The following is a 113159-nucleotide window of genomic DNA, read 5'->3' on the forward strand; positions in this document are numbered from 1 at the left end:
TATGGATCACAGCTACACACTGCTTTTTGATGCACATGCAACCATTAAACCCATGTTTCTACAAACTAGGGTGTTTTGTTATTGTGCATTTAAGTGTTTTCAAGGTGAACAAAACTCAAGACAACACCTGTGAAGAATCAAGGCTCTCCAAAAAGACTTAATGAATGACTTAAATTAAAATAAAGAGAAGATTTCACATCAAACCCATCCAATTGCAGTCAAGCGTCAACAACACTAGATGTAAATACCGTAAGCAAATTTCTTTACCGAGCAGGAAGGTCGTTGATTTGAATCCTGGTGTGTGAAGTTTGCATGTCCTCCCAGGACGTGAGTGGGTTTTTGTGAGTATGAAAGCTTGGTTGTCTCTGTGTCTCCGAAAGACAAGAGGTGTATACAGTAGATGGATTCTCATTATGTGTGTCGTACAATTCAATATTTCTAATGATTTAACATGTGAGGTGCATTTTGCATGGAGGATATTAAGATGTAAAGTTACAACAATTGTGCCAAAAACAAATAAATGACACTACTGAAAATGTACATAATATAGAAATGTATGACCTTGGTCCCTGTTTTCTTTTCAAAATGCAATATCCATGACTCATTGCATTCTGAAAAGAGGAAATTTAAACCACCACTCTTCAAATACTGCGATATACGCCTATGACTGCTATTGTCTATTTTTCACCACGGGTGGTGTTCTCTTGGTCAGCAGAATGCTGGACAGGCTGCTTTATTTTTTGCTTTATTCAGTGCGACCAAAATCCATTAAACAAGTTCTCCACTGGCCTGCGAGAAATAATTAGTCTACTGGATAGGTCAACTTAATCATTCCTGAAAATAATATTCAATTATCTCCACAGCAACTTCTAGAGCACGTCTCCTATTTTTAGCCCCCCTCTGTTTTACAGAGATAGGCAGCGCGATCTTTTTATGTCAGGACTGCAACACAAAGCAACAGAGACTCTGCAGAGCTAAACAGTCTTCGCCGGGTAACCTATTATGCCTTAATAATAGCCCAAGCCTTCTCATTGTCTCTATCGCCGTAAGCTGCATCACATATGAATACCATTCCGCTTGATCATGACTCTCCTCACCCTCTTGCCTCCTTTAAGTTTTCTGTTGCTTGCCCTTGGCTTATATCTTCAATTAGTCTTAGTCAAAGGCTGGACAAAATAATGACTTATGGCAAGTTCAACCTTGTCATTATCTCGGTAATAATTGCGAATATGTACAGAACAGAAGGGAGAGGGGGCAAATTGTCTAATCAGAGCTTGCAAAGTGTTAACACCCTGTATGACCTCATCAAGGTAGACGTGTCATATAACCCTAGAATGCTCCAAATACGTGTGGCAAGAAAAGTGTCAAGATTTGAAGGTGACTTGGGGGATGGTGCAATATTTATACAGAGTTATAATGAGGAGCAGTAGGCTATTATATGAAAGAAGAGACTGGTAAAAAAAAAAAAATGGCTCAGACACACAATCAGAAAGTACGACGTGCACAGACATGTAAACACAAAATGCATTTGCAGCTTCAGGAGGCAAATCTGTCTCAAACACAACCTGCGAACTTCATTTCACGCATAACCTCTCTCGCGCTCACCGTCTCCCGTCAGTGTCTCTCCCCTCTCTGTCACTCTCCTCCTTCCTCCTCCTCTCGCTAGTCACAATAAAGACTCGGAGAATAAATAAATAAACCCGAATGTATTCTGAGCTCCAGGACACAGTGTGATTGTTGTTGGAGGAGGAGGGAGGCACGGGGAGTCGTCACTTGTCCAGATGGATTATGACCTTTGAAGTTGGATTTGAGCAAAGTGTAGTAATGCCGCTCGGTTGCCAGATACTGTCACGTCTTAGAAGAGGGCCTCGCTTTAGGCTCAGCACATACATACCAGCATTCTGTGTGCCTCAGCATATGCATTTAATGCCTTAATGTCGGCCTAATCTCAAGGAGCAAGGCTCAACATTCCCCTCAGATCATCGCTGCCTGAGACTGAGCAACAGAAGGGAAATGTTAGATGAGACGACGGGAGTGGGAAGTGATCACGCGTGACATTTTTATAGGTATAAAATATAAATATTGATGTGATGTCATATACAGGCTACTGTGCAGTTATGATGCAGGATGATCACTGGAGATCATGTCTGTGCAGGTCACAGTGATATAAAAAGTCATTCCATCACGATCAGCTACAAGTCCAGCTGCTACTGATCCATTGACTATGAGTCACCGGGAAATTGATTGATTCTTGATTTTCATCCAGCGGTTATTAAAACACTCGTGTTTTGGGATCACTGCTCTCTGTCCTCTTTTCATCTGCATGAAAAGACACACACGATGTGAGTCAGTCTCTCCATCTCTGAAACTCTCTGCCAATATTGAAATGTATTCTTTTGAATTCATTCTCCCAACACTCTACACTTTTTTTAGGTTTCTGCGCAGCATAGCAGGTTTTCATTGAGGCGCCAGCACCAGAGAGGACGTGTATTCTCTCAGATCACTTCATTCACATTACACTGAAACATTTTTGGAATTACTGATGAGTAACGCCATAACAATCCTGTCTACTGTGCCTTTAAGTTTTCTACAAAGCTTCAACACACACACACACCGACTCTCAAGGGGAGTTTTTGGAGATGGAGGGATGAAGGATGAGGGATGATGGGCAAAGGTTATTCCCTCATGTGGTGTTAGCGTGATTATATTGACATGAACTGTTGTTCGACAATCTCCCAATGGTGTTCAACTATGATTGAGAATTCTGATTTGCACTTTAGTCTTCAGCAAACCTTGTAATGAGCCCTTATGTGCCATATGGAGGCATCTGCTCTTGTGATGATTCTCCACGCATGTATTTTTTCTTTCATTTGTCACCCGTCTGCACATCATATGCTCGTTCAGTTAGAGCATTTACATAGATTTGCTGCTCTATAATCAAGTGTTGTGTAGGCGTCTCGCAAGAAAACCATAGGTGTTGAGAAAGTGCGTTCACAGCTTACGGAACAGTGTTTTTTTTAATGAACTATGGAAGAAATTAGCCGTTAGCAGAAGAGATGGTTTTCTCCAGGAGTGAACATAGGGGAGGGTAACCTGAGGAGTGTTCAGCAACATCGGATTCATGAAATAACGTGAGATATTTCCAAGTTTAAATAAAAAGGAATGCCTGCTTACCAATATCACACTGATGGGAGACCAACATCTTCAGTTTACTGCTTTGAAAGGAGGAAAAAAAGTTCCAAAGCAATGATCACCTCTTCATCATGGCCCCCTTTGGTGTTCAGGCACCATCAGCACCATCCAGTCATTCAGGAAAAACGAGTTTCATAATCATGATTGCTGTGGAGGATTCAGTCAGTCCTGGTCCCCACTGGATACGCACTCATTTATGAAAGGCTGCTCTCTTGTGGCCACCTGCAGTAAAATATGATCCAGGAGTGCGTTAAGGATGGATTGACAGGAAGAAGAAAAAATAAGATCTCATAAAAGAAAAGACTGGTGCTGCTGGACTATTTTATAGAGTCAAGATAGATAGATAGATAGATGGATAGATAGATAGATAGATGGACGTTTGCTCTTGCTGAATCCTGCTGTGCACTCGTGCGTCCGGGTTTTCTGTCTCTCCCCCTCCAATGTATTTCCTCCTCGCTTGCTACTAGTTTACCTTCACTTGTTCTGCCTTCACTCGGAGGAGGAGGAGGAGGATGGTGTATGATTGGCCAGGCGGGGACTGAGAGTCCGGAGGCTGGCGCTGCGCTCCGCGTTTATTCTTGTTTACACCTTGCGGACGAGGACGGAGACTGGCCAGGCCAGGGACACAGAGCAGGCTCGGGAGTCCAGTCTGCAGCGGCAGCGGTGATCACTTCGTGGTTTTCTACTCGTTGTGGTCGCAGAAGAAGTTTGAATGTGATGGGAAACGGACTCTCTCTCTCTTTCTCTCTCTCTGCTCTACTTTGCCTCTTTTCGCAGCAGCGACGCGTCAAACTTTTTGGTGACTTTTGTGGCACCTTTGCGCTCATGGCTGCCTGTCAACCCGGCTGCAGATATATATGTGGACATGTCATCTACTGTGAATAGACCCGATAACGAGTGTGATACGGACCTCCTGAAACTTTGATTGCGGGCGGAGATTACGCAGTTTCGATTTTGCTCATCCACTGACAAGTTGCTCGGGGATGGATGCGCTTTGAATGAACTCTTAACGCAAAAACGCATCATCCATCAACAATTACGGGACTGCTGAGAAAATCATCCAGGGTTAAAGACATTGTCGGACAGACGCCTCTTGGTGTGTGTCTGTGTTTAAAGCACCGCAGGTTACCCCGCGTGAACAACGGCGTAGCCGGAAAAGATGCACTCTGTTCGGATGCAGCGCGACCAAGGTCTCGGCCCTGTTGTTCTTCTGCTCCTGTTCGGTGGATATGTCGTGTCTGGCACCGGTAAGTTTTGAAACGAAACATCAGTGTGGACAGTTTTATTATTGTTACGATATGATGTGCATAATATTTACGACACACTCACTTTACGCACCCGTGAGACAGGCGGGTGTCTCTCTCTTTATTCCTTTAGAGTCAAATAACGAAAAATATTCAGACTTTTTACAATTTCTCTGAAAATATCCAGCACTACTGTTACCCGCAGACCCTACCTTTAGGTCCATAGAATTAAAATGGTCCTGGATTATGACATACCCGTAACAGTGCAGAGGTCGAGGCAATGTGCTGATCAGCACTTTTTAACCCTCTGCAGAAAAGTCTCCAGACTTTGAGCAGATCTGAGCTCAGAACACTCTTTCCTTATTGAAGCAGAAAAATCAAAGTCCCCTGGTGTGCAGGGAGTAATTAAGGTTTTGCTCCATGCCTTTTTGCTTCTCCAAAACAGAAAGTGCAAAACCCTGTGAAGAGAAACACAGATCACTCCAAGAGCTCCAGGGGAAGAGATTCTTCTCATTTTCTCCCTCGGTTTGAAGATACAGCAATGCTCCTTTGTGTACAAGTTGTTTTTGAATTGCTCGGTTGTTGGTAAAGAATTTATGTGTTTATTTTGTTGCACATGGTATTTTGGTCAGAGCAGCCTCGGCTTTGATCTAGGAAGAGTAGACTTTTATCAGTGTAGTGCTCTGTGTTAATGCCATCAAAGACTGCAGCTCTCAAAGAGATGAAACCACTTGGCACACATGCAGGGCATAGGATGGGACTGGGACCGGGGGAATCAAGGTAACACTGACCAGTGTTAGAATAATGATTTGCCTCAGTTGGTAGGCAAGCCAGGACATTCTCACCCCCCCACCCCCCTTGCCAAATTAGAATAAAATACTAGGCAGGAATCTGAGGGTTTAGTGGATTGTGGCTTAAGCTTGGTTTACTGTAGGAAAAGAGAACAATGTGGTCGACAAAAAGTGAAACAAAACCTCAGCTCAACGAAAACAAAAAAAGAGAATCTGACTGTCTATAAAATCTGTGTGTGGGACACACTGTCCGTCTGTCCAGGTCTCTGGCCATTTTTTGGAAATGCCAATAAGAGCCTGCGCCGTACCTCGCAAGGTCCTTGTGTTTGTGTTATTCCCCGAACAGTCAGAGCAGAAAAGCAGCTTACGTTTATTAAAATGATGGTGTTCTGAAATCCTTGCATAAGAAGTGAGAAATATTGACATAAACAGGGAGGAGGGGGACACCAGGGGACAATAGCTCAGTGCGGCCCAGTGAAGTTCCTGTTGGGTAGAGAGGGCGAAGGCAGAGGTATATTCAGGTGACATACGACTGCATTTGTCTTCTTTCCCATTGTGTGTGAACTGCCCCACCACAACCCCTCCCTGCCACCCTGGCCTGGTCTCTGCCTATATCGTGGATGTGCTGAGCTCACGTTTCTAATACATGGATCCTCTTTCTGTGTTGACATACACATTAATTACAAGACTTGTCTGGGGTAACTACCCTGCTGTCCACTGTCTGTCTCAGCATGTGTCTTTATTAATGACTTCATCACAATGAGAAAAAAAAAAAAAACAACATACGGAAAGTGTGTTTACACACTGTTTGTGACACATCGGGATTAAGTGACTGTGTGTGTGTGTGTGTGTGTGTGTCCATGGGCTAGATTGTCATTTAAATCCAGACCAGGAGGTCAAGACAGGACCAGAGTGAGAGAGAGGTGAGGGTGAGGGTAGCGAAGGGGCAGTCGAGTGTTCAGAGTTAGGGAGCGTAGCATGTCAGACACTCCCAGAGAGGACTGGATGAATAGTGACACTCTTCTAGAATGTGTTCTCTCATTGGCGTTAATCCTCCTGCTCCTGAATAACAATGCCGTGGCTATGAGTGGGCTCACAATCTTTATTATCATTATTATTATTATTATTATATATGTGTGTTTAAGGCTACTCATACACACAAAGGCAGGTCTGCAGTTTCCTGACATTCACTGTGAATCGTAGATGCATCGAAAATAACAGGGCATGTGACAACAAAGCCAATCTCGAATAAACACCAGAGCAGATTTGGCTTGAAAGATCCTCAACAGATTGAGATGTCAGATTAGATTAAAGTGGCTCAGAAACATGTAGTCATAACAGAAGTGCTGCCAGGCTGTTGCATCTGCAACGATGTGGACAGGTGGTCGGGCACCATGATGCAGGCACAGCTCTCTTTGGGCCACAGCGCAGGTCAGACAGGTTCCTCAGGCAAGTCCTGCCGTCAGACCCGAGCTGGAGAAGTGCATTAGTTTTATGACCGTCAGGCGGCAGGGGATGGGATCGCTGGCTAGGCACTGCCCTCTCTGCTGTATTATTCATACGTGCAAAGTGGACTTTGTTAATATTTAAAATGTGCTTATGATGCTCAAATTCTTGACATCAGAGACAGCACAGGAGAACGAGGTGGGAGGGGAACAGCTGCTCGGCTCTCCTTGGCGTAACTGACCCGCGTGGCTCTTGAGGTTAGTGAAGGGTTTTAGGGCACCAATAGGCATTTATAGGCTACATAGAAGAGTGGCAGTTCACGCAAGTGTGCCAAGTGCAGCCAGGGGTCGTCGCAGTGGATGTGTGTGCACCAAACACGGAGCGGGGTTACGCAGGGTGTTGCTGTTCATGTGGAAGTGAGCGGAAAAATATCAACGAGAAGATGGGAAAATAAATGAGTCCATGGGTAGACACTTTGAGATAGATTGATCTCAGGGCATGGCTTTTAAATATTTTTTTATGAAAGAGCGGAGAAGAAAACTCCATAGCAGTGGCATTCATGCGTCATTAAACCTCTGGCACAGGCCAGAGAATGAGGCAGTGAAGGGGTGGGGAAATAGGTGGAAAAGCATGCGAGGAAGGCAGGCGGCGTGCAGCAGGAACCCGCTTTAAGTTTGCAAAGCAGCAGAAGAAACGGTGGTGAGGGAGGCTTCTTGTCGGGGAGGGAGGCACAGGGTGGAAAGTGAAAAAGAGACACAAATCCACTGGGGAGATGGTTTTATTAAGGCTCTTATCGATGGAGAGAGCTCACAGTATTAAGAGTAGACATGTTTAATGCTTTGCCAATATTGTACATGTTAGATTGGACCATAAATCTGCACCAAACAGCGAGGGCTCTGTAAGAGGGTAAAAACAGAGAGAGGTAAATGGAGGAGGGCGCTGACTATAAAGAATGAAAAGCGGAATTAGTAGCAGAAGAAGGTTCCATGCGGAGATTAGCAGACCTGTGACGAATGTGATTTTACGCACAGGTCAGTATTTTCTGCTGCAAAGAAAACAAGTTCCCATGGTATTTAGAACGATAATGATTCAATCGATACTGTATAGTGCAAAGCAACTAATCCAGTTCGTATGTTATTCAGAAAATACAAGAATACCTGCTCTGAATCAACAGTAATGACTTGCTGGTTTTTGGTGAGACAGGTTTAGTTTAACTCCCACCACATGGCCTGCATGCTGAGAAAGCAGTGATTAAACACAGGGACAAACTAATGTAACAAACTCTTTTTGATCAAGCAAAACTGATATTTTTTAATGTTATATACATAATGCATGTGTGACCTATCAATGCAATGTTTCCAAACACAACACACAAGGGTAGGTGGAGTAAATAAAAACTGAGGTTGAAGTGATGGGGGGTGGGGGGGGGGGGGGTTTCGGTGGCAGATGGGAGCTGAAGTTGCTGCTGGGCCGGCAGGACAGGGTTCCCCCCTGTCCCTCCATCTCGCCCTGTGGGGGGAGATGGGTGGGGCAGACAGGGAAACAGGAAGAAAACCTCTGTGGGGTTCCATTGTGCTTTAGATGAATAGTAGAAGAATTTAGAGAGATTTTTCTGCCCCTTTTGTGTGGGGTAAAGGGGGCAGCAAGAGAACACACACACACACACTCATGATCACCATCAACAGGATCTAAGTGTGTGTGTGTGTGTGTAACTATTGCATGATAACTCATGTACCAGACCAACACTGCTTGTTTTAACGTAATAAATCACAGATATGTCACTACGATATGCTCGCTGACATCTCGTATCAAAAGCCCACACATTCACTGATGAAGAGGTAGCATTTATGTGTATAATGGTGGAAGACCTGCTGGGTCACTCGGGGGGGAGTGAGTGAAGGAATTTTCTTTCAAGGTCTCAGCAGCACTCGGAGCATCGTGACCAATAGGATCAGAATACACCGTGGGGGGGCCGCGCCACATCCTAAACAAACCCCCCATACCCAAAGATAGACGCATGCACACGCACATTTTGGTGAAAGTGGCTGCGCCGAGGTTCACAGATCAGAAGTGGTGCCAGCACTTGATTGGCTGTGCCGTGGTCCAGCGCTCTGCGTGTGTCCTCGCCTGAAAAGGGGAAGTTTTTCAGGCCACGTAAATTCCCCCTCATTTTCTCAGCACAGGCTTTTTTGTCTTCAAAGAGCAGTCGAGCCAAGTCCACTCCAGAGCTTAGACCGCAGCCAATCTGCTACAGCTTGTGTTTGTTTGTCTGTTTGCGTGTGTTTGTATCTGTGTGTGTCATGTGGGCTTGCTTTAAGTGTGTTTATAATACACCAGGAGAGAAAATGCTGCATTAGGGAAGGCAGCAAGCATTATTCTGACTTATATTTTTTTTTTTTATGAATTTGGCATACAAAACTACATTCCCTCACATCCAGATTAAAAATTGTCTTCACTGTCTCACCGTTTCCCCTTCCTCTTCCTCTCTTGATAGTCTCATCAGGCATATTTATAGCTTTATAGTTTCACATATACCAACCTCCGTCATCCATATCTCACTCACTCCATCATTTCTTTTTTTCCAGCCAGCTCTCTGGTGGAGTTTGGGAATTGCTCTTTAGAAGGCACTGTGAAGAATCCCATTTCTCTGAGTGTTACGCTTATTAAGGTCCCATCTGTCCTCGGGGTACTTATGAATGTGTGTGTGTGTGGGGGTGTGTTTGGGTTGTTAAGGGTAGGTAAAGGAGGGGAGTGAGGGAAGCTTTGTCATGCCTGTGTGTAAGTGGATGTGGGTGCCACCGGGGGCTTGTGTGAGGTGGGAAGGGACTCTTAACACTGCGGCGCACACACTGAGCAGCTGGTGTGTCTAAAGTAGGGGAATGACACACGGACCTCCCTGGAGATTGGGGCATATTGAACATACATGCACGTATCTCTAACGACGAGCGGCAACGGAAATGGCCGCGCTCCCTTCTGCTTGCATGGCAGGCAGCTACAGGCAACAGCAGGACTTTCAAAAAGCATAGTTTTAATTTTCCTCCCCTGTGTTTTAAATCAAGGGGACTGGTGTTTAACGAGTGCATTAGTGAGTGTGTCTTGATTAGCGGTGGCTTTGAAGGTTTTGTGTGATTGGGTGTTTGTCAGCAGGGTGCGACTGTGTTATTTAATGTAGTGACTGACTGATTTTTCCCTGTTCATACTAGAGATGGATTGGCCACTTAATCATAGGTCAAAAGGGGTCACATCCAGATCTCTCCTGTCCTTCCTCTCTGTCTCTAGTCTTTCCATTCCATTCACTGCCTCATTTCTTGTTTTGCTTTTCTTCTCTGTCTGTTTTTCGTTCCGTTTCCACCCTCTCTTCAGTTTGAACATTAAGGAAATGTGCTCTTCATCCTGAAGTCTGGGGCTCTGCAATGAGTAGTTTTCAAACCAAAATTGCTAATTTGAAAAAAAAACCAAAACACTGTTATTAATAAATCACAGTGAGTGCTGTTTAATTCTCCTGTTTTAGACTGTTCTAACCCCAAGGGTACGCAAAGTGATGTAGGGGGTACACAAACACATGAAGAAAAAAAAAAAAAGATATGCAAACAGCCTGATTGCATTTTGAAACTGGTGTAGAAATAGACATACAGTCAAATTCAGCCAAACGTTGCAGCAGATTTCTTAAAAAAGAGAGTGAACTGGTGTTACTCACTGAACATGCTGGTCATTTTTAAAATAGATCTATTTGGTGACTTATTTTTGTGTGTGTCTGAGTGTGTGCAGAAAGACACTTTGTTTTCAAGTGTGCAGGTGGAGCAGTGTCAATGTTTGGGAACCACTGTTCTAAGAAATAAAAAAAGAAAGAAATGAATGCACGTTGGAAGCAATTTATATCTTTAAATACCCAAAACTTGCAATAGAATACAGTTGTTTTGGTAAAGCTCCATCGCAATTTAAATCTGGTACACAAAAAATATTAAACCCCCAATTCATCCAGCCCTACTAAAAAATATATGCCGACAGATACAAACTCGCACAGTTGGGGCTTTAATCCCCGTTTCTGCTCAAACCTTCTTGATCAGTAACACGGCAAAGAGAAGAGTGAAAGAATGAGATCTGCCCTCATCCACCCTTTAATTCTCCACCTGTCTTCAGCTCCAGGATTTTACTTCCTGTTTCTCCTCCAGGGGCTCCACATACACACACACAGTAAAGATTAGGGGCGGGTCAAAACATCGATTTGGTGATATATCGTTGTTCTTTCTTGGGCAATACAGTAATCGATACGCCAGGGCAAATATTGATATTTTAATTAATAAATAAAGACGCTACTTGCTGTCGCCTCGCGGTGGCGCTGCTCAAATGAATGCGGGAAACTTGGGCGGAAGTTACCTGGCTGAAGAAGAGGGAGCTGCGTTCTCGATGTTGTGAATAAGTAGAGAAATCCTGCACTTTTAACTTTTCACGGACGTTTCGTTTTCTTTCAGACAGACATCGTGATGTGTCGCTCTATGATTGTCTTGCAATATATTGCTTTTCAAAGAATCGTGGACCATGTGTTGCATGTCGTATTGTGAGGAAATCTGTGATTCCCACCCCTAGTAAAGATTCAGTCCTCGCCTTGGATGCCGGTCTTAATCAAAACCTGACAGGTCCCTCTTGGTTGTGTGGTTGGCATGAGTGTGTGTACGTGTGATGAGTGCATGCCGATGGGAAGTCAGCCGTATAGGTATTACTCCCTTTTCTGCATGGGTCACAGTGGGGTCACGCTCGCTCGTCTCGATCAGCACACCGCTCTCGTATGCAGCCGTCTCTCTCGCTCTGGCAGCCTCTCTGATCGCACAAAAGGAAAGGCCGTTTTGTCCTCCTGCTGCACCCCCCACGCAGGCTGTACATGCTATAAAATGCCACCGCACTGTCAGTCGCCAAAGACTTTGGAATCGTCTGGTGTAAAGTAGCAGGAACGAGGCCTGGTCAAATGTGGCAGATATATACCGGCATGTAATTAATGTTAGATTTAAGTGCATGAGCTCACACATGCATCAACTGTGTCAGCGGGTGTGTGTTCCAAGCCTCTTACCTGCTGCTGACCAGATGGGCTCAATAGCCGACCTCACGCTCACCTCTCCCCACTATTCCACTTAGATTAGCTGGTGCGCTGAGCTAAGGCGCACAGGTCTTATAATGGGAACTTCACCTTACCCTCCTCCTCCCCCAACAACACACTACCCCGCACACACACACACACACACACAGACAGAGAGTGGTCATTTGTCATGCAGAACATTTGGGATGACGATGTGCTGTTGAGTGTGTGTGCGGGAGAGAAAGTGTGTGTGTTTAGCTGTTTGGGCAGAACCCGTGGCCTGCTGTTTATGGGGATTATGAAAGCAGATGGACAGCCATGCTGACTGGTGAGGGTTCATTAACTCCGGGTGTCTCTGCTCTGACTCTGTCGCTGCTGTAGCACTGCTTCACTTTGCCCCCAATCCTCTCAGCAACAACCTGTGCTGCGCGTGTGTGTGTGCGTGTGTGTAGGTGCAGCAGGTAGAGAAAGCACCTCACGCAAACAAAGGAAAAGCCACATCGATGTTTTATCGATCGTGGATACATGTGAGCTTGAAATGTGTGCCTGATTGGTTCATGTGGACGGAGGCAGCACAGCGACTGCCACTTCTTTTTGTTTTTGCCTCCTGGCATCTGCTCCCACATCCACTTCATGTGAAGTAAAGCATTCCTGTGCACTTTTTTTTATTGTCCTGTCAAAAAAAGGTTTTCATATGTGAAAAGCAACAGGAGAACACTGGAGAGTTTCTGTAATCAGGTTTTTTTCAAGTCAGCTGAAGACATATGATTTAGCCTGACGCAATATTTTCAGCAGAGGACCACTCGCATGGTGTTTCGCCGCTCTGCCAGAGGAGATGAATAGGTATAGTTATAGTGGGTCATTAAACACTGAGCTGTGTCTCTCTGTATAACTTCAACCTTCACGCTGCAGCCAGCTTCTGTCCCCTTTTCAACAGCTTATTAAAAGAAACGTGGATCACGTGGGGACAGACAGACATACCTGTGGAGAGACAGACAGATAGACAGACAGAGGGACTGGCAGATTCCTGGGCAGATGGATACTTTGTAGCCCTCGGTGGCTTTGGCATAATCAGACACCAGTCGCCCAGTGTCATGCAGGCTTGGCAGGGAAGTGAGCAGGAGACGACTAATAAGAACTATTGATCATTTTCATTATTTATTTATTTACTTACTTAATTACTTATTTATTTACTTATTTATTTATTTATTAGCAGCAGTTGTAGTATGATGATTGTGACTATTGGCTCATGGACCAATAATGGCTCAAGGACCCTATTGAAATTGAAGGAATTGTTATTCTGATTATTATTATTATCATCGCATTACTTCCACCTGTAATCTATTAAATGTCAGAAGAAGATCAAGTAAAATAAGGTTATGCCTTCAATTATATCTTAGTATATTAGTTAAAACTAACTAAAAGGCATTTAATATACTGCATAACAAAAAACACTTGAGTACTTGAGGAGAGGTAGATGAAACAACTCTGGCACTGGAAGTGCATTTCACAAAATGTCATGCTCCTATAAAATGAATCAATTATCAAATGATTGCTTAATTTTCTCTCGATCTGCTCATTGATCAATGACGTAATGTCCCTTAAAAGGATGGTATGACTCAATATTTTGGTACATTTCGCTCCGTAATTGTGATTATATTGGTGTGACTGCAAGCTTGTGTCTTTTGTCGCACTTTGTTACCCAAAAATTACCAACTCGACAAAATCACAGAAGCAAATGGAGCTCATTTACGGGCACTTTTCTGGTGTCGCCTCTTTGCCCTTGAGAGTAAATAATGGCTGTAATGGAAACATATGAGCGTTTTACAGGGAAACAGTGACAGATTATGACTTCTCTGCTCTTGTGCCCTTAGTGATGAGGTAAGGGAGGCTTTATTTCTTAGATTTAGGACAAGAGACGATGCATTGCAACAGGAAATAGAACTTTTATGTGCACATGTCAGCCACCACCCACACCTCTGTCAGTATACCAGTGTGTGTGTGTGTGTGTGAGAGAGTTGCTGTCGCTCACGGCGTCCCTCTTCATGCTCCTGTAAGCGTGCATTTGTGAGTGACGGTTATACAGTGGTGTGGAGTGTGTAAATCTCCACTCCTCCTAAAGCTCTCAGCAGTGGACCTTCCATTAGCACAACAATTTACACATCTGTCCTGAGGCGAAGAACAGGCAACTCTGAGAATAATGAAAGCCTCAGTCAAAGTGTGTGTGTGTGTGTGTGTGAGAGAGAGAGATCAGGAGAGTTAGGAGAGACTCTGTAAACAAGAGACAGAGGAGGTTTATTAAAACCTCCCCACCTCTCAACATCCTTTTGTCCTCCTATTCTCTGAGTCCTTCACCTCCTCTCCCCCTCTTTGAGCGATTACATGCCTCTGTCTCACTTGTCTTTCATCTCTATTCGTGAAGAGGAGTGGAATGGCGGTGTTCTGTGGCGTGTAATTACACAGAGACATCCTGGATGAGGGTGTCTGTCTCCACAAACACACAAAAAAACAACCTCCTCTCTCGCCTAAATACCTCTTAATAGAGGGAGATCTGAAAAAAATAGACATTTAACTGCCTCTGATCCACCACAGGGCCCTTGTCTTTACCTGCCACGTATGGAGGCCTAATAAGTACTATCACCAGTCTATTTATCTCATTAGAAGCACTGACACTAACATATGCGTGGCTCCGCTCCAACACCGTGGGAATGATCTACACAGCTCCTGCATTCATTTTAAGCACAGAGTCATAATTGTGACACATTTACAGGCCAGTGTTCCTATCTCACCCATGAGTCATATTGCTGAATAATTATGGAAGGGCGGCTTTTTATGGGCTTACATTGGTATTGGCTCAACCTTTAATTGGCCCAAAGCACATTTGCATTCTGGTAAGGTAATAATGGGGCTCTTTGGAGACACTTTAAACGAGAAAGTCATTGCACTCTGACTTAATTCTGCTCATAGAAGTGATGATGCCTCCAGATGGCTTTTTTTACTGAGTGTGATATGGCCATTTTGTGTGCATGATCATGCACTTACCCAGTACTTGGCAAATAGCTGAGTTGCTAGCAGTGCCACTTGTGTCTTAATATCCATATTTGCTATATAGTGTTTTTATAACATCACTTATTTCATATTATTTCACACAGCGGCAGAGAGAGAGAGAAATGCAAATAAAGACACACCCCCCACATAAATGTTGATACTAATAGGTCCGGTTGTATGTTATTAATCCTGTGTGTTATGAATCTAGTTGACGAGATCTTGTCTTTACCTGATACCTTTCTTTAAATTGTGTCTGCGTGTGTTTCAGTGTCACACTAGGATTGCAAACCGAGGTCACACAGTGTGTTTTAAACTGGTCACAGAGGTCAAGCAGCTCTCTGTTTGAGAGCTGAAGTTTCTCTGAATGTGTTTAACGTGTCTTTTTAACTTGTGTAAATCTGCCCCCATTCATGGGGACTTAAATGTTTCTCTGAACTCGCTGGGAGATGAAGTGAGCGTCCTAATGCAGCTCAAACAGACTTGAAATCAGACAATAGGTCAGAGTCCTCTATTGCACGTAGCTGAAGCCGCTGAATAGACTCTGAATAGACCCGCGGTGGTGCAGCCATGCAGGTGCTGGACAATAGCCTGCTCAGCAGAAAGGCAGCCGGTGACCTCAAGGTCTGCTCCGGCCCTGTACGCTCTGATCCCTGAACCCTCAGCACACACAGCAAAGCAAATTGGCCACAATCACAATTTGGAGCCATGAACATGGTTTATAGCTTGTACCGCTCTCAAATCTGTACCAAACATATGCCGACAACAGGTGGTTGATAAAGCTTATCATACATCATACCTACAGCAAGGAGAGGAAAAGTGATTTAAGTCATTTTTTAATGTGGCATAGTTGCTGCTGGGCTGCTCTGAGTTTTCCAGGAACCGCTGATCTACACCCATCTCTAGGGTTTAGAGAGAGTGGTCAGAGAAAGAGAAAATATCTAGTGAGCCACAGTTCTCTGAGTGAAAATGCCTTTTTGTTGCTAGAGGTCAGAGGAGAGTGGCCAGAGTGGTTTGAAATGATAAAGAGGGAATGCTGACTTGTAACAGTAACTCAAAGAACCATTTTTTACAACCAAGAAGAAGGACTAGAGCAGCAGGAGACCACACCGGGAGCCACCCCTTGCTTGTTGTTTAATTCATGCATACATATAAATGTAATAGTGAAAATATTCCCATTCCTTAAACTATGAATGAAATGCAGGCACAATGGATCATTTTTTTGCCTTTCATATTTTATAATTCACACACTCTGAGACATTGAGACAACAACAGTGTTCAGGAATCACATCACGCTGGGAATTACCCCTTCTGTTTGAGCAGGGAATAAAAAAAACACTTTGTTCCACTTTAATATTAACACCTCTGTGAGCCTCAGACATACTTTCATTTCCCAAAATAAACACCGTCATCATCATCATCATCATCATCACCACCTCCTCTCCTACACCCAAAACCAACAACTTTACACAAATCCCACTATCAGGAAAAACTGTCCACACACACACACACACACACACACACAAGCGTTTGATCACAAGCAGCCTCCCCCTCCTCCCCATGTTTATCCATGGGATTATTCTGACCTAATCTCTTTAGAGCATAATTCAGAGTAGATTTTGTGTTATTATTATTGCTGTGTCCATACCCTACTGCCCCGCTGGGATTTCCTGACTGCCGTAGTGCTCCTGTGTTTGGAAAATTGATTAAAAATGCTGACCATTGCCCTAGATAGCATAGGGTTTGGGGGGGGGAAATAATAGCAAACACAAATGATATACTGCTGCATCTTCTAAAAATATGTACTCTCTAATAGAACAGTGGGAGTACTTGCTCAGGTGCTGTCAGACAATGTAGAGATTCCACCGATGATTAAATGCTTATCAATACAATGAAACAACTTGTGCCGGGGAACAACTTCAAATAGCCAAATAGAACAAAAAACCCTGAATCCTCTGCTAATTACCTGGAGCAACATTTGTATGCGTGCAGTTAGAGCGGAGGCTCCATCTGGGTTTGACAATTTGATATGTTAAGTCTGCATTTTCAGGATAGTTTAAAACACCATCTGCCTTTTACTTCTCTCTCTAAGTGGGGGAATTTGAATCTGATAAAACTGTAGCACTATACCCAGGAAAATAAAAAATAACAGTGAGTGTAGGAAATAAAAATGCAATATAAATGCATTCCCTGTACTTCCCTGTAGAAACAAACTATTGCATTTAAAAAAAAAAACCTGTTTAAATCGCTTCAATAATTGAGTCAAATAACTGTGATTTTAATATATACAATATATACAGTGTGTGTATCTTTTGTGAATATTATTCCAAACTGGGAAGTTGAAATTGTTGAACTATGGTCAGCATTTCTTATCAATTTTCCATATATATACACACACACCTGACTCCATTTCCATGTTATATTGAGCAAAGAAACCAGAAAATAATTACATTTTAGACCCACAGATGATTTGCCACGTCTTTGTTTGCTAATGTGTGAGAGGAAAATACCTTTTAAGTGACTCTTGGCCATAAGCGGATGACAGGTGAGCACATTCTTCAGAGTAAGCGCCCACATTAACCTCTCACGGACACAAAACATACAGTAGATCCCTGCGGCCTGCAACCTGCACTTCACATCCTCCCAGTACTCCCCTTCGCTTACTTGCCTTTTCTCAATTAAGATGAATAATAGAATTGCGGAGGGGAGCGGGGACAAGGAGCGCATGCTGTGACGTTACTCTGAGGCACTCCGTCAGTTAGATGGAGGGCATGGTGCTCTGGATATTTTTGGTCCATGTGCCTCACACCCCTCAGATTCCTCATGGATCACATGATATGAAACTTTCCAAGTGCATCTGCGAGGCCGTGCATGTGCGCAAGAAGGGGAGAGAGGGCGGGAAGAGGAGCAGAAGCTGGGGTTTATTGCTCATATGTGTCGATGGCGCAGATGAAGGGAGTGAGACAGAAGGTGAAGGGCTGTGTTTGTATTTGCTATTGGGGGAAGAGCAGAAAGCCCACATGGCGGCTCCTCCAGAGGCCTAGCTGTGTGTCACTGCTTCTGTGGACACCAGAACACCCCATGATTACATGCACCGCACCGCTGTAAATTGATGTTATTGATCGCACATGCTATTGTTATATAGAACACCTCAGAACTCTGGATGAGTCGAAGACAAGGAGGTATGATAACTCTCACTCTGTCAGAAAAAATTGCCTCTTCTGCTCAGCTAACTTTCTGTGTTGTTGGTTTTTTTTATCATCACACTTATTAACTAGACAGGCTTCACTTCATATCGTCCACTTTGCTTCCCTGGGTCTTCCTATCCTTCTTAGCTTCCTTTTTATTTGCTTCACTGATTGCTTTCAGTGTCTCACCAGCCATTAAAATGATTGGAGACTGTGCAATGTATATTAATGTGCTTGTACTTAGAGTAGTTTCACTGTGCGCGCTATAATATTTCACGGGGAAAAAAACAAAACTGTAGCAAGCCTCTGTATCAGGTAATTAAATTGAGATTGTGATCTGTTATTTTTCGACATATGTATGCTGAATATTCATGCTGTCACTAGCCCTTTTTACACTCTCTCTTTGAGGCGGGAGTGTTGCAGATTTATTCCTTCTTGCCATTCTGTACACAGTTAAATGTACAAACAGGCCGACGGCCAACTTATCCACAAAGCCAGACTAATGTCTGTATTAAAGGGAAAGTCTTTGTAGATTAGGGCTGTCTCTTTTTCTTCGAAATTTTCATTAATATTAGATTAGTGGGATTAAAAGTTCACGTTCAAACTGTTATTATGTGTCTATGTGTGATATATGCCGGCAGGGCGCATGTGTGTTTCCCGCCATATGAAATGTCAGTGTCAGCTGCAGCAGTGAGGACAACATGAAAGCCTACTGTATATGAGGGAGACTGGGGTCTCTCCTCTCTCCTCTAGTACCCACCGCTTCCGTGGAGAGACGTGTAATTGCATCTCGCGGTGACACGAGCGCACACACACACACACACACAGCGCCGGGCGCACATCCATGCTGTGTTCTCATCCGTGGGTAATAATGTAAATAAAGGAGAGCCACACTTTTGTTTCCATCAAATTAATTCAGAAATTAAGGCTACTGGATGTAGCATTATTACATTTTAGATCAAGAATGGAAAGTCAGAGTGTCCCATTCTACTGATTGACTTTTGTCTTTAATACTGCCAACACTGTTAAAAATGTAACAATTATTATAATTGTTCATAAAGTAAATAATGGGTAAAATATATTCAAATTACGGGTCATTATATATTTGTTTACATTAAAGTTTTGGAAAAAGTGACGGCCCTAGTGTAGATCGGTATACTAACAATGTGGTGTGACATGTCATAGCACTGATTCACAAACACCAGAATTCTTTCAAAAATTGTAGGTGTTTCTATTGCTGATGCAGAATTTAAGAAAGGCTACATTGATTTGTAATGTGGATCCAAAGTCTGGATCGACATTGATCCAGACTTCTTTGACAGATACGTTTTAAAATAAAATAGTTTATAATAACAAATGATACTCCAATAAACTTTTATTAAACAAAACTGATCTGGATTTTGTGTCTGCACTGCAGCGCATGTATTTTGAATAAAAAGAATGTATTTAAACTAAAGACTTTAAGGACAAAAGATGTGTAAACTTCATAACATAAATAACTGATAATCAGCTGATTAAATAATGATTGGCCATGTTTTACCGAACTGCATTCTGTGTCTACACTGCAGTAATAATATAATTAATAAACCCTCTCACACACTCATCGTCACAGATGGAGGTCAAAGGTCACTGGAAGGTGAGGCCCTTCTGAGACATTTCCAGGGCCTGTGGATGAAGCCCTGATTGCTGTGGCGCTTGTTCTTATCAGCGCAGCGTTCGGTCTTCATACAGAACCGTGAAGGTATTATAATATTGAGCAGCGGCGTCTGGGGTGTGGAGTTAACAGAGGGCTGTGAACTCTGACCTACAGATTTGCAGAAGATAATTTGAAATGCAGCATATTGATGTTACGAGGGCACTAGTGTGGGCTGCGATAAGAGAAGCCTTAACATGAATCCTGAGTGTTATTAACATGCTTCGGCATGCTGCTGAGTTGATAAAGTCACAGCATAAATTGTCCTCAGTGTGCATCTGCGGAGAAGCTGCTTTCACACTGTGTTCAGTCATTAGCTGTTTGCTTTGAGGTCTGTTTCTTTTTGTATATAAGATATAATGTGTAATACTAGAAGAATGGAGCATGGTACTCTACATCCGACATTGTTTCTCTGATCTGGTGTGGCAACACAAACACCACTCACCTGTTCTTCCCGCACGCCGTCTGCACACGTTTGCACACAACAAAAGCCGCCTCTTTGTTTTCATGGAGAGTAGCATTTGTAAAGTCACTCGGGCCTGAATAGATTGTAAATTGCGGGGAACACCTACGTGTTAGCGGCCCGTCATTGTGTAGTAATGGCCCAACTGACTGCAGCCATGCGTGGGTCAAGCTGTTCTATTCTCACAGTTTTCCAACACAGTACGTTCAGTCGAGAGCTGTTGTTACTTTGTTGGACCGTCAGTATTATTATGAAGAGACATCTCAGAAATAGAAAGACTGGAAAACATCGTCCCAAAAACGTACTCTAAACTTCAACTTTCCATATCTGGCAGTTATTTAACCAATTACAGCATTGACAAGTATATGGGTGCAAATGTCTTTATTTCTCTGCTTTCCTGTAGCTTTTGAATTTTCTAGATAGCACTAGTTTGTGCGTGTTGTATATAAAATGACAGCAAGGCAGTTTTGTGCAGCTGTGTGACTCCGCCCATGTTGAGAAGGTACTATAGTAATGGCAAACGATGTGCCTGATAGCGAGCCCATCCAAGTAGAGCCGAGTAGTGTTGGAATTGTATAATGGAATATGCCACAATAGCAACTGCATTGATCAAGGAAGCTCTGTTAAATGTGCATATGGGGGTTTGCTGCACCGCACACTGTGACACACGCGAACCATTGTTTACACTTAACAGTCAAAACACGCATCCTCGCTGACGACTTCTTTGACACGGTGTCAGTGAGTTTAATTCAGCTGCCTTCACTCTACATGAAACAAGGACGACTGTCTGTCTCTCCCACATGTTTTCTTCTGCAGGTAGCTTATCCCTCCTGCTGCCAAAAATGATTGTACAACCACTGGAAATGTAGTCGGCTGAGAGAACCAGTCCAGTGGGAGTCTATGCAGCCCTAAAAAGGTGCTGCAAAATATTGGTGCTGCACGGCTCTTTGACTGTAAATAACTGTAAATACATGCACATTTACAGTATATTGAAGGCAGCTTCGTTTTTGGCATTCAAGCTCGAAATTCCAAAAGCGCTTATAAAAAGTTAATTTATGTGAAGTAAACATGATGTCGACCACTGTGTGTGTGTGTGTGTGTGTGTGTGTACCATATATCCTCTATACACACTCCATAAATAGAACTACAAATCCCTCACAGAATACGATATAATCAGATTGTCTAGTCTCCCGTATGCTACATGTGTGCTCTTTTAAATGCCTTTTGTATCCTGACTGCACACGGATCATTTTCATTCCCATATCCTGTCATTCACATTTGTCTTGTCAGACTGTGTTTTCCACCAGAGCAATCGATGAGGCAGCTGTCTTTACTCCTACCTTATAAGATTGAAGGCAAATCGGTTAATCTGATTAATGTGCTTGTTCGGTGCCTACCTTTTTGTGTGTTACTTTCGCCCAGTTCTGTCTTTCCAGGTTCTCTGAGTGTGAGTAAATTTATCTACTCTCTAAGCAGAGTGCTTTCTTTGGCTTTTCATCCTCGAGTAATCAATACCAGTCCTATGAATTCAGGTCATCTTGGCCCTGGTGGCTTCTCCGTCTTCAACTTTTCTCTCCCTCTCTGTCTTTATCAGTCTCTGTCTGTCTCACTCCCTCTGTGTCTGTCTTGTTTCCACTCACTTTTCCTGTCTCTTTCCTCTTCCGTCTGCACATCCTGGCTCCTTCCTCCCGCACTTCCCCTCCTGAAAGATTGCTTTACCCATCTGGACGGAGTCGTGCAAGACTATTACACTATTAGTCCTCGTATGGCAGTGATTAAAAATAGATCAGAGTAAGAATTAGTCCAGACTTGTCTTCATTTCTGGCCCCCTCTCGTCTTCCCTCTGCATACACTACACTCTATTGGCTGCTGCTGAGATGGACTGACAAAATAAATGTCTCAGTCTTCCCTTTTTCAGAGTCTGTGTGTGTGTGTGTTTGTGTGTGTACTGCCTGCGGACCTCTTCACTGGGTGCTGTCTCACGTCAAGCGGTGTGTTTGAGAGGCTTGTCGAGGTAAAGCCCCTGTCAGCGCTCGGCCTGAGGGAGTGTGCTGATGAAAGGCCTCTTCATCATCCTAATGGGCTACCTCTTAACCAGAACTGCTGCTACCATGGCATCGGCTAGGTGAAGCCAAAGAGTGGGACGGAGGGAGAGAGGGAGGTAGAGAAAGCGCCGCGTGAATTAGAGGGGCCACACACTCCAAGGACCACAGTGAAAACATATTGTTCAAGTGCACAGGTCAGAAACAAATGTAGTGCAGTAAGGGAGTCAGTGCAGGGGAGGAGTGGTGACTCTGGGCGGCCTCGGGTTCGTGAGAGGTTCAGTGGGCCACACTCACTGAGATCCAGGACAGAGAGTTAATGCCCTTCTGTCCACTGGAGCCACAGCCATGTGCAACCTCATTGCAGTGGCATAGCATCAGCTTAGGAGAACCAGAAGTACTGTATGTCAAACTATACTTTTCAATATGACGGTACTTTTTTAAATTTTTATCTTAGATGCAAATGATTTTATAGGTTTGGGAAGAAATTGTCTAAGAGAGTATTGCGATTGTTGTTTTAAAGGTGTGCAAATTGACATTGACATGAAACACGCACCGCTCTCCTCGCACAGCGTGTCACATGACCACTACTGGACCTATGTGATCACATGACCTCTCGCCTGCATCATAATAGGGAGGAAACCTGGAGACACCACAACTAAGTTTTTAAATTGTTTTATTATTTGCTCTTGCTGCACAGTTTACCTTCTGACTGTTTACCCAGACATCAATCAATAAGAGTTGTTTTCCTTAAACGTTGCGTCCACTGTAAGCAACAATTACCAAATAATTAGTTAACTCACACTTTTAAAAAATCGTGATATTAGCGTTCCACCCCTAGATTAGATTAGATTAGATTAGACTAGACCATTCACTTCTTGCAGCAGCATAGGGGTCTGAGGTTAAGTCACAAACACATAAAGGATATAAAATAAGATAAAAATAAAAAGCAATTTCTTTCTGATTAGTTCAGTTTAAAATAGCTGCTATTTCATCAGAACTGGAGTCACACCTGCCTATTAAATATGCATTGCAATCTGCTGACCACTGAGCAGCTCCACTTGAGCCGTTGCTCAGCCCTGATTGTTCTTGCTTCAGATAGTGACGCCCATTTTTTTTCTCATATTTAGGCCATAAAATGTTATTAAAGGATGGTAATGCTGGTTGGTCCTTTGGTCCAGCTGCTGTTGGATGGATTATAATGCAATATTGTACAGATATTCATATTCCCCTGAAGATATTGGTGATCCTTTGATATTTTTTTCCCCTGTGGTTCCAACACGATGCTGATATTTTTATATCTTTTTGTGAAACGTATCAATAACCCTATAGGACTGACTGCTGTCTCACGTGGTGTCCATCATGAGATTGACATTTATTTGTAAAAGTAAAATGTCTATTGGATATAATTACATATATTAACATTGGATGTATTGAATTGATATTTTGAAACATTATTGCCGGGTCCACACGGTTGGTGTAGTGGTTAAGAACCGGGTTTACGACCTGGGCCTTTCTGCATGGAGTTTGCATGTTTTCTGTGTGTGTGTGTGTGTGTGTTTTCTCCGAGTTCTCCGGTTTCCTCCCACAGTATACTGGACACTCTAAATTGACTAAATTGAGTGCGAGAATGAATGTTTTTTTGTCTCTCTGTGGCTCTGTGATGGACTGGTGACCTGTCCAGGGTGAATCCTTTAACCCTTCTAACTATAATTCTAGACTTTTCATATAGCACCACTATTGGGTCATATTTTAAGCGTATACATTTTGTTTCTTTCATATAAATCTAAACTCACGGTGTTGATACCATGTGCTACACCATGACCCCCCAAATTTGCAATTGGCATAATTGAATGGAAAAAAAAACATTCTTACTGACTTCTGCTGAGTGGGCTTTTGCAGTTTGACCCAGGTCACAGGACGAGGTCAGGGTGTGGATCAGAGCTGTACACACTGACAGAAGACGGAGAGAGGCAGAGAAGAAAGAGACAGACTGAGAAAGAGTCTCTCGTCATTATTGTCACAGTGTCACACTCAGGCCACTGAGTGTTACCATCAGTGCGTGCTGGCCGCAGGCATCAGGAGGGTGACACTCTGCCTCTCCTACCATCCATCCATCCATCTTTCCCCTCTTTCACCTTATACACTCATTTGTATATTTGTATAAGTACATCTCTCTCATTCACGGCTATTTTATTTGTCTGCCCAAAGGGCTTTTTCGTCACGCTCACTTCTTCATCACAGATCACTGCCATTACTGCCAGTCCAGTCATACTGGTTCTGGCCCAGGGCTTTAGGATGTCCTCTTTACTGTTCCGGCCCAGTCCCCATCCTGTCAGTGGGTCAAGGACACTTTCCTGTGGCTGCAATAAAGAGAAGAAGAAGAAGAAGAAGAAGAAGAAGTAGAAGAAGAAAAGAAAAGAAAAGAAAACTTTTAGACAGGAACCTCAGCATCATGATTGACACAAACGCTGAGTGAGCACACAGAGGAAAGGACAAATATTTTCACCTGAAACATTAGCGAGATTTACATTTGCAGAGTGGAGCAGTGATGCAGTGACGAGTTTTCCGTGCCTGAAATTGCCAGATATGAAAAAGTTGGCCTGGCTTAAAGTGATAGCCTGTGAGTGAGATGTTTGTGTTTTAGTTATTGCTCTTTTGTTTTGCTGCTGCACTGAGAATGACCTGGCAGTCAACAAGTTCCCCTCTTATTTTGAACTGCACTTTTCTTTATGATGCTTAACTACCTGTTGTTTTAGGTTTTTAGGTATTTTCATGCTTGGACGCTCCGCAGTCACAATAATTAATTAATTGTTTTTTGCTAATTTAAGCAGCAACGACTTGATTAAAGCGTGGTTATAGACGTGCACGTATGAGATAAGGTTTGGCTCCACTGAAACGAGAAGTTTGGATGGATGTCTCGTCTCGCTTCGTCTCTCCTTTGGCCTTATTTGAGCAGGTCTCTCCAAGTTGAGCCGTTGAGGGAAATTTATTTTGCGAAAACGAAGAAGTGGGGAATAAAAGGAGATCAAAAGGATAAAATAGCCATTAGCCTCTGCAAAGAACTTCTTTTGCTTACGAGGCCACAACATTCTGCAGGGTGAGGAGATTGAATTACACCTCCATCTTCTGCATTTCCATTTGTCCTCCCCTGCTATCGCTATGTCACCTCTCTTCATCTATTTTCTCAAACATGGATTTTCTGCCTATTAGTGCCCTAATCTTTCCTTCTCGTGGCCTAACTCTCTGTCTTTCCTCGCTATCTGCTTATTTCTGTCCCTGTATTTCCACTTGGAAAAAAAAGAACAGTAAAAATCCAACGTGTTTTTGTTTTTCATTTAACAAAGAGAGCGACACCGGGGATGAATCTTATTTTTTTTCCTTTATCCTTAAGTAAGTTTTGCAAATGTTTCTGCTTGTCGCCTGTTTCCAGATTATTAGTGCACTTTAATTATTTCAGGATTTTTTTTTCTGCTGACAAATTTCCTCTCCTCGCTCTCTCACACACACACACACACACACACACACTCTTTGCCTACAGCATGTTGCTTGTTATGTGCTGCATATCTAGGGATTTTTCTGATGCAAGGGGACGCAATGAAGGAACAGCGTGACGTCAAGCTGTGGGTGTGTGTGTGTGTGTGTGTGGTGCGATCATGCCTCTGTGCATGTAGTATGTGTGTGTGTGTGTGTGGTTTTGTTTGTCCATGTCTTGTCACCTCTGTCACACTGACTCGGTAGCCAGTTATTTGAGTGGAGACTCCTGCATCAGTTTTGTCACATGGTGTTCACGTTTATGTCTGCACGTGTCTTGTGTGTGTACCGTTCGTCTAACCCTCTGTTATCTCTGTGTGTGTGTGTGTGTGTGTGTGAGACGTCGTGTGCGTGGCCTGTCAATCTGCTGTCAATCTGGCTCATGTCCTCATACGTTCATTAGCATGACAGAGGAGCTCCACTGCCAAAGCAGTTAGTCACAAGAATCAGCCCCTGTCATAACACATTACAGCAGCAGGCATCGCTAATAGTGCTGGCAATCATGGCAACCATAGCCGGTGCCCACACTACACACACACACACACACACACTAATCAAGAGTTGCACTTAATCTGCACCCAGGGACTATTTCCTTCTCCCTCTCTCTCTCTCTCTACCTCTACCTCCCTTCCCATTCACGTATCCTCCCTCCTTCTCTCCTTCCCATTTAGCATCACTACACACTTACTGCAAAGCTTACAGCCTTGTCATTAACTTTCCGTCCTCCCTCCTCCACCTCCTCACCCTCACATTATCGTTGCCTAACGTTAACTAAGATACCTGCACTTACCCACGTCCATATTTTCACGCCCCTCCCCGGGCAGCTCTGCACCTGCATATATGAGCTCTATTTCTGTCTCCCTCTCTCCTGCTCCCCGTCTCCATAATGCTACAACAGGTTTTCATTTTTAATCCGTCCATCTTCTTCCTCTCATATTATAGTTCTATTGTCTCCTGCTCCTTTAGCTTCCTCTCCTCTCTTCTCATTATCACCCGCTCCAGGTGTCTGATGTGATTTGTACGTGTAGTTTGAACCAATCTTCTCCGTGTCTCCTGAGATTGGGTGTCATATCAAATTATATGTCAAGAAATAAACATAATACGTATGTCAGGGCAGAGTTCGCTAACTCTTCACATGCTACAGTGAAATCTGTAGTGCGTAACTTTTAAACGGAAACGTTCAAACCATTATCAGATGGTCTCACACGGTATCAGCGCCACACGACTCTCTCTGCGTTTCCCAGTATAGACGTGTTTAGATCTTTTGTCGCCTGGCAACATTTCCACGCTTCCACACATTGGGAGTGATTCGATATATCGAGACAGACGGACGCAACAGCCACGTTGGGCGTGAAAAGCAAGATTGCTGCAAACAGGTTGGCGTATGAGTGAAAGCACAAAGAAGCGCCCATGAAAAGTTTCACAAGTTAATTGTGCTGTTGACAAAACCTGGTTTTTAAGGGATTAATGCTTCTTGCCCCCGCCCAGCCCTGAGCTGCCAGTATATACCCAGAAAATGTACAGATTTAGATTGTAATGATGCTTGGCAGAGCCCATCTTCAGCATACAAATAATACAAATGATATACTTTCTGTTTATGAAAACTAAACAGTCACGCACTGCTGCTTTAATACATACGGCAGTCCAAAATGACGGGCATACTGAACATCAGCGGAATGTTTTAAACAGTGAGAATGTAGAAATAAAACTCTGAACAAGTTCCACACTGAGAATGTGCCTGAATGCAAATAAAAGAGTCGCAGATACTCAGACTGTTAGTGCAACAATTGTGGGTGTCGGGGTGTGGGACATGTAATTTGACTGTCTCTCTACCTCCAGTTTTACCGGAATTCCTCACAGGGATGGACTTACTGGTTTTGTTGTGACTGTGCACACAACCCCGCCCATACTTTGTAAGTGTGTGTGTGTGCGTGTGTGTGTGTGTGTGTGTGTGTGTGTGTGTGTATGCGCATACTTGCGTGATTAGTAATCATTTCGTGAGAGGACAGAAGATGACCCGGTGCGGAGGAGATGTGGAGGTGGAGGAGTATTGCACAAGTTTGTAGAGGTGGATGAGGAGACCGCAGGGGTGAGGTAGGGTGGGGTTGGGGTGATAAACCTCGCTTGTAGTGAGGCTGAGCAGAGCCGGGTAGAGTGGGTAATTACAGGGGCCCAGAGAGGAGAGGCCTGTAATCAGTCTGCCCTCAGGAAGGAATGCAGCTCATCTTCTTGTGTAATTACTGCCATTTAAATGGCCCAACATTCTAAACACTCATCCCACTGTACTGCTCACCTATCCACTATATGTATTCACTATATATAACTGTATATAAGTGTGAGTTGTTTTTCATGACTTTCTGTAAGTTTCATTTTAGCATTTATGTTAATGAAGGCAAATTGCCAATATTCTATTCTATTCTATTCTATTCTATTCTACTCTACTCTACTCTACTCTACTCTACCACACACTCACACAAACAACAACACAACTAGTGACAAAGAAAGACTTAGAGTTTGAACAACGCTTCACTGTAGAGTTTATAAGTGAGGTGGACAATACGTGTGTGTTTTTGGACTTGTGTGTATGTGTGTTTTTGGGCTTGTGTGTGTGTGTGTGTGTCTGCAGTGTGCACACCCTAACTAATGGCTGTGGAGACTTCAGGCCTCTAGAGGAGCCCGCCATGGCAACTGGCCACTCTGGGTAGATTTGCGCAACTGTCATGAAGCAGCTTGTGCAGTGGTGGAGCAGACAAGCTGTGGCGCCTTACACTCAGCACGTAACATTTACTGTCTGCACACACACACACACACACACACACACACTCAAATGAAGAGGTGAAGTCTCGCTCTACCATGAGTTTGACCTCCTCCAAGTAATAGTTGTGACATTGGTCTGTAATTTCAAGAGGATAATAGGAAAACAACATTGTCTCACCCACTCTGTCTCCACTCATTCCCTCTCTTCCTCGCTCTGTCTCTTCACCCCCCTCTCTCTCTCTCCACCTCTGATCGTGATTGATTGTGGTGCTTGTGTGTGACTGTGTTCCCATGCACTAGGTGGTCATTAGGGCACACACAAACAGCAGAGGGACACTTTTTGATGGGTTATGATTAATGAGTGCCATGGGAGGTGGCGCCCCCTAGCTGTGGCAGAGCACACCTTCCACTAGCCATTGTCTGTTCAAGTGCACCAGTACTGTACCAGCACTCGGATCACAGCAACAGCCCAAATGCAAATCCTCTTAGCGCTCCCACTCTCGCAGTCACGAGCACCCACACATTCAAAAACACAGTCACCAAATCTCACAGAGAGTGGGCCGTCCCTCGCTGGCACAGTGGGTAAATTTAATCCATAGTCTGTTACAAACACAAACACAATTTAAATAGTGTGGGTCCATTTCAAACAGCCACAAAAGTCTCCAGGATTCTCTGAGTTATGAGTAAAAGCCCAGTCACTGAGTCTCACTTTATGTGTGTCGCCATATTTATGTCACACATTTGTCCGTGTGTTTCTCTGCAGTTAGATTAAATGTCATTACGACATGATGTGCTAATGGCGGGAAAGAACACATAAATCTTTTGTCACAGTTCATTTCCGTTAGAGGGTTGTGTGTGGGGACACACTCGCAGCTGCGAGTGTTGGATAACGTTCATTGGTGAAAGACTTCTACTCCATGCCCTCCACATGTGTGGTGTGTGTGTGTGTGTGCGTGCACACGTTCATGTGTGTGTGTTTTCATGTCCTCGGGCTTGCTTTCTCTCTCCTCCTGCCAACTGGACATGCTGGATGGACAAGCGAAGCATTTCTGTCACTCTGCATCTCCATCACCTGCTTGGCCTTCCCCCTCTCTCAATCTGCTTTCCAGCCTCCTGTCACCTCCCTTTCACTCACACAAACACACACACACACACACACACTTTCTATCCATCCTGCCTTTTCTCTTGCTCACACTTGCACATGCTTGCACAATCAATTATACACTCAATCATACACACTTGTGTCTTGATGTAGCACGGCGCGGCCTCACACTCAATAGAAATAACCGCTCTGCAGGCGTCCTCTCACACTGGAACCAATTTAAAGGTGTGACACTGCTATGATGAACCTCCTGCAGAGTTTCAGCTCAAATGTTATCGTAACAAAACAGCAGAATTACATTTGTATGCGATTTGGGTCAACAGTATTTGTTCTGTTGCGTGTATTTATTTTATTTTTTCATGTTTATATCAGCAACTTTTTTTTTTATGTCAGACAGTCAGCAACTTCACCTGTGTCAAATAAAACAAAAAAAGTTTTAAATTTAGAGCCTAAGTCTGTTGCTGTTCTGGACACACAATCTGACTGTTCTTATTTGACTCTGGACAACAATGGCAGCTAAATAAATTCATTAATTATGTCTTTACACTTTTTCTTTGGTCTCAGTCTGCTGCTTATGATATTGGACATTAAAACAACTTTGTAAGTTTGTTATAGAGATAATTATAAAAAAGACTAAAAAATGATGGCTGATGGAACAGGACCTGAAGAAGAATGTGTGCTGGTCTGTGTGAGTGATGACGCCTGTTAGTCCGAGAGTCACCATGGTGAGTGCAAAGAAGCAGGCTGCAGAGCCATGTGGAGCTGCAGCAGGTGCGCACTGGTGGCAGCATCAAATTATCCGAAAAAGATTTTTTTTCAAGACCGTGTCGACGCACGCTGTTAGTGCAAGTAACATGTCAAAATTTAGCTCCCTGTCTCCTGATGCCACACGGCTATACCATCAACACAGTCACTGGTGAATGAAGGATATTTTCTATTAAATGATGACCAATATCCCCCCCAACTGTGCGTGTTCAGCCATATTGGTTGGGTTTTTTCCCGTATTTTTCACTTATAAAAAAGGAAATTAAGATACAATATAAATTCTATGAGATTAGGAAGTACAATTGCCCAATAAAAGCCCTTTTCCTATTTATAGGAAATAGTTAAAATCCTCAATCTATTCAAAAAAAAAATATATATATTTAAACATAAACCTCCCACAGTATAATATAGGTCCCAGTCCTCTGCATCCTAATGCAACTATAGAGCATAAAACAACAATTTATTACCATATTATAAAAGAGAAACACTAATTTGACCCGCTTAAAAAGTAAGTTCACTAAACTTAAAACATTGCAACTGATTGTCAAACCTTGAACCTTTTTATTTCAAACCTAACCGTCTATTTTTTTTAAGAGTGAAGTGCATGAAACCTGCTGTAACACAGTTCCTGTCTGTCCTTCTGTCTCTGTCTGTCCTTCTGTCTCTGTCTGTCCTTCTGTCCCTGTCTGTCCTTCTGTCTCTGTCTGTCCTTCTGTTTCTGTCTGTCCTTTTGTCCCTGACTGTCCTTATCCTCATTTAAACTAAAAAAAAAACAGACCCAGAATATTGGTCCACACAAAGCTGTCACCATGCAACACAATGAATGAACATGGTGTGTTGCACAAACGCGGACGTACACAGAGTGATTTTTCATCAGATGTCTAAATTGCACATCTCTGTACTTCATCTCTTTGCCTCCTCGCTGGGTTTCTCTTCTCGCCTTGTGTAGCAAACTGTTTTCAGGCAGATGAAGATGAGGTCAGTCTGAATATCAATCACTCCGTATAATTATCCTTTTAAGGAAGGTAGGACAGATTTTTCTCCTTTCCATCCATCATTGTCTTACGACCTGCCTTGGTTTGTGTGTGGCGTCATTGCTTCCTCACAAGAATGATGATAATGAGGTAAATCAAGTGAGGATGATGGATATATGGTCAGCCAGTCAATGTTAGAAAATGGCTGCTGATCACTCTGTTTATTATCGGCGTTTCCTGTGCCAGGAGTGTTGTTATGTTTGACTGACTGTCCTCACAGTCGCCTGCGTGATGGTTGTGCTTCATAACCACAGGCTGTAGCTGTTTCTCTTTGCATTCGAGGCTGGGATGCCATCTGAAGTTTGACTATAGCTTCACAAAGAGCCTCGAATCCACGAGGCAGGAGGAAATGAGAGGCTGGAGTCAGGGAGGGCCAGAAGAAGAAAAGCACTACCATGTCAGACACTAAGCTGGAATGTGGAGGGGAGGCATCTTCGCTATTGTGTATTTGACCTCATATGACACTTGTGAAATATAAAGCGATTCCTGATCGTGTCAAACGCAGCCTGACCCCTTGTTCTTTTGTAGTGTTTCTCTGTTGTTTGGCAGTTTCAAAGTATACTTCTTCCCGTTTTTCGTTCTCTCTGGCTTTCTTTTTTTCCCCCCACCACTTCCGAGAGCGGTGTTGGGACAGTGGGGGCACTGGAGGGGACAGTAATGACTAACCCAGTAGAGGTAATGATAAAGTACAAGCGCTTTAGACTCCACTCTGGCTAGAGGCACTGGTGCTAAGAAAATTATAGCCGTTCATGTGTGTGTTTGGGTAAGAGAGAGAGAGAATGAGAGGCGGGGGGGGGACAGACGGTGGGAAAAGACAGAGGGCTGAAAGTACAACAGAGACTGTTTCAGAGTTGAGACAAAGTGGGGCATTGCTGTTATTCAGTTTTCCTCACCATTCATTATAGCAGCCTAGTATTTTTCTGTGTGTATATCTATGCGTGCACACACTCTGTGTCTACTGCATTATCTCTCCCCTCTCACTGTCTACAAGTGTCTCTTGACCTGTCTTTGTCCAGCCCCTCCTGTCTTCCCATATTGTCACCTCCTTTCACATTCCCTCTATCTCTCTCATGCACATTATTGCCTTCTAGTGTGGCCCCGCTGCACCACTGTCACTCTGGCTCTCCGTTACACCGGAGTGAAGCTCTGCACTGCACAGCCACACTGAAGACACTGAGGGAAAGAAATATTTCCGTCATTTCAGTTTCTCTGGTTTCCTCCCACAGTCCAAAAACATGCAGTATGGGGATTTGGTAAATTGGGCACTCTAAATTGACCATGGGTGTGAGTGTGAGAGTGGGTGGTTGTTTGTCTATGTATGTGGCCCTGTGATGGACAGGCAAACTGTCCAGGGTGTGTACTCTGCCTGTCGCCCTATGTCAGCTGAGATTGGCACAGCTCCCCTCGTGTCCCTCATGTGGAGGATAAAGCAGTAGAAGATGGATGGATGGATTCTAGTTTGGTGTACAAATTGATTAGAAAAGTGTCATCTTGCGTCTGCATTCTCATGCACGCACTCGCATCTGTGTGACTGTACACTCCAGCAAAAGAATGCCCACGATGCTTGTGTTTGCTTTCGAACGTCTGCTGTCTATCATTAGAGTAATAAAAGACTTGCTGTGCTTCACGGCGAGGAGTTCTGGTCTATAAGGTTCCTTCATTCCACACAAATTGCCGGCTGCTGTGTTCTGATGGATGTTTGTATTCTGGCCCAAAAACACAGATTCCACTTTAAAGCCCCAGCTCCATTATCTCAGAGAGAGAGAGAGAGAGAGAGAAGCTGTCTGTCTCCTAACTCTGTCATGCAAAAGTGTTTTAATTAAAGTGCACAGGCCCCAGAACACACACACTGCACAGAGTGAGAGGGAGGTTTATCCATACACACAGGACTCTCCTCCCATTCTGTCTCCGTCTGAACCACTGTCTCTCTCTGTTTGTCTGTCTCTGCTGCCATTCTTCTTCTGCCTCCCTCTCTCTCCCTCTCTCTCTCTGCCCCCTCTCATTGCGCCTGAAGAGTGACAGGCTGTGTTTTTCAGCCAGTGTTTGAACACCGGGCGATCAATGCCGGACAAAGGGAAAGAGCGGGGGTGAGGGGTGGGGATGGGCAACACAATTGGTTATTGACAGAGAATTTAAAGTCTGAAAGACTGGAGGCGACAGCTTAGTAAGGGGAGAGCAAAGGGATGCAAGGAGCAAAAAGAGACGGGGAGGAGAGGAGTGTGCGAGAGGCATCGCCGCGATGAATTTGATTCACGGTCATGGCTGAGAATCACCCACTGCAATGTGTTAACTCATTATTCATGTCTGTTTGTGTTTAATTGCATTAACACCCACGTGTAGTGTTGTATGAGCCTGATCGAGTGCATGTAAGTGATGTTAAGTGTGGAACCTGTCGAGGATGTAAGATGTAGGACCACAGACAAGTGTGTGTGTGTGTGCGTGTGTTTCTGCGATTTATCAAAGTGTGATTTTGTGATATTCTGTTTGTGTGTTTGAGTGAACGTGTATGCTTTCCTTATCAAGTGAGTTCAGCACAACATCATTCACGTGTGTGAAGATTTCCTGGTGGAAATCAAAAATGTGAGACCTTGCATGAACTTTTTAAACAAAAATGCACAATCCCAAGAAAAAGCAGATTAATAAACAAAACAGAATTGTGTGGTTCAGACATCGGACTATTCATTTTTAAAATGTCATTTCTGCTGCTAGGGGTCAAAAACAATGAAAACACTATCCAAAGACCTAGTTTGATGACGCTGGGATGCAGCGTGCTAACATGGGAATTGTTGTTCTACCACTGAAACCCTCTCACTTTATGTGGAGAGCTATGGCGGCAGAGTGCAGCACAGACTATGTGCTGTAAAGTAAAGTAATGCCGTGTGAAGCAGAGAGGGTACAGTTTGGGGTCAGTCAGGAGTTACTGAATAAATGTAGTTGGCTGTAGAAGAACAAGTGTAAAAGAGAGAGAGAGAATGATGGCTGTCAGGCCTGGAGCAGCTGTTGACTTCTGTGTGTGTCCTGCGGCTGCAGTGCTACCTGCCTCTCTGCTGGGGGGCAGAGCTGCAGCCACAGCCTTTGTCCCCACTGGCTCCTTCATGCCGGAGGACACAAGGATGAAGAGATGGTACATCCCCATACCTGAAGGTGGTACAGCCTCTGTAATCTCAATCTCTGTTGGCCTTGATTTGAATCCTACCACCACTTTCTCTCCCACCTCTGTCATGCTCTGTATCCTCTTTATCCCAATGTCTCAGACAGAATGTGTCAGGGGAACGGAGGGATGGCGGTAGCAAAGTGCTCATGTTCCTAAAATAGGCAATGCTATCTTTCTAAGTAGATTTTCTTGTTCCCAAGTTATGGCATAACTGATTTGAAAACTGAATTAGCCTGGTTTACTCACGCTGCAAACACGGCCTCTGCCCTGGCATCTCTGCACCGCTGAAAGTAGAGAGTGAAATTCAAAAACTGAAGCTTTGTGACATTTCTGTGCGAGAGACACAATTTCAATGAAGGTTTTTTTTCAGTTTGTGTGTGTGTGTGTCACAGGAGGAAGGTTACTGCACTGAATATGTCCCTTACCTCCGTGCGTCTCCTGACTGGAGCCAACCCTGATAGTTATTTGCACTCCTCTCCATCTTTCATTTAATGCCTATTGGATTCAGATTATTTTTGTAAGCAGTACAAAGTTTTTTTTATTGGAAGGTCAGATGCATTAAGAATTTATGAGGACCTTGATTCACCTGACTGTTGCCTTTGCAGCAAGAAGACCCGGTCAGAACAAGGACCTTTCTGCATGGAGTTTGCATGTTCTCTCCGTGTGTGCATGGGTTTTCTCCCACTGTCCAAAAGCATGCAGATTTGGTGATATGGACACTCTAAATGAACTGCAGGTGTGAGTGTGAGAGTGGATGGTTGTTTGTCTCCATGACCCGGCCTTTTGGCTGCCTATGTCAGCTGGGATTGGCACCAGAGGATAAAGTGGTAGAAGATGAACAAATGAATGGATTTAACCTGAAATGTAAAGCCTGGATGTTGCATAAACAGAGGAGAACATTTTTCATTTTTTGGCCTTTGAAACACAAGTGTAAAATTGTATCGGTGTGTAACATGCCAGGGTTCAGGCAGATCTGCATAGTTATATTATAGTCACATTGTGTTTTTTGGCAGCGGATGCTGCAGTCCTGCTGTCTGCAAGTGATATGCCACTGGGTTTTTCTCCACACTGCCTGTGCATCACTGTTTTGCTCATGCACACAAGGATACAGTATACAGGCGTCTTGACGGACACACTTGAAATGTGGTTGTTGAGTTTGCGTCATTGTTTACAGCGCGGTAAACAGACGAGTCTGAGTGGAATAAAATGTCTGAGTCCATTGACATTACCAACAGCTGTGGAGAAAGGTTTAACTAAAACCAACTTTGGAGGCAAGTGTCACTTTATTCTGACAACAAGTGAAAATAATACAATCCTCCACTGAAGTGTGATCATGCGCTCTAAAGAAATTAAATAATAGAAATCAATTAACATGACAAGTCAGCCTTAACCATAAAGGATTAAAATGTACCTCTCCCATGTGAGTATAACAACAGAAAGAGGAGATGTGATGCAGAAAACGCACCCTTTAAGGTGAGGGGACGCCACAAAAGTAGACATAGAAACACTCAAATTCATAACAAGAGTTCCTAACCTTCCTGGAGGCGGGTTAGGTGAAAACACTTAACAACAATTTCAGGAAAAACAGTTTACTGCTGCATGATTGACATTGTTGCACCCATCACATACAAAACTCACAAATTAGTCTCTAAACTTTTCACCATCTGTGCAGAAAAAAATATGATGACACTTTTACATTTTTAAAAAGCAACGCGTTACAGTGGACACATACATCTGTGTCTACTGCCGTGACACACACAAACAACAGTGGCCAATAGCATCGCAGCATCAATAATACTGCCTGGGATCTATCCATTATTATTAGAGTAACACATCAGAGTGAAGAGGTCAGAAATATTGTGTCCTTCCTGTCAGAAGAAGCTCTTGGCAACGTTGCCGATAGGGATGTGTCACATCGTAAATGTCAGGGGATAAATGTGCGATCAACAGGACCTGTTCATGGAAGGTCAGCGGCTCCCTCCTCAGCTGAGAGACGTGACTCATCCATGGAGACTAGAGCAGGAGGCTTGCACTGACCAGATTAGTGGCAGTACAAGCGGGTGAAAATGTCACTGTGCTCCTGCATTCACAGTGAAACCTGTTAAGGTCCAGTGTGGAAACATGTTGAAGGGGAGGTGTTATTGGCAGAAATGAAACAAAGGAAGACGACCGCTCATCCTCATCCCCGTCACGTCTGTGTTTTTCAGAGAGCAGCGACTACAGCGACGCTGAGGTCCTCCCAGACTCCTTCCCGTCTGCACCGGCAGAACCTCTGCCAGAATTCCTGATGGAGCCAGAGGACGCTTTCATTGTAAAGAACAGGCCAGTGCAGCTACGGTGCCGAGCGTCGCCAGCCACACAGATCTACTTCAAGTGCAACGGCGAGTGGGTGAATCAGAACGATCACATCCCCAAAGAAAGCCTGGACCAGGTCACAGGTAATGACACACACACACACACACACACACACACACACGAGTCATGTCACCTTGTATTTCACAGACATAAACATCATACTCAATTACAAACATCATTTTCAACTACATAATCCATTAGCTCCTATAGGGTTTTATGTGCACTTTAACTGCTTTTGGCCTGCAGCCATTGCATTATTTATATGCACTGTGAAAAATATGGCTCACTAGCTTCTCTCAACCCTTTCTCTTTCTTTATTTCTTTTTCTCTTTCTCTCCTTTTTTTCCCCCCTCTGCTCAGGTCTGGTGGTGAGGGAAGTGGACATTTCAGTGTCGAGGACCCAGGTGGAGGAGCTGTTTGGTCTGGAGGACTATTGGTGCCAGTGTGTAGCCTGGAGCTCGGCTGGCACCACCAAGAGCAACCGCGCCTACGTTCGCATTGCATGTCAGTGATAAATGTGTGTGTGTGTGCTGGTGTCTGTTTATATAGAGGGATAGAGGAAAAAGGGGAAAGTAGGTAGAGTGACAGCGGGATGTTGAATGTTTCTGACTTTTGTCTTGTCAGCTTTAGTATATATGCAAATAAATGTGTTGTTACATTCCATCATCTCAGTCCCTCGTGGTAATCTGTGACACAGGGTGATTGACACTGTGCATGTTTATGAAGGTATTACGAAAAAGAAGCACAACACGGCAGAGGAAGCTTTTTCAGGGGTGTGTGTGTGTGTGTGTGTGTGTGTGTGTATATATGTGTGTTTGTCACTTAGATAAACAGGGTGTCACTCTGTTGTCGCCTCTTTGTGTCACTCTTTGCTGACTGCATCTCGCTCTCTCGCCTACTGTAGACCTGCGGAAGAACTTTGAGCAGGAGCCACTGGGGCGGGAGGTGCGACTCGAGCAGGAAGTGCTGCTGCAGTGTCGCCCCCCAGAGGGCATGCCTGTCGCTGAGGTAGATATCTGCTTGTTCATTAGCTGCCTGTTTCACTTGTTCCTCTTTCATCACCTTCACTGTTAAACTTCTTGATGCTGATGGGTTATAAATACATTCTTATTTTGCGCTGTTTTTGCAAGTCTGTGTAATTTAAGCAGACAGCAAAAGCGTGAGTCTAACCGATCCGTAATGAATCACACAAGTTTATGCGCCGAAGTTTACGCCAACATAAAACAAAAGGAAGGAAAGAAAAGGGCAAGACGCTGGAGTGTGAGAGATTTAAGAGGAAACAGCCACATGACATCATCAAGAAAAAAGTGATCAGATATGTCTGCAACAAAGCATAAAAGCATTTGTTACTATTTAGTAAATATGTTTGTTTTGTCAAGCATTGTTCTTTGTTATCGCTTAAAAATATATTTATTATGTAGATAGCACGGAAATGTAAAAATAGATGAGATGTCATGATAACCGATCATTTTATTATTTCTGGTCACCCATTAGTACCGCAGTGTCGCAACAGTGTAGCAATGTATTACAGACATGTGAGACCTTGGCTTAAGGTTTTTAACTTTCTTCAACTCTCTCTCATCTTTATCTCTAAAAAGATGCCTTTATTTTTTTATTTTTTTATTTAATTAAAATTTTGATTTTATCTATTTATTTAAATAAATACTTATTGATGTTTTGTTTTGTTTTTGGGGTTTTTTTGTGCGTTTATCAGTGTCTCTTTGTCTTGACCACTGTGGTTCCTATTGCTGTATTGAACTGTATTGAACTGTATTGAACTGTATTGAACTGTATAGAACTGTCTAGAACTGTCTAGAACAAAAAAATAGACACTTTAGACCGAGAGGACAAGCTGTAGCCGAGCTGTTCAAAGGAAAGAGGAGAAGACAGTAATGCAACATTATGGAAGTCAACTGTGGTGAAATGCCAAAAAAAGAAACTAAGAATGCTCAAATTTTGACACCATCCGATTATTATCACAGAAAGACGCGCGTCATCCGTACTGAATAGGTCTTTGTGTTGTTTGCTGACTCATATCTATATGCGTCAATAGATTTATATGGAGAAATATCGTTTGAAAGCGAAAGCAATGTGAGTGAATTTGAAAATAACCCACGGTCTTGTAACCGTTCTAAGTTCTTTATGTTCCTGCGTCTTTACAGGTGGACTGGTTGAAAAACGAGGATGTCATTGATCCGTCGCAGGACCCCAACTTCCTGATCACCATTGATCACGATCTGATCATAAAACAGGCCAGACTTTCAGACACCGCGAACTACACCTGTGTAGCTCGTAACGTGGTGGCAAAAAGACGCAGCAGCACCGCCACGCTCATTGTTTATGGTAACACACAGAGTTTTAGTCCGCTCCCACACGTCACGTGTTCAGGTACAGACAAATGTCTTCACTTTTGCTTGTTTGTGTGTGTCTGTCTCTCTGTCAGTGAGTGGAGGTTGGTCGTCTTGGACTGAATGGTCAGAGTGTAACGCACAGTGTGGGCGTGGCTGGCAGCGACGCACACGCAGCTGCACTAATCCTACTCCTCTGAACGGAGGAGCCTTCTGTGAGGGTCAACCTTTCCAGAGAGTGACCTGCACCACACTGTGTCCAGGTGAAGATCTTTTCCCACATAATTATTCAAGCGCTGGAATATTGTGAAATGTCCCAAATTGACCTTTTGCACAGAATACCAGTATTAATTCAGCCAACTAGGACAGAAATACATTTATTCATAGGTCCATGTCATCATGAATAGGAAGCGCACCGTCCTTGTTTTGTTTTTTTTCTGTGTCCAAAGAAGTTATGCACTTCAAGCCATTACATATGCATCATGCTGCATTAAAACGCCATCCCCAATTCCCCTCTACCTGGACTAATTTAGCTGTTGGGTAACTGTAAAATGACTTACATCTCCGCTGTATCATTCCAGTGGATGGAGGCTGGACAGAGTGGGCAAAGTGGTCCGCCTGTGGGACCGAGTGCACCCATTGGCGCAGTCGCGAGTGTCAAGCTCCCCCTCCCAGGAACGGAGGAAAGCACTGCAGCGGCAGCATGATGGAGAGCAAAAACTGCACTGAGGGGCTGTGTGCACGTAGTAAGTCACCAGATCGATTTATTTGAACTAGGATGGTTTTTAAATGTCAAAAAAAGAGTAAATATTTGAGGTAATGTATCTTAAATATGCAGTTGTCCCTTTAGCAAAGATCAGCATCTGTTTAATCTAGTTCACTGGTGTGGAGACAAAAACTGTCTCGCATAAAGAAAGTGTGGTGTTTCTGAGCTATCTATAGGGGTCAATTGCACTGTATTGTAAGATATTTTGTGTAGAGCTGTATTCCCAAGGTGTTCATTAATTACAGCCTGGTGAAAGTTTAAATGGTGTAGAGTGAGATGAAAACATCCAAGGCAGGTGTTTCATGGGGGAGAATTTAGTTTCGCAGAGAGAAAAGCAGAAAAGTGAGCCACATCTTAACAGCACAGATGGACAGAGAGAGAAAGAGCAAGTGCACATGAGGAAGCTCATGGAGTGGGAAGCGAGCATGACATGACCAAGTTGGAAATTAGCACAGGGAAGAGCATATGAGAGTGAGTCAGACTCACACTGACACCCAGTGTGCAGCCTGTGATGAGCTTGGAGGAATCCAGCTGACAGTGCATTAGAATCTTTGAGATGCACATCCACAGAGGCAGTGAGATACATTCATGTACACACTGGAGACTCCCAACACGCCCATGCTTACAGACAAACCCGGCAAATGCTCATGCAGTGGGGAGGGTCACGTCCACACATTAGGTGCAGCACTGTGGCTTCTCCGCTCTCAGACCGACACATGAGTCCTGACATAAACAGACTTCCATGGAACAGACAGATTAGAGGACTACACTTTCTGATGTGGCGGTAGGGAGCTTGAGCATTCCCAGGAGGCAGTCGAGAAACTCTGACAGGGAACAAAGATGCAAAGCACTGTGCCGGAGAAAATCTGTGAAGTCGTCACTCGGCAACCTGCAGGTTACTGAGTGACTTATTTACGTTTCACACTGATGTGATTATTCAAGGGTCACAATTTATCGAGGAGACTTAATGACTGCTTACATTCCCTGCACCCGTAGTGGTGACTCACATTACTGATCCTGTCAGGTTCCCTTGAGGACAGTATGAAGACATGGTTTTGGTGTCATCCATAAGAATCTGAACTCTTTTGAAGCTTCGAGATTCACAATTGGACAGGCGTCCACTCTGTGTGCTGGTCCCAAGCCCGGATAAACGGGAGAGTTGCATCTCAGCCAAATCAAAAACCCTGCAAGAAAATAACAAAACAAAGCAAATAAGAAGTAAGCTCATTCTCCCATAGACGAGTTGCCCTCTGGTGGCTGTTCAGTATACTGTTACTTCCTGGTTGGCCTCATTTGTCAAACCACACAGGCTTCGGTCTACGATCCACAGTACATTGTACCATATATCACACAACATCACACTGTATCTTCTAAATTCTTTCACACGTCTATTTCACTTTATGCAAACAATTGTTCCGCAGTGCTGCACATTCGCACACCTTTGTAGAAGAGAGACACATTTATTATTTAAATATAAAATGCGTCTTCTCACTTGCAGTGCGGCATTTGCATTTTCATACTGATGAGCTTTTATTTACTTTGCCCTAAGTTAGTGTCTCCTTCATTTGCATAAAAAAATAGTCCATCCATTTTTATGTTTTTCTTTTTTTTTTCTTTTCTTCTCCTTCTCCTTCTTGTCCCGCTCGAACAGATAAAAAGATTTCTATTGAACATGCAAGCCATCGTAAGTTCACCCTTCCATGACTTCACTCTTTCACTGCTTCCTGCTCTTCATGCTGTGTTGGTGTGTGTGTGTGCTCATGCAGGTTAGGGGGTCCTAACATCTGTGGATGTGCGTGTGTTGATGCTGCCCTTCCACACTTTGTTGTCATCTCTGATCAAGCTTAGCGAAGGCTCGGCTCACCTTCTTGTCCAGCTGGCTCAATTATCACGTTGTTTTCCCCCCTCTTGTCTGTGTTGATTAAGCGTGGCATAGGTTTCTGAACTGGCTTCATCTTCTCACGTTCGCTCATTTCAATAACAGCTTATTGCAACTGGGATAGGATGGAAATTATGAAAGAAGCATATTAATAAAAGTCTGTATAAATTGGTTTAACGGGCTCTGCAAATTCTGCAAACTGTGTTACGGACAGAGCCTCATGAAGTTGAGCCTCTTTCACCCACATGCGATCCAGTGGGAGCAAAGCATTTAGTGGAGAGAAGGAGTTGATTTGTGTCTGATTTTTAGATCATCTCTGATATAGTTTACATTTCAAGTGATGGTAATTCCTCCAGCTCAATGTGATGCGGGCTCAGGGGAGAGCAGCCACAGTAATGCACCTAATTCGCCATTGTTCCGTTTCTGGTAATAAGTGCGGACGGCTGTCAGATTTGGTTTAATCACGCCACGTGAGCATGGGAGCTCTCCTTCCAGCCTGTCTGCCTCTGGCTTTCCTCTCCCACTCTTCTGTCCTGTCTACCACTCTCACTGCTCTGTTGTGTCTGTGGCTTCCTACAACTTCTTCCCCGCTCTCTCATGCTCTTTCAACACAGGCCTTTTCCTCAAGCACTGCTATCCTTATCTCCTTTCTCCGCACCATACTTATAATCCCTCTGTCCCCCTAACAAATCACAGCCTTATCTGGCTTCCTCCTATCCCTTTTTGCCAAATTGCCTCTCCTCTCGCTCTCCTCTCCTCTCTTTATCCAGCCTGTCTACTCCCTTTTTCCTTTTTTCGCTCCTCTTTGTCTCCCGCCAGCTTCTCCCCTTGTCTTCCCCTCGTTTCTGCTGTGGTGTGACTGGCTCATGTGTCTACGTTTGATTTGGCTCTGCTGGTGTTTGGGTGTCAGGGATGAGCTGGCTGTGTTGTGCCTGCTGACCACAGTTGGAGAGAAAGAGAGGGAGCTCGACAGATCACACAGATGTGTAGCAGCAGGCACACGGCCATAGTTAAAGAGCAGGTGTGAATGTTTTAGTCTCTCTTAAAACAACGCTCACAGGCCAACAACTTCAACGGAAGAATCATCCATCACTGTGATTGTGTCCCTTCCTGTACTGGCAGCAGAACTTTCTCCTCACTAATGTAATTCCAATGTAACAGATGGTTGGACAGAGTCCACAGTCCTTTTGTGAAGTTCTGTGTAAAAATGCATTTAAAGGTTCGGCTGAAGCTCGGCCAGTGCCAATACCTTCGCAGACTCACCGAGGCTTCTTATTATTTCACATTTTTAAAATGGTATGTGTACTTGCTGCATGGCGGTGGTTGGCATCCACTTTACGGCTGTTAGTTTGGACGACGCGCGTTTGATTTGAATTAGTCAGACAGCTGAAGCCATACATTAGCTTCAGGGGAACTTAGGACAGCATCTTTACACAGAGCGATGACTTTGAATAACAAACAAATCCCCCATCTGTTTCACTGGTAACCGTTTCAGAGGGTAGTCTCCTCAAAGCCAGTGTGGGCACGGAGGGGAATTTATACAGCAATCCTTAAAATACTTAATTGTGTGAAGTAAACATGTGGAAAGTCTGCTGCGACCATCTTGGAATTATTGTTTTTCTTACGGGCAATGGGATCGTCAGACACAACAAGTGAATAATATGAAAGCTCCTTCACAATTTCCCAGCACTCATGCTGCTTGTTTTTGTGGATCAATAGAAGAAACCTAGACAAGATTGATTCCACAACAATGCAATAATGTGAAAATCTGGTCAATTTAGGCGCTGAAAAAAAGATAACTTACACATCAGAGTTTTTGTTTGTAGTCTCATCATCAACTAATCAGTTTATTGACTAATCTTTTCAGCACTTGCAATAAACTAATCCACTATTCCCTGCTGCGGTGGATGAAATGTAATGAGCTGTCTTTCCTTTCCCTTTGTCATTCTTTGTCATTGCATTTGTGTCTTTATGTTTTCGCACACGTCTCTTTACAGTGTCTTTTATTGTGTAATTCTTCCAGCGCTGGCTCCAGGTATGGGTGTGGCAGTGTACGCGGGTCTGGTGGTGGCGCTCCTGCTGTGTGTGATCCTGGCTCTGTGCGTGGGAGGGCTTGCGTATCGCCGCAGACGCCGCCATCTGCACGGTGATATCACCGATTCTTCGTCCGCTCTGACCAATGCGTTCCACCCTGGCAACTACAAGCCGCCGAGACAGGGTGCGTTCACTGTTCATCGTTTAGCACGTAGATGATTTCTTATTCCAATCAACTTTTTTTTCCTCTTCACAGTTAAGGTTCTCCACACTTGCAATTACTGGACTGTTTATACCTTCACAGGAGGTCATTCTATCATGCGCTGTTGTCTCCTCTCACTTAGTCATTTTTCTTTACTTTACTGCGGAACATTTCATAGACATTAAGCTTGTGTTTATGGTATCCCGTAGCAACATTAACTCATTTCACTTTTAGCATGCTCTCTCCCCTGCCTGTGCTATTTGTGGTGATAAGGGAGCGTCTCTTATATTTCCCTGTATTGTCCACAGATCACCCTCACCCGCTGCATCCCTCAGTTCCCCCGGATCTGACAGCCACAGCAGGAGCGTTCCGCGGACCGCGCTTCTCTCTGCAGCACGGGGTCATCGACAGCCCCCACAAAATCCCCATGACCACCTCTCCGCTGCTGGACCCTTTGCCCAGTCTCAAAATCAAGGTGTATAACTCCTCCACTCTTTCCTCTGTGGAGCTTCCTGTGGACATGAGTTTAGGTGATGGGGAGATCCTCAGCCTCAAGTCGGTGGGAACTGTGGGCAGAGAGCGCGAGTACCACAGTCACACCCTGTCCAGAGAGCCAGGGCTGAGCACCAGCGCCACCTTAGGTAGCCTGGGAGGACGCCTCACCATCCCGAACACAGGTAATAACAATCATGTCCAGCACAAGTGGGAAGTTTTGTATGTTCCAACTTTTAATGAAGAAGACATGCCAAATTAATCACACGTACAGTAGGTAAGATCACACATGACACCTTCTGCTTTAGGTGTGAGCCTGCTGGTCCCTCCTGGCACAATCCCCCAGGGGAAGTTTTATGAGATGTACCTCATTATCAACAAGTGGGAAAAAACAACGTGAGTGCTGTTCATTTTTATCCCTCCAATTCACACGGAAAAAAAAACCCTTGGTTGTTGTTTTGGTGATTTTAATTTGTTTCCGCTGAGTTTACAACGTTGTTGTCCGTCAATTTCTGTGATCTGGAATGATGTTAATGAATGTTTTAGCAAACTTGTAATACAGCTAAACTCATGCTGCTCAAGCATGTCCCAAATAAACCTGGCGGAAGAGACCTTTTTCACAGCAAATATCTTTTGACATGAAACTCATTAGGGTTCCACTCCAGGTTTCGGTGGAGTTGTAAGAGTAGGACACACTAAATACTTGACACGTAAGTCTGTAGAAGCCGTTTCTTCTTCTGAAATAGGTGTTATCTTAATACCGAATACATGTTCCCTGGATTTTCCTGTAATGAGTCTAATGGCAGCCTAAGACTTTAGCACAGTATATCATTTCATTTCATTTACAACTTCCTATTCATCACTATTCATGACAATTTTCTAGAAGTTTGATTCCCCTCAAATACACATGGGCGTAATACGAGATTCTGACAGTGTGACAGTATATATATAAAATGTCACCTATTTTATAAAAACACACCTGACTGACACCTCGCACCAACCTGAGAGGGGAGAGGTTGTGTTCCGTAAAAGTTCTTTACAACCTGGGTGGTTCCTGCCTCAGTATATCCCGAGTTATTGGCCCATGCCTATAGCCGCTAATACTTTGAATACATTGACCTGACGTTCTTTTATAAATGAAAGCACGATGTTTCAAAGATGATGCAAATGTTTTTTGTGTGTGTGTGTGTGTGTGTTGATAGGCTACCCTCTGAAGGCAGTCAGACAGTATTAAGTCCCGTGGTCAGCTGCGGTCCATCTGGTATGTTACTGAATCGTCCTGTGGTCCTAACGTTGCCCCACTGCGCCCAGCTAGACACACCCACACCTGACTGGACCATCACACTCAAGACTCAGACGCACCAGGGGTCGTGGGAGGTCAGACAGCTTGAAACTGAGACGTTTTCGCTGACGTGGTTCCACAGAGTCTTACACCAATCTTGACTTTTCAGGAGGTGCTGACAGTGGGTGAAGAGACTTTGTCATCGCCGTGCTACCTGCAGCTGGAGGAGGAGTGCTGTCATGTTCTCATGGAACAGTTGGGAACGTATGGCCTGGTGGGCCAGTCCTGTCCACCGCAGCCCGCCTGCAAACGCCTGCAGCTGGCTCTGTTTGCCCCGCGAGCGCCCTGCCTTTCCCTTGACTTCAGCCTCCGGATCTACTGCATCCATGACACACCACATGCCCTCAAGGTGTTTATCTTTGTCTCTTTTACACTCGCACTCTCTCTCTCCGTGCGTTTTCGATCTGATTTATGATATTTTTTTATTCTTCCCTGTTTCCTTTTTTGTTTTTTGTTGTTGTGGGGTTTTTTTTTTATGAGTAAGTCAATACTATTGTTGTAGTTTCCCCACTGGTTTTAACATTACACTCCTATAACAATGTTGGACACAGGAAAGGATCATCAAACAATGGAGTAGACACGCATCAGCGATTTTGTCTTCTTTCTTCCACGCATTCGTCTTCCTTTTCTTAACTTGACACTTACATTAATCACAATGTAACTTGTAGTTCTGTTGGAGATTCGGGTGTGTTGTGCTCGTGGCAGCTAATGTATCTTTGAGCAGCTATCGTCCAACAGAGGTAAAGTGACCTCGCTTCTTTCTTTATTCTTTTCAGTCCAAACTAAAGCCATCGAATTTATCATATTTTGAACAACTTCCTGGCACCAGAAAAGCTTTAGACTTTTTTTTTTCTTTATATTAAAATGCTCTTGACAAGATGCTGTAAAGGCTTTCATAGGGTAAAAAAAGTGCAATGATATGTGATAAGTTAAATGTAGTTTTAACTCGTGTCATTTTTAATTAACAACTAATGTTATGTATCTAAACAGGAAAATACATTTATAAAGTAGAAGGTTACATAATGCAGAAGACCTGGTCTTGCAAATACAAATAAGCACAACATAAAAACATAATGAAACAAAGTATAAATAGATTATTTAATATAAACAAGATGTTGTGAAGTCAGAGCGCGATACGTGATAATAACAATAGAAGTTAACATAGCTCAGTTCCACTGTGGTTCGGGGGAAATATAAGAGCACTCTCTTAACTGATCCTGCTGATGCCTCGTGTTTTATTTTGTTTAGTTTTTTTTTTTTAAATTACATTATGGTGCACGTATCACATATTGGATCTGTCTCAGTCCGAGCAGCACCTCAAAATAGCTCAGCGCAATGCAATGCTAGCTCCCAATGAAACAGTAAGTGAGCAGCACTGCAGTCGGTGACATTAAATGTTGTCTTTCTCTCAGTCTCGCTCTCTCTTTTTTTTTTTTTCGTCACGTGTGCCGTTCACTAAAGTTCAAGCAGCTTTCACACTGTTGGCTCTCACAACAGAGACAACACGGGACACGTTTTAATTAAACATTTGACAAGGCACGCTCTTAAAGATATAGTATGTGAGTTTTCTGCATCCAAATATCGAAATAGTGTTTTACATGTTTCCAACTCTCTTTAAATCCATAGACATTTTACCCACTTTACCCATCTCTGGGTAACCATGTCTGGGCCAAACCAACTACAAACCCCTTGATAAAACCTCTGAAATAAATCAATGCAGGACCTGACCCTAAGCCTGTGTTCTGTCTGCTTCTGTGCAGGAGGTGCTAGATTTGGAACGGAGTCTGGGTGGAGTTTTGCTGGAGGATCCTAAGCCGCTGCTCTTTAAAGACAGCTACCACAACCTGCGTCTGTCCATCCACGATATCCCTCACACTCACTGGAGAAGCAAACTGCTGGCCAAATACCAGGTGACTTCATGTTGTAGATAACAGGGACGAGAGCCTGCTGCATTTTATAATAGGTGTAGAAGATACGACTGTTTAAATACATAGTGTTGCTGGATTGTTGGGGGGGTTTAAAAATGAGTATGCAATGCGTCATAAACATTAGAACCCAGCATTAGACCCTATAGAAGTCACTGCTGTTGTAAACATCGGAACTGCCACATTCTCTTGCTGGCAGGACTGAGACTGCAGTTTAAAGCTTCTCTAACAGGTAATCTGATAGTGGTTCTAAATTATGGACAGTGCACTTTAGAGATAAATTGTGCTCAGACACCCAGCTGGTGCAAACGCCCAGCACCAAAATATAGCTTATTGCACACCTCATTGAGTGGCAGCTGTGTTCAAGATTATTGACCTTTTCCTTTGTGTGACAGGAGATCCCATTCTATCACATTTGGAGCGGCAGTCAGAGACCTCTGCATTGCACCTTCAGCCTGGAGAGAGGCAGCCTGGCTGTGTCGCAGCTCACCTGTAAGATCTGCGTGCGACAGGTGGAAGGGGAGGGACAGATATTCCAGCTTCATACAGACATCCAGGAGGTAAAGGTGGCGGCAATTCAAAAAAACAGAAAGGCTAATAGATGACAATCCAATGGAAACCACAAAACCTTGTCTCCCTCTCTGTGAATCCAGACGTTACCACCTCACTCGCCACTCCCCTCAGGAGGCGCCTGCCTGCCTTCCTCCCAAGTGGGACCCTATGCCTTTCGCTTGCCTGACTCCATCCGCCAGAAGATCTGTGCCAGTTTGGATGCACCCAGCGCGCGCGGGTGTGACTGGAGACTACTGGCACGCAGCCTGGGCTTTGACAGGTCAGATCAGCCTCACATGTTTAGGTGTGAAAGGCAGCCTGGTCAGGCTGACGTTGTGATGCTGAGGTTTGTAGCTTTTACTGCACGGTGAAAGATCTGTGTCGCTGTCTGACGTTATAGGTGTAAAAAGTCGGAGTTCACTGTTGGTGCTTAGGTTGTGTTATGACACTGTTGTGACAATCATTCGGTTTTCTTAATGTCATGTAAACACGTTAGTCCGACTAAAATCCAGCGAGTCTTAGTCGGACTAACATACCTGGATAATGTGATTCATAGTCCGATTAATCCTGCATGTCTGCGCTTAGTCAGACTGGAGTCAGACTTGGCGTTCTGCATCAAAATTTACTCCCTGGTCTTTGACCTGGAAGTAGAAGGAGATGACTTATAAGCTGCAGTACTGTTGCCAGAAATCATCTTCGGACAACACAGCAACCACAAGAGCCATTTAGTTTATGTCATGATTAGCATGTACAGCAGGTACGAAACATACAGAGTCACAGCACCGTCCATCTCGCGGTTCGCTGTTTGTTTTTCTGTGACGTAAACGTCATCAGGAAACTGATTCAATACGCAGTAGTTTAGCCACCTACAGGGGCTGTAATAAACTGTAAACTGTGAGCTAGGTGGCTAGGTAAAAGAGATTTATATCTGAAGTGACAACCTGCTTTTTAGATTTTCCCAAATCATTTGGCCTTATTTAAATTATGATAACTGAGAGTTGCTTTGCTGGGTGATACCAGCAGAATTCCAACAAACAAATGACCTCATGTGTTTAGAATCAATGCTGCGCTGCTTTCCCCTGACGCTCTTGTCCTTTCTTCTCCTCAGGTACCTAAACTACTTTGCAACAAAGCCCAGCCCCACAGGTGTTCTACTGGACTTATGGGAAGCTTGTCACCAAGGTGACGCGGACCTGGTCTCTCTGGCGACTGCACTGGAAGAGATGGGCAAAAGTGAAGTGCTAGTTGTCATGACAACGGACGGGGATTGTTGATCAGTCATGGAGAGCGAGCAAGACGTTCTTTTTTCTTTCTTTTTTTTCTACCACCGTGAAGAAAATAAAATACCTGCCTATGAATATGCACAGACTGACCCACGTCATCAGCCCACAGAGCATTTTTGATTTTTTTGACATGTACTAATTACCTCTGCTTTTCACTGATCAGCCACTACTGTATGCCCACGTCCACCGTAAACCCATTTCCATCACATACAATAACTGCAAACTTGATTCAGCCTGAATCCACCAAAGCAATGTTGCATATGCAAGATGTTGGATTGAAAATGACACTGTTGTGTGTGTATAAGACAATTGAGATAAACAACAAGCAAAATCACACAAACACACATTCTAACATGGGATGACACAGGTTTCAGAGGCAGCATGAAAGTGCATGATATAACACTATCTCACCTGATGTTTCACGGGCTTTTTTTTTTTGTTCTGTTCTCCATTGTCATTCTGTGTGGGTGACATCAGCATTGATGTGTGCACAACCTCCTCAGGCTAAAGACACATGTGGACTAACTGGTCATTAATTGGACCAGAATTAAACAGACTAGGATTTCTTGTCAACAAATCGCGTGAGGAGCAAACCCTCGAGGTTGAAGGGCAGGAGCGTGTGCCGCGTTCTGCTGAAAACATTTTGTAAAAAAAAAAAAAATGACCTCCTCACTGAGGCGCGGGGGTGAGCTCTGTTGTTAAAGAATTGGTGGAAAACGAGACCAACTGACTATTTATGTTGTAGAGCACCAACAAATGCCTCAAAGCCTTGGCACATCGTTCTGAATCACAGAGGTGTTTTCTCTTTCATCCCTGCTCACGCTCCACTATCGCTCTGCCACACTCCTCCCATCTGTTGAGAATCAAACTACAGGAGAGCTTTTCTGGTCATCTCTTAAAAGTTTCCTTTGTGGAACGCTCTTTAATTTATTATCCATTTGTGGATCGTTGGCTTGTTTTTTCTCCCACCGTCTTTGCTGTCACGATCACATTGAAGCCGTTTCATCATTTGTTTAGGCCGCTGAGCTCCTGTGTGTTTTTTTTATTCTAGTCGAGCAGGGCAGACCAAACGTGAGACTTTGGTACACAGTGAATGTCTCACTGGTGTCTCGTGTGAACAACAGGAGCTATGGTTATGTGTTATTTTCAATATAGTATATCTATACAAGACATAATTAGAGGTGGGGAAATATTCAGGTGACTCCACTGTCTGGATTGGATGGATTATTCTTGCCTTGAATCCACGAAGCAGCAAGGGACCATAGATTTTACCTCAACACTAAACTGCATTACGTTTAAATCCACACTCTGTTTAGCATTTATCTGTGTGTCCATCCATCGCCGTGGAGCTCATTATGTCTCCCTCCTCTCGATTTCATAACATATTGTTAACCTCATTGCTAAGCCGCCTGCTTTGTGGTCAGGGCCCTCAACCTATTTTCATGATCAATTATGTTCCGTCTGTTTATTGTGAGGCAGGAATTTAATGTTCGCTGTCGCCGCGGACATGGTTCTATGTCTTATTGAAACTTGTTCTCCCTCAAGAGCAAAAGAGAAACACAGTGTTCATGTCTTTGAAACTACAGACACCATAACACAGGCAGTATCCCTCCTCTTCAGCTTTGAGTCATGTCACTGTTTTTTGTATGAATGAACTGAAAGCAAATTGTGTGTGTTAGTGTGTGAGTGGGCAGGTGGGTGTGTGCACACGCTCGGATCTGTCATTTTTTTTTTCTCTTTGTAAGTGCTATGCAACTACAAAAGAAAGGAAAGACAAGAAAAAAAAAAAGCATTTTGAATTCTTTTGTTCCCTGGAAGAGTAATTCTATTTTTCAGACCAGGGCAATGACAGGGTTTTTGTATCCTGAAGTGGTGTAAAAGTGGCGATGGAGGTCTGCGTGGTCATTCTGAATCAGAAGAATTGGCTCACTGGCTGGCGGAGGAAGCTGAAACAGCACACGGGGAAGAACAAAACAAAGTATGGTGCAATGGCTGCAAAACAAGTTGTGACGACCGTTATGAACTGATGCCCTGCAGATCTTTTCCTGTGAGGAAATGAACACAACCAGTTCAGTACTTTGGATCCCTGAACACTGCAGGTCTATTTTTCCTTAAATCTTGTTACAGTGACTTGCTAGCTATAGACTTCAGTGTTTATTCATCCAGATTTCTTGAGTATATGTGGGATCTCTGGCCATAGCGCTGGATAATTTGTGCCGGAAATGGACTGGATTCTACTTTGGTCCCGTGAGAGAGAAAAATGTAGCCTTTTGTTTATGAAGTCGGACGTTTTTACAAAGACTCAACTGATTCAGTGACATTATTTTATCTCTGTAAAGTACCAATTGTAAATAAACGTCTCGCCTTCTTACCTGTAACTAAATATAATTTTTATGCAATAAATTATATTTCTTAGTTTAACAACAGTGTTTGTGTTATTTGCTAGTTAGCTGCCTCTAATACTTCCTGTTCCATTTTGCAGGATAAAATCTGCTTCTTCCTTCCTTTTTTTTTTTTTTGTTTTTAAATATAAATTTCACCTCATTTTCACAGAAAATGCAAAGCTACTCAAGCTGTCTCCATTTCCTTACACCTCAGTGGAAAATTCCCTTTAGGTCCATTTAGTTTTGCAAGCTTTTCACCATCCAGCCTTCAAATTAACAAGATTTTAGAGACGCTAATAGTGGCCTTTGAGGATCGACCCTGAGCCTTTAGACCCAACTTTGTTTATTTGTTTATTTATGAGTGGATGGGGGGTTTCATCTTTGAGAGATTTGTCTCTTGCATTGGGATCAAATATCCCAATGAGTCATCTGTAGTGAGTGTCTGCTGCACTTTGGCCAATTGCAGGCAAGACTTTGCACCTGTTTCATTAAATGCTCTGCTAATTGAGGACTAATATGCCACCCTCCAGTGCATGAGTTAATTAAACCTTTTAAAAGCTGACTGCAGCTTCAGGCTCAGTCCTATATGCAGGATAGGATGGGGGGGGGTGAATAAATGAGCACTGTGAAGGTTATTTTACAACATTTAAAACTAGGAACATTCTGACACTACACTTTCTTCTTCTTCTGTGTTATGTCATTATACCACTTCTCGAAGAGTAAAACGATTAGGAGACATTCATGCTATGAAAACTATTCATAAAAGCATAAGGATAATGTATGTGAGCTTATGCTGTAAAAAAAAAAAAATCAGAGTAATAATTAAATGTGCTTATTGCAAAGAGGACAGCGCAGTTAACCAGTGTCTCATTGTTTATTGATTCCAGCTTTGTCCATTTGTGTGCAGGTTTTCACACTCAATATGCTGTATTCTAGTGCCATCTACTGGTGCCTAATAAAAGTACTTTACAGTACAGTTTACATTCAACTCATTTTTAGGACACAGCTCACAAGGTAACCATGGATTTATTTTAATTAAGGCCCGAGCCACGAATGGCAGGGGTCCAGGACGGCTCCTAGCCCGAGTGTGAGGAACCTATTGTTATACTTCAAATTATTATTATATCCGTGGCTTTCAGGTGAATTTTGAGGGGGTTAACGTGCATAAGGAAACCGAGGTCAGCAGACCACAGCTTCCGAGTGGCGTGGGGACGCTTGCATCTGGTGCGAGGGCCCTGTCATGACTGTTCGCAGTCCTAGTTCTTAGATAGATTTAACATATTAATGAGCTCATTTTGTATATTTCAATGTTTCTCTCGATAAAGATTAGCCAATGTCTTATTATGCAACATACATTTGAATGAATAATGAAATCAAACGTTTACAGTTCAAGGTTCAGTTCAAAATGTGTCAAAAAAGTCATACTATAGTATGTCGTCCAAAATGTAACAAAAAAGTCATAGGTTAGAATTTTGTCCAGACTGTGACCAAAAAGTCATGCTTTAGTATGTCGTTCGAAATATGAATAAAAAGTCATAGGTTAATATGTCGTCCAAAATGTGACAATGTGATAAAAAAGTCATACTTAAGTATGTCTTCCAAAATGTGACAAAAATGTCATAGGTTAGTATGTTGTCCAAAATGTGACAAAAAAGTCATACTTTAGTATGTCGTTCGAAATATGAAAAAAAAGTCATAGGTTAGTATTTCGTCCAAAATGGGAAAAAATAGTCTTACTATAGTATGTGACAAAAAAGTCATACTATAGTATATCGTCCAAAATATGTAAAAAAGTCATAGGTTAGTATGTCGTCCAAAATGTGACAAAAAAGTCATAGGTTAGTATGTCGTGCAGAATGTGTCTCTCCCTACAAGTTTTAAAGGGTGATTCCACAAAAATACCCTTGGTGAGATTATTTACATTACATTACATTACATTACATGTCATTTAGCAGACACTTTTATCCAAAGCGACTTACAATGGAATCAAGTACAATTAGCCAGGGGTGGAATCGAACTTGCGACCATGATGTTTTTGGTACACAAGGTAGGGTCTTAACCACTGAGCCACTCCACCCCCGGCAGCAGCTTCTGTTCTATAATGTATTATTTATGACTACGGAGGGACTTGGACAAAAATCAACATTGGTTTGGTGTCACCTCCATTTGCTCAGCTGGTAAAGAGTTGTGCTTTGGAACCTGAGCCCAGACAGTCAGAATCTTTTTTTTCTTTTTCTTTTCTTTTTTCACTCCTGCTGATGTGGTTGCATTGACATTTAAAAATTATAATTGTGACAATGAGAATTACATTTTAATGAAACACTGTATTTGTATGTAAAAGTTACTGTAAAAAAAGGTGTCAAGTGACCATTACCACCTTGTTAAAAAAAAGTGTGGACACCCCTGATCTAAATACTAAAAGTTTTGGAGGTTCAGTCCTCCCAAAATCGGGTTAGCCCTAACCCATGGTAACGTTATGTAAATTATAAAAGAGCGAATTGGGATCGTGTGTGGACTTTCCCTTTAATTTCCCTTTTTTATTCAAAAACTGTATAGTAAAAATCCATGAAACTCAGCATGATGATAGCCATTATAGTGACAATCAAAATCGTCCAGAACAGCCTTAAAACAGTCACAGCAGCTCAACCACAAGACACATTACGACAGACACAACAAAAACAGTTTGTCATACTAACCTATGACTGTTTGTGAGGACCTCGTTTAGGCTTTCCAATAATATAAATAACTGAATAAATAATTGAATAACCGTTTGTGCTAAGCTTCTATTGTTGTTCAGGGTATTTCTGTATTTTATGAGAGTTTCTGATCTTTTATGGTAACTTTGTAAGATAATTAGATATCACGTGCATGTAATATCACTAATGAAGCTTCACGAAAACAGTTGAATTTCCAAGTTTAATGCATGCTTTTATTTTGAAAAGGGATTCTAATTTCCGACAATAACAAGAGCTTCGGTCTAGCTTTCAAAACAAAAGCAGGACACCCCCCCCACACACACACACACACACACACACACACAAGCACACACATACACACACACACACACACACACACACACACATCTATATATTTATAACTGTACTAAATATTTACCAACTATACTAAATATGTACGAATTATAAACGTAATTCTCATCGTTTAGATTGACTCAAATATATATGTTGGTTCAGCCAGTTTTATTCTGAAAAGGTTGCGCCGGAAAGTTCATTGTTTTGGTCAACAGTGAAAATGCTGGAATGTCAGCTGACCAGAAAAGAAAATATGCCGTGGAATGGACACTAGTGGCAGAATAACTCTGTAGTAAAGGGCACGAGCATCCGCCCGGCAGTCTCCTTCTGTGAGGTACGTTTATATGTTATTTGTTTGAGTCAAAACATGCTGCCACTTTTGTGCTCACCTTCGTGGCTCTCATTACCAGCTAAGCTAGCTTAACTTTTAAATGTTTTTCGGCTTCACAAATGCGAACCTTAAATTATAAAATCCTTTCACGAGTCACTTGAAAACCATAGAAAGATAACGGGCATAATTGGCGGCTTATTATTTTTTTGCTTACAGCAGATATCTTTCAGTGAGTGAAACCATTAAACGGGAAATTCCTACTCGGGTGAAACTGTTGAGTGTCGTGATTTCTTTGGGGTAAGCGTCATGTGAAAACGTCTTCCTCTTTAATGACACAAGTGAGTCTTCATGGTGCAATGTCAGCGTCTTTCTCTCCTGTCAGTGTTTGCTTCAGCTTCATAAATAGCGGAAGTGATGTTTATATCTTAAGTGTGCAGAAATACAAGCTGAAAGCTTGTCTTTTCCTGTCCTGTCTTGTGCATCACACGTGCATCACTGACTCACTACTCGTTTTTTTGAGACGTGTGAGGTTGCAGGATGCTGACAGATGTAAATCAGTATTATGGGTCAATTAATCACATGCCCTAATAAAGGACATGTGAAAGCAATGAACGTCTGAGAATACTGCAGCGTGTGAGAGACCAAGCTGTGACTTGTAGCCAGATTCCAGCTGTGGGAGAGCATTGGGTTCACAGGGTTAGGGTTAAATGAATGAAAGATGTACTGTATACATCTGCTAAATCTAATGATAATGAAAAGGCTTAATTCCACTTTTTAAGTTGGTCTTAAGTTGGCAGTGACAACAAAGCAGAAAGGCTTTTTAACACTGTGTAATTTAATATTTGTGTCTTTATCAGAAATCATATTTTCATCACAATATTCTTAAACATTATGCATATTGCATGTTTTCCATGTATTGTGCAGCCTTACTGTTAACAACATATTTCTCCTAATGCATTTACCGTAATGATATAACCAGCTATTTAAATGCTCCTTCATCAGTGTCGCAGAGACGCGAGGAAATAACGAGTGTGGGTTCGGCTCTGTCTTAATGTCAATTATTCATGTTGTTTCTGTCTCCTGTTGAACTCACTGAAAAACCAGTTTGTCATGCTCAGTTTTGTGCTGAGCAAGTATTTTACATGTGGACATGTGAAGGCAAACGACTGGATAAACTGTGTTTATTTCCAGAATTGAACAACCGATCTCAGGGTTAATTTTGCTTCCACTGCAGCATCACAGGATGTGGACAGTGTAACTGATCTTGGTCAGTGACAAGCTACAGAGATTCACACTATGGCTCCAGAACAAAAATAGATTGTTTTTTTCCCCTTGCTGGACAAGTGAATATAAGTCTCGTTCAACCTAATATGGTGTAGTTTTTTATATTCAACTCGTGTTTTTTTCTTCTCTTTCATAGGTTTCTGCTTTACATCTCCTGTCTTCGTGTTTTTACTACCTCCACCAACCCTGTTTACCTTTTACCTTCATCTGTACTGTTTGAGTGTCCAGTGTCCTCTGTGTCAAAATGGATGCTGAAGAGCCTGTGCCACACAATATCAATTCCTCATATATTCCACCTGCTCTTGGCAATGACAATGTATCTCTGGAAGAGGAAAACGAGGACCAGAGTCCCTCTTCGTCCCTCCTGCCAGTGCCTCTGGCTGTGCGCTACAGTCCAGAGGACTCTTACTGTTTGGTGTACATGATCTTCTTTCTGATGGGCATCGGCTCCCTGTTGCCCTGGAATTTCTTCATAACAGCCAAACACTACTGGCTCTACAAACTGAGCAACAACACTCAACACAGCGGTGGCGAGGATCAACGTTCAAATCTCGGTGTGAGTGAGAGAGAATCAAAATACAATGTGTTTATTGTTCATGTGTAAAAGTCACACATTTTTGCCATTCAGCCATTTTCCCATGGAACTGACAGTCCTGTGATAGATGTGAGGACGGATTGTCCTCTTGCATTTGACATTCATTTCAACACAGTTATGCAATTAGAAAGGCTCGTTTAGATCGCTACGCTTAAAGGCAGAGGAGGCAAATGAATCTTGTCTTGCAAACAAATGTAGTTGTTGAAAGTGTTTCACATATCAAAGTAGATGTAATTGTTCGATTACTACAAAAAGATGTAGTGAGCTGAAAGGCCCGAGCAACTTAAGGAAGAAAGCAGTTGTCTATCTTCACAGCTGAACCGTTAATTGTGTTTCACAGCCTCTGCAAACTTTGCCTCAAGTACTCTAGCACTAAAGTATTTTAAAGTTAAAGTATATTAAAGTTTGTTTTTGTTCAAACAACTCTGTGACTAGAGGTCAACTTTACCTTAGACAAACAGCTGTAAGTGTAAAACAGTTCTGCTACTCACTTTGTTTGAGTTAACAAGGAAAGCGCAGCAAATGTAAGGGAGGAAGAATTTTTAGATTTCTTGCCCCTCTTTTCCTTTCATGTAGGATACTATGTTAATGAGTGAGTCAAAAGCAAATGAATGTTTTCTATTTTCTCCATTTACAGGACTACTTTGAAAGTTATCTGGCCATCGCGTCCACGATTCCCTCCGTGCTGTGTCTGATACTAAACTACATTCTCATAAACAGGTTGAGACCACAAACACACACAGCCCACACTCCTGGGGCCTTTTCACTTTGAGTCTCACCCTGTGTGAAAACTACATTTGCTTCCCTTTCACACGTTCTGTGTTGTCGCTGTGTGGATGTTACAATGGTTTATTTGTCCTAACAAATCACAAAAGATAACTACTATAAAGTGATTTTTCTTGGGACATTAAATGTTGTGTGTTTCTATACATTCTCTCTAAATCTAGGTCATTCTATTTTATTAAGATATCTTAATATAACTTAAGATAACTGACATTATTGTCATATCATATTCAACAGGAGAGCTTTGTATAATTTGCGTGGCAACAAAAGTCTGTATTTGCACATTAATAGTCTTGTAGACAGTCTGTACAGTTTGTGACAGCACAGGGCAAAACACTGAGTGTCGATCAGCTGTTTGTGTTCTCTGTAGGTTCTCGGCTAACATCCGGATCCTGGTGTCTCTTGTTGTGATCCTGTTGGTGTTTGTGGTGACCACGGTGCTGGTGAAGGTGGACGTGTCGGACTGCAAGGAGACTTTCTTTATCGCCACACTGACCAGTGCGGCTGTCGTTAGCGGAGCTTCTAATGTCTTCTCTGGCAGTGTTTTTGGCATCAGTGGGCATTTCCCTATGAGGATCTCTCAAGCCCTAATATCAGGTACTGTCTTAATTTAGGTCAAGATTGCCTCTTGTTTGCCTCTTGTTGTTGCCAATTACTAATGCTTATCTATCATTTCAAATTGACCTCCTCCTCTGACCTCTGGCATTAATAGGTATTATCACCCAAAGAAATTCCACTCCGTGGATATTTAAATTTTTTTCTCTTTATAAACAACCACATCTGGTGCCAACAACTACACCACATTCAGACTCTCTTAAATCACTCTTTCTTCTTGATTTGAGAACTTCAGCAGGTCGTCCTATCCGTGTCTACATGCCTGAATGCATGAAGTTGTTGGCATGTGATCGGCTGATTAGATAATTGCTTTAACAAGCCGTTGAACAGGTTAAAGATTTTTATAAGTCTTCCAATATATAAATTCATTGTATACCAGTAGACCAAGAATGATGGGATAGGAAGTGTGGGACACTGACAATATAACCAGGACATTTAAGCCCATTTCACACCATGTCTATACTGTTTTTGTTTTTTTTTACGTATAAAGTATATGTGATGAGTCCTGTTTTGTCTCAGGTCAGGCTATGGGAGGCACTCTGACTGCAGTAGCATCAATAATGCACCTTTCCCTCACAAAGGATGTGACACAAAGCGCTTTGGCCTATTTCCTGACGGCTGATGTCTTTATTCTGCTCTGCATCGTCGCGTATCTGCTGCTGCCCAAGCTGGAATATTCAAGGTCAGTGGCAAAGGCACTCATCAGAATTATTCATGCACATTACCTGTCACAGTTCTGAAGACCACCACTAGATGGTGCCAATGCTCAAAACATTCACTTCCCAAACACAGTGGCCTTTTAGTTCATAATTGAATGTATTTATCTTATCTGCTTCTGTAATTATTTGTGTGTGCTTATTAGATTTACAGCCATCATGTAAATAGGTCAGCAGAAATTAATTTAACAGAATTAAGTCATCTAAAGTTGACCTCCCTTGACATAGTTATGACTGTCTAATGATAGAACTGCTGTTTAGGGAATGGGTTATTTTACAAAATAAGGTCATTTGATTACACCAAGAGCAATCAGTACTTCTGTAGCCCTATTCTGTTCAGACATGACCGATACAATTCTTAATGAAAAAAATAGCTTAAACATTTTTCGGTTTCTTTTTTTTACAAATTTGATGCATTTTTCTTCTTGTTTATAGACACTACATGCTGGCAGCAACATGTACCACTGCACAAGCCCTGAGTGAAGGCAGTACAGGCAGAGACTCTGTCCCACCACTGCAGCCCATCCTTAGGAAGACGTGGGTGCTCGGTCTTAGTGTCTTCTACGTCTTCTTCATCTCCTTAATGGTTTTCCCTGCCATATCCTCGGGGATCCAGTCTGTCCACAAAGACAGCGGCAGCCCCTGGACAACCACTTACTTTGTGCCCCTCACTAGTTTCCTCCTGTACAACGCAGCAGACTTCTGTGGCAGGCAGGCCACAGTCTGGCTGCAGGTTCCTGGCCCCACTAGTCGAGTCCTGCCAGTGCTGGTGCTATGTCGCTCTGTCATGGTCCCACTTTTCGTGTTCTGTAACTATCAGCCTAGGGACCACGTGCACACAGTGTTGTTCAAACATGACGCTTATCCAATGGTTTTCAATTGCCTGCTAGGCATCTCCAACGGCTACCTTGGCACTCTACCAATGATCTATGGCCCAAAGGTGGTTTCACGAGAGCTGACAGAGGCCACAGGAGTGGTCATGTCCTTCTTCCTCACTCTGGGACTCGCTGTTGGATCTGCATTCTCCGTTCTTATCATTCGCTCTATATGATTAGGTTGTGAGGGAATAAAGCATCATGTGGTAGAGCCACTGTACCCGCTGCTGATGAATCGTGTAACCTCAAAGCAATGTGCACCAGTGAAGCCATTTGACTGTTGAAGGGAAAAGTCCCGATAAGCTCAGCACCGTTCTTGAACAAAAAGGGCACAACTGCACTCACACAAAATGTATTTAGTTTACAGTGGTGTGGCTCAGAATGAGTCTCAAGGCTTCGTCTATCTTGGTTTTTGGTCTCTCCATATTTGAAATGTGGAAGTGCCTCTTCTAGCAATATTTGCAATACACGAGGGACAATTCACAAAGCTTTCACGTTGTACTTTCTTAAAGTGGAAAACACAATTACTTTTACATTTGGGATAGTTTTTATGCATTGGGTGTTGAATGTTGTTTTCAAAGTTATATCACAATACAGGGGGATACGGGTAAGAAATGTGACCAAGTGTTTGTTATCCTCTTAATTGAACTAGGATCACATAAAGTAAGCATTTCCAGTAAATAAAGACTTGTGTATTCACATTTTTGTCTACTCATGATGCCTGTTGTGCATGCACAGAATTAAAAGTAGCACTTTAACCTGCTACAATGGCACACTCTTCTGTAGCAAAGTGAAGAGGTTTCCCTGGAAATCTATACGAGACCTGCTGTAAGCTAATGGTCTGTATTTATATAGCACTTTTCAGCACTGACCACTCCATCACATGAAGACAGCACTGATGCGAGGACAACTTAGCAGTTAAGCATCTTATGGCCTATAGACTAGAGACAGGAATTGGTTGTAAGATGACCATGTAGGCTGAACATGCATGGCTGAACCATCTAGTTTTTCATAGACCAAACTAACAGTTTGGACCAAAGTAAGCCTAGCACAGATTAGAGTTCTGGCTACTGCAGTCCACTTTTCTAGTTTGAGAAAAATGCCACCATGTAATAAATATTGTGGCAAACTTGTTAAATTAAGTTAGGATTTTCAAAAAAACAAACAAAAAAAAACTGGATTGGAATCACTTTAATTGTTAAAGATTTACAATGACAATTGGCTCTGGGTCTGAAGCAGACAAATCAAATTTTTGTATGCAAGATACTGATTTGCAAACAACGGGAAATCAGAACAAAACAAAAAGTCTACAAAACACAGTCAGACATGGGACTTAAAGTAATGCCATTCATTCAACACACAGAGCCATTTGCAATTAGGTCCTGTGTGATATCAAATGCAGCTGGTAGAGTCTGATCAGGACAGCCAGCCAATTCTATTTCAAAAATTTACATGTGAATCTTTAAATTTGTGAACCTGAACATACAACACCCAGTAAGCGAAAAAGGGGATATGCAACTCAAATTATGTAAAACTGCTCAGTGAAGCAGGGAGAGGCACAAGCTGCATGTCCCTATATACAATCTCTTTCTCTCGTTACACTTACACCAAAAGCCTGTAAATTTCCACCATCAAAATATCAACGTTAATTTTGAACAGAAATGGCAATCATTTAAGTCTATTAAAAATGAAAACAGGACATTAATTAAAATTGGAAAGCAGCACTCTTTTTTTTCCTTTCTTTTAATTCCCTATACATGAATTTGTGCCATCTCCTTTTATACCCACACATGGCGTTTGCAGTGAGCCACGGCCTAAAACAGAGACAAGTGGTTAGACAGGCCTGTCCAAGAAAACCTGCAGGTAAAAAGTGAACATGGATAATGATGTGCTCAAATACTCACATTGCATCGAATTGCTGTCTGCATGCTCTTGCACCAGAATGAAGGTCCCCAAATGCACTGCTCCATTCCCAGCAGCATGGGCCCGCCTTCAGGACAGGCTCCTACTTTCTGTTACAAAAAACAAACAACCACATCTCTCAGTGGCCTGCAGGGATATAGTGACAGCTAAATTTCAAGATTTCATTTCCACACGAGTTGTCTTGTTATTTATTAATACTGGTCACTCTTTACCATGCACACAAATTCTGGGTCAAGCATCTGGAGCAGCAGCTGGACCATCACTGGCTCGTACTGTACAATCATCTGGTCACACTGTTGATAGAAACACATGGTTAATGTACAGTAGTTTCCTGAAGACATATTAAAATGACAGAGTCTGAGACGATGCAAGTCGTTACCTGTGTCTGAAAAGATTCAGGCAGGAAGCGGCACACTTTCCTCACAGCCTCCTCGAACTGTTCCTCTGTCGCGTTCTTCTCCAGAATTCCATCGATGTAATTGACAGCCATCTTGCACACCTCACAGTAACCACCAGTCTTATAGAGACTTTGATCCAGTGGAGCTGGAAAGAATGTGTAGCCATGTGTGAGGGAAGAAACAAAACAAAACACGGGTGATACAATAGAACCTCACACCTCTGGTGTCAGCAATGAGTGAAAACTTACGGACAAACGCACGGTTGGCATCAGCACAGAGCGCCAACACTGTGCAGATGGTCTTTGGATCAGCCTGCTGCACCAGCAGCTCAATGATGGCCTGGCCATAGGTCTCAATCAGGTCTTTACACTGGGCAGTGAGAGTGGAGGGCAGATATGTGCACACCTTCTCCACAGAATGAATCACCTCCTCCTGAGAGACACACATGTCAGCTTGACAACCAATACAAATGTCTGTCACACTGGTCACTAGGTCACATTAGACAATTACAGAGTCATACATTTTTGACTAACATGAGCGACAAACTATATGGTTAAAGTAGGGCTGGACCATGGCATCCAGAAAGTATGTACATCTACTTCTACTTCATGCTTAAAAAGTGAAATGTGACCACAAGATTAAATGCATGTGTGTCGCACCTCTGTGGTCTGATCCTCCAGCATGTCTTCCAGCTGCTTCATCACATACTCGCAGATGGCACACTTTGGGGAATCACGGACACGCACCATGGGCTGAAACAAAGAATTAATGTCTCATGAGTCCAATACTGTCCCACAAGACTGAAATTTAGCTCAACCCATCAAATGCTGGGAAGTCAGTCTGACCTTGTCAGACACAATCTTGGTGGCAGGGACCATCTTGAGAGCGGGTACAGCCTTGGTTGCTGGTACAGTCTTAGCAACCTGCAGCTTCAGCATGGGAGTCATCTTCTTCAAAGCAGCAGTACAGAAGCCAGCATGGACACACAGCTCTTTGGGTTCCTGAGGACAGAAACAGTTACTTTAGGACACGCAAGGTCAACAAATGTTGCTACATTGCATGCTTAAAAAAAAAAAAAAAGCCATGTGCTTTCATCACATTACCATCCATGCAAGTCCCCATCGCACAGTCAAAAATAAAAAACCCAAACATGTGATGCAGTTCTGTTACCAATATGAAACCACAGTGCAGGACACACCCATACAGGCAAAATTATTTTTTTCCTTTTGCAGCTCTGTAAGACCAGCCATACATAGTACAATAAAATGCTGAGCTCATCACTGACAGCCACTTCTCATCCAAACTAAAAACAAAAAATTAAAAAGTAAAAAAAAAGAGCCGAAAGAAAGATTGCGCTAAAAGATAAATAGGTAAGAGTGCCACATTTGAGTATGTGCAAGTGCAGTTGTTTGTTCAAAAAGAAAAAAAACTAAGAAAAAAGCTTAATGCATCCATCCTATTTTTGTTACTAAACTAGCAATATTTTAGATGTCTTACATGATAAGTCTTAGATATCTTTCATGGTGGTGATAATAATAATAATAATGATAATTATAATAATAATAATAATAATAATAATAATAATAATAGGTGTCTTCTGCTAGTGCTCCAAATGTTCTCCTCCACTCAGCTTGTCTGTGTCATTGTGTTGAGGTGAGTAGACCAGATGATGTGGGCTGTACTGATTGCAACAGAGTCTACTATTGCAAGACTACAACCATTTTCCATACTTCGACTCCACCCAATTCCTCCCCCCGAGACAATTTTACAAACTGTGGCTATGCAAACATGGAGACCATTTCAAAAATAAATGAATAAATAAATGACATAAAGGTGGTTACAGCCAATTAGTGATGAAAGGTTAAAAATAACCACACTGTATTCTTATTTGTTGTGATGTTCCAACAGGCACTCCAAGTCATCAGCCAAACATTAGTGCTCGGGTAAAGCCTTGTGCACTCACTCAAAATTCAAACAACAATACAACATGCGTTTCTACGGGGTGAGGTGAGGTGAGTAGTTTAGTGGTGTGAACGGCACAAAAAAGCAGGAGCTAGTGGTTAAAAAGGCTACAGGCTGAACACAGAGACACCTACCTGTTCCTGGGGAGCCGCACACAAAACCCAGAGCAGGACAAAACAGAGCAAGGCAACATGAATGGAGAGGAGGAAAGTGAAAAAGAAATAGATGGAATGGAAAAAAAAACAAAAAAACAGCAGAGATTAAGAAAAAAAAAAAAGGAAGAGTTCTGAAGATATACATCAATTCTGTGAGCAAGCCAATGGGGGCTTAGTGCCACCAAATATATACAAATAAACAGTGTCATTAGCTTTGATGACCAGTTCAAGGGTTCATCAGTAAATATTAGAATATCATGCTCTTTTTACATTGCGACTTATGCCAGAGAAACAAGTGAAGACAAAGGTTTAGAAAACTCACCATGCTCATGAGCATGTCAACCACAAGGGTGCCATACTGAGAGACATACTGCTTGCACTGCAAAGAGGAAAAGCATTAATGTACAGCATTTCTTTTACAGAACATATTTAAAAAAAAAACATTCCTCCTCTTACCATTGCAGCCAAGCCTGGGCCCATCAGGTCACACTGCCTCTCAATATTCGCAATAAGAGAGTCAACAAATGAGGCGTTTGCCTTGGCTTCTTCTTGAGCATCGGTCAGGAACTTGATGCAGTCCTGGCACACATCATTACTGTCCTACATGGATGGTCAGATCGAGATAAAGAAAATAAGACTAAGTGGCGGGAGGACATCATGTTCTGTGCGTGTGGCTACAGAGAGCGCTTTAAGAAAAAATAAATAAATAAATAAAGTGTACCTGCTTGGGCGCCTCCTGCTTGGGGGCCTCCTGTGGATAAAGTAGCTGAGGCACATTGAAGAGGAAAGGAACCACTGGATGGGAAAGGTCAATCTGGGGGATTTCGTTTGACTTAAGTTGCTCCTGGGCCTGGGCTTCAACCTTTGCCAGGGCTACCTGCTGAGACTTACACAGGCCTATGGCACCACACACCACACTAGGATCCTCCTGCAAACACAGATTTATGTCACTTTTTAATCACATTATAAGGAAGTGATTTATAATCCTGATGACGCACAATCAAATGACTGACAGAAACGGTTTAAAGAGAAGTTACATCTTTATAGAATCTATGAAGTGAACTATCAATTTTGTTCCCACTGACGTTGTCGCGGGTGAGAGTTGAAACAAAGAAAGCTGCATCAAATGTTTTCTTGGTCATGTGGTTGACACAATGAGGAGCCTGTTCCCCTTTACTCAGGCTCATTTCCTCATCAATAGCCTTCATTTAGCTCACTGCTCTTTGCCCACAGTCACGTCACCTTTTCCCTCTTTTTATATTCAGGGCAGATGGCCCAATTCAAGAGTCTGAAGTGAAGCTGAAAAATAAACTGACATACAAACCAAACTTGAGTAAGTCTAAAGAAGATCATTAGTAAAACATGCGTTTACAGCTCATCAGAAAGTGTTTCTTAGATCAGACCTTTCTTTATTGGCATCAGCAAAATTAAAAAGGGCAATATTCAGTGACCCTAAACAAATAATGTTATTTCAGCTAGTTCTGTTCCAAACATCGCCTTCTTTTTCCTCATTTCAACAGGTCTTATTTAGACAAAACTCACCAGTTCTCCAGTAAGGATTCCCATGATGATGGGGAAATAGTCATCCACCATCTCCTTACACTCAGCTGCCATACTCTGATCGGGGATGAGCTGACAGGCTTTTTCCAGGTAACCAAGAACCTCTCCCTGTAATCACAGATATAACTAAATATCAGTCATTCAAATTGTTTTTTTTCATATAGATACAGTCACATGAATAAATGTTCTTATCACATAAAAAAAGAAATCTTACCTGAGTGGCATTTTCCTTCAGTATCTGCTCTACCACCATCAATACCTCTTTGCACAAATCACATGGCACTGTTTTCTGAAAACAGATGATTGGACAGCATATATACACATTTCATAGGAGAGCCCAACTCTAATGTGTGTATGTGGATGGACACCACAATGGACATTTATAAGATATAACTGTATAACAGCATATGTCATTGTGTTACATTGGGAAAAGGATTGATTAACTATGCAACGCCTATTTTGCAGACCTGTGATAGCACACTGTATGTGTATGCATTCAATCTTTCTATTTTGAGAGGTATGTGTTTGTTAAGCATTTCACGCAAGAATGCAATCTTACCATCTGAGGCTTGCTCCACACATTCTGACTACAGTGAGTCACAGCTCCACACAGGGATGCCGTCTTCACATTCTGACACCAGTAGAGGGGGCCACGAGCACACTGCTCTGTGCCAAGCAGAGGGGTCGCTACAGCTGCAAGGTTGACAAAAAAATAAACATTTAAAGTTGTACACTTTAGAGATCAGGAAACATATTACTGCTAAGGCACAAGCAGAAATCGTCTGCAATTTTCCCACTTGAATTCAATTTTTTTTCTTCAGAAGATTCTGCATCCATCATTTTGCATTTTATGTCACCCTCAATCCACCAAAAATGACCATGTTAAAAAAAAGGTCAAGAGTTGACTCTTTTATATTACTACCTTTTGGTGAACTGGTGTGGAACAGGTAGTTGTGGCTGTGGGCTATGTGTGCACACAATTATCGCAGCAGTTTGTCATTAGTGTGTGAAATGCAGAACAATAATTGTCAGTAGGAACCTAAAAACCTGGTACATTTAGCGGAAACGTGGTTTAAAAACTTCCTCACATAATTACTGAGGGAAGTTAGGCTTCTTCCACAAGGCTACAAGGTCAGTCAAAATGGACTGGACCAACATGTATTTATAGTTTAAGATTGAATTATTAGATAAGGTGAAAGTCTGGTCCCACTAGTCATGTATGCCAAAAAAGTAATAGGCGTTTCCATCATAAAGCTAAAACACAAACAATGAGCACTGTGGGGAAAAGAAGCTGCTTAACTGTTTTGTAACTGCCATCAAGAAAGAAAAAAACACTAAATCTTTAAAAAAAAATTTGTTGCTTTCTAAAAATGTGTTTGAAAAGCAACAAACCAAGAACAAACACCATCAGCCATGTTTCCTGCTTTGTCTTTTACTTGTTAATGAGTAGCCTTCTGCAATAAGGTCCAAGAACTGTCACAGAGTATCAGCAAGTGTCAAGTCACCCAATTCTGTAAAAGCCCTTCCTCTTTGCACTGTATTAGTAAAGTTACAGTGCCGGCAGGGCACTCCCACAAGTCATGTGAGCAGTCAAGAAAAATAAGCTTTTACAAAGAAATACACAGTGGCAGAAAACAACATTCAATATACTTCTTGTTACCATCTAGACAAACCGGTTTTTATGAGAGGTCAGCAGAAAAGTGGAATATTGGCATATTTTTGCCTGAATTTGTGTGGCTGTGGTTGGGAAACTTATCAATAATTTGAGTGAACATCATGTGACACAGTGGAGTGCAAAAGATAATCCACACTGTTTGTTCAACAACATGTTACCTGTGAAACTGTTTCAGTGTAACAGGCTGCACACTAGTGGCCCAAATAGTTTTGCTGAACAATGCGATTAAGCTCTTAAGCTTTTAACAGCTTCCACATCCTTGATTGTAGACGTGCAAATATACATTATTTCCTAAATAGTCAATACACAAAACACACACTGAGCTAACATGACTTGGGGAACCAATACTAGTGGGCTGAAAGAAATGGCCTCTGATAAAGAGTAAATAAATGACATTCAATTCCTATCAATATCCCAAAAACCACACAGTAAAATGGGCTCATTATTCCAACAAAAATCTATCTATCTATTGACCTCACTGCTTGAAAATAAAGATAAGCCAGTCAGAAAATTGTTGCACATAAAGTGCACATGAAGACAAATACAGGTATCTAACTGCAAAGTAAACCAAAAGGAACAAAAACTGAAAAGGAAACATTGAAGTTGTATTTTTTTTTTTTAAATCGCTGAAATGAAACTTGCCAGCCGTGGGGATTTAGGTTTACATGTGGAGTTTGAATAACAGAATATGAATGTTTGCCTTCCTTCAACTTTCCTTGAGCCTAAACAAGGACTTTTAGCATGGTGAGGTAGACCATATAATACAAAAAAAACATACACTTGTTTACGTCTCCTACACTAAATTAATGCAGTGTGCAATGACATGGGAGTGGACCATTTTTAAGGATAGATAAATTACTCAAAATTAATATTTTTCCCATTGCTTAGTAGGGTAGAGGATTGTCTAGATCATGAGGAAGTAGAAGTCATGTGGTCAAGAACTAAATTACGTCCACTAAATCCAAAAATACAAGTTATTTTCTTATTATAGTAAGTTTGTTTGAGGGCAGGAATATGCAAACATTTATTTTTAGTCATATGTGCCTGCTACTGCAATTAGTAATTGATTGATATTAAAACAAGCCCTGTGATTTTTCTTCTTAAATTGTTCCTTTCTCTTTGTCATAAATGTATTCATTTAACATATTGGGTTAGTGGACAAAACATTTGAGGATGTGTTTATTTTGAACTTTGGGAAACAGCCCACATTCTCCACCATTTTCTTTCCGATTTGAGGTTTGAGTTTGCCGTTATGAGAAAAAAAGCGATTCATTTGTTGGTCGGCAGGTAGCATAATGTGGTGTTTTGCTTATGTTTTCCTTATTAATTGAAAACTAAAATGTAGCAGCATATCTCTTAACGAATACATATAGATCAGGAATTGTTTACAGCAGGAGCGACAGTGAGCCCAGACTGAATATATCCACACACTAGCGTGTTGTCGATATTTTTCCATGCCTACAAAATTAAATTCTGACCCAAGATTAGTGTTGTGGCGATAGCAAAGTGGCGCTAGCAACGAAGCTAAAGCCTCAATAACAATCAGCCGAACCACAAGCGAAACCTCAAAGACAAAAGGTCAGTATTCAGTCAAACGCTGCTTCATTACGAATTCAGTTCATATTTAGTAAACGGACCGAATAAGGACAAACACATGATTTGAACATATTTTAAGACAGTATTGGCTATTGAAGTTAACATTAGCTTGCTACTTCTGTTGGGCAAAGCTAACGGCTGCTTCAATCGTTTCCGCGTTTTACGTAAAAGCGCACTTCAAATGATCGCAGACCGTGTTTATTTTAATTTAACTGAACAACGACCCAAACAACATCGCCTATTAAACACAATACACCATTAATTTCCGTGTGTGTTGATATTACCTGACGACACGAAAAGTAGGGTTAAAAGCAGCATGACGGTGCTGTTTTCCGGCTGGTATCAGTTGTTTGTGTTCCTCGCTGGATACTTGTGAGCTAACTGAGGAGTAGATAGTTCTGCAATGCAGCCGCTAGACCTTGTTGATGCCTTTAAGTGGTGTCTCACTGTCAGCTGACTGCTCAGCCAGACATGTGACTCTGCCTCCCTTCTGGCATTGATCAAAGACAGAATTATACTTTCAAGTAACAGTATAGTTTCAAAAACACACAGGTATCTAATTACTGAGCATGTTTAATATGGTGTTTTGCACGAGGCAACACATTTTAATTTTAATTTCAAAGTTTCATATAGTGGTGGCTGAACACTTCACACTTTCTAAATGTAAACTCATTTGAAAGACATTGAGATTGTCATAAGTTTCTATAAATCTGACTGAAATGATTATTGGCTATTTGTTCAAGTATGGCACATGCTGAGGTGGAAAGTAATGAATTACATTTAGTAGGGTTTTTTGTGTGCCCCAACCTTGTTAAAAAGTTTCTCACTTTCACAGATATAAAATCAAAAAGTGCTTTACAATAAAATAAATAAATAAAGTAACTTTTACTTGGGCAAATTTAAACAAGCTACTTTTATACTTTAACTTGGGTACATTTTTAGACTAGTACTTTTACTTGCACTTAAGTAAAATGTTTTTAAAAATAGTGGTACTTTTACATGAGTATAATATTTCAGTTCTCTCTACACCTCTGGGTACAGGTGAAACTTTACAAACAGTGGTGTAATGGACACAAACGCTGTGTGATAAAGTCCTCTCGAGTGACAAGACACACACTGAAGTGTGTAAAGTGGTGACAACATGAAGAGTGCCTTTCTTTCTAGTGGAGAAAAGTGATGCAGTGCCCTAAAAGATGCCCTTGTAACTTCATTTCCTATGGGTGCCCTTCAAATCAAAAAGGGTGCTGTTATGGAGTTCCCTACTTCATGTGTCCCGCCACTCAATATCAAGTAATAAGAAGTACCTTTTTAATGTTTTTTTTCATTTTGCATACACCTTTTATATATACACCTTTTTATGAACTATATACCTTTCCATTTATGCGTCAGTGTCAATTGCTGATATAATATTATTATAATATTATATAATAATTTCACCCATGCCCTTCCAAATGCCTGTGCACACCAGTTTACAAATGTCAACTGAAACAACTCAATAGGCCTGGTTGGTGTGTGTGTTTCGCCCTGTAAGAAGCCATGTTTCAATAAAAGCTTTTAAACCAGACTGTCAATATTTTCCATGCAAAAGACCCCACCGTTTTTCAAAAGCACCCATGCCTTGAGTCTAAATAAAAAAAGATAGTCCAGTCACACCATCCACAAGCCTGAGAAAGTCCTTGAATAACCTGATAGCCTCATAAAAGGCATGCAATTTAACCCAAACTGGGAAGCTCAATGCCACTGTCTTGTGGCTTTTGAGTAACCTAAAACTGTTTTCATAACTGTAAAACCTTACACTTCCAACAACTCAAAATGAAATTCATACCACAATACTTCTGACAGAAGGGTTTTGATCCAATTTATGTGGTATATAAAATGCAATATTCAGTAATAATCTGAACTGAAACTTTGACCATTAGTTGCTAATGAAATTCAAATGATCATGAAACCAATACTAACTATTATTCTAAAATAACTTGCATCTTGATAGAAAGTAGTAGTTTATTATAACATAATGTCAAAATGCATATAATCCGCAACGAAAAATGTGAAAGATGGAAGGAGGCCTCTCACTGAACATCATCTGGATACAAGTCGCAGAAACCTGTAAAACAGAGGGGATAGCTATTATACAGGGTTAAGTTACAGCACAGTCAGCAATGTACAAACTCCATAAACGGACGGTTACATCATAAAACTTCAGTTTCAGTTGTTTTTTTTACAATAAACACATACAACACACACAACATTTCTGACAAACATCCAATATGAGGGTGTTTGAAACTGAACTGAAAAATAAACTTGTCAGCCCTCTAGTGGACAAAGTGTGTAATAACAACATCCAACATTTAAAAACAGGGAGGTATATACAAATGGAGGTATATAATGTGTCCAAAGACATTCCTAGACTTCATCTCTTTTTGTCTCAGTTTACTTTCATACCACATTCATCCACAGGGAACAGAGGATTTATCTAATTCATACAAGTGTCTAATCACTGCCTGACTATGTGTAAACCTACACAAATAAAGTATCTTAACTAACACTGGCAGATAGTACCTGTGCTGGAGGGAAATCGTTATCTTCATGTGGCTGTATTATTGGAGTATTTCAGAGATGGATTTTGCTGCAGGTCATCTGTCATTTGTCTCATCTATGTTTGAAAGACCGAGCTGTGAAACCAAAATGTCCATCACAACAAAACCTATGTCACTGCAACATAATTGTTATATAATAATTATGTAGTAGCATGTAGAAATGTGGCTTCCATAAAGCAAGGCTATTTTAATTTTAAAGCAATTATATTCTAACATACGTATGGGTTGTATATTCAATTTCTGAAAATAAAAACTCTTTTTACATTTTACAAACTGAACCATTAAGGACTTTGTTTATTGGTGTCCAGCGGACTGGTCAGGGTATTTGAGAAACTGGTGATCTCTTTAGGGCCTTGGTTCTCAAACTGTGGCACGTGTACCACCAGTGGTATGCAAGCTTCCTCTGGTGGTACTTGGAGGAAACTCAAAATAACAAAAAATAAGAATAGTTAGAGTCATCTACTTTGGCTATACTAGTGTCTAAAGTATGTGTGAGAGGGGTGATGAGAGAGCAAATTATCTCATTGGGAATAAATCTGCTTCCTGAGAAAAGGTCGTAGTTAACTTTGTGTGCATACAATAAGAATTGACAGTGTGGGTGTACACATGCAGGTATCCATGTGTGGGGAGATTATATGACTAGACAAAAATAATCTTAACGGTGTTTTATGCTGCACTTCAGCCACATCTTATGTTCCTTACATTCAGTCACAGTTGGGGGCCACAGCATTGGCTAGGAGTCTGGGTGTCCTTCTTCAGCACAGTAGGCCTCACCACGTCCACGTCACGGTGCAGGTGGTTCAGTAAGCCTGGCAGGACGTCGGGGGCTGCGTAGAAATCCACCAGAACGTAAGTCCCTCGTTTGTGCCTCTCGCAGTGTTTGGTGATTTTGTAAGGTAACAGTCTCTCTCCCAGGTTCTCCAGTTCTCTCACCACTGCACCCCGCTCCATCAGCGTCTCCACTGTCCGTCGCAGAGCAGCCGCCGTCTCCGGTCGCTGCATCGCCTTCAGAATCAGAGCCAGTTCGTAGCGAGGCATGGCTTCAACGACCAATTTCTCGACGACCAAACTATCTATTCAGCCGCTTCTGCGTCAGTGTCAACTCACGACGATCATGTTATGGCACGAGGGACAAGGAAGGTCTTTGGTGATGACGTGTGAAGAATGCGACAACGACATGTCTAAACGTAAGAAAGAAACAAATTAGGGACGTTATGTAACATGCGGCTTGGCAGAATCTGAACATATAATGTAATAACCACATCGATTAAATTAGTCAACATAGTTTTACATGAAGTCGTTTTTAAAAGAAAAATGAAGAACCGGAAGAAGAAATACAGAGACGTCTCACTCTTCGTTGCTTTCCTAATACCACCGAGCATACATTTACTGTTTTTGAAAGCCGATCTTATCTTTCAAATATACATAAAAAGAAAAATGCAGTGTCATTGTTGATTAAATTAGATTTTCTGTCCGCCGGACAACGTGCTTATCTTCTCCTCAGTCTACGTCATCTTCATCCGCCGACTTCCGGGCTATTCCTCCTTCCAGAAGAAGCGTGTTGAAGATGGCGGAGAAAACCTCAGTGCCGAGTGATCTTTACAAATGCGTGTATTCATTCCTGCGGGATAACAAGTTCGCCAAGGCAGCGGAGCAGTTTCTGAAGCAGACCAAAGTGGTAAGGAGCCGTTGTTGTGTGTCTCACAGTCGCGCCGATGTTGTCTTTTCAGAAAGTGCGGTGAGGCGGAGTTGGCGCACGAGCTCCGCTCGGGAACGTGCGGCCGGAGAAGTTAGCACGTGTGTGAGAGAGGGTTCTTTTTTCTAATAGACAAACGTATTATTCACACACTTCTCAGCTGCCACTTCTCCGTCCTGAATTTTAAAACGTGTCATCATATCGTGTATAGGGAATTTTAACTTTATGTGTTTTTCCTCTGCAGACTCCACAAGATGAGAACGAAGAAAACCTCGTTAACATCTTCAACTTCTGGGTGAAGTGAGTTGGCTATTGTTAATTGAGATTATAACAATACAGATTAATCTGCATTTTTTTTTAAACGTGCATTTTTACAGTCACTGCAGTCCCAGTAGTATTTCAGGCTAAATTTGGTTTCTTTTATTTGTTCCTTGAATGCATCGGTAGATACTATGTTCAGTTTAAAGAGGGAACTGCTCAAATTGAAAACCACACCAACAAATTCAAGCTGGTTGTTATGAATGATATGTACGTTGTATTTCATGATCCAGTCTCATCTTGCCATCACTGTCTTTGTAGGTCTCCTGAGGCCAAGAAAAGGAAAGCGCCTTCTAATAAGGATGGAGCTGCAAGCGGTTCCTCATCCAAGAAAGCGAAAACCACAACAGAGAGCTCCAGCAGTGATGACTCAAGCAGCGAGGATGAAGGAGCTGTTGCAAAACCAACGAAGACAGCCACTGCAGGTAATATGAGTCTGTTTGACTGTTTGATTCAGTTGAAATGTGGTACACAAACGACAACACATTCAGAGCCCACTCCTGTTTGTTTTAGCAGCTGCTACTAAGGTCCCTGCTAAAGCAGCTGCAGCTCCTAAAGCTGCATCCAGCAGCAGTGAGGACTCCAGTGACTCTGAGGAGGAAAACAAGGCTCCTGCAAAGGTAGGAGGAGGAGACGTCCAAGTTAAAGCTGAAAACCATATCTAGACATTGCTGTAATTTTAAAGCCACCAATCTTTGAATTTTTATTTTAATATTGTCTGCTTATAGGCTCCAGTGAAGCAGGTCACTCCCGCTCCTGCTGCAGGAAGCACAAGAAAAAAGGACAGCAGCTCTAGCAGTGAAGAATCTGACTCTGATGATGCACAGCCTGCAAAAGCCCCTGCGTCAAGTCAGTTGATTGTCAGATGTCCGTAATATTGCCTGGAATTTTGAGTTGATGATGAAAGTGTGTTTAATCTACCTGCCGTACGTGTCTCCTGACAGAAGCCAAACCAGGGGCAGTGACAGAATCTAAACCATCTGCTCCTGCTAAAGGTGCTGCAGGAAAGAAAAAGCAGGAGTCCAGCAGCAGTGAAGATAGTTCCTCTGACTCTGAAGATGACAAACCAGCTAAGGTATGCTAAATAATCTGGCAGTGTATTATTATTATTATGATTTTGATTATATGTATTTCCAAAGTTTATAGTGGTGTTATTGACCAAGGCCAATTAAACCCTAATGGATTTGTACACTACATCAGATTTTAACTGCACATGTCATGTGTTCTGATAGGCTCCAGTTAAAGCCGCTCCAGTTAAAGCTGCTCCAGTCAAAGCTGTTGCAGCTGAATCGAGCAGTGAAGACTCTTCATCTGAAGATGAGGCTCCTCCCAACAAAAAACCCAAACCTGGTGTGTTTTATTTTGTTTTATCTTTCCCAGTATTGTATGCGCAATATCTTATGCATCATATTTAACAATGTCATGATATTAAAGACGTGTAACAATTTATGTTAGTTATATAGTTATTTTTCCTCATTGTGAAAGTAGATCAGGTATCTTTCTTTTGTTTATACTTGTCAAGATCTTTTTGATTATGATGTGACATAGAATAGTCAAAAATGGCTCACTCTTTCCCAAGCTTGTTTCAATGATATTAAACAATACACATATTGTGTTATTACACCAAGGCCCTCTGTAACATGTCATAATGCTAGTTCACGTCCTCTGTCTTGTTAGGAGCATACAGTGCGGTTCCACCTCCTGCGTCAATCCAGAAAGCACCAACTAAACCAGCACCGAGCAAGGCCAACCCCGCTGTGGCCAAAGCTGCTGCAAAGAAGCAGGAATCAAGCTCTGAAAGCTCAGGTAAGAATTTGGTTCTGAGATTTTTTTTTTTTCTCTTCGTGACCTGATGCCAGTAACATAAATCTTTCTTAATGCCCATGATCTTTTCAGATTCAAGCTCTGATGAAGAGGAGGCAAAGAAGCCACCAGCCAAAGTCACCCCAGCTAAACCTGTACCTGCTAAGGCTGCATCTGCTAAAAAGGATGATTCAGATGAAGATTCATCAAGTTCAGAGGATGAAGAGGAGGCAAAGAAACCTGCAGCAAAGGTGACCCCAGCAAAGAAGGTCAAAGCTAAACCTGCACCTGCCAAGACCACCCCAGCTAAAAAAGACGAGTCCTCAAGCTCAGGTAAGACCCCTTTTTTTTCCTTTATGTTTTTAAAAAAATGTCTATACCTGTTTTACTAGGCCAAATACAACACAGTCAGTTGTGCACTGGTACATCATGTGTATCAAAAATGTTCATAAGATGGATTTTCTTCAATCTCAAATTCAGACAGCAGCTCTGAAGATGAGGCTCCTGCCACTAAAACTGCAGCCCCAGCAAAACCTCCTGCTGCATCCAAACCCCCAAGCAAGGTGGTAGAGAGCAGCTCGGATTCCTCCTCTGATGAGGAAGAGCCAGCAGCCAAACCAGCTGTCAAGCCAGCCACCCCAGCTTCAAAGCCTGCTACACCTGCTGCAAAGCCTGCTCCTGCCGCAGAGAGCAGTTCTGACTCTGACTCATCCTCTGAGGATGAAGAACCAGTCAAGTCTAAACCTGCAACCCCAGCTTCAAAGCCTGCTACACCAGCAGCAAAGCCTGCTGCTGCAGCAGAGAGCAGCTCAGACTCATCTTCTGAGGATGAAGAACCAACAGTGAAAGCCAAGCCAGTAGCAGCTGCTAAACCTGCTACCCCAGCCAAGAAGGCTGTTACACCTGCAGCAAAGCCTGCTACTGCAGCAGAGAGCAGCTCAGACTCATCTTCTGAGGATGAAGAACCAACAGTGAAAGCCAAGCAAGTAGCAGCTGCTAAACCTGCTACCCCGGCCAAGAAGGCTGTTACACCTGCAGCAAAGCCTGCTACTGCAGTAGAGAGCAGCTCAGACTCATCTTCTGAGGATGAAGAACCAACAGTGAAAGCCAAGCCAGTAGCAGCTGCTAAACCTGCTACCCTGGCCAAGAAGTCTGCTACCCGCCAAGAAGGCTGTTACACCTGCAGCAAAGCCTGCTGCTGCAGCAGAGAGCAGCTCAGACTCATCTTCTGAGGATGAAGAACCACCAGTGAAAGCCAAGCCAGTAGCAGCAGCAGCTAAACCCGCTACCCCGGCCAAGAAGTCTGCTGCAGCAAAGCCAGCAGCAGAGAGCAGCTCAGACTCATCTTCTGAGGATGAAGAACCACCAGTGAAAGCCAAGCCAGTAGCAGCGGCAGCTAAACCCGCTACCCCGGCCAAGAAGTCTGCTGCAACAAAGCCAGCAGCAGATAGCAGCTCAGACTCATCTTCTGACGATGAAGAACCACCAGTGAAAGCCAAGCAAGTAGCAGCTGCTAAACCTGCTACCCCAGCAAAAAAGCCTGCTACACCTGCATCAAAGCCTGCAGCAGCAGAGAGCAGCTCAGATTCTGACAGCTCAGCCTCTGAGAATGAGGCCACCAAACCTGCAGCCAAGAAGCAAGCTCCAGCTAAAGTAGTGGTCCAGAAACCTGCTGCTGCTAAGACCCCTGCTGAATCCAGTGATGACAGCTCCAGTGATGAGGAAGAACCCAAGAAGGTAGCACCGCCACCCAAACCCACAGCCACAAAGGCTGCTGCTGCTCCAGCAAAGAAGGCCAAAGAGAGCAGCTCTGAATCTTCAGATAGCTCTGACTCCGAGACCAAGGTCACCCCTGCTAAACCTGCAGTCACAAACGGCAAAGCAGCAACACCCAAGACAACCAGTGCAGCAGCCAAGACTCTGGCAAAGAAAGGAGAATCATCCAGTGACAGTAGCTCTGAGGAGGAGGAAGAGGCCAAAAGTACAAAAGTGACAAAGGCTCAAAAACCTGCTCCAAAAGCAAAGACAACTCCAGCAGCTAAAGCCAAAGAGAGCAGCAGCTCCTCAGAAAGTTCATCAGACGAGGAGGAAGCACCCCAAAAAGCAGCCACAGTGCCCATCACTCCCACTGAAAACGGTACGTCTCGAGCAAATACTGAGCATGATGTGGCTATTCAACACAAAGATTAAAAATGCATTTAGGATATGGCGAGGGAGCCTGCAATTACAATAAAAGATTATTTACAATACTTTTATTGACCAAAGAATTGTGTGCTTTCATGCATTTTAGCTTTATGGAACACTTGTAATGTTTAATGGCATACAATTGTTTTTTTTCTTTGGATTCATCTAGGTACCAACGGAAAGAGAAAAAGGGATGAAGAATCTTCAGAAAGTGAAGAGGAAGAGACGGAGGTTGTGACACCAAAAAACAAAAAGGCAACAACTACGCCTCAGACTTTCCCTAAAGCCAACAAAAAGGTGAGACTGAACATTTGCTTGTAGTTAAGTGTAGGTTCTGAAACTAACAAACGGCTCAGCTGGATAAAAGTGATAATTTCTTAATGGTAAAATGATCAAATTTGATGGATACAACTTGTCTTTTAGTCTTCCAACGTACCTTTCCGTAGAATAAGAGAGGAGGACGTTGATTTGGATCCCCGTCTTGCAGACAACTCCTTTCACGCAAAGGTTGGTTCAGTTCAACGTCTCATAACAGCATTGCTTTAAGTTGCTGGGAATACTCAAGTAATTTACCACCATGTTAACTTGTTTTTTTTTTGCCATTTTAGTTTGGAGCCAAAGGGGACTGGGGAGAGAAAGCAAACGATGTGCTCAAGTTCACAAAAGGCAAGTCATTCCGCCACGAGAAGACAAAAAAGAAGAGGGGAAGCTACCGCGGCGGTGCCATCTCCACCACGGTCAACTCTATTAAGTTTGACAGTGATTGAGCGCCTCATCTTCCCGATTCCTCACACCTGAACTCTTGTTGTCCCTGTGTGATAAAGACTACCGGTTGTCTGGTTCGTCCCTCCACATCCAGTATGTCGTCCCCGCCCCGCAGTTCAGTGACCGAGAAATGAGAAACCGTAAAACCTGAGCCAGCACCAAGCGTTTTGTTAGTAGCTGCTCTGGGTTTGTTATGGAGACAGTCATCAGACAGTTGTCTGATGAGGCAACAGGAGAAGGTTGTACCCAACTGTGAATACAGACTCTGCCGTTTGACATCTGCATGACATCGTTACACTTATAGCCACTAGGTGGCTGCACACCACCTGCTGATGGTAGAATTCTAGTCTCTGTTGGGCCCTTTTTCATTTTGATTTAATGTATGTTGCGCTTGAATGATTTTCTTCTTTTTTTGGGGGGGAGGGGGTAACTAACTTCATTATGTGTATGAATGACAAACATCCCAAGTCTTCATTATGTTTATGAAAAGGGCTATTAACTTTAGTGGATCTGATTCTAAATGGTTAGTGGATCACGTTTAAATGGGAGCGGGTGTGTACTTGGGCTTTTTTTTCCTTACTTTTACATACATACATACATTTGAGTAGAGCTTTTTATACTGTGTATTTATTAAGTTTTATTCCATTTTGACCTTTAGGACCTCCATTGCTTGTTCCAAGCTAATTTCAAGCCATTTTGCATTTGTTCGTTGTGACGTTAGGATGCCCCAGTCAAACCCGTCGTTCCTCTGTTTATTATTGGTATTGATTTAATCGTTCATAAATTTAACAGCGATCCATTATTTTTCTCATTTGAATTTACTGTATGTACTTGTAATTTTTACTTCTACTTTGTGTAGCTGTAATTAAAGACCCAAGAAATCAAATGTCGTGAATGCATTTCTGTCTGGCCTTAATTTGTTTGTCTTCGGTTTGAGCACTAGATGGCAATGTAACACATGAAGCGATACCTTTTTTTTCTTTCTGTTTTTCCTTGAGGATATGGATCAGTGTTTGGAGTGGCTGCCATGTCCAGGCCCAAGGGTCTGTACATCCTTGTCTCTTTGCTCAACATGGTGGTAGATTTTCTAGATTTTAACTACAAAAGAGAAACAAGCGTTATCAGGAATGGCAGTGGTAACAGCACAGACTGTCTGAAATGGACACTCCTCCAATTTAATAGAACAGAACATCCACTGTTTTCAGTTCAGTAATAATAGGACAGGGTTGCAAACAAAGACTTGTCATATCTCTGGATTGGATGTCACATTGTGGAGTAAAGACCTATGGGATTATGGGAAGGGAAGGATTTGATTAACATTTGTGGTTACCAGGGATGTAGGCATGTTGCACGTTCTCCCCGTGTGTGTGTGTGGGGTTCTTCTTGTTCTCCGGTTTCCTGTCCAGGGTGTACCCCCACCTGTCAGCTGGGACTAACACCAGCGGCCCCACGACCCTCATTGTGGAGGATAAAGTGGATGAAAGGGGCTCTTTAGCACCTTCTGGAGCTCAAAGGCTCAAACTGGCCGAAGAGGATGGGGAGACATGCCGGGATACTCTTCCTCATCTTCCTCGTCCTCTTGGTAAAGAGTTGGATCAAAGGCTTTAGGGATTTGCACTGACACATCCCTGGGCAGTTTGTTCTGGGATCTGCGGCTTACGTGACCATACAGGCAGGAAGATATAAAGTTCAGAATTTATATAGCTATTCTAATTGAGTGGGCTGCAGTTGCCAAGTAAAGGGATATTAAGAGTAAAAGGAGTGGAAGGCCCCTTCAACTAACCCTTTTATTAAAAAAAAAAAAATCTTAGTCCAATTTGTTTCCATCTCATTCAGCACCTGCACTTAGGTAGCAAACTCGAGCTGAAGCAGCGGTGAAAAAACCCGCCGCTGGTGCCAAGACTGCAGCTGACGCCATTGATAACCGAAGTCCGACCATGTCCTCTTGATGGATTCTGAATCATGGATGATGTGGTAGTCTGAAGTTATTGGAGCAGCTCCTCTCATCCCCTGCTCTTACGAGATAAAGATAGGGCAGTCTCAACAGTGACAATGAATTTTTTTCCTTATACCTGGGTGAACTGTATTTAATTCCATTATTATTCTTGTGTGTGCTCCTGACACACATGCAAGTCTTGCTGTGCACGAAGCCTGAAGAACAGCACATGCACTGTACCAACAGTTCAGGCCTGTACACGCAAAAAGAAATTTAGTGTACATTTCTGTGCTTACACATGATGAGGTGTTGACTTAGTGGGGGAGGTCTGCAGCCTCACTAAATATAGTCTTCCCTCCCTAGTCTGACAACAAAGAACCACAGAGCGTAGCCTCACTGCTCGACAAGCAGAGAAATTTGACAGCGTGTGCTTTGAGTTTACATGGCCAAGCTGCTGAGAGGCAGAGCATACCGTACAGCTGTTAGTGTCGAACCATTACAGGACAATTTTCCCTGTGCACACTTGCTACATTTGGAGGTCATACTGCTCAGCATTAAGTTGCAGTCTTAATTCTTGTTAAGCAACATCTACTATCTATTAGAAAGCCATTGTATAACTTAAGGTAGACATTTTGGTGTCAACCTTTTGGTGATCCGTGGTTTTCATCGTTGCCAAATGTGTTCAAATATTTCTTTTCAGCGCATTTGGAAGAACATGCATGCTCTTCTGTGTCGCAGTTGGTCCTGAGTAACACTGCCCATGTGTGAGCAAGCAAAAGAGCAAGCCAGCTCGTCTGAGCCAAACGCAGTGCTGCGAGTGTGTGCTGCAGGACAATCTTTTAATGGACAGCAGAGGCTGAGGACTGGCCATCCTGTCCATTTCAATTAGACTAAACTGCTGACTTCTCTCATGCTCTCCTGACACAATCAAACCACTGTATAAAACAATATTTAACAGCAATATTTGGCCTAAAAACACACTAATCTTCCGGTGTCCTTTTCACATCATGAAAGAGTGAAAATGAGAACATGGCAGCAAAAGTCCAGCAGCACAGTCGTTCAAAAATCAGCTGTATATTTTTTTAAAACATCTTTAATAAAGCATTTCTTTCATCACACACCAGCGTATATATATATATATATATAAAGTGTTAATCTGAAGAATACACAGTGAACAGTACATTTTAAAGCAAGTCAAGCGTCTTGATCGTTTCGGGGCAAAATGTCGCGAGTAAAGTGGCCGCGGGAGCTAACAGACTGATTGAAGAGGTGCTGACAAGATTATAGACTTTTGGTCTGTCCATCCAAAGAAACATTTAAGTCTGATGTCAGCGCAGAACAGCCATTCAGCAGCATTTGAACTGCTGAAGGTCACATTAGATTGATTCCACCACTCGTCTTCCCTTTTGCAGTGAAATGTGTTCAATACAGATATTGGAGTAATGCTTTTAGTGAAAAACAGTTAATCCACAGACACTGCATTCCTCTAAAGAATATGGCAAAAATATACATATTTTCTACGACGTTTGATGGTATGCTTAAATATATACAAATACCCACAATGCTTTCTTAGACAGGCATATTAGAGAGGCCCTCTCGGACACAAAGCGCTGTGTCAGCATGCTTCAGTCACTGTATTGAAAGCTTGAACTACATTAACATGCGTTAATGATTGATGATGCCCCTCCGAGCCGTTGTCCTAATGAGTTCATGGCATTAATTGTGTATTTAAATTCTCAAGACCTGTGGAAGCAGGATGCCTTTAATGCTTGACGTGTTGTTGTTGTTGTTGTTTTTTTTCCCCACATGCTGTCCGTCTCTTTTGCTCACACATTGCCTACTATGTTTTGGGTGTGGCGAAGTCCCAGGCAGTGTCCTGGGCACACTTCACCATGGCTCGCACCAACCGAGTGAAGCCCATGTCCTTGGGTTTCTCCAGTCCCCGCATCAGCCGTTGCTTCATAATGGCTATGAACTCCTTATTACTAAGCTCTCCATTCCCTGAGGACACAGAGTTAGGAGATGAAATAATACAGGATGAGCGAGTGTGAGGAGGAGATGACTTCAATTTACTGATATTTTCCATCCGTCAGTGTGAGTATTGGCTTGCCGCATTTATTTGCAGCGGGAGAGATATAATGAACCTGTCAGTTACTCACCATCACAGTCAAAGAGAGCAAACACCACATCGCACACATGATCCGACAGCTCTACCTTAGCAACAGTGCGGGCCACCTGCTTCATGGTAACTGGGAGACGGTGGGGGGGAGGGGGGGAGAGAGATTCAGTCAATAGATAGTTAAGATTAGGAGGGTTTCTACATTTGAGAAAGACAATGTATTGCTGTTCCAGAAAACACAGCCACATATAAGACATTGGATTTGGTCAAGAAATGACAGAACTTGAATCACAGATGAAATGAAAAGAGAGAGATACAAGACCACCTTAAGATTAAGAAAAGGGAGCACAGACAGCAATCTACCGTACCTCCACAACACTCTCACACAAACGTGAGACAAGTACTACTTGTACTTGTTAGTGTGTAGCCATGCAGCCCAAACAATACTCTGGAAACAAGCACCCAGGGTAGATCCTGCAGCAGCTGTTTCATCAGTGATTCAGTTGTGCTGAGAGACAATGCTGAATCACTACACTAGATGAAGGAAATTGACAAATCAAACAATAGTCATAGAAAAAAAAATACTTGTCCTCACTGCTTTCACTCCTCTGACAATAAAACTGACATTTATTAGGATGCGAAAGACTCTTTTTTCAGTAAATTGCAAACATGGAGGAGTATCCAATCCAATCCAACTTTATTTGTAAAGTGCTGAATAATAAATAAAAGGATAAAGGCAATAAAACACACCTAATAAAACAACTAAAATAAGTTGGAAGACATAAAATATGGGTAAAAAATATATAAATATGCGTAAAAATATATAATATATAATATATAGCTTAAACTACTTAAATAGTGTCAAAGGTCAATGAAAAAAGATTTGAAAAAGATAAAGAAAAGTAGACTATTTAATGACTGATTTGTCACTTGGTAACTGGTTTTGTTGAACAATCATTCACTGATACATTTTCTGACACTTAGTGACAATTCTAGTTCTTTCAGGGGGATTCTGAGGGCATTCACGGGTAAGACGAGTCATGCAATCTCTACTTGTAGTTTTCTGGGTTGATCTACCAGTTGGACGCGCCAGCTCGACTCTATGACTTCAAATGATCAGATGCCAAAACCTTCTTAACCGGCTCAAGGTTGTAATCTAATGGCGCCAACAGAAGTACATCATCTGCAAACAGCAGAGTGGCGATTCTGAGGCCTCCAAATATTACAGTCTGCCCCCAGATTGTGCCTTGAAATTCTGTTCATGAGAATCACACAGAGGACAGAATATGGACACAACTCTCAGTCTCAGAACTCCATAGTCCTGCAGTCTCTCCTGGTCTTGAGCCTTATCCAAGTCCATAACGCACAAGAAGTTGAATGTTGTGGTTCACAGCCAGGCTCAAATCTGCATTGCCCTTCCTCCTTCACAAGGAACAACGAGCAGTGCCATAACAGCCCCTGAGGAGGTTGAGCATTATGGTACCACAAATCTTTTGAGTAAACCCTTTGGTCAACATTTCCTGACAACATGAGAACTCCAAAGCTTCAAAATGGATGTTCACAAACCAAACAGTGATACCTAGGGTCAGTTGCCAAGTCCTGTGTTCCTTCTGTATCACAATCATTCTTCAGAAGAGAGAATATAGACTGACACTGTCTAGATTTACACCAAATAATTACAGGTTTCATCTTTAGCGACTGAGAAGCGTCCAAGTGCAGCTGTCTCACATTAAAGGTGTTTAACTGGCAGAAAAAAAAAGGTTGGCTTTTGTATTCAGTACTGCAGCAGAATTGCAGCTGCGACACATGATGAATCAATTTCATTGAAAAATGAATTTTATGACCATATTAACTGAGTTTTAAGGTGAAGGGTGCTCTTAAGCATGCCGCCCTGATGGAAGAAGTGGTAGACACATGGACGGATGGAGAAACAGATGACAAACGGCTAAGTTACAATTTGGAGTACAGCCAGGCAAAAAGAGATGTGGGAGGAGGATATGGCTGGATGGAGAGTTAACAGCTTTGCGAGGAAGAGGATGGAAGTGACAACAGTTACGTCTAAAGGGGAGTAATTAGGAGGAAAAAGGAGAACGTCAGCAGAAAGGGGAAACCACAGGTGTACCTTTATCTATGGAGGCTCCAGCCATGTGGTAGAAACTCAACGCTGTGTCCACATCATTCACGTTCTTTAGGAAAGTAAAGAAATTCTCCACCTCCTCAAATGTGATGCCCTGCATGAGAGGGGTAAATAGGTTTAAAAAAATAAAAAAAAAGACTGGGTGAGAATACTTGGGGCAAATCAGGGAAAGATTATCCCTGTAGATTTATGTAAGCAATTCTGTGCAAAATTATCCAAATACTGTGATGATTGATGATTTGACTGCACAATGTCATTCCTGGAGCCGCTCAGCAGTGGGACATACACATGAATACACAGCAAGCAGAGATGAATAAGGAAACAGACGGTCTTAGACACACATGCACACGTACACACATACAAACAGACACACAGTCAGTCACACAGCTGCCACAACGCTAATGAGCTCATTCACAACAAACAGTAAACAGCTGGTTTTAGGCAGTAAATAACGTTTTTCTCGTTTACACTACAGGTTACGCCAAGGCTGAGAGACATAATGATGGAAAGAAGAGGGAGAGATGGATGGATGGGGAGAGAGAGAGGGAGAGACAGACAGAGATATTTACTGCAGTTTAATTCAATGGAGAGACACAACTCGGGTAACATTCATCCTCTTGTTTTTGTCATGGAGTGGAGAAATGTCAGCATCCCTGATGTTTTCTTGTTTTGCTATAAACTGCTTTATAAAAGCATAGTGGTACATTAAAGTAAACCAACAAACTAGGATGTGACTCTTTTAAATAAAAAAGTAAACTGAAGAACCTCTGGGGATACAATATGCATGAATGTTACTTTAGTCATTCGAATTACGGGGCTCATTACAGTGCAGCAGAACCAGGATGACCTCAAAGTTCATGTTAAGCACGAGAAACAGGAAAGGTACACATAGACTGATGTTTGCTTCAAGCCCTTTCCTTTTAGAATATTTTTACATTTTTATCCTGTTTGGTGTGTCCCAGTAGAGCCACTGCACTGCCTTAAGTGACTGTCTGCAGAAAAATAGCTGGGTGAGGGAAAGGTAAAAAATCTCGTTGTTATACAATTTGCTGTGTACTATGAAAGTAAGCCGAAATAAAGGGTTTTGATTGATAGAAGAGAAAACAAAAACAAAAATGAGGACATGGCATAAAAACAAATACTGAGTGTGAGGCAAAGGGAGACACCGGCTGCTCTGTACTTGGTCACCACAGAGACAGTGGAAGTGAGTGGAGAGTGAGTGTCAGTCATGTGGATGATATCAGGTTCTGAATGTGGTGTTCTCTCCCACTAATGTATTACCTCTAATCCATATCATTCACACATTCACAAACTCAAAGCACCATCTCCATTTCCCTCTGGCACACAGTGTCTGCCAGGCATCCTCACATGTACAACAGTTAGTTAAGACACATACACACAACCACCAGAGTTCTGTGCAAGCATGACATTTATCTACCTGTGCATCCTTAAACATCTTCTTCAAACCCTTCTGCATCTGCTTGAGTTTCCGAGATTGGACTCCGCTGTAGGCCAGCAACATGCCGCCAAACTGTCTCTCAGTGATTCTGCCGTCCATCGGATCATTCCTATCAAACTGGAGGAGAGGGAAGGCAGAGCAATGAAGATCGGAAACTAGTGTTAATACTGGTGTCAGGTTTCAAGTTGAATCATATACTGAGCCAGTGTTGGTGACTTAAAATCTACATAATACATTTTTTACCATGTTGCAGGAGTGGTCAATCCAGTCAGGTCAATCTTTTTGACGGCAACAAGCCTCCCCCTGTCTTTTCTCTCTAAACGTGCCAAGCTCTCAAACTGATCATTTGTGGAAACCTGTGAGTGTCAGCTCATGACTAAGAGAGAATAAGCCTGGAGTGAAGATTTGAGGAGTGAACCGTCTATTAATGCACAGGCAGAGAATTTACCTTTTGTAAGCGGAGGTTCCTGGCTATTATGACATTTTAGTCTGTATGCATGATATTCAGTGTAGCTGTGGGGAAGGTGAGGTGCTGTGTTTCAATATCTATATGTTGTGCTTTGAATTCAGGGGCGATTCGAGATCTACCTGGAAATTTACCAATTAGGGATATTAAAAGAGTAACAAAAAAGAGAGAGTGGGAGAAAAAAATAAGTGCAGTACAGCTGGCAAAATATGGCACAGTATGAGCTGCACTCTCCTCAACTGAAGAAAAGAACAAAGGCGAAAATGACTTGTTTTTTTAAAAAAGTGTCACCCTTATTTGTGGCATTCTGACTGCACATTCTGAACCTTGTGTTATCGTTAACACTCGACAGACTGTACTTTCTTTCAAGTCCTATTCTTAGAACTTCAGATGATGCTGCCCAGTGATGTTCAGAGTATCAGTCAGACACTACCCACGCTAATTAAAAGAATAACCATATGCTCAACAGCACTGATGAGTTGCTGTTACTGCAGAGACAGGGGAGGGTTGCTGAGGAAGTGGCAGAAGATGGCTTTTATATTTCACTGTCACAACTCAGAGAGATGCTGACAGACAGGCATTTTTGCCAGTGCCAGCCCTCATTTGCCTATGAGTAGTTTATCAACTCATTCGTCACTTCTCCTTTGGGTTTGTTTGTATATTTACTCAGTATGACAGTAAGATTTATTTCCACTGAGTCAGAAAGCTGTTAGTTTTCATGTCCCTGAACAGTCTTGAGATCCAGAGCAAAGCCACAATATTCAAATTAATTCCTTATAATTGTACAAAACAGTGCAGTACACCGACAAATAAAAAAAAAATTAAACATTCACTTTCCCCACTTCTTCATTTACCTCTAGTTTAAGCACATCATGCTGCAATTTCCTCTGAAACTCCAGGAAGCTACCAATGGTGAGTTTCCCCTTCAGGTCTTCTCCAAAGAAGTAAGTGGTGAGAGCAGAGCTGCAGCCGGCTGTCTTCAGGGTGTTCCCTGTGGTGGAGCGGTCGCGATGTCGCATGCCCATGCTGGTCTGGGAGCGTATGATGCTCTGGACCTAAAAATGAAAGGATGTCAACCAGGATGAGGTTACTTTATACTTTCTGGAGCAAATAAATCTATCACATTTTAGAAACTGTCGTAAAAATGATTTAGTAAAGCAAATAAAGGTTTGTGTGAGATTATCACGGTGCAATTTACTTTAAAAAATGGGATTTAAAACCCCTTGAATAATGAGGTGTTAATTTAAATACTGTATGTCTATCATAATATATGTAGTATGCTACATCAAACCCCATTGGATCAAGCGATAGGATTGAGCAGAGCACAAAATGTCAGTGGTGCATACCAATGCAGGAACCTGCATTTATTGCTTGTCACTTTGCATTAGTAGTAACTGTAATGCAATTAGGAGCTACACTAATATTATAGCGCAGCCCAGATGCAGGCACCTGCTGTTTTAACCTTCCGTTTTCTTTAATGTGCTATGTTATTCAATATGATTTTGTGCTTGTTTGTGTGTGACAGCTGCATGCAACACAAGCTGCTCACCTGTTCAAACTCCTCCAGGTCCACCTCCCCGTCACCATTGAGATCAAACATCTTGAAAGCAATTTCAAAGTTCCTCTGGGGAGCTGCACGCCACAGTATAGAAACACACACACACACAGAGAAAGAGACACATCCTCACATCAGCACAACACATCAATGGCGATCAATCAAAACAACAGCTAAAGAGTTTCAGTAATAATATATCAACTATGCAGCATATTCAGCCTTAGGATGCTCTAATTTGTGAGCCAGCACACAGCTGCACTATGAATACTACACAATCGGCTAACAGCTGCATCCTCAGCCAACAGGTGAGCTGCTAGTAGAGAACCTGCCCTCTCTGTATGAGCAAATGCTAAAATTTGCATCAGGGACATTTGAATTTGTGTCTGCTGCACCTCCGTTTACATTTTCTCAGCATCTGCCTCAAAAACCATCTACACACACAACCTCGGCCAAGAGTCAGCACATCCTGTCTAATGATGATGGTAAAAAAAAATATGCAAATCTAATATAAATCACATATTTAAACCCACCATCTGTTTTTTACTTTCTTAATTTTTTGGTGAAGATGTTAACATAGTCTTCTCCACAACATGGTCTGCATCATTTTAATAGATACACTGTCCCTCTGTGGCGCTCATAATGTTTAAGCAATGCACATTTTGCATGTAAGATATGCGGGCTATTACGTCACACTGGACAAACACAGCATATGGGGCTTTACATATTTCAATCTCCAGTATAAACTGAATCACATGTGTCTGTACAGTGACCTTCAGAAACTGCATATTGCTAAAAAAGAATTACTTAAAAGTATTCATTTCTACAGATGGAAAGAACATGTACAGTAGCACTATGAGACTTAAAGCAATGTGCACTTCTGTTCAATAAAATATGATCTCATGTGTCCTATTTTTATGGCCGTGTTAAATGGATTGAAACCAAACATCAGGCACCCTGCCCTGACTGTTTAAAAATGACTCGTCCTTGAAAACTTCCCAAGAGACTTTCTCCATATGACTGGATTATAATAAGAAAAACAAGCTAAGCTGGAAGAGAGAAGTTTACTAGCCACGTGAGAAAGCCATCAGAGCTTAATTTAAATGACCATCCACTACCATCAGTGTAACTGAAGATCATGGTTGAATGTCAGCTTCATGATAACGTGATTAATCATACCATATTGGAACATTGTGAACTAATAAAACAAAAGGCAAAGACGACACAAATTTTCATTGATTTCTGATCAATGTGGAATATTTTAAGGATATGGGTTTTTTGAATGGGTGGGTCAAAAGAACAAATAACAGGAGGACTGTGGAGTTCAACAGTGTACTTACTGGACAGCACAGTGGTGAGAAAGATATAGTCAGAGAAGGAGATAAGGCCACATTCTCCCAGTGAGAAAAAAATGCTGTCCTCATCTGCAAACTTCTCCCTCTCCTGGGCGATTTTCTGCTCATCCAGGCCAGGACAAACAAAAGGGGGACGACAAAAAAAGACAGAATTTCACATGATTCCGGTGCACAAGCCTCACAGCCTTTGCATCTACCCAGGTGTGGCTGTGTGTGTGTGTGTGTACACGTGTGTGTGTGCAAGTTTGCGCACACACACTCGAGTGCACACAAACACACGCACAAAACAGAAAGGAGAGCGCATGTATGACGACATGTATAAACTGTCACGATAACGTTCATGCAAGTGCTGCATACACATGAAGCCATTCAGGCAGGTGAGTGTGGTAGTGAGAGTTTGTGGTCAGTTCAAGTACAAGACACATTATTCACCAGAGGCTGTACTCACGGTGTGAGACTGACATAAAAGAGAGGGAAAACATCACAAGAGCCTGTAGCACGGACACACACACTATTGATTAACAATGCCTGTAACACAACCCAAATGTATTAATCATTATTAACAAAGTGATTTTAACTCTCTTTCACACACAAACACACATTAAAGACATTTTTCCGGTTAGCATGTGTATATCCACAGCATTGCATGAAGAGTGCCACTTAATCACATGCACACAACACACTCAGTGAAAAGAGACTAAACAGAGACAGTGTCCCGACTGAGACAACACTTCATTAGAGAGAGGGGACAGATGGACAGAGCATGCCTAAGGATGGAGAGGCTGGGCCTCGCTGAGCCCACGTGGAGTTACCTCCGTCTGCAAGGAGTCCATTTCAGAGGAGGAGGAAGGAGGAGAAAAACTGTTAGATAACAGCACGGCGTCTGCTGTCTTTAGCAGAGCCTTGAACGACAAAGACACACATGCATTCATATTGTTGCACACAGCACAAATACACACAGAAAACCTCTTGTTCCAAACAAGATAACTGGGGATTCCACTCAAATTAGGAATGCAATTATATTTTCTCCATCTCTACTGTCTACGATTACAATGTACACTCATGAACAACCATGCCTGTTGAAAGTAGAGAGAATAAAGCAAGGACTATAATTAGGCCAAAATGTAAAATTATACTGTGCCACTAACAAGGCTGTTATAACAGCCACTTAAACCCATTCAGTGACTTTCCATCTTTTCTAATATTGTAAGTAAGTTGTATCACTATTCCCAATCCATGTCCATCGGTACTGTATCCGTGGTACAAACAAAGAAATGTAGTTGTTACAGTGAAATATGTGAGCTGAAAATAGAGTAGGAGAAGGTGAGAGAAAGGTGAGAGAAATAAAACTGTTATTACTCTGTGGGGGAGACATAATTCATTTTTTCGTTTTTGGTTCAATGAAAGTTGAAGACCTTCACTGTATATGTAGAAGAAAAGAAGAGAAATGTAAAACTACATTGTGCCCACATAGGAAACAGAAGCAAAATGAGAAAATAAAAGAGGTTGGCGTTGGACTCCTGAGATTGGAACAATAACACTCAGAGAAAAGACCCCCTAGGCCCGAGGTGAGCCAGTCTAATGTCACTCACACAACCTCACAAGTGTGTACCTAAGCAGGCAAGTGTGTGTTCACTGCTACACAGAAAGCTACACAACCCTGCACATTAAAGACATAAACACAATGGTGCCGATTATAATGATTACAACAGAGGCACTGAGTACATTAGGCATAATAATAACTCATTATTTTTTCACTTCAGTCCTGAGTCAAGGACAAAAACACCCCCGCAGAAGAGCCAAAATGACATTTAAAAAGAACAAATACATATTCCATGAATAAAGACTGGAACCAAATAATAAATTCAGCTGATAAAATTAGAGCTTTCAGACTGTGCATGGACATACTTGCTAATAAACCCAGAACTTTCTGTCTACTCAGACAAAAGCCAGTGTCCTAGTTAGAGGAGAGCATGGTTATCTCTTTTGGGATCCCGCACTCCATCCACCGACTTCCCTGCTGAGCTGACAATATCGTCTAGCTTTTACTCTCGCTCTCATATATGGTGTGTGCTTTATCATCATGATGTATCACTACAGCAAACTTGTGCACTGATGTAACATTGTGCATGCTGTGAGGCAGAAATTTTCCATGGAGCATGTGGCTCTGCTAAGATCACGCCTCATGTTCTCCTTCATCCACCTTTCTACTAGTGCAAGATTTAGCCTCCAACTCAAGATAACCAACGATAGATGATCCATCAACAAACCATTTAACTGTGCAGATATGTACAAAACATAACTCCAGAAGTCCTGCGAGATGTTAACAGTGCATTAAGGCACTCTACCTTAAGGAAAAGTTAAATTAAGCATTTATATATTGAGGATAAAGGCCAAACAAGACCAAAGTGTATCAACTCCAAGTCTTCATCAGGTTGTGACAAAACAATTCCAGACACAAGTAGCTTCATGTTGCACAGCTGTGATACCACACACTGCTCATAGAGAGTGCTACATAAAAAAAAAGTAAACTAAAGAATAAAACTGCAGTATAATAATGTTTTTTTCTGATCAAGTTATATTATAAAGTTCTTTTCTATTGTATTCTATCTTTTTTTTTTTTTTTAAAAACACCTGGATCAGCTGGATTCATGCAGTGCTTCCCTCCTCTCTTGTAAACAATGTGTACATATGCAATTTCGATATTCAGGTGGGCTACACAGTTATGTATTTCCCCAATACAGACTTTAAAATCTGTTGTGTTTCATCAGTCTGGTCTTTTATCAGTTTCGAATTATCATCTAGTTAATTAAAAGCCCACGACTCCTCTGTCAATGTTAGTCTGTTATCAGTGACGACTGCTCTCTTAACATCTCCGCCTTGAGCTCTGTCATGTGATCATACATGTGTCAGCTAAGTTATGGCTGAGTCCACAGGCTGTGTCCAGATGACTGACTCAGCCACTCCACTAGTCTGTGTGCTGAGGCAGAAACATAGTACTAACGGAGCTGCTGGCTGAACGATGCTGGCGGCAGAGCAGTCAAATGTATTGCGGTCATATACACAAACCCACACAGATGGGGATAAGGGTTTGGTCAGGGCTGATCTCCCCAGTGCACCAGGCAGACATACAGCAGCCTGAACAGCTGCCATAGCCAAATTACAACTCACCCAAGCTATAAGTGTCCCACAAATAAGACTCATATAAGTCAATCACAGCCAGCCATGCATGCAAAAGGGCTAAACCTCTCTGTTCAGAAGCACTCTCTAATCACACCACTGGAAACTGACAAACCGGAAAACTGTTACATTTTCTCTAGCTTTACAAAAGCACACGGCGTTGTTGATTCAGCATCCATTTAATTAATTCCAATTCCAAAAAAATCATGCATCATGGGTTTGTTTAGAACAAATCCAGAAGCTATTACAGCAAATTAGACTAAGATTTACATTAGGATGCAAAAAATAGGAAAATATGCCACACATACATTTCTGCTGCCTTTAATCTTATCATTTACAATGCTCCACAAGCACTTTGTGCAGCCAGGCACTTGGCTGATGACACCTTAGACTTGGCCCTACTGATCGGGCTGCAGTGCTTTGTTATTGATTAGCCCGTGACCGACACTGCAGCAGCAGACTCCCTGATAACAGGAGATAGGAATAAAGGCAAGTGGATGATGAGAGACGAGATATAAGCCCATAGTTGTGTTAACGCTTTAAAATAATAAAAACCAAAACCGATGATATTGTTGTTGCACCTCTGAGCACCACAAGAAAGAGAGCAATATATATTCTTAGACCAGACAGTTAGTGTGACTTAAATGCCGGATGTTACCAAGCGACCTTGCATCTCTTCTACAGGTGAGTCTCAGTAGAGTTTGGTCTACTGGAGCATGGCACCATTGGGGGAATCATTCATTAAAATAAAAAAAGCAAGAGGAGTAGAGTGTGACAGTGGACAGTGCAGAGCGAGTCAAAGAGAGAGAGAGGAGAACACGAGACGAATGCATTATAAATGTACCTTTATGTCCTTTGTGCCGCTTTGTGTGATGTCGTAGCTCTGAGCTTATTGACACTTTAGCAGGTACAATAAAAGATGTGGGTATCAAAAGAAAGGGGACATCACAATGGCCTTTTTGAGGGTAAAGTGAACCTGGGCCTAAGTCTCATGTTTCTACATGGTGGCTGAAAGCTCTCTTACACACAGTTAGGGCATGGCCTCCATCCAAGCCTTAGATAAAACCACAAAGGACACACCCTTGAAAACCACAGTTACCATCAACACATAAAAATAAAGAAATAGATAAGAATCCATCCTTGACCATCAGAACAGTAAAGATCAAGCGTGTTTTTTCCTCTGTGTATGATGACACCTCAGAACCATCAGAACAATGTGTAGCTAAAAGGAACACTAATGCATTAGCCTCTGCTTTGATCCCAGGGGTAACTGCAGAGTAGGTGTACATTTAATCATAACTCATAATTATTCTGGGAGGCCGATTCAGAATAATCAGCCCTGTGATACGCTAAAAAAACACATTTCTCTGGCAGCTGTCCTTTAAGAGCAGAAGGGGAACCAAAATAGCCGACCAGGTGTACAGACAACCCAACCTCTTCTAGATTAGGACAGGAAAAGACAATGAGATAAGGAATAGAATTAAGTGTGATTTTTTTTTCTTAGTAGAGTGGGTGAAAAAGTGTGTGTCAGAACGGAAGACTGTGGATTATTTCTACAAGGATGTAGAAATAGAGCTGACAGTCCAAACAACAGTTCCTGGGAGATTCCTGTGAAATCAGAAACAGTGAACATGACAACAGTTGGTGTAACAAGAATCGTGTTTCCACTGAAACAGCGCTCTGCGCTCCCTATGAGTGACAGCTGTCCTCCCCCAGTCACAGCTGGTCATGAGGCAGACGCTATGGCTTTATATTGAGAGGTCACAGCACACAGCAAACAATTGTCATACATTTTAGATGTACAGAACAAGTACTGCCTTCAGTGACGCTAAATCATGCTCTACATAAATCATGCAGCATTGACGTCCAGGGGATGGATTTGTAAAGCACATCAGTACAGCCTCAATGTTAGCTAGAAGAGCCGTCTGCTGGGTCCAAACCCATCCTGTGATGCCACCATGCGTAGAGAGAGGGCGCCACCACCAACTACTTTCTCTGTGAGACACAGACAATAGAGCAGTGCATGCTGGGGAAAGGGCTTAAGTGCCAAAGCAAGTGGAGAGCTAAAGGTGATCTCTGAGAAGATATGAGTATGAGGAGAAAAGGAGTGTTTAGAAAGCAAGACAGAGGAAGTGCAGGGGAACAGCATTGCTATGATTCGGCATTAACCAATACAAATGACAGCTAATTGCATCTCAGCTTTACAAAACTCAACATTTTTAATTTGGGACACTGGCAAAATGATGTAGCGTTGTTGCAGTGTTTTATAATAATCCCTGTAAAGTCACTGGTAATAATTCAACAGAAAAAGGCATGGCAAGCAGCTGCCAAACCAAGCTGCACAAAGGGCACCAGGGAGGTATCCAACACACAGTCCCACAACAATACAGAGTTTGTGTTTGCATAAAGTGCACTCACAATAGGGCACATGTCATCGTCAGTCTCCTACACTCCCTGTTATTAATAAATGAACAGGTTGTGACCTGCCCTTTGCTGTGCTCAGCTTATCTTTACGTCATTTTGACTGACAGAGACATTCAGAAACATTGAAAATTATGAGAGGTCGAGGCTAATTAATCAACACTCAAATGTATCTACTTAGCTGTTCCCCTGGACTAACAAAAGTAATTAACTGTGTTGTCCATTCTTTTACAGTGGAGTGAAAAAACTGAGTAATACAAAGAAAGCTTTCAAAAAAAAAAAAAAGAGAGACAGAGGGAGAAGTAGGTAGTGACTACAGAGTGCAGTTTTTCATTCAGGTGCACACATGCTGCTCAGAACACACACCCCATACCTGCCAGAAGTCCTGCAGAGAGGGAGGGGCAAAGGGCAGCAATGAGGAGGGAGGGAGGGAGACAGAAGAGAAGTCGGGAAGGAGGAGAAGAGGAGGATCGGGGAGTTCGTGGGAAGAGAACGGGGGATCAATAGATTGAATGATTGGGGAGAAGAAAAAATGGGGAGCCGATGATGGTTATTCACAAGAAAAAGGAGGGGAGAGAAAATGGAGGGATTACTTGTTATGTGAATGAGAGAGAATGGCTGATAATTGCACAAGAAATTAATCTACAGTTAACAATGGCAAGGTCAGGACACATCAATACATGATTACTGTATCTGAAGGCATGCCCACATGATCCGGGTAAGGGTCACACAGAGTGAATAAACAGTAGATTAACAGCAGAGACATGCAGCGGAAAGACTGACTGAGCAAACGCAGCAATCTCATTTTAAGGCTTCTAAAACAATCGTCGTTTCCATTGACAGGAAAGCAAAAATTAAACAAACAGAGCAAGTCAATATAAACAGTTGTTAAACAACCAGATAGGGCTTGTACTGTTTGCTGACATATATATTAATTTGTTCCAGATCCTGGAACAAATTAGCGTGAGCAGGAGAGAACAGGGGCAAGGATGCAGTGAGAGGATTACAAAACATACACTTTTATCTTCCCCTTAAGGCAAATCTCTCAGTTTGTGAGGCAAATTTAAAATTACACCACAGGAACTAAGACACGGAAGTCTTTAAGGAGAGCTCTCCTGTTACACTCACATAATACTCTACTCCTTACTGCAGTCAACCTTCACCTAAATCATAGTTTACCACCTCACCCCTAACACACCCCGTCTACTTCACCACACCCTCCAACAACAAAAAGATTTGCACACTACAAATACTGCGCCACTAAAGTTGCCATGGCCAATTGCATCAAGCTCTGATTCATTGCAGTTTTTAGTTTCATGTGAACTACATTTCATGGGTTCTTGGCAAGAAACTGGAATAGATTATTCGCCCTCCAACTAGCTAGCGGTGCCCATTAACCCAATGAGATGTAGGCACATGTCTCTGGGCAAGAGGGGTTTGGATAGAGCCTGAGAGGGAGAGGAGGAGTCGGCCACTCTGGCCATGACCAGAAAAATCTCAGGGGACATGCTAAATTCAGCATCAAAGAAAACCATGTGTCCAAGGATTTGCCTGGCAATCAAAAGAAAGACAAGGCCTGAATATAGGAATAACATTTACATAACCAGACAAGGGCCATAAACGTGCAGTGCTACATTTCCATTTGAGGCGGCCACAAAATTTTAATATGCTCTGGATAAATGCAGAGCAAAACAAAATCTCACTTTTATTCTTTAGTTTATATTCAGTTTACAATGTTTTAGAAGTCACAATATTCTGATTATTGCTTCCAGTCTCAACTAGTTTTTTTCATTCTGAGTAATTGACAGTTGAGAAAGCAAAGCAAAGACAAATAAGCAAAGAAAAGAAGAGTGCATATTATTTCACCTGAATATTATATTATATATATTGTTTTATATTTTACAATTTCAGCCAGAAATATGTATCTGGATTTCATTATGCTTTTACATTTACATTTCTAAGAATTGTGATTCAGAAAGACAATAAATAATACAACTAAATATATGCTTACAGGTACTATCACATTGATTTTAGACTTTAACAGAAGTAAACCCTCGCTTATGTTTTGATAAGCAATGCCCAATTAAAAGTTAGTTATGGGAATTGAGGTACAATTTTTCTATCTGATGTTTTTTTCTCTCGTTTTACTTTGTAAATCTACACATTTAACACCATAATTTAGGCATCTTGCTAAACATTTTCTGCATGAAAATAAGTTAAATATTTTACAATTACATGTCATATTTCAGACAAATTTCTGAAATGCAACAAAATAAAGGAATATTAACTTTAAATGTTCAGTTTTGTACATTATGCACAAGAGGTACAAGAGAATAATGCTGAAATGAGAGCTCTGTCAAGTAACTAGAACACTGCTTTTGGGAAGACAAGATTCATTTATCTTTAAGTTCCTAATTGTAGCTCTTTTGTATTATGCTGGTGATGGATGTCAGACAGGCCCACACACCATGATGGGTAATGTGCATAAGTGTAAATACTCTCTTTTCTGTATAAGACAAACTGATCATTTTACTGATATTGCCAATTATGGGACATCACAAAATCAATGAGAAAATGGAAGTTTCTACAGTTAACTAGTTTAGTTTATATTCATTTTTTTGGTTTAGATTGAACATTTTAAGTTAAACTCCCTATTGCTGACCTTCATGATTGCTACAGCCTCAATGCCCACTTCTTACCTTCCCATCATAGCGCTTCACAACAAACTGATCGAGGCCTAGATCTGAAAAAGAGAAGGAGAATGAACAGGAGCATACAGATTAGGAGACAAATAACAGACAAAATGACAGGCAGATTAATTACACATGAGGGACAAGATTAATGCCAAGCATGAAAATCATGAAGCATTTCACCTCTGGTTATCATCGACACTTGTTAAGAGATTAATATTTGTCATTAATAACCTATTTCCACTTTGCCTGGTCTTTAATATAAACAATCATCAACATTCCGCTTTGACTTTTCTGATCATTAGTTACTACAAAGTTTTCAGTCAGGACTTATTTATAAACCCCAGTCAGCGACACAAAGCAAAATCGACTGTATGAAGTATTTACATTTACAGATTCAGACAACTTTATTGATCCTGAGAACAAGCATTTATCAAAAATTCTTCAACAGGCACCTTACATTCTGTTCAGCAGTCAGAAAGCTGAGAAGAACTATGAGCAATGTTTGTATGTATTGGTTGCTTGAAATGAGCAATTTGATGAGTTTGGTTTGAATAATCACTGTGATGAAGCAAATAAAGGTTAGGAAAGTAGAAGTTATGGTACAGAACTTTTACTTTACTGTAGCTCTACTTCTGTGTTGAGTATTTCTAGGCAAAATTCACCAATGCACTTTCCAGCTAAATATAATTCTGATATTTAACTTGTCCTACTTTTTACTAAACCTAATGAAACAGACTTTAAACATAAGCTGTGATCTTTTAATCAAAAGGACAACTATACCACCAAAAAAAAGTGGCATTCTAAATTATTATACCTCGTTAAGGTGATTTGTTTCAAAATGACTGTGAGACACAACCGTTACCATCTGTTAAATGAATCTATAAAATATATCCACGACCAGTGCCTCTGGGAGGGAGAGGGGAACGTCAGAGAGTTAAACAGGCTCTTCATATCACACAGCATGGACTAGCAGCATGCTGGCTGATAAAACAGTCTTAACACTTTAGTGACGCTTTGAGCATAAATCTCACATGAATCTCACACTAATGAAGTGCATACCACGTTTTTGTTTCAAGTTGGCTTCATCAACATAACAGTAAAACATAGTCACACTCCAAGACCAAGAAAATAATTACACAGCATCAGCGATAAGATACATATTTAAGGAAATTTAAAGTGTGTCTGCTGAGTAAATAATTATTCAGTTGTTCAGTAACAATAATATGATATTTCCAATTCAGGGCCTGAAAATTCTGAACTTAAGCATTCTGGTACAGTTCTTAAGCCCATATATCTACACAAAATATTAACAGTTTGTGAAGTCATACATTTCAGCTTAACAAGTTAATAGTAGCAACCTGACTAAATACTTTTGAGGATAGCTGGGTCTAAGGGTTACTCATCAACCTTCAGCTAAAGAAAAACAGCTGATCATTTAAACAAAGGTAACTGAGGCTCAAATTAAAGACTGTTATTGAACCTAATTTAGGTGTATCTTTTTCTTATCCAACATAATTCAGCTTGTTGTTACTTTAATTCCAGTTTCAAAGGGCAAAAGACAGAATCAAGACATGATGAAGAGCAAGGGATTCATGTGAGGTACATAGTTTAAGAGTGGAAGGCCAATGAGAGACCTGCTAAGCCAAGTCTTGAGTATGGTTAACAGGTAAAAATGCTGAGGTGAGGAGAAAAGAGTGTGTAAGGACTTAAACAGGTCTGTCTCAAACATGGTGTATGTGACAGGCCCATTTAAGTGCTAACATCAGGCTTGCTTCCTCAACTATAAATCCTCAGGATTAAATGGCTCTTACACATTAAAAATTCATTCATTTCATGTGATGAAAGTTAATTGCGATACAAGAAGATCTAACTGGAGTTGTCGTGTTGAAAAACGGGATGAGATGGAAGTTAAACATGTTGAGCTCCCTGCCATCCCAGTCCCCCTATGGTGGAAGATCAAATATCTGTTACTGGCTTCATGTGAGGCGCCTGAGGTCTGCTCTGGTTTGAACCCGTTAATTGATGCACCAACTGCTGTGTTCGTGATTCCCTCAACTCAGCATGCCTGGCCAGTCTTGTCATCCCCTCTCCTTTCCCCTCTTTCCCCCCACCTCCCTTAGTCCTCTTGAACACTAGGGAACATTAGGGTGTTTATATTCTGAGCCATGACTGCCACATGTGCGGTCAGTATGAATGTGAGCCATGTTGGGTAATGCTACACCACTGAAGGCCAATTGGACTCACCCTGGAAACATCTCACCCTGGAGAGTGATGACCATAAACCATCAGCATGCATGACACATGCAGTTTCCCACAGAGTATTTTCGTTTACGGCATTGGGGGTGGTGTTCATCAACACCAGTTCACTCTCACTTACAGTGCCTGACGTACACCTTGCACAAAACTGCAGGTAAATAAGATATGACTGACAGTGCACAAGCTAGCACAAGGTAAACCTTACTTCAAATAGCACTGTATGTGAATCTAAAACACAGCTATAGAGGGAAAAGAAAGTTATGATTCATCAGGCTATAATGGGAAATTCCATTACAGCAGGTTGCTACAAATGTATTTGGGGCCAAAAACAGCTGAAAAAATTCACTTAATTCTAAATGAGTAATCTTAAAAAGCATGAACTCTCGTGGACCACTGGATGTTCAGAAATCAGAGAAGAAACTCACTCTCGGGCTGCTTCTCGTTAGGTGTGATGGAGCGTATGAAGTCCTGGGGCGTCATGTAAACCTCAGCATCTCCATGCTCGCCGATGACCTTCAGTGTGGCAAAGTAACGGAAAATCTTGTCTGGAGTGGAGTAGGCCCTTATTCTGTTCTCATACTCCATCACCTGTAAAGTATAATTCATTTCACAGGTTAAAAAGTAAGTGTCATTCCAACATACAGTCGGGTCCAGAAAGTAGATACTGAGATACCAAACTAATAAAAATTAAAGGAGTAGCTACATTTAAAACATGTGTGGAGCAAGTGAATCTTCTGAGTGAGGGTTTAGAGAGTGCAGGGGGGTAATGGAGTGACTAGAATAAGGAAAACAAGGTGTCAGTCCCATGTGTGAGGTTAACCTTCTGAATCTTGACTCAACTACTATCAAAACAGGAAATCGTATCAGGGTAGAATGAAGGTAGACCACGGATTTGTTCTAGGTCACAAAGCCACATCCGCACTAATAATTTCGTTTTAAAAGGCATCCTGACTTTAGCAAATGCTGCAAAAAAACACAAGTGTGAAAATTTGACCAACATTCACCAACGATAGTTTAGTCGGACTAAATAAAAACAGTATGTAGTCTCTGCTAACAGAAATAATTTGCCTGCGTATTTGTATAGTGACTGAGGAAGAGATCTCATGTCATCACTGGAGACATATGCAGACATGAACTAATGCCAAATTCAAACTGATGAACTGAAGAGTTGTGCACTTATGATCTGATCACCAAGGACAAATATTAAAACAGGTAAAAACAAGACCCAAGGAAAAATATGTGCTTAAGTGTGATAGGTTTTCAAAGGTGTTGGACAATCATTTTAAAATGACACTAAAGGCTTTCTATTCTATTCTATTCTATTCTATTCTATGTGTGGATGTGGCTTGTGGGACACAGTGAAGTCCAATTATTTGTTTTCATTGGCATTCTAATAATAAGTTGCAGTGTAACTGGGAAACACAGGTGGTTATTTTGTGTGACACCAAACAAAACCCCTATGGAAATGTAAACCATTTTACAGTCTAAACTCTGACGCTGTATTCCATTTTATTTCAAACAAGAGCGAGAGTGAGAGATAAAGGATTTGATCAAACTACACTTTCTTGAGTCTGTAACGGTGATTAAAAGCTTCAGTTATGCTTCATCATTTTAATAGCCTTCGATGTCTTGAGGAAAAATGACCACATGCATACCCTGCAGAAGAAGCAACCCTCAGCGTGTGGAAGAGAAGTTACAGCAGAGTCATGTGGAAAAGCAAAGACTATGAGTGATAAAAAAGCCCCGGACAAGCTGTCATCTCACTCAAGTTCTCATCACCTCAGATTTATAGGCCACTAAAGTCAGCATCACCCACACACTGATGGAGACCCAAGTTCATTCTTTTGACCTTTCAGTCTTTTATGCTCTCCCTTTCCATTACAAAAATTACATTAACTAAATTGTGTGTGTCATGCCTGTTATTTACGGTATTTTTCTGCCGCAAGAATGGTAAATCAGTTTCAAAGTAAGGTGAATGCACTGAATTTTAAAGCACAGACGGATGTGGATGGGGAAAAAGTCCCACTTGCTTGCTGCATAATTTGGTGAATATATATTATTTTGAATGAGCTCACCAACGTTTGAAAGATGTAAAGACAAAAGAACACGTAAGAACCAAAAACTCCAAACATAAATATTCAACAGACATGTTGATGTGATTAGCTTAAGCAGATGTAGCATAGAGAAAGGATGGATGGATGACTATTGGCAATATCAAATGGGAAAGAGAGTGAACCGGTACAGTCAGGAAGGACTGACTGACTGACTGAATGAATGAATGAATAGTGTCTATTACAAAATGGGTGCCAGTTCCTTTTCACACACTTTCACTGCATTTGACATGTTATTTATAGAGTTGAATTCTCAAGGAGATGTGGTCAGTTGTATGACTATGGCATGGCCTCCATGACGGAGCATAGTTTCCATAGCAAAAAGCAAATCTATATTTCTACTCGGTTGTTGTTTTTTTACTCCCCCCCTCTGGATCGGATACTAGTTCGTTGCAGAATACCTCCCGCTACACCTCCTTTTAAACTTAAGTGGTGAGCAGAGAGGCTTCGGGTATGCTTTTTACATCTTTGGAATGATGATGTGGCCAGTATTCAAACCGCCAACCTCGCACTCCAGAGGAGAACTACTCTTACAAAACAGACCATTATATTTGCTAAAGAAAATATAAAAATCTGCTCCACAAAAAATTGGTCCATAAAGACCAAAACAACCACCGATAGATATATTCGTAAAATCATCCAACCCTTGTTCAACCCTTTTTCCAGATCGTAAGGAAGCTAGCTCAAACTCTATTTTTACCAACACACAAGTGAATCATGTGTTGCTGTGATTCACTATAACAGTTTGCTCCCTAGACATCTACTAGACCAGACTATGACTGCTGCACAGTCAAAAGTGATTGTGCCATTTATAGTTCTGCACCTGTAACTTAGATGTGCCATTGCATCACATTGTTTCTTTCAACCTCCTTGTTTCTCCAACACCAATACACTGAGTTTCAAACCGGGTTTATTATCCATGTTTTAGAATATTCAGAAAACATTTTATTCTGTATGTCTGTTGTCATTTGCTGCATAATTAAAAGCAATAAAGTCTTATGAGTGGTTCAATAAAATCTTATGGGTGGTTCAATTATTTAGGATGGCAGACATGCTCGCTGATTTGCTCGTGTGTCAGTGAAAAATATACTGTCAAAAATATACTTGCATTTGCATGTTCAGCATTGATCAGAAGGAGGATAAAACAGCATTCTAGATGGGAATAAAAAGACTGTCTGAATGGCTGATTGTTTGTTTATTGATTACCTTGCGGTCACGGAATCCGGAGCGGGGCTTCTTTTTTTTCCCCTCCCCTTCTTCATCTCCACTGCTGGTCTCCACTGATTTCTCTGACTCAGAGTCTGAGACTGTACCCTTCATGAAATCAGTTTCCTCTTCTCCTGGTTGACCAGAGTGTCGAACAGAGGACCCAGCGTCTGCATATGCTCTTTTTTAAACAAAGAAAGAGATTAGACAAAGATTAATATCCAAGGAACAGTTTCATGTTGACTATCCTACTAACAAGCCCAGGTGGACCATGTAGCCGACTACCTTTTACAGTGTGAACTGTGGTTATGATACTAAGCAGAGTTTAAAAAAAGAGGAATGAGAATCCTGCAGAGTGTTTGTACAATTTGCAGAGGTTTTGGCAGGCAGAGAATATGACAAACTCCAACTCGCCCATTTTTCTGACTAAATTGAAAATTGCAATACACATAAATAGCTGGGTCTGTCTGTAGCAGGCTGAATAATTCAGTTTAATGAGACACAAGGAGAATGAACCCTGAGGTGAAGGCCTGGAACGGTCCCGTCCCATCAGTTTCAAATGCCCTGAGGCACCATCCATCACTCGACCTACTGCAGCACAGTCATCATGTCCCGACAGAGCACTCACATCAACACTCTCTCTACCGTTTTGCTTTAACTAAACCCCAGCCTCCTTAGTAAATGATAGCCATAAACATATGACACCTCTGAGGTGGTAGCTTTGAATGTCATCAGAAATAAATACAGGGAAGGAATTTAATTTCTTTACACCAACAATTGTGTAACGTAAGGCAATCAAATCTGACATGTGCTCAAGAGGAAACCTACTGTTGAATTTTGCACAGTAGGTAAACTAGGATTTGAAAATCCTAGTTTACCTCCTCAGGAACTGACAAACAGTATAAGCAAGCTTACAAAACAAAGTGGAGGACACACAACAGCAATGCTCTCAATATATGGTAAATGGTATGTATTTATATAGCACTTTTCTAGTCTTGCTAACCACCTGAAGCTGCTTTGCACTACAGCTTTGCCATTCACCCATTCACAGATCATATCTATGCACAGCACTTGCTGTGTGTGTGTGTGTGTGTGTCATGTGTGTCCACAGGATTTAGATAGTATGTAGAAGTACTGCCTGTGACTTACCTTTTCCACAGCAGCCCAGCACTGGCAGACACGCCAGTTACTCCAGCCAGAGCTACAAGCATCAGCCTCCTCTGACCAGACCCTCTCACTGCCCCACTGTGGTAGCGTCGGGACCACTGTGTTAGCCCCACTGAAACTGCGGACAATGCCCGCAAACGAAACATCCTGTATTGGGAAAAGAGAAAGGATGTAGTGACACATAGGACCCTATTGCATTAGAAATTACCAAAATGAATCCAATTTCAAATCAATTGAAGAAATATTCCGGCCTCACAAGAAGTTTGTCTTCTGTTTAAAATTAGCTCTTTATTAAATTCCACAAAGTCTGTGTTTAAAGTGTGTAAATTAAAATAAATAATAAATACTGCTTGGGAACTATTGATGCTGAAGATTTGGAAAATCTGACCAAAAACTAATTAAACACACTTATCGCAAAGCTTAGAACAACAGCAGTTCACTGTCATATTCTCACACCTTAATTAATAAACAAAAGAAAGCCAGGATTAAATTAATTGCCACCAGTGCTGCTAAGCTCCAGAACTTCATCTTCAACCAGACTGTTGTTTCATTTATCAATGTCACAAAAAGGCAATCAGCAATTAAGCAAGGTAGTCAGTGTGCATCTGTAGCTCCTTTGTGTGCTCTATTCAGAGTGCGGGATAGAGGACTTAACTCCACTGTGGCTTAAAGCTGCCACCTGTCAATATCCTATTAACAATTCAGGCCGTGATTGTCAAAATGATTTGGCAGAAATAAAAAAAGATGACAGAGCATATTGCTGGAGTGTTCAGCAGCCTGTGAAAGCAGACTGGATGGTCGGAGTTTAAGAGAAAGTATGCATGTCATTTCTGTGAAGCTGGAGACAGCTCAATCTGAAAAAGACTAACAACTTCTACACTGCTCTTTAGGACAACCTGAGAGATGCTGGTACAAACAGCTGCATTATTTAGAGCCAAACAACATAAACAATGAGCCATACGGATATAAAACAAAATAGAAAGAAAGGCCATCCTTTTCAAAATCATTTTTCAAATGTTGCCTTGAGAAAATAGCCTGATACCTAAATTAGATCTGCCTGAAATGTCTAGGTTACAAATTTTATGTCCAACTGAAAATAGCCGTTTCATCTTTGCCCAAACAACATATTACACAAATACAAACACACTCATAAATAAGAAGCAAAGGGATAAACACAAAACTGTTCTGAACTGAGTTTCCAGCTGAGCCACCAGAGCCAATCGCATCTGACACAGGGCGATCGCTGGGCTGACACACAGAAACGAACAATAAAATCACACCTACAGTTGATGTGTCAGATTAACTTCTGCATGTTTTTGGACTGTGGGATGAAAGTACCCGGGGGAAAAAACATGTGCACACGGAATGCCAACATGCTAATGCCATACAGAAAGACCCTCAGTCGGACCGGGTTGTGAACCCAGCTTTTTTTTGCCATAAGGCAACGGTGCTAGCCAGTAGCCACTACACTACTATGTGGCCCTGACTGCCAATTGTGGCTGATGAAAATAATGTCCACCTGGGTGTTTGAAATGTCTGCAGTGTTAGAATGTCCATAGTGAGGATTAACCATGATCTGTACAATCCTAGAGTGCTTGGATATTGTACAAAAAATATATTTTTTGAAGCACTCCAATCTTTCCCACTAATAAATTAATAGTCCAAAAGTGACAGATCACTGAATTGTATTTTAAGTCCTACAACAAACCTGAGCCAATTAAGAGTCCTGATAAATTCAGGCATGACACTTTAATTCATTGTATGAATGTGATGCTGCTCCATTTCACTCTGAGCAGAGTCATTTAAGACATTATTTTTCCTTCTTCTGACAGTGAGATTAGCCAGATCCACAGCACAACCCAAAATCACTTTCAGCCAGTTCGTTTCAACTAGAAAGTGAAAAAGAAAACACAAACTGATGAGGTGTCTAACCTAGTAAATCAACATTAGCCCTGATCATTCTCTACCAACTAACATAAAATGAATGTCTGCTGTGTTCTTTGAAAATCCTATAGAAACAAACAGGAGCTGAAAGACTCACCTAAACAGACTATGGCAATTATAATTTATGTCATCAATTAGGATTTGTAATATGTGGTTCTCAGATGTCGATAAATGCTTTCCAAGGTTCCTTAATTTTGTATTTCCTCTGTTGCTCAGGTATGTTTTACGCCTCCAGGTGGTAGACATAAACACAGAGAGATGGGATTTTTGTCGGAAGAAGAATTGTTGAAGAAACTTGCATAGACCCACAAGGGGGTCTGTAACTTACTTATGGTATATAACAGCTTTCATTTAAGTTTACTGGTTGGCATAGGTTGAAAAAAAAAACACTTCTCATGATGCCATAGTCCATCTGGCCAGTTTCATAGATTAAACCACACACACATACACACAAAAATAACAAAAGATGTTTATACACACTATATGAACAACCGGTGTACTGACCAAAAAGGGTTTAGGTTGGTCGACAAACTCTATAACCTTAGCAGATCTGACAGCTCAAATTTCAAAAACTGTGGTCCAGTGATACACAACTTCCCCTGCAAATGTACCTTGTAAATTGAAAAGTTTAGATTCAATAGAGTTTAACATGAGTGTTGCGGAGGGCGCTGGTGCCAATCCCAGCTGACATAGGGCGAAAGGTGGGGTACACCCTGGACAGGTGGCCAGTCCATCACAGGGCCACATAGAGACAAATAACCATCCACTCTTGCACTCACACCAACCAGTCAGTTTGCCTAATCACCAAATCTGCATGTTTTGGGACCATTAAAGAAAAAGAACACTTGGAAAAACAGCATAATACATAAAAAGAATAAGACTCCAAAGACACACAAAAAGATGCATAATGTATACTCCTACAAAAGGGCAGGTTTACCAATATATTCATTTCTGGGACTGATAAGAAACATTGCTTTAATCGGATGCTGGACAGGACCAAAATGATCACACTTTTACAGTCGGCTTAACAAGTAGCCATAAAGTCCGTATTAATCCACTAGTGAGTAAATTAACTCTCTCGAATTGAAAAAAAAATATATGCATTGTTTCCAGATTACTGTCCAGGGTGTACCCCGCCTATCGCCCGATGAAGCTGAGATTGGCACAGCACCCCCCGCGACCCTCTGGTGGAGGATAAAGCGGTTAGATGATGACTGACTGTTTCCAGATTCTGGTCCTGTCATGTCTGTCATGTCAGAGACGAAACGCGCACTAACTTTTCCTCCTCCTGATGCACAAGGACGCGATGTTTTGGTTTCAGCCTTAACTTTACACTCATTCTGCAGGTAATACATTTGCTGTTACTTATCTGCTAACAAATAGTAAAACTGTATGACTTTAACAGCGCTCATTGGTCTGTATCATGCATTGGTGTTTGTGTCAGGCGCTTAACCGTTTAATGGAGCAGCCAGAAGAGCTCCGAAGAGCAGCTAATGCTAGCTGGATAGCAAGCTAACAGTGAACGTCAGGATAAATTCGCTGCCATAGAACTGCGACTAGTTACACAGTGGTTGGTAAAATAGAAGTGGGGGCAAGGAGACGACATGGTTACTCACATTAGTGTCAATACAAAAGCCAGTCAGTCAAAAAAAATGACAATATCTTCGTTTTCGAGAAGGTCCTCCCCTCCTGTGTCTGCAGAGATGGTACTGGAGAGTACACAGCACTTCCGTGTTCAGCAAAAGCGGGGCGGGGAAACATCTCGGCACACCGGGGCGCCGCCCATGGCAGTTCAAGAAATTCAAAAATTGAATATGCAGTTTTATAATGTTACCAATTATAATTACGGCCTGCACACTCACACAGTGGTGCAAGGACCTATTATTCTTCCAGCAATTTGATGGGGTTTTTTTCCCAAAGGATAGCATTTTTCAGGCCCTAAACGTTTGTAAAAATTGCATGGCACAAATCGCAACTGTTTTGCAAAATTGCAAAATGGAGAAAGTCGAAACTAAACTGCACCAAATTTCACGAAACGTGTTGAAAATATCACAGCCCAAGACCAACAATAAAGTCCATTGGGACCATGGCCAACAAACTCGTCTGAGCATGTCAATTATACCAACATCAAAAAATGCATTAATTTGTAGTAGCCACAGCAAAGATGAAAAGGAAGTGCCCTGTAAGGGACCAACCCTGAACACGTCAACAAACATAAATTCACCCAACAGGAAGTCACCCATTTTCAATTTAGCTGCCGTTTTGCCCCGAAACAGGAAGTGGCTTGTAACTTTGCTGTACATTGACAAATCTGCTGGCCAGAAATCATCAACACATGAAAACTCCATGGCATATCACCACACCAGCATAAACCATAAAGAAAATTAAAACCTATCACACATTTTTCAGTTGACACCAAACTTTTTGTAAAGCATCTTCAGACTGTCTTTACCCAAATTATCAATATATCAGATTTGTAAATGGTTGGGTAAACATATGCATGCAAATTCTTGCTAAATACTGTAAATCCTATGCTTTCATGATAATAAAATAATCCATTCATGAAGATTAAGTGTGAAGATCCAAATTATTCAGGGTTCATTTAGAAGCGTAGTGTATATTTTCCATAAATGTTATGGGGAAAAAATAAGACTATAGATAAGATTATAGATTTCTGAATTGATTATAATGACAAGACAAAATTGCTGTACATATAAAGAAAATATCACCACTGTTAAAATATTGAATGTATATAATGTGTAATTGAATATCCAGTTGATTAAAAATGCGTAATTCCAATAGTGTAACTTCATTTGACAGGGATGTAGGAGATCAGTCATGAATGCTTGACAGCTCCAGCAAAAAAAAGATGCTCAAAACGTAACTGCCTCTTGGCAATGTGCCAGTTATAATTGTTGCATTCAATGCATTTGCTGGACTGAGTTCACAATCCGAAAGGGAAAGCTGGGGAGCTGCTGAGTTAGCTGATGTGTCATAGATGAATGCAGTGTTGCGGGGAGTCAGATTTTGTCTTAATGTGTCTTTGCGTCATTGTTAATGAGGTTTTAAATAGAGTGATGAAAGACTGCTTGACAATGTTACAAAACAGTGGCTGTGAAGTCCACACAGTAGTTGGGTCATTTGAAATGTGAAAGGAAAGTTAGAGATGCATCATCATACTCCTGAACTCAGCTTAACAAAATTGATCTGCGTATAGGTCAGTGCCTAATTATTAAATGCGTGACTCGTGTTTTTTTTTTCATATATAATAATAATTGGTTAAGTGAAATGACACCAGAGGCACAAAGAAATCAAGATAATGCACTTATCTGTAGTCTTAACAGTAAGAGGAGGCATGTATGTTTGTGTCTTTGTGATGTATACTGTTTATCATATACAGTACAGTGCTTGGCTTGCTGTTCACAACACATTGTTTTGAATGTCATCTCACTTTGTTAGATTAACTTGTGTTCAGGAGCAGAATGTGAATACACCAATCTGCGTATCAAACAGTTTGTTTGACAGGGATGTAAGCTATGAACTAATGAAAATTGAGCTTAATATATCTTTTTCTTTTTTTGGGGGGGGGTCATTTACAAATGACACACCGTCCTCACAAATGGGACAAGAATCTATGCATTCGAAACATCTGATCTTTTCGTCAATATATTGCTTAAATAATTCCACAGTTACTGATAGACCTGTGGTCAGAACGTTCAGGGGTCACAGGCAGGTCTTACTTGTGAGGTTTACTTGTTTCATGCAGCTATTACATGGCGGGAACTGTTTACAGGAAGCTGTCATTATAGGTTGACCTTAATACCTTAATATCGCCTACACACAACTAATGCTTTTAATTATTACGATTACTCATATAACAAATTATTATAAATATGACCCCCCACCCCTCACACACACACACACCTTTCTCTACTGGTAGCTCTCCAGTGCAGGGTTTTTTAATTTAATTTATCAACTACACAGTATACAATTGCCAGCTATTGAAATATTGCGTCACAACAGTTCGGACTTGGTTTCCATAATGGCTGCATATATTTCTTGAAAAATGAATCCCAATTACAAATGCAATGTCAGCCTTTTATTATTCTTGAAAACATGCAGAACACATTCAGTAATCAGCTTCTTAAAAGCCCACACAGCTTTTAAGCACACACATCATCACAAATATTTAGTCATGGATGATTGTAAACAAAACGTCACTGAACAGCTTTGACCGGAGTGTTTTCAGCTCTGCGACCACGCCTGATGCATCTGGTCATGGTTGTGCTCAATGTTGTGGACTAGTGACCTGAAAGGATCAGCTAACAGTTGCCCTAAAATATTTCGCATATCTGGTTCCGACTCATGTTTCCACTCCCTGACTCGGGCATCACCCATTAGTCTTATCTAATTCGTATTTAAGGTGAAGCATATGAGTTAAACGTTTACCTTGTAGACTTTGTGCTGCCATGTAAAAACCAGTACAAACCATTAGCAGTGGTATTATGCGATTGTGGCAGTGCAAAGGTGCAACAGGAGATAAGACAGGCCAGCAGCTCACATGTTTTTAGTGCACAGCTGTGTGCACTAAAGCTGCTCTGACTTGCACTTGGTTTATAAGAGCAAAAATTCATTGGGGCTTTTTTGTGCACCCAGGAAAGGTCCCAGCTGAAGTGCTTTGTAGAATGTAAACGATGGTGAAATTTGATTCTCAAGTTGTGCCATTACAATGAATGATGTCTCAGGTGAAGCCATGCAGACAAAAGAAGGCTCTAGTTTCAGCAGGCATACTGCTGCACGTTATCTGTAAGACTTGTTTGTAAGTGAACAGGGAAATAAATTACCCCTCCTACTCAGGTCTAGGTTTACACTATGTAGTACATTGATTGGTGGTGTGATGAAATAGAAACAACACACCCGTGCGTGCTTGCTTGTGGCTGGCCTTTTTAGGGAGGGGATAGTGAATGCTGCTAAGAGACGTTTCAGTCATGCTTCGACATGCAGACACACTCATAAACACGCATCTAAGCACAAGTTGTCTTATTTGTAAATGTTCTATATTTTCCTCTGTAACCATGTTTATGACTTAATTTGCTGATTTGATATTTTATAAGGAAGAATAGTTATGAAGTAGGTATTACTGATACAGATATGGCGAGAACATGATGCTATACATCATATGTATAATTACACAAAAGTGTTTTTCTTGTTTTTTTATGAAACCTGTTAAATATTGTACCTGATTAAATAGAATAAATTATCTGATATGCTGTAGCTCGCATTACTGTCTATTAAACTCAGATATTATGGTTTGTTGTACACTGGTAAAAGTAATGACAATTACCTTCTGTATAGCCTTTTGCAAGCTGATGACACTGACCGACTCATTGATTTATTTCCCATTAATGCAGTGTCCTTTGCTTACACTGCAGACGCACCATGGGTAAATGACAAATTCCATTCATCCATGGTGCGTTTACAGTGGTAGTGTAAAGGTTCATGAGAGGTGCATGCTTGGTAGTATTTGGCACAAAGATTCCCTTTGAGAATCAATGCACCCTTGAGGCCTTGAGCAGGTCCTTGTCCATGGCGGGGAATTTGCATTTAAATTGCGTCGCCCACACAGCCCAATACACTGCACCTGAGGAAGTACAGAGGGAAGTGACATGAGTTCAGCAGCAACGACATATTACAACTGGATTTCACAAGCAAACAGCAGGCAAGCACAATCTACATCATCTCTAAACACATGCGTCTCATTTTGTTTTTATTTCTTTTTTTTATTCTCAAAAGTTTAAGCCATTATTCAAAGGATGTTATCATGTGCATTATCACATTGGACGTTACAGATGTGTTGCGTATTGCATTTTATGACAGGCTTGGTTAAAGATTAAGGAGAGTAGGCTGCATTCCACTAAGGGGAGTCTCCTTGACATTCATTGACTAAAAGAAGACCCATTACCACACCTATTACTTGCTTTTGCAGTGGTTGAGCGATTCGGGAGAAAACACAACTCCTCACATTTGAGTGCTTACCCTTATGCACTGCCACTTGGGAAGAGGAGACCAGAGATGCGTTGAAATGCTTAAAAGTCACTGAAGATCAGTTCAATTAGATTAACTCCTGTACATGCCACAAGAGTGATTGAAGGACAAGCTAATATTAGACGCACTTGCAGGGGAAACGATGATGTGACCAGTGACAGCAAGTCTG

General features: G+C 41.9%; 6 protein-coding genes across 12 annotated transcripts; 3 read left to right on the forward strand and 3 right to left on the reverse strand.

Moving 5' to 3' along the window:
- The first annotated feature begins 3696 nt into the window (after positions 1-3696).
- Positions 3697-52120, forward strand: unc5b (unc-5 netrin receptor B). Of its 2 annotated transcripts, XM_044045656.1 has the most exons (17): positions 3697-4439; positions 36729-36959; positions 37237-37380; positions 37781-37884; positions 39039-39219; positions 39320-39487; positions 39806-39970; positions 41642-41674; positions 43893-44087; positions 44414-44782; positions 44906-44993; positions 45800-45974; positions 46049-46288; positions 47700-47849; positions 48260-48424; positions 48518-48696; positions 49525-52120. In XM_044045656.1, the coding sequence occupies exons 1-17, from the start codon at positions 4352-4354 to the stop codon at positions 49688-49690; spliced, it is 2841 nt and encodes a 946-aa protein (XP_043901591.1). In that variant the 5' UTR covers positions 3697-4351; the 3' UTR covers positions 49691-52120. The 2 variants fall into 2 exon arrangements, with proteins under 2 accessions (XP_043901591.1, XP_043901592.1); XM_044045657.1 differs by lacking the exon at positions 41642-41674.
- Positions 52121-55305: 3185 nt separating this feature from the next.
- On the forward strand, positions 55306-61012 carry slc29a3 (solute carrier family 29 member 3). Its single transcript, XM_044046250.1, has 6 exons — positions 55306-55446; positions 56864-57283; positions 57960-58042; positions 58476-58702; positions 59240-59402; positions 59872-61012. Exons 2-6 carry the CDS (start codon positions 56972-56974, stop codon positions 60485-60487), a joined length of 1401 nt encoding a protein of 466 aa, XP_043902185.1. The 5' UTR covers positions 55306-55446; positions 56864-56971; the 3' UTR covers positions 60488-61012.
- A 475-nt stretch (positions 61013-61487) lies between these two features.
- LOC122782053 (prosaposin) lies at positions 61488-69931 on the reverse strand. Of its 2 annotated transcripts, XM_044046247.1 has the most exons (15): positions 69865-69931; positions 66869-67002; positions 66524-66598; positions 66292-66417; positions 65471-65677; positions 65206-65349; positions 65072-65128; positions 64729-64734; positions 63478-63633; positions 63292-63384; positions 62881-63064; positions 62614-62777; positions 62447-62527; positions 62216-62323; positions 61488-62125 (listed from the first exon to the last, which is right to left on the reverse strand). In XM_044046247.1, the coding sequence occupies exons 1-15, from the start codon at positions 69896-69898 to the stop codon at positions 62090-62092; spliced, it is 1605 nt and encodes a 534-aa protein (XP_043902182.1). In that variant the 5' UTR covers positions 69899-69931; the 3' UTR covers positions 61488-62089. The 2 variants fall into 2 exon arrangements, with proteins under 2 accessions (XP_043902182.1, XP_043902183.1); XM_044046248.1 differs by lacking the exon at positions 64729-64734.
- mrps6 (mitochondrial ribosomal protein S6) lies at positions 66869-73575 on the reverse strand. The gene is made up of 4 exons (XM_044046251.1): positions 72880-73575; positions 72140-72252; positions 69865-71684; positions 66869-67002 (listed from the first exon to the last, which is right to left on the reverse strand). Exon 1 carries the CDS (start codon positions 73213-73215, stop codon positions 72886-72888), a length of 330 nt encoding a protein of 109 aa, XP_043902186.1. The 5' UTR covers positions 73216-73575; the 3' UTR covers positions 66869-67002; positions 69865-71684; positions 72140-72252; positions 72880-72885.
- A 112-nt stretch (positions 73576-73687) lies between these two features.
- Positions 73688-79829, forward strand: nolc1 (nucleolar and coiled-body phosphoprotein 1). The gene is given in 14 exon segments (XM_044046246.1): positions 73688-73855; positions 74118-74173; positions 74453-74616; positions 74708-74811; positions 74920-75040; positions 75136-75266; positions 75424-75541; positions 75869-75997; positions 76088-76327; positions 76475-77150; positions 77152-78131; positions 78348-78475; positions 78602-78685; positions 78787-79829. Coding segments are annotated over 14 exon segments (3201 nt in total). The 5' UTR covers positions 73688-73744; the 3' UTR covers positions 78946-79829.
- Positions 79830-81954: 2125 nt separating this feature from the next.
- On the reverse strand, positions 81955-108671 carry micu1 (mitochondrial calcium uptake 1). 5 transcript variants are annotated; one of them, XM_044045372.1, is made up of 14 exons: positions 108562-108671; positions 104984-105148; positions 103835-104015; positions 100943-101105; positions 98268-98311; positions 95942-95953; positions 90780-90785; positions 89953-90067; positions 88610-88692; positions 87915-88115; positions 86574-86711; positions 85121-85229; positions 83039-83128; positions 81955-82880 (listed from the first exon to the last, which is right to left on the reverse strand). In XM_044045372.1, coding segments are annotated over exons 1-14 (1470 nt in total). In that variant the 5' UTR covers positions 108564-108671; the 3' UTR covers positions 81955-82719. The 5 variants fall into 5 exon arrangements, with proteins under 5 accessions (XP_043901307.1, XP_043901309.1, XP_043901306.1 ...); XM_044045374.1 differs by lacking the exon at positions 95942-95953; XM_044045371.1 differs by lacking the exon at positions 95942-95953 and having other exon boundaries at positions 90780-90869.
- Between the last annotated feature and the right edge of the window lie 4488 nt (positions 108672-113159).

This window comes from Solea senegalensis, linkage group LG15 (assembly GCF_019176455.1).
Source record: "Solea senegalensis isolate Sse05_10M linkage group LG15, IFAPA_SoseM_1, whole genome shotgun sequence".
NCBI lineage: Eukaryota > Metazoa > Chordata > Actinopteri > Pleuronectiformes > Soleidae > Solea > Solea senegalensis.

Bases quoted from the DNA above. Each gene is read 5' to 3' on its own strand.
- micu1 (XM_044045371.1), bottom strand. The intron at 104,016-104,983 runs GTAAGTCACAGG...TGTTTAAAAAAG, and splicing joins GCTGGGCTGCTGTGGAAAAG to AGCATATGCAGACGCTGGGT. The intron at 85,230-86,573 runs GTAGATAAATGT...CCTCTCATGCAG, and splicing joins AGATGTTTAAGGATGCACAG to GGCATCACATTTGAGGAGGT.
- mrps6 (XM_044046251.1), bottom strand. From the start codon at position 73,215: ATGCCTCGCTACGAACTGGCTCTGATTCTGAAGGCGATGCAGCGACCG.
- LOC122782053 (XM_044046247.1), bottom strand. From the start codon at position 69,898: ATGCTGCTTTTAACCCTACTTTTCGTGTCGTCAG. The intron at 66,599-66,868 runs GTAAGATTGCAT...ATCTGTTTTCAG, and splicing joins TGTGGAGCAAGCCTCAGATG to AAAACAGTGCCATGTGATTT. The intron at 62,324-62,446 runs GTAAAGAGTGAC...TTTTTGTAACAG, and splicing joins ACCCAGAATTTGTGTGCATG to AAAGTAGGAGCCTGTCCTGA.
- unc5b (XM_044045656.1), top strand. From the start codon at position 4,352: ATGCACTCTGTTCGGATGCAGCGCGACCAAGGTCTCGGCCCTGTTGTT. The intron at 44,088-44,413 runs GTGCGTTCACTG...TATTGTCCACAG, and splicing joins CTACAAGCCGCCGAGACAGG to ATCACCCTCACCCGCTGCAT. The intron at 48,697-49,524 runs GTCAGATCAGCC...TCTTCTCCTCAG, and splicing joins CGCAGCCTGGGCTTTGACAG to GTACCTAAACTACTTTGCAA.
- slc29a3 (XM_044046250.1), top strand. From the start codon at position 56,972: ATGGATGCTGAAGAGCCTGTGCCACACAATATCAATTCCTCATATATT. The intron at 57,284-57,959 runs GTGAGTGAGAGA...CTCCATTTACAG, and splicing joins ATCAACGTTCAAATCTCGGT to GACTACTTTGAAAGTTATCT. The intron at 58,703-59,239 runs GTACTGTCTTAA...GTTTTGTCTCAG, and splicing joins CTCTCAAGCCCTAATATCAG to GTCAGGCTATGGGAGGCACT.